The 144,179-nt window shown below is 43.2% G+C and overlaps 1 protein-coding gene and 1 pseudogene across 1 annotated transcript; both read left to right on the top strand.

Annotated features, from left to right (window-relative positions):
* The first annotated feature begins 30,985 nt into the window (after positions 1-30,985).
* On the top strand, positions 30,986-36,323 carry LOC136794942 (large ribosomal subunit protein eL24-like; annotated as a pseudogene).
* Positions 36,324-55,643: 19,320 nt separating this feature from the next.
* Positions 55,644-122,217, top strand: TNFRSF21 (TNF receptor superfamily member 21). Its single transcript, XM_059076545.2, has 6 exons — positions 55,644-56,203; positions 74,503-75,154; positions 76,646-77,140; positions 96,371-96,636; positions 118,893-119,121; positions 120,774-122,217. Exons 1-6 carry the CDS (start codon positions 56,117-56,119, stop codon positions 121,001-121,003), a joined length of 1,959 nt encoding a protein of 652 aa, XP_058932528.1. The 5' UTR covers positions 55,644-56,116; the 3' UTR covers positions 121,004-122,217.
* The last annotated feature ends 21,962 nt before the right edge of the window (positions 122,218-144,179 follow it).

Raw genomic sequence — 144,179 nt, 5'->3', positions numbered from 1 at the left:
ACATGCCGTGGAGCAACTAAACCGTGCACCGCAACTACTGAGCTTACGCTCTAGAGCCCGCGAACCACAGCTACTGAGCCCTTATGCCACAACTACTGAAGCCCACGTACCTAGAGCCCGTGCTCCGCAATAGAGAAGCCGCTGCAATAAGAAGCCTGCGCACCCCAGTGAAGAGCAGCCCCTGCTCGCCGCAACTAGAGAAAGCCCGCGCACAGCAACAAAGATCCAACGCAGCTAAAATAAATAAATAAATAAATAAAATATATAAATTAAAGAGAAAAAAAAAAAGAAACACGTCTTACATTTTGCAATACAGATGAACAGGTTGAAGACTCTAAGTTAGCGCTTTAGCACAACCTTCCTTAGGATAGAAAGGATGGTCTACAGAAGCACAAACCTCTCTTCAAAGCTTCCTGGTGGTTCAGAGTTCTTAGCAAATATGTCTGATTCTTCCCACAGAGAAAGGTTTGTTTCCAGGAGGGCAAGCCCGAGGGCCAATGCAGTGAAATCCCTGCTTGCTTCAAGATAATTTCCAGAGGTTGAGATAAATTGGGTGGGTGTGAACATATTTACACTGTATTCCATTCCAAGGAGATGACTCAGTCTTCAGAAGGTTGGTGCTTCAGTCATCCACAGCTGTTTTCTGGGCAATTCCAAATATTTTAATCCTGATGTGACAATTAATTTAGCATCTGATACAACACCTGAACACATACTGCTTCCTAACTGCCCACCAGCTATAGAGCCAGTGGAGTTTGGGGAAGGAGTGGGTCAAGAATCTGGCCTGCTTGCTTTTTAACACGTACAGAGAATAACAAACAAAACACAGAGGAGAAAGAGGGGGGCTGGAGGCAGAGGATGCTGTTTGTTTTCTCAGCATGTTGATAAAATATTTGCCAAGATCAAAAGCAGGAGATATTGAAGTTGAACTCCATGGCAGGAAGCTTAGAGTCAAATTCAGCTAACAAAATATAAAATTTTGGCATCATTGCTAAACATATAATATGTACTGCATCTAATAAATGTGTGTTGGTTTATTGTTGACTTTTTGTTTCATTTTCCTGCCTTTCATCAATTTGTTATTAATTGGGGACTTAGGATCTCTAAGGGAAGCTTATTGCTGTTTAAAAATAATATGATAACTAATTGTACAATCATTTGGGCTATTTCTTGGGCGAAATGAGGAAAGAAAGCCCAAGTTACCCAGTTACAGAAAATTGTAAGAAATTAAATTTGCGTTTTAATTGCTCTGCCCTTCTTTTGTCTTGCTGTAGCTCTGGGAATGGAGAGTCAATGTGATCTAATTGTAAATGATGGGGATTTGACATGCTGGATAATGATTATCCATGGGCAAGGAGAGTTTGCCAGTCTTATTCAGACCCAAAGTATTTCTTGACAAGAAGAAGTAATAGATAGAACCAAGGAGCCTGATAATTGGATGAAAGGCATAATAGTACTTAATGTAGGAAAGACATTTAAAAAGTGAATTTCCTCTGTGTACCTGTCCCTTTGCTTATTTCCTTTTCAGGAAACATTACTGTTTTTAAACTTTAGAGAGGAGAGAAAAGCCAGTGTGGGGACGGCTTTAGTTAAACTAGAAATGTGTGGCTCTGGAATGTTTAATCCTATTCTTTTTTTTTTTTTTTTTTTTAACGTTCTCTGTCTCCTATCGACTCATTGCAATACTAATTTTTCGTAAGGTACCTTCAGGCTTAGAAAATGCATTTCAGTGTTTCCTATTAAAGCTGAAAGGCAGAGTTTTCTAAGCTCTTTTCATTTCCTTCTTTAGGAGTTTTAAAAACCAAACTGTTTTTCTAAAGCTCCAGCTCCAAAGTTCTAAACAATTAAATGTGTTTTATAGGTTTTTCACAAAACCTAAGAATGATTTGAGGTTAAAAATAAAATATCTTGAGCACAGGGAACTATACTCAATATTTTGTAATAAAATATAATGGGAAAGAATCTGAAAAAGAATATATGTATATAACTGAATCACTTTGCTGTGCACTTGAAACTAACACAACATTGTGAATTAACTATATTTCAATAAAAAAATAAATCAATCAAAAAATAATAAAATGCCTTGAGTTTTATTGGTAATCAGACCTCAGTGCAAGACTTTGACCAGCATGATTTTAAAAAATTTCCCCCTATTTTGATTACATTTTTAAACAATATTTTGATTTTTGACATAGTAAAGACATTTCGGTATTTGAAAATGATTTTGTTGGTAGCCAGCAAGAGTTGTATTGGGGGTAAAGTTGGATAAATTTTTGTGTGTAATGGGATGAAACAGGTTCTGTCCATGGATGATTATGTTTTAATTGATCTCAAGCTATTGTTATGTATGTTTGAACTAGGAATGAATGTCATCTAATTTGTGGCTTCTTCATATTCTTTATGAAGGATATCCTTATCTCTTAAATATTACAAGTCAGTTTGCCCCTCCAAAGTCAGGAAAGAGATACTTGAGTTAAAACCATTCATTTGTGTACCAGTCAGACCTCATTTTTCAGATCCCACAGATTTCAGAATTATCATTCTTTACCTGCCATTGAATTAGCTCTCTTATGAAGGCACGGATAATTGACCAAAACTCCACAATGTACATAAGAATTTAGGAGGACTATTAAAGACAATAAACTATTCCCCCTTGCCTTTAGCAAAACAACTCATATTAATTCATAATACCCGAGGCTTTATTTTTAAAATTAATTTACTACATTATTTACCAAAAGAATGAAGTAGGACACTTACCTTACACCATAAACAAAAATTAACACAAAATGGATCAAAGACCTAAACATAAGACCACTATAAAACTCTTAGAAGAAAACATAGAGGAAAAGCTTTCTGGCATTAGATTTGATGATGATTTCTTGGATAAGACACCCAAAGCACAGGGAACAAAAGAAAAATAGATAAGTTAGACTTTATAAAAATATAAAATTATCAAGAGAGTGAAATGGCAACCCAGAGAATGGAAGAGAATATTTTCAAATCATATATCTGATAAGGGGTTAATATCCAGAATATATAAAGAATTTGCTCCTAACCACTCAATAACAAAAATACTGATTACCTGACTACAAAAATGGGCAAAGGATTTGAAGTGACATTTCTTCAAAAATGACATAAAAATGGCCAGTAAGCACATGAAAAAATGCTCAAAATCACTAATCATTAGAGAAATGCAAATTAAACCCACAATGAGATCCCACCCCATGTCCATTAGGATGGCTATTATAAACAACAACAATAACAATAGAAAATAACAAGTGTTGACAAGGAGGTGGAAAACTTGGACCCCTGTGTATAGCTGGTGGGAATGTAAAATGGTACAATCACCGTGGAAACCAGTATGGTGGTTCCTCAAAAATTAAGCATGGAATTACCATGCGATCCAGTGAGTTCACTTCTGAGTATATACCCCAAAGAATTGATAGCAGAGATTGGAAGAGGCTCCTGTACACCAGTGTTCATAAGAGCATTTTTCACAATAGCCAAAAGATGGAAATGAATGTCCATCAATGGAAGAGTACGTAAACAAAACGTGGTCTATACATACAATGAAATATCATTCAGCTTTAGAAAGGGATGAAATTCTAATACACGCTACAACATGGATGAACCTTGGAGACATTCTGTTAAGTGAAATAAGTCAGATACAAAATATCACATAGTGTATGATTCTACTTATATAAGGTACCTCGAATAGTCAGATTTATAGAAGAGAAAGTAGAATAGTGGTTCCCAGGGGCTGGAAAGTCCGGGGACGGTGGCAGGGGCAGGAGATGGGGAGTTGTTAATGGGTACAGAGTTTCAGTTTGGGAGGATGAAAAAGTTCTGGCGATGGATGGTTTGTGATGGTTGCACAAACATGTAATGCCATGGAACTGCATACTTTAAAATGGTTGACGTGGTAAATTTTGTGTTATGTATATTTTACCACAATTAAAAAGCCCATTTGTTTATATACTCTTAATTTGGATTTCCCAAAAAAACAGACCTCGTGGGACAAGGATTTAAGAGGAAGTGGTTTCTGTAGGATCCCAAGTAATATTGGTGAGTGGGGAAGAGAGGCAAGGAAGAGAAAGCAACCAAGATGTGTGTCATCAAGCCAGTTACCACTGAACAACTGAGGCTTAATCCAGCTGGGAACTCTGGGATCCAGTGCAGCACAGACCTCAGAGCTAACTCCCTGCAGATGAAGGAAATGGGATATTGCTCCACTAGTTCCCATCTGTCTTTTTTTTTTTTCACTCAAGCTATAAACTTTATTCACATTTAACCAGTTTGTTTCACTTATGTCCTTCTGTTCCAGAATTCAATCCAAGATCCCACATTGCATTCAGTCATCATGTCTCCTTAATCTCTTCTAATCTGTGTCAGTTCCTTAGTCTTTCCTTGTTTTTCATAACCTTGAAAGATTTGAACAGTATTGGTAAGTTATTTTGTAGAATGTCCCTCAGTTTGCATTTGTCTGGTGTCTCCTCTGGTTAGGCTGGGGTTATGGGTTTTGGAGAAGAGGTGAAGTGCCCTTCATATCACATCACATCACAGCACGTCACATCACAGGGCGCATGATAGCAACATGGCAATGCTAGTGATGTCGCCCTTAGTGACCTGGTTCATGTGGTATCTGCCAGGCTTCTCGAACACCGTAAAGTTCCGTTTCTCCCCTTTCTATACTCTTCCTATGAAAGAAAGTTCTTTCTATGTTCTTTGGAAGTTGAGTCACTAAGACCAGTCTACAACAAAGGAGAGGGAATTAAGCTCCACCTCCTAGAGAGGAGAGTATCCTCATATGTTATTTGGAATTCTCCATCAGTCGTTTTTTTAAGGGCTACTACCCAGATGTCTAAGTCCTTTAAGCCAGGTGCAGCAGAGTGGACTCCTGTGTCCAGAGAAAGTCATTTGGCAAAGGGACCTAATGCTGGCAGCAAACTGGATGACATTATTTAAAATTGAAAGAGATTTCTTGATTAGGCAGATCCTGAATAAAGTACTGTAGGACTTACTGGATGTGAAGTATACATTAGGCATCACCTCACCCCTTTCTTGTGACTGTCTGTCTTTGAACTGTGTACTCTTCAGCATCCTCAGCTTCGGTCCAAGTCTTCACTTCCAATCCGCTCTTCAACCCCTGCTCTAGTAAGAAAAAACACACAACAGCCTTCTTTTCCAAAGAAGGAAAACTTAGACAAAAACGTCTGCTTTCTTCAAATATACCCAAGATCTTGTAATAGTCTATAATGGGACATAATCTGCAATAACACTGAATCCCTATGCAAGGGACAAGGGTTCACGACCTGGTCTGGGAAGATCCCACATGCCGCGGAGCAACGAAACCCACTAAGCCCGTGTACCACAACTACTGAGCCCGCATGCTGCAACTCCTGAAGCCTGTGTGCCTAGAGCCCATGCTCGGCAACAAGAGAAGCCACAGCCATGAGAAGCCCGCGCACCACAACGAAGAGTAGTCCCCCGCTCGCTGCAACTAGAGAAAGCCCGCGCGCAACAACGAAGACCCAACGCAGCCCCAAATAAAATATGATTAATTTAAAAAAGAAAAAAAAGAACTAAGCTAAACTGTAGAGTAGTGAGCACCATCCATGCTTAATTTCATGTACGTTGCAATGAATACCAGGGAGAACTCTCATTGGGAGACTTTATTGTGGAATTGTTTGAAACTTTGTAGCTTTCTCTTTGGTGTTTTGACCCCTCTCGGTTTCCTGTTATAATTAAACAGTAAAACCCAATCTAACCAAACAAAAAGTCCTTGGAAAATCTTAAAAAGGTTCTGTGGTTTCAAGGCAGTCACGGGGTCACATCGAATTTTTTGATGCATGGCGCACCGGTAGGGCTAACGTCCCCATGGAAAGAAACACCATTGAAAATGAAGCTGATGACCCCACCCTGATGAGGTGGGAAGAAGAAAAGAGCCCACCAAACTTGTTATCTTTGACCTCCGCTACCACTTGACGCTCTGGCTTGGAGCTGAAGAAATCCCCACTACCTGGCGGAGTGAGAAGACTAGAAGACAGTCTTCTGGCATACTAAGTTGAATCAAAACACTCCCCATGGAAATATTTTTAGATGTGATGGTTAGGTTCTGAAGTGTTGACAGAAAAATTATACCTTAAATAAGTTTTGTGGTTTTAAGACATAATGACTTACCATTTCTCACTTTTCGGACCAAACCCATTTTCATGTCAGGAAATTCCCCAAGTGGAAGATTTAGTAAGAAGAAGAGTTAATGTTAACCATTGAGGAGATTTTGCTTTCACTTACCTGCCTGGCTTGTATTTTTAGATTTCTACACGTATAGGTTTACACATGCCCTTTCTGCTGACATAGGGATATTTGAGTTAAAAGTGTACTATATGACAAGGACCTACTGTATAACCCAAGGAACTCTACTCAGTATTCTGTAATGACCTATATGGGAAAAGAATCTGATATAGAATGGATATATGTATATGTAAAACTGTATCACTTTGCTGTACACCTGAAACTAACGCAGCCTTGTAAATCAACTATACCCTAATACAAAATAAAAATTTAATTCCAAAAAGTGTACTATGTGAGCTATCGAGCCATGAACAGACATGGAGAAAACTTAAATGCATATTACTAAGTAAAAAAAGCCAATCTGAAAAGGCTACAAATTGCGTGATTCCAACTATATGACATTCTGGAAAAGGAAAAATTATGGCGATGGTAAAAATATTACGGGTTGCCAGGGACAGAAAATTCTGAGGGCAGCAAAATTACCCTGTTTGGTACTCTAATGGTGGGTACATGTCATCATACATTTGTCTAAACCCATAGAATGTACAACACCAAGAGTGAACCCTAATGTAAAATTAGGACTTTGGGTGATAATGTTGAGGCCATGTAGGTTCATCAGTTGCAACCAACGTACCATGCTGGTGGGAGATGTTGGGGATAGAGGAGGGACGCGTGTGTGGAGCCACAGAGTATATGGGAAATCTCTGTACCTTCTGCTCAAAATCGCTGTGAAGCTAAAACTGCTGTAAAAAAATAATAAAGTCTATTTTTAAAAATGAACTGTATGTTCAGCTATTGTGTATGTACACCCACCTATACCCCTGCTTTCCTTTCTCCTTTCTTACAAGAGCAGCATTGTCTTGGGTGGATGCTGCCACCTCGTGGCCGATATGAGAAACTGTCAAAAGCAAGACTTACTGCAGGGTGAACTTAAACCGGGCTTTCTTTCAGATATTCACTAACAGCTCAGCAAATCCCACCAACGTGCCTTAAATATAATAAACACTGAGTACTCATAAATACAGAGAACAGATTGTTGGTTGCCAGAGGCGGGGGTTGGAGGTGGGCAAAATGGGTGTGAATCAGGGGGTCAAAAGGCACAAAATCTCAGTTACAAAATAAATACGTCATGGGAATGTAATGTACAGCATGGTGACTATAGTTAATAATATTGTACTGCATATTTGAAAGTTGCTAAGAGTGTAGGTCTTACAAGTTCTTGTTAAAATTTTTTGTAACTATGCGTGGTGATGGATGTTAACTGTGGTTATCATTTGCAGTATACACAAATAATGAATCCTTATGTTGTACACTTGAAGTTAGTATAATGTTATATGTCAATTATATCTCAATAAAAAAAACTTAACGAAAACACAGAGCTTCATTTTAATTAGAATATTCCACTACAAAAGAAATTAAAAGTGATGGATTTTTCTTTACAAAATCATCTTGGGCCAACGTATATTCAGATTCCTGTTAAAGTTCAAATAGCTTAAAACTTTGAGAGGCTTTTAAGCAGTCTATATGATTCCATTTTGGGTACCCTATTATCTGCCACTAATCTGCAAGTCTATTTTTACCAAGAGGTCCAATCTTAGGGATTCATTATACTCTTAGAACTAGAACACCGGCAGAAAGTCAGCTTTTTAAAACATGAAGTTTGTAGGAGATGCATGATTAAGAAGTAACTAAATCTCTTAAGATAACAATTTTTGGATGGTTCCACATCCTCCAGAATCTCTTATCTGATTTAAGCTCCTTAGTAAATCAAAACATTTGTTCTAAGATTGACAACAAGCTTGGAAGCTTTCAACAGATGGGATCTCAAATAGCTCTGGATTATGTGAAACAAAACAAAACAAAATAAAAAATCACTACAATCTTCCCAGGGCTTTATAAAATTATAAAAGAAACCATGATTTGCTTAGTTACGGATTTCTTCCTAACCCTGTTTGCAGAAATATTTCTGAGACCAGCCTCTGTGATGGCCCAGATATCATATGTCTGTGACTCAAGTCTTAGGCCCAAAGCTCTTGCTTTCAGTGTGTTATCAGGGGTAAAAGTGTTCTCTGTAGTTGTAGCTCTTTACAGATTTCATTCTGCTGATACCTTCACGGCTGCCATCTTCTCCAGGCTGTGTCTGTGATTTGGGAAGATGGCAAAAGCAGAGAACTGTGCTGCCCCTGCCCTGGCCCCAGTAGCGGCTTAGAGACAAACACAAGACACATCCCCCCAGATGGATTTTTATGATATTGTATCTTATGTCAGTAGTGCTCAGTGCAATCTATGAAAACATGCTCGCGTTCATCTCAGGAGCATACCTCTGCACCCACCCACATACTTGACGATAATTTTCCTCTACCCCACACCCATATGACCAAGGAGTATTTGCCAATCCTTTTGACTGAGTAATTAATAATTTATGTGAGACATCCTTAAGTGCCTCGGGCCTGGCTCTGCCCTCCAGGGAGCTCCCCGGTTGGGACGAGAAAGTACCTCGTCAGATTCTTTACCACCTAGAGTGAATCTGGTCCTTAGCAATGGAGACTGGGCAGGTGACATCAATCAGGAAGCTAAGTATTTTTTTATTGAAGTATAGTTGATTTACAATGTTGTGTTAATTCCTGCAGTAGAGCAAAGTGATTCAGTTATACATACATGTACATTCTTTTTTATAGATTCTTTTCCATTATCCTTTATCACAGGACACTGAATATAGTTCCCTCTGCTGTACAGTAGGACCTTGTTGTTTATCCACTCCGTGTATAATAGCTTACATCTACTAACACAAACCTCCCTCTTAGGAAGCTGAGTATTTTGAATGACGTGGGTTTTTTTGTTGTTGTTGTTTGTTTCTTTTGCCGCACTGCGTAGCTTGTGGGATCGTAGCTCCCTGACCAGGGATCGAACCTGGATGCTTAGCAGTGAAAGCGCAGAGTCAGAACCACTGGGCTGCCAGGGGATTCCCTTGAATGACCTTTAAGGACTGGTATTTCCTAGGTTTCCTCAATCCTCTTCTCCTCCCCAGGATATGCATTCTAATAACTTCAGTTTCTGTTTATATGTTGATGACTCTCAATTCTATCATTTTAACCCCAAACTCTCTCCTGAGATCCAGATCCATATAATCATCTGGCTATCGGACATCTCATCTTGGATGTGTCTTGGCTACCCTATGGAATTCGTCATCACTTCCCTCCCCTCCCAAAGTGTTGCTGCTTTAGAGGGTGATTCTTATCTCCGTGAGTGACACACCATCCATCCAACTTCTCCAAGCAAATATCACACTTCACTTCTTTCCTCCAGCATCTCCAACATGCACACATATACACTCATTGTCTCTTCCTCCGTGTATCCAGAATCCATCTAATTCTCTTCATGTCTGCTGCTACTATCTTCATCCTAGCTGCCCCTCGAAAAGCCTGCCTACACTTCTGGCCTCTGATCTTGCCCTTTTCCAATTTTCCAACTGCAACTAGAACGATCTTTCTAAAACACAATTTAGATCGTATCACTCCCCTGCTTAAACTCTTTCTAGAATCTTCTTTTGCCCTTTAAAAAAAAAAACCAATGCAGCAATCTTAGTTCTCATTGCCTTCAATGCAGTTTACCTCCTCCTCACTTTCACTTGGCTAACTCCTATTTAATTCTAAGGGTTGAATTTTGAAATTATTTCCTTTGGGAAACCTTCCCTGAATTCTTCAGACCAGGTCAGCTACTCCTCCATTTTCACAGCTCCTTGTATTTACCCTTCATAGTAGCTATGTTATTTTATATTAACTTGTCTGTCTCCTTCATGTACTGTAAGTTCCTTGCTAGAGGGAAGTGTGTCTGGTTCAGCACTGTAATACCTACCAGTGCCTAGGAGGCACTCTGCAAACATTTACTGAATGAATTAAGGACCTCAAGCAAAAATCATCAGCACTGAGAAGTAGTTAGCGAATGTGTATGTGCCCTACAGCAACAGAAGAAAACATAAAATGGGAAAATTTAAGATTCTGTGATCCTGAAGAACAGAATTGTGAGCCATTAATGGCAAAGTATGATTCTTGCTATATTCAGAAGGTATTGGAATTGTGGATGAAAAATGTCACCTGCCATATCAGGATGTTGTGGCCATCAAGCCATCAGCCACCACGCTACCTCCTGACTGTTCACCCTGAGGGGATTCAGGATGGGAAAAAAACCCACAAAAAACAAACTCAAAAAACAAAAACACAGGATACTGGCCTTAGATAGTTAAGGTGCATATCAAAGGAATGATTTCAATGAACCCAGACTCTTTCATCTTTCCATATGGAGAAAAGCACTAAATTATTCATTAACTTGAGATGTATGATTTTCTTTAATTAGCAGTAATCTTTTGAGGTTCTGACTACCCGAAAAAACTCCTCTGTATCCTGGCTCCCCTGCTACCTCTTTGGAGCAGTTCCCCAGAGCCACCTGAGAGGCTGTCTCCTGGGCTTAAGTCCTTGCAAGCCCACTGAATAAAACGTAATTCTCAAATTTTACGTTGTGCGTTTTTTCAGTCGACAGAATGAAGCATAAAAAAAGCAAGATGATTAACTCATTTATTAACAAACCAGTAATGGGGGCCTTCTGTGGGCCAGGCCCTGTGAGGGGCTTTGGACATCCTGAGATGATTGTTCCCCAGGAGTTCAAAGCTGAGTGGGTGACAGACTCACAGGACGCTAAAACCGGGAGGAGATACAAAGGAAATTCGATTCGGCCCCCGCATTTTACAGAGGAGACTTAGATGATTTCTACAATGTCTTCCAAATTACTCAATAACTGTATAAAAAGAGAATGTTTTCCTTTTACACAACCAACTTTGCCCCACCTCCAATTAGGGAACCTCCTTAAAAAAGGAACACTGTATCAGTAATACTCTGAAATCCAGACAGCATAAGCTCACCTTGGAAGGGAAAAAAAATGAGTAGTCTGCCAAAGCTGCCTGGAAGGATACATTTCTATTTAAAATCTTGGCATCGCGAATGCTTTAGGGGAAAAAAAAAAAACCTGTCTGCATGAAATAGTTAAAAATGATCATGAATTAAAATCATCAAGCTATGTTAGCAGGATATGGGAAGAATTTGATCACATAATCATTTGACTCAATGACCAGAAACTGGTTTTCAAAGAGAGACTGTCATTATTAAATTAAGATAGAATTAGTTTTTAGTGGACCTTTTAAGACGTTTTGGTAAAGTGACCATTTGTGCATATTTCAAGGTGTTGATGTCACGCAAAGATAGGCCAACTGCTTTGCATCAGGTGAGAGATGAGGAAGTGTCCTGTCAAAGGCTGTTTTTCTTGGATGAAACAGGCCTTATTCGCAGGGTGTGTACCCCATCATAGGAGACGAGAATAAGGCAGCCTAGAATTAAGAGGTTGAAAATATCTACATCTTCAAGTCAGAAAACCAGAAATGCTCACTTCTGGAGGACAGTCGATGCCTTAAATATCTGTTTCACTCACATGTCACCTGTTTCCTGAAGCTCTGAACACCCATAGGTGGGGTTTCACATGTTCTGTTTTTATACTTAGAGGGTCACTGACCTTAAAAGATCTCACATGTGCAAAAAGTTATAGGCTCAAAAAAAAAAAAAGTTATAGCCTCTGTAGAGGTTATAGATTGGCCATTGATGATAGCTGTTATGTTATTATAACAGCACATACACATATATGAATTATACTATTACATATACCTACATGAACGTACACTTTATTACATATACACATCACTATTACATATACATGCATACACATTATTACAATATGTTTTATTATTACGTGCACATATATACATTATTATAACTACTGGGAACAATTTTATTAACAAATCAGACTCTTCCTCAGTCAAACTTTGGGCATGATTTTCCGTGTCTTTTTGATTTTATAGGCCATGAGGGTGAGGGGAGAAAACAAAGCTTTTCTTTTTTCGGTTATTTAGTAGAGTGGCAATGGTAACTGTTCCTTCAAGCAGAAAAGTCAAAAGTTGCATCTCATCTCAGAGAGTCAAACAACTTTTAATTTATATGTTGATCTGGACTGGAATGCAATGGAATTTAAATTAGGCACACTCACCACAGTGAGAGCAAAACACCCTGCATTTTCTAATTACATAAGCACTGAGGCTTGGATGGTAGACGATGGGGGAAAAAAATCCCTAAGCAGGAATTGTGATGTGCTTTCTTATTGCTCACAGCACTTATTTCTTCTAATGTACATTTTGAAACGTGTGCCTACTTTGGCTGTTCCCCGTATCAGCGATGTGAATCAGGTCTCTTGCTGTCTGTGATTCTCTGTACTTGTTTTGAGTGTGTGAGGCCTATTTCCCTTTCTCAGTTGCCCACTTCTAGAGATTAGGGATTAATGATACACTGAAAAGAATACAATAAGTGATTTTATTATTACATGTTGTATGTATGTGTGTGTGTTTACGTATTATGCTATTTTAGAGAGATATATGATTTGAATTTGTTTGCAAATACAATTTCCTCAAATTTGGGATTATGACCCCATTTTGCAGTGGAGGGGATGTGGTGTGTGTACGACTTGCCCAAGTTCTCCCTGCTGGTCTGTAGCGGAGCCAGGGTTAGAAGCCAGAGTCTGACTCCAGAGCTGTATTCTTTCCTCCATCAATTTCTCTGTAAACCGTGCTCCTCCTCCAGGCCAGCCACCCCAGCATTTAACAGGGTATCCAACCTTATGCTGATTACTCAACAAATATTTGTGAAATTGATGTGAACCCTAATTGTAGACTTGCTCACCATATTACTTGAACAAGACTTCGCAGGAAGTGGAAAACAAAGCAGACCCACCCACACCCAGAGGTTAACGTGAGTCCGGAACGCCACGTGGGCCCGGAATGCCACGTGCTGCTTCCCTCCCCGCTTCCCAGCCCAAAGAAGAAAGGCTTCAAAATGACCCCAAATTAATTCTGCATAAGTAGGACAGAGAATGCAAAGCAAGTATTGCCAACTCACTTGAGAGATGGCTAGGAATGAATTCGGTTCCAACTGAGCAGAAATTCAATTTTGGCATCCACTCAGCTCAGAAATAAGGTCAGTTGTTTAAAACTGTGTCCCAAGGAAAGCCTGAGTGTCACAGGTGATTATCTTCAAACTTCCGCAGCATCCTGGGGTATCTAACATCGGTCGTATCATTCTCTCCCGAGAGCATTTGCGTTAAGTGTTGAGAGCCTAGTTCCCAGCTTGGTTTTTATATTCACAGGGTTTACTCCAGGGTACCATACCACCGGGTTTTCCCAGGTCATTTAAAAATCTCATGTCCCTACAGCAACGACTTTTTGTTTGTGTCCATCTTGCATATCCTTCTCGGGGCAGACAAGCCATCATTCTCTTTGTTCTTAAAGAGGCAGCCGATTATGGACTTTTATACTTAGGACTCTGAAATACGACATTTGGGACAGGCTTACTTTCATCTACCAATCCCTAGGGCATAATCTAATTACCAGCAAGGTACACAATGCCCACAGTCTTGTAGAGAACTCTAGAGTAAATGCTCTATATTGACCAGAGACAGAAATAATAGATAATTAATTCATGAGCCAGCATTTATTGAGCGCATTAAACGTTACTGAGTGTTAGATACGCCCCTTGATGGCAACTAAGTGATGGAACTTCTCAAGGGATTCCCCCAGCGGCTTGGTGGGGTCAATTTCCCATCCAGTAGTGATGAAGCCATAAGGATTAGCTCACATTTCAGTGAAGACAAATAGGTCTTACCTACCCTTCCACTGGAGGGACAGCAGCACGTTCCCTGAGTTGAGAGGATGCTGGTTGTCAGGTACGGAGGAGAAGGGAAAAGAGGGGGTATGGGAGTTCTTGGATGGGCAGCTTAACGACCAGCTATGCTCATGGGGAGCTAACCCATAAACAGTGTCCAGTCCTTCCTCCAACAAGTCTCCACTGAGTAGCTGGAGGCAACTTCTCCGTCCTGAGAGTCACACAGCTTCAAGTTCTGGAGTGAATTTCCAACATATATGTGTGTGTTCATGGGCGCAGGGGGATCCCGTACATCCAAGTAATTCTCTGACTCCAGTTGCGTGTCCTACAATTCAACCCAATTCTAACGCTGCACTTGGTCCTTTCTGTCTTCGGTTTCTGCATCCGTGGATGCAAAGGCCCTGCTATACTATGCCATTCTATACAGGGGACTTGAATATCCTCAGATTTTGGTATCCGAGGGGGTCCTGGAACCAATCCCCCCTCTGCAGATACAGAGGGATGACTTGGAGATAGCATCAGATCCCACAGGCTAAGGACTCAGTCCTCCAAGACTGTCTCCCCTCCTACTTCAGACGCCAATTACAAGTCCAGGCAGTCACTTGGGCTTCTGACCAACAGGCTATAGATCAGAGATTCCCACAACCCCTTACTTGGGGGGTTGATTAACTTGCCAGCTCACAGAACTCAGAACGTTTTACTCACTAGATTACCACTTTTTGAAAAAAAAAAAAAAAATGATATAACTCAAGAACAACCAGGTAGAAGAGATGCATAAGGTAAGATATGGGGAAAGGGCACAGAGTTTCCATGTGCACCAATGGTTCCCAAGTACACCATTTTCCCTGCATCTCCACATGTTCACCAGCCTGGAAGTTCTCCAAACCCTGTCTTCTTAGGGTTTTATGGACGCTTCATTACACAGGCATGACTGATTAAATCATTGGCCATTGGCCATTGATTAAACTTCCAGCCCCTCTCCCCTTTCCAGAGGTTGGAGGGGGGTGTGAATTGGGACTGAATGTTCCAACCCTCTAATTAAATGGTTGGTTCTCCTGGCAAGTTAGCCTCCTTAGGTTCCTTCTAAAAGTCACCCATCAACATAACAAGACACCTTTGTTGCTCTCTTCACTTGGGAAATTCCAAGGGTTTGAGGAGCTCTGTGCCAGAAAGAAGTTTGCATATATATACATATTCTTATTATATATATTTCTTCTTATAAATCACAGCATCACAACAGCCCTTCATCTAGACAGCTCCCAGTGCAAGGGCTTTGTGTATTCTGACCTTGGCTCCTCTGGTAGTATTTGGCTTGCTTCATATCTCAATCCTGGATCCTGGCTATCCCTGAAACAGGAAATGCGCAGTGAGTTTGACCTGTCCGAGATTAAGCCCAGGTTTAACTATGTCTTTATGGTTCTGATGTGACCTGTTGAAATGCTGAACGGTGTGAAATAGCTGATCGTTTTGTCAAGAAAGCTGTCAATCATTCATTCATTCAACAAGTATTTATTGAGTGCCTACCAGGTTGCTTGGCTCTGTCCTGGGTGCTGTCAATACAACAGTGAGCAACACCCCCAAAAAACCCCTCCCCCCAAATGACCCCCCCTGCAAATCCTTGACCTCATGGACACACAAGAAAATTAGATAAGACCTTAGACTATAGTGTGTTAGCTGATGTTAAAACCTAAGGAGAAAATAAGGCAGGGAAGAGCAATAAGGAATTTGTTTGTGGGGTGAGGCTGCAATTGTAGAAAGGCTAGTCCAGGAAGGACGCACTAGGAGGCAGCATGTGGGTCAGGACCAGGGAGGGGTGAGGGAGTGATTCAGAAAAGCCATGTGGGTGGAGAGCATCCTGGCCAAATGAAAAAGCAAGTACCAAGGTCCTGAAGCTGAAGTATGACTGGAAAGTTCCAAGGCCACGAAAGAGGCCAGAGTGGATGAATTGAGTGAGGAAGAGGCACAGTAGTAGGAAACAGGGTCAGAAAGGGAATTGGAGAGGGGAGGGAGAAGGTTACAGGCAGGGCAGAGTAGGTAGAACTTTGGGGTCATTGATGATACTTTGACACTTAACTCTGAAGGAGATGGAGGGTCAATGGCATCTGTTATGTAGGCATTTTTATTTAATAAAAAATTTGATGAGCAGATAGGAAGGGTACAGTGGTATAGCTAAATGTCTAGGAAATGAAAATACGTTGTGCTCATTTACGTAGAAGACCATTTCTATAAGTAGGTCATTGAGGTAGTGATATTTATCTGCTATGTATTCAAATCTTGCCTTTCCTTCTGTCCCTAATATATCCACCATCTCACTCCCTCACTTGATTCAGGCTTAGTTCCAATGTCATCTACCAGCGAGGCCTTCTTTGACGATTCTACCTGAAATGCCACCTCCCACTGCTTTCTTATCCCCATCCTAGTTTTGTTTTTCTTCAAAGTACTTAACGTTACCAGCATTCTACAGATGTCCTCAGTATCCCCCGGGGGATTGGAGACCCTGTGGGTACCAAAATCCGAGGATGCTCAAGTCTCTTATATCAAATGGTGTAGTGCTATGAATACCGTCTCAATTGTTACAGTATAATATCTGACAGTTCATTTAGAAGAGCTTGTATACACATTAATATCATTTATCCATTTACTGTTATGTACCTGGAGTCTGTTATGGGTATACACATTCTCTATTCTTAAGCAATCCTGAAAAATACAATGTAATATCTGACAATTGTCCCCGGAAATTTTCATCTAAATAACACAGAATAACAAGACAAAGACACTTAGAAAACACTCCCCTAAACTGAGAAACGGCATTGTGCCAAGAAGAGACACATTTATTGTCCTCATAATGAAACAAAGCTGCCATCTTCCACCAAGATAAATATATATTAGATACAAACAGACTTTGTGACAAGGATTAGAGAGGACAGAGTTTTCAGAGTTGACCTCTCTGTGTCACTTATTTACTCTGCCTCTAGGGCATCTGCCACTTTCAGGCCCAGTTGACCCTCCCTGGGACTTGTTGTCTCTTTATTACACAGGAACAAAAAGGAAGACTCGCCTAGTCAGATGCTTCAGCTCTGCACGATCTGGAATGAATTGCACTTATGTCGAGGAGCAGAAATTGTGCAGCTTTGCAGCAGCAAAGGGTCTTCCATCTACCAATCCCATCTCAGGCAAGGTCTGTGTTGCTTTGAGGGTAGCTTCAAGACCAGGCAGTGTAAGGGATGAAGACATAAACATTTCAATTCTGTTCAGTCACTAAATGGTTCCTAGTCCTGGACTGTAATCATTTAACCTTTCTGGCCCTCAATTTCCTCAACTTTAATCACGGAATTAAAAACAAAAAGCAACAAACAAAAAACAAGTTGCAGAATAATGTGTCTAGAAAGATTTCATTTCCTTTTTTGTTCTGATACTAAAAAACCCTTTACGGGAGTGCCCTGGTGGTCCAGTAGTTAGGAATCAGTGCTTTCACTGCAGTGGCCCGGGTTCAATCCCTGGTCAGGGAACTAAGATCCCACAAGCTGCATGACACGGCCAAAAAACAAACAAACAAACAAAAAACCAACCAAAAAACCCCCCTTTATATATGTGTTATGTGTCACATACATAACATACATATACTGTATAGATATATATGGAGGATGCATGTATATACATACATTGATACATACAATATATATGCCTACATCTACATAGAGACATAGATATGCACACATGGATAAACACAAAGAAAGCTTTTAACATAAGTTATTCTAAAGAGACAAGTCGAATGCTTGGATATTTGGCCCCTGAGTCTCATTGAGTGTCAGTAGCAGTAAGTGGGCTGGGTCAGGGACTGCCCCTCCCTGGGGTTGGGGCGGTGAGACTCCAACTCAGTTTCTCACAAGGCTCTCAGGTGCTAGCAGATAATGGTCCTAGAAGCCTGGGAACAGCTGGCACCCATGCTCACCCTTTTGGTACTCAAGCGCAAAGCTCTTTCCCCCTACTTGCTAGCGCATCCCAATACGTGCCCCATAAAAAGGAAGTCACAGAGAGGTGGAATCCTTCTTCTGGAGCACAGCCCCATGGTATGTCTGGTGGCATCTATAGCCCAATCTTTCCATCCACAGAAGAGAAGGGACCCCTGTGATTGCTTCCTTTCTTCCCTGAGTTGCAGCCTGCACTACAGGATGCTTGCAGGTACTCATGAGCCCTTGACTTGATTGGCATTCAAAGCGTTCACTTGAAAGTGGGGAGCGTAGTTTGGGGAGTGGGGATGAGGTGATGAGGGGAGAGTTTATTAACGTTTACTATACTTTTATAGCATACTTTCCCTATGCTTTTACTTGTTAAAATGAGAGCACATTTGTAATTAAAAATCTAGTTAAGAGGGGCTTCCCTGGTGGCGCAGTGCTTGAGAGTCCGCCTGCCGAAGCAGGGGACACGAGTTCGTGCCCCGGTCCGGGAAGATCCCACATGCCGCGGAGCGGCTGGGCCCGTGAGCCATGGCCGCTGAGCCTGCACGTCCGGAGCCTGTGCTCTGCAACCGGAGAGGCCACTGCAGTGAGAGGCCCGCGTACCGCAAAAAAAAAAAAAAAAAGACCTGGCCTGAAAAAATTGTGTGTGTGTGTGTGAATTTTAATGGCAGGCAAATAATCAACATGGATTGTGTTTACCACAGGCTTTCTGTGGTAAATAGTCAGAAATTTCACATAATGTACTTAAATGGTTACTAAGGCCTCTTAAAACCATCTAATCTATTATTTACCCCCTTGTCCTCCCTCTTATTGTTTGAGAGGCATTTTGGCAAAAGTAATTTCTTCATTTTTCTATCTCCTTTTGTATTTTTTTTCAAGTTACAGTTTTAAAGATGATTTGTTTATACTGGCTGTTGTGGTTCCCAAACATATCAGAAGGCTTATGTTTATGCATTCATATCCCCTGGGACTCCACAAAGCGACTCCTTTCATGGCATTCAATATCTGTCCTTTCCATACCAAGGAGTTTCTTTTTCTTTTTAATAAGTTTATTTATTTATCGATTTATTTTTATTTTTGGCTGTGTTGGGTCTTTGTTGCTGCACGTGGGCTTTCTCTAGTTGCGGCGAGCGGTGACTACTCGCGTTGCGGTGCACGAGCTTCTCATTGCGGTGGCTTCTCTTGTGGCAGAGCTCGGGCTGTAGGCCTGCGGGCTTCAGTCGTTGTGGCTCGCGGGCTCTAGAGCGCAGGCTCTGTAGTTGTGGCACACAGGCTTAGTTGCTCTGCGGCATGTGGGATCCTCCCGGACTAGGGCTTGAACCCAGGTCCCCTGCATTGACAGGCGGATTCTTAACCACTGCGCCACCAGGGAAGTTCCCAGTGAGTTTCTAGGAGACTTCTTCACAAGGTTTTCTTGGAGCCAGTGCATTTTCCTGCAATTTTAGCTTGGAATGATTTGGGGCTTGAGAATAGTCATAAAAATAAAAGAGAAAGAGAGCTATCCATCTATGGAATGATTAAAATAATGAAAAATTAGACTGCTTTAAAAGATCATTTTTTCCAGTGTTTTGTAATTTTTAAAAACTTCAGAAAATATAGTATTAGTATTTGAAGTTTTGTTGTTAGTTGGGTAGGTATACAGAGGCACAAATCTGCAGTGAGACAAGGATTGGCTTTTCCAAGTCATATCTCTTGGTTCACATTCATGGCAGAAGTGGTTGGGGTAATCCATCTTTGAGAGCTACATGTGAAAATATTAAATATGATGTCATTCACGTATTCAAAAATTGTCTATTAAGTGCCTTCATTGAGGCAGTTGAAAGATTCCAAGATGAACTGAGACCACATCCCTCTTGTCTAAGTGACATCTCTCTTTTAGTTTACATAATCTGCTTATCCTTCTCCTTAAGAGCTTGTGTTGCTCTCTGCCTGATATCATCTGCTTTTAGTGGTTGCTTTCTGTTCTCAGAAATGTTTAGTATTATTTGTAGCCAAAGAGAGCTGTGCACGTAGATTTGGGTACATCCTTCCCTGTATCACTGTCAGCACTCCCTCTTCCTGGGCACCTCCTGCTCTCAGGCCATCTAGGGCCCCTTGGGAGGCTGGTGACAGCTATTGATTGTTTCATCTGCTTATCATATTTTCTTATCCCTCTTCTTTAGGTTACAGCACTCTTTTTCTTTGAGTAATTGTTCTCCTTTTTTCTTGTTATTCTGGTGGGGCTCCCCTTCCCCCAGATGCAGTAATGGTCACGTGACCCACACAGGGCCAATCAGAGTCCTATTTAAAATTCATATAAGGGGCACGGAAAAGAAGTCCTTTCTGTGTCTGGGCCCGAGGTTAGGGGTCCCCTAAGCCAGCTTCTCTACTAAGTGGAGCAAGCCTGTCTGTGAGATGAAACCAAGGAGAAACAAGCAGGGATGGGTGATGGGTGATGGAAGGAGAGATAATGAGTCCTGGTGTCTGGGAGTCTCTCTGTTCGAAGAGCTGATTCCTGTAGCTCCCTTCTCAGTCATGTGAATTGCCTCAGTATCCTTCCCAGATAAGTGAGCCAATACATTACCTTTTTATTTCCCCTCTTAAACTACTTTGATTTGGGTGTCTGTTTCTTGAGACCTAAAGAGACTCGGCTAATAAAGTCATCCCTTACTGAGCTGCCTCATCATTGCCTATCTTTTCTGTGAAGAGTTTAATTTTCAGATAATTCTATACCACTCTCTTCCAATCCTTCCATCCTTCCACAATCGACCCTGTCTCTCTCTCTCTTTTTATTTTTGGCTGTGCTGTGTGGCATGTAGGGTCTTAGTTCCCCAACCAGGGATCAAACTCAAGTCCCCTGCAGTGGAAGCATAGAGTCTTAACCACTGGACTGCCAAGGAAGTCCTGACCCTGTCTCTTCTGGTGACCTTTCTCAGCCTCTGCTCCCCTTTTTCCAAAGGGGCAGCTAAGATAATCTGTACCAATGTTTGTTGGAAATCTGTGTATCTTCTTTGGGGAAATGTCTGTTTAAGTCTTCTGCCCGTTTTTGGTTTGGGTTGTTTGTTTTTTTGATATTGAGCTGCATGAGCTGTTTGTAAATTTTGGAGATTAATCCTTTGTCAGTTGCTTCGTTTGCAAATATTTTCTCCCATTGTGAGGGTTGTTTTTTCGTTTTGTTTATAGTTTCCTTTGCAGTGCAAAAGCTTTTAAGTTTAATTAGGTCCCACTTGTTTATTTTTGTTTTTATTTCCATTTCTCTAGGAGGTGGGTCAAAAAGGATCTTGCTGTGATTTCTGTCATAGAGTGTTCTGCCTATGTTTTCCTCTAAGAGTTTTATAATGTCTGGCCTTACATGTAGGTCTTTAATCCATTTTGAGTTTATTTTTGTGTATGGTGTTAGGGAGTGTTCTAATTTCATTCTTTTACATGTAGCTGTCCAGTTTTCCCAGCACCACTTATTGAAGAGGCTGTCTTTTCTCCACTGTATATTCTTGCCTCCTTTATCAAAGATAAGGTGACCATATGTGTGTGGGTTTATCTCTGGGCTTTCTACCCTGTTCCATTGATCCATATTTCTGTTTTTGTGCCAGTACTATACTGTCTTGATTACTGTACCTTTGTAGTATAGTCTGAAGTCTGGGAGCCTGATTCCTCCAGCTCCGTTTTTCTTTCTCAAGATTGCTTTGGTTACTCGGAGTCTTTTGTCTTTCCATACAAACTGTGAATTTTTTTGTTCTGGTTCTGTGTAAAATGCTATTGGTAGTTTGATAGGGATTGCATTGAATCTGTAGATTGCTTTGGTTAGTATAGTCATTTTCACAATGTTGATTCTTCCACTCCAGTAACATGGTATATCTCTCCATCTATTTGTATCATCTTTAATTTCTTTCATCAGTGTCTTATAGTTTTCTGCATACAGGTCTTTTTTCTCCTTAGGTAGGTTTATTCCTAGGTATTTTATTCTTTTTGTTGCAATAGTAAATGGGAGTGTTTCCTTAATTTCTCTTTCGGATTTTTCATCATTAGTGTATAGGAATGCAAGAGAGTTCTGTGCATAAATTTTGTATCCTGCTACTTTACCAAATTCATTGATTAGCTCTAGTAGTTTTCTGGTAGCATCTTTAGGATTCTCTGTGTATAGTATCATGTCATCTGCAAACAGTGACAGTTTTACTTCTTTTCTGATTTGGATTCCTTTCATTTCTTTTTCTTCTCTGATTGCTGTGGCTAAAACTTCCAAAACTATGTTGAATAATAGTGGTGAGAGTAGGCAACCTTGTCCTGTTCCTGATCTTAGTGGAAACGGTTTCAGTTTTTCACCATTGAGAATGATGCTGGCTGTGGGTTTGTCATATATGGCCTTTATTATTTTGAGGTAAGTTCCCTCTATGCCTACTTTCTGGAGGGTGTTTATCATAAATGGGTGTTGAATTTGTCAAATGTTTTTTCTTCATCTACTGAAATGATCATATGATTTTTATCCTTCAGTTTGTAAATATGGTGTATCACATTGATTGATTTGTGTATATTGGAGAACCTTTGCATTCCTGGGATAAACCCCACTTGATCATGGTGTATGATCCCTTTAATGTGCTATTGGATTCTGTTTGCTAGTATTTTGTTGAGGAATTTTGCATCTATGTTCATCACTGATATTGGTCTGTAGTTTTCTTTTTTTGTGGTATCTTTGTCTGGTTTTGGTATCAGGGTGATGGTGGCCTCATAGAATGAGTTTGGGAGTGTTCCTCCCTCTGCTATATGTTGGAAGAGTTTGAGAAGGATAGGTGTTAGCTCTTCTCTAAATGTTTGATAGAATTCGCCTGTGAAGCCATCTGGTCCTGGGCTTTTGTTTGTTGGAAGATTTTAAAACACAGTTTCAAATTCAGTGCTTGTGATTGGTCTGTTTATATTTTCTATTTCTTCTCGGTTCCGTTTCAGAAGGCTGTGCTTTTCTAAGAATTTGTCCATTTCTTCCAGGTTGTCCATTTTATTGGCATATAGTTGCTTGTAGTAAGCGCTCATGATCCTTTGTATTTCTGCAGAGTCAGTTGTTCTACAGCATTCATTTTTGAAGTAGAAACAAGGAGAACTTTTCATTTTTCTAGAGTTCATTTAAGTGCAATAATTTTTAAATGATAGTTCAGATTGTTTTTAAATGATAAAAGGTTGTTTCAGCATACTTCAAAAATATGAACAAAAAATTCACTCTCAAACTCTTTGTTAAGGTTTCCCCCCCCAACAATAATTCCTTTTTATTCAATCAAGTGCCTTTTGGAGTTCAAGTGGATGGAGAAAATCAGTAGGATTCATTCTGGATTAATTTCTTCCAATTTACTTTTGCAGCTGCCAATTCCAGACAGCTTTGTGCCAACTGGCTTAGTGTGAAAGATGTTTCCAAATGAGATTCTTAAAGTTATTGGCATCGTTGTCCTTGTCATCGTCATCATCACCATCATCATCACCATCATCACCACCATTATCATCATCATTAAGGCCGTCAGCCTCCTGCATGGTTCTTGCTTTAATAAAAGGGACACTCAGACTTTAAAGGATAAATTAGAGAGGATGAAACTTTGTCTTATGTTATCCAGGTGATTCTGTAAGGAGGTCACAGTATATCTGAGTTTTTATTTGCCCACCCCCCACCCTGGGCCCCGACACCATCTACATGGCATGCTGTGTTCCTGGTTGCTGGACCTGAGTGCCATACATGGACCAGTATGAGGACAGCCCTTGCTGGCAGCCTTTCCAAACTGCTCTGAAGAAATTCTCTGTTCTCCCCTTAATGATTTATCAGTATGCTTGGCTTGACCAGCAAAATTATGGCAGCAAAAAGGGGCTGGCTTGGGAATGCTAATTCTACCATTTACCAGTGAAGTAGTCTAAGGCAAGCCATTTTGACTCCTCAGGTTCCTTATCTGTAGAAGGAGAATAACACTTATTTTTACACAGGTTTTGAGAATTTGAGATTATGAATATAAAATCCCTAATGCAAGGAAAATATTTAAAATACAAAATATGATAGGTTGTTCTTTTTATGGCAGAGGTCAGCTGAGGGTAAATTATAATGGACACTAAGAACAGGCTGGGCCACATGCATTTTAATACTGAGAATTTCTCCTCCTAACTATTGACTGTGCACATGTTAGTTAACCTTTCTGCCTCAGTTTTCTTATCTTTAAAACAGGGGGAATAACGTATCTACATCCTTGGACCATGTGAGGATAAGCTTGAGTTAATACGAATGAAGCCTGAGTAGCCAGGGCTCTAGGATATTAGTTCTGGGAATTACTGTTTTCTCCCCTCTCTGTTTTCCTTTCCCTGGTTCCTGCTGTATTTCTTCTGGGCTGCTTATTGAAGCCTCCACTTGGGAAAGGAAATGATACATCCGTTCACATGAAGGCTCAGAGGAAAGGATAAAGGTGGTACATTAGAGGAATAAAGAGAACGCTGGTGTTATTAGAGCACAAGGTGTGAGAAACGAAGTGGTGGAAGATGAGGCTGGAAAGATGGGACCAAAGGGAAGAAAAAGCCTTCCGTCAAAGTGAGGAGTTTTACTGATAGCACTTCCAGACTTAATGTGATGGCAAAGTGATAGGTCTTACTGATAGCACTTTCAGACTATTGTAATGGCAAAGGAGACACAAAAGAAGGATGCTTGCCCTCAGTGAGATCGCATTAGAGTTACAGGGCAGGGTTTCTGAGCACAGGCTGTGGGATAACAGGGCTAAATGCCTAGTAGTTGACATCGACAGCAGCAAGCTGTCAGCAGAGAAGGCGTGCTGGTGCTGTGGATGGAGCCGTGTTCTGCAAATCAGAAGACCTTGTTTCTGTTCACTGCCTAGCCACCAACTAGCTGCATGACCTTGGGCCAGTCTCTTTGCCATCTGGGCCTCAGGTTCCTCACCTGTGAACTGAGACAAGAGCACTTTGCAACCCTTCCCATTGCTACGTAATTCTACAGGAGAAATGACTCATGGCTAAAGTGGTACAAGAGCTCTTTGTTGAGAATGTAGAATGTGAATTCAGTGTCCAGTCTCAGGATCCAACTTCCTAAAATGTTTTGAGGACGTATCTCCAAAGAAGAGGTATCCATAGCATATTCATTTCCTAGAGCTGCTCTAACAAATTACCATGAGTTCTGTGGTTTAAAACAACAAAAATTCTCTCACAGTTCTGCAAGGTAGAAGTTCAAAATCAAGGTGTCAGCAAGGCTGTGTTTCCTTCCAAATCTCTAAGACGGAATATTTTGTTGTCTCTTGGCATTCCTTGACTTGTGGCAGCATAACTCCAATCTCTGTCATCACGTAGCCTTCACTTCTTATCTGTGTCTTCTCTTCTGTCTCTCATAAGGATGCTTGTCATTGGATTTAGGGCCCCACTTGGATAATCCAGAATGATCTATTTCGAGGCCCTTAACTTAATTGCTTCAGCAGAGACCCCTTTTCCAAATAAGCACACATACACAGGTTTGAGGGGTTAGGATATTGACATACCTTTTGCAGGGGCCACCACGCAACCCACTATACATGGTTAAAGGTGAGTGTCCCAGCTTTCTTCTGTAGGTCACATATGCTGGCGCTCAAAAGGAAGGAAATTGATGTGAAACGTAATGCCACCTAGAGAGAATTTTGGAAATTTGGGAGTTATAAGGACTGATGCAGAGTGGGCAAGGACCAGGAATGCTCATTGTGTGGGACACGTCCACATAAGTAACTGACCCATGTTCTATAACAACTTTTCAGTCCTATCCCACTTGCATACGTCCCCTTGAATGTTGATGTAGGTGAGGAACCTGTTTATAATTATCTGGGTCTAGGACATATCTCCATTTGACAAATAACCAGGAGGTTATATCATCTGTGAATTGCATTTCAGAGTAAGGAAAAGGATATTACAAAATATTTAATATAAGAGGGTTTTGGTTTTGTTTTTGTTTTGTTTTTTGCTATGCCATGCGGCTTGCAGGATCTTAGTTCCCCAACTAGGAATTGAACCTAGTGAAAGCATGGAGTCCTAACCCCTGGACCACCAGGGAATTCCCAAGAGGGGGTTGTTGAGTCTGATGGGAGGAAACTCACAGGAAAAAAAGTCCCCCTCCTAAGGTGTTTTTCACAGATCTCCTTTAAGTGAATTTTCTAGTTGGTAGTATTTTATCAGAATTTCCTAAAGTAATTCCAATCTCTCTGAGTGATGCATACTTAGATCTACCGTAGCTCATGGCTGTGTCTTGTGGAATAGTCTAGAGCTTCTGGGGTGGGAACCAGAATACTGTGTAGTGAGATCTTCTTTCCCACAGTCCTGTTTGGTGGTGGATGGATGTGGTGACCAGCCTCTCTGAAACTTAATTTTCTTTTCTTTCAAATAGGAATGTCATATACCAAGTCACTGTTATCTAAAAACTAGTCTAAATCCCCAAATAAAAAAATTATGAGTATACCTAAACACTCATTGGATACCAAGAAGTAGGAACCCTCTGAACAGAAGTAAATCTCACCAAGACTGAAGTCCTTCTCTGTTCCACTGCTTCCCAGTGCAGGCGTTTGGAGATAAGAAATCAGGGGAGGAGAGTAATGCATATGCTCCAAAACCAAACTCTCCCAGGTGCTCCTATAATTAACTCCATTAATGGTAGACGGTGAGCCATGGTTTTAACTTCTGTTCTCCTGCTCTCAGATGGAATGTCAAAGCAATATCCTTTGAAAGAAATGGAGGAGGAATGCAAGGGCACCAAGGCCTGAAGAATGCAGCTCCACCTACTCCCCTCCATGTTCATTGTCTTTATCCTAGTCCTTGAAATGCCACGCAACCACACTTCATGGCCTATGTCTCCCCTAGGAACTCTCTTCCCCCGTAAGTTCACATGTCTCATACTTCATGCCCCCGCCCTTTCTGGCTTCCTTATACAAAATAGCATCCCTAATCATTCATATTCCTTTACCCTACGTTATTTTCATCCAAACAATTGACATCATTTTATAATTGTATTCAATAATTTGTTTATGGCCTCTGGCTCCCACTGGAATATATGACCCACAAGGGCAGGGATACTGCCTATTGCATTGCTTTATCCTCCATGCCTAGAACAGAAACTGGCATCTAATGAGCTCCCAGTGAATATTTGTTGACTGAATGCATTTCACTCTTTCTTAACTTTGTCATCAGACCTAGAGTTCCAGGCTGATTGATACTCATTCATGGGTTACTTCTGCCTGCTTTGTGATTTGAATGATGTACTTTTTCAGGGACAAGAGCTTTGCCTTCCATTTTTGTTTTCCTTTTTGAATTTCCTTTTGATAATTAATAGATACCCTTGTCTGATCAGCTTTTATTATTTCCATCTGAGCAATTTGTTAGCCCTGGCTTAAAGGACTAGTTAGAAGTTTGACTACGGAGGTATGCTGGGCTTCGAAGTCTTCCAAACATGGCTCAGCTAATTCATTATGTAAGTATTGCAACCACAGACCACTGATAGACCATTAATAGAACGTGGTAAGGGGATTTACAGCAGATGATGGGAACATGAACTCCCTGAATTGTTTATTTATGCTATATTGGAAAAATAGTGGTTACTGGTTACCCTAATGTAATTATTGATTACTAGACTATAGTCTATAAATCCAGGAGGGTAGAGATCTTCTCTGTCTTGCTCACCTCTGTATCTTCAGGACGTAGAACAATGTCTGGTATATAGCTGAAGTTTATTAACTGAATAATTAACTGAATAAATGGAAGTTTATTCAGTTTATAATGTTTCGAATGTATCACGGAATGAAAGAAGGAATACTGCTGATGGGGAGGGGGAAGGTTAGGGCCACTTGGTTTCCTAACTAGGCAACAAGCGAGAAGGACAAACACGGTTTTGACCTGCAGTCAGCCTACATGGCATGTTCTGGCCTCTCTACCTACTGATCTCAGCTGTGCTCAGAGCAGGCCCTGGAATCCCGACCCAACATAACAAATGACTAGCACGGCTATTTTATTTTATTTTATTTTATTATTATTATTTTTTGCCACACCTCAGGGCTTGTGGGGCCTTAGTTCCCTGACCAGGGATTGAACCCAGGCCCCCAGCAGCAAGAGCTCCAAGTCCTAACCACTGGACCGCCAGTGAATTCCCCATTTATTTGATAGCTACGTTCCTAGTACAGCCTGTCAATTAAGATGACACAAATTAAACCTTATTTTCCCACATTTGAATGCAAGAGTCTGAAAATCTGGATTAAGTCTGGGTCAGTTAGATTTTCTAGATTTGTGACAACATTCTAGAGTCTTGGTTTTCAATCTCTAAAATGATTACAACTCCCCCTCCCCCAATTAGATCCGGTGTGGCTATCTTGAACAAAGTTAGTATTCCTGTAATTACTTGAATAATACCCATTTCTCACCTGGACTGTAAGCTCCACAAAGGCATGGACCATCTGTCCTGTCCTCTGTTGTCCTCTGATTGTAATACAGTACATTGTACATAGCACGTGCTCAACAAACATGTGTTGAATCAATGAATCAGTGAATAATGCACCATTTTGTATTCCCAAGGATGCTGAAATCAAAGTGGCTCAGAGTCACCACAGATGGGTAAAAGCATACATCTTTGGTCTCTGTGATATGCATCAGAGAACAGCCCATAATTTGATTTCACACCGTTCTTTATATCACAGGCCATGTCACCACTACATCTTTGAAACTACACTGTACATCCCCATGGATCCCTGGGTGTTTTGTGAATGTTTCTTTCACCAGGAAGGGTTCCCTCACTTACCTTTAGAAGTTTTCCAGTGCCACAGTCTGCTGCCATAGTTCAGGTTTCTTTGCAAAAAAAAATACATATCCAAAGTCCCCTTCATGGGTCCATAGTGTATTCTCTGCCATGAAATGGAACATGGAATTGTATTAGCTAGATCTTGGATGGTCTTCTCAAAATGTATTCATCGGGCTCCGGACGCGCAGGCTCAGCGGCCATGGCTCACGGGCCCAGCCGCTCCGTGGCATGTGGGATCTTCCCGGACCGGGGCACGAACCTGTGTTCCCTGCATTGGCAGGCAGACTCCCAACCACTGCGCCACCAGGGTAGCCCCCTAGTAGCTTTTCTTGAGTAAATATTTCTTCAATGGCTCTCTGCTCTTAGGACAATTTTCATACCTATTTATTTATTGAAGTTACTTGATTCATAATGTTACATTCGTTTTAGGTATACAACATAGTAATTCAAAATTTTTACAGATTACACTCCATTTACAGTTATTATAAAATATTGGCTCTATTCCCTGTGTTGTACAATATATCCTTGTAGTTTATCTTTTTTTTAATCTTTTTTAAAAAAAAATTATTTATTTTTGCTGTGTTGCGTCTTCGTTTCTGTGCGAGGGCTTTCTCTAGTTGCGGCAAGCGGGGGCCACTCTTCATCGCGGTGCGTGGGCCTCTCGCTGTCGCGGCCTCTCGTTGCGGAGCACAGGCTCCAGATGCGCAGGCTCAGTAGTTGTGGCTCACGGGCCTACCTGCTCCGCGGCATGTGGGATCTTCCCAGACCAGGGCTCGAACCCGTGTCCCCTGCATTGGCAGGCAGATTCTCAACCACTGCGCCACCAGGAAAGCCTTAGTTTATCTATTTTATACATAGATAAACTGCTGTGAACATAGTGCTGCTACGAACATTGGGGTGTATGGATCTTTTTGAAATTAGTGTCTTCATTTTCTTCAGACACGTAGATGGTTGTTTTATATAATTTCCACCGTTTATAGTTGTATCCTGTGACGTGATCTACAGAGCTCTTCATGCGGCCATTCTGAAAGTAGAAGTAGTAGTGATTTTTTTAAACCAAACTCCAAAATCATAAAGTGGGAAATTTGTGGGGTTTTGCTACATTAAAATAAAAGTTTTCGTTCAAGGATGGGTGGTAGGTAGAAAGTCAACTGATGACTTCCAGATGGGCAACTGAAATAAAATATTTACAAAGTAGATTGATAATAAAATATTGTATATTGTTAATGGATATACATCTAGAATATATAGGAATTTCTATAAATCTGCAAGAAAATGATGGGCAACCTCATAGAAAAATGGGCAATGGATGACTAAGCAGGTCACAGAAGGAAGAAACTCTTACAGCTGGTTGAATTCATGAGGAGCGACTTAACCTCATTAACAGTCATAACAATGCAATTAAAATAAGATTCCATTTTACTCTCAACAGTAGGCAAAAATTGAGTTATAAGCTAACAAATGCTGCTGAAAGTGGGGAGACAGAAAGTCTCATGTACTGTTGGTGAGACTATAAGCTTTTGGAGAACAATTTGGTGTTATTTAGTAAAATTAAGTGCACATATAGCCTATGACCCAGGAAATAAATTCCATGCTTGGGTACCTTAGAAAATCTTTCTTTTTCTTTCTTTTTTTTTTTTTTTTGCGGTACGTGGGCCTCTCACTGTTGTGGCCTCTCCCACTGCGGAGCACAGGCCCCGGACGCGCGGGCTCAGCGGCCATGGCTCACGGGCCCAGCCGCTCCACGGCATGTGGGATCTTCCCGGACTGGGGCACGAACCCGTGTCCCCTGCATTGGCAGGCGGACTCTCAACCACTGCGCCACCAGGGAAGCCCAGAAAATCTTTCACAAAGAAACAAGGGGAGGAGGATTCATGACAGCATTGTTGTTAATGTTTGTCAGTGCAAAGATTTGGAACCAACCTAAAAACTGAACAGAGAAAGGATGAACATGGTGTGGTATATGTATATTATCAAATACAGAGTATCAATCAGAAAGAAGGAACTAGATCCATATATATCAGTAAGGATGGTTCACAAATATTAGTATTGAGTTTAAAAAGTAAAAAGCATAATGAAATGCTTAGCACAATGCAATTGATGTAAAACATAAAGTAATGCTTTCTGTTGTTCACTGTTACACAAATTTGTGAATAAATGAATGGATGATGGAATGATATACATTAAATACAGGAGCGTGGATGTGAATGGTGGCAAGGAGGTGGCAAATGGCATTGAGGATGCAAGATGAAGAAGACAAAAATAAAAAGCATAAAATTAAATTTAAAAGGGACTATGCCGGTGGTGGCATCAATAATGCACCACAAACTAAGGAGTATAGTTGTTCTTATCAGTCCTATTCTGTGCTCCCAAGAACCCATTAATGATGATGATACAATAAGATAACGTATATGTAAATGACTAGCAGTGCAACCGTCTTTGCTAATTCTCCTTTCATTTCTGACTACCTTACAGAGATAGCAGCAGAATTAGGGAGATAAACATTTGAGACGGGCTTTGAAAATTTCCACAGAAAGGATAGTTTGAATTACTTTTGTAAAAACTAGGTATGAATTGCTACTATAAAAATGACTATTTATTTGTTTAAATTGGCCAGTGGCTCAGTCAGGTAGAGACCAACTGGGAGCGTAGAATTTAAAAAGAAAATATTTCAGCAAGGCAAGCTGTCAAGGATCATATGAATTATATGAGAAAATGAAGATTAAAAATTCCTGGACAAAATCTGTAAGTCCTGGGGGCTTCCCTGGTGGCGCAGTGGTTGAGAATCTGCCTGCCAATGCAGGGGACACGGGTTCAAGCCTTGGTCTGGGAGGATCCCACATGTCACGGAGCAACTAGGCTCGTGAGCCACAACTACTGAGCCTGCGCATCTGGAGCCTGTGCTCCGCAACAAGAGAGGCTGCGATAGTGAGAGGGCCATGCACCGCGATGAAGAGTGGCCCCCGCTCGCCACAACTAGAGAAAGCCCTCGCACAGAAACGAAGACTCAACACAGCAAAAATAAATAATAATTTTTAAAAAAAATCTGTAAGTCCTGAAATACGGTCCAAACACTGCCATCTGCTCCTAAAATCATGGAGAGGCTGCTGGAACTTTCCAGCACTGGAATGGATTGTCTCCACAAAGCTGTCAAGGCAAAAATCTGAGGCACCAGAGCATCAGGAGAGTTTCCAAGGGAAGAAGGTCACTAGGATGCTTTCACTCTCCTTGGCTTATTTCTGCTCAGCAGTTCCCAAAGTTTAAAAAAAAAAAAAGAGGGGGCTTCCCTGGTGGCGCAGTGGTTGAGAGTCCGCCTGCCGATGCAGGGGATACGGGTTCGTGTCCCGGTCCGGGAGGATCCCACGTGCCGCGGAGCGGCTGGGCCCGTGAGCCATGGCCGCTGAGCCTGCGCGTCCGGAGCCTGTGCCCCGCAACGGGAGAGGCCACAACAGTGAGAGGCCCGCGTACCACAAAAAAAAAAAAAAAAAAAAAAAAGAGGATTTGCCCTTATAAAGCACCAGTCCAAATTATACTGCCTTCTACTTAGCTAACTCTGGAGCGCCTCTACTTTATTACCAGTGCCCATCCGATTCATAATCATTCTTCAAGTCTCATATCAAGTCCAAGAGAGAATGGCATGAATAAGGGCCTTGGATACAGACAAACGTGGGCTCCAATCTAAACTCAACTGCTTGTTAGCTGTATGAGCCTGGGAAGAAGGTGAAATCTCACTGTGCTGCAATTTCCTGAACAAAATGGGGAAAACAATACCTAACTTTCAAGTTGTTGTGAGAATGAAAAAACTAGAGCAGACACTCAAATCAGTATTTACACATTCTCTCTCCTTCTCATTCCTTCGACTCCTCTTGTCCCAGTCGATCTCTCCTTTCTCGGAACTTCCCCAACACCTGCGGCAACTCGGTGACTTCCTATCTTGCTTGTAATCTCACTTCCTGGCGTAACTTTTATCTCACCCGGAAGAGCTTAGCATGAACATTCTTTTCCTTCTTCGGACATTCCCCCCCAAAGAACATTCATTAGAACAGGAGCTTGGCTGAATATTACCGAGTACCATGAACAGATAAAGGATGGAGGGACCCCTGCATTTCTCTTAAAATACCCCACTGGCCATCAGTTATAGGAAAAACAGTCTGAAAATTCTCATCAGAAAATGGTGTTTTAGGTAAAACAAAATTGAATGCAATATTTTCAGCCACAGAGAAGCTACACTCATTTATCTCTATGTTTTTAAACGGGGTGTCAGCAGGGGGAAACCAGATCCTTTGTTTCGCCCTCCACAAATACAGCAGTGACTCAATCGCTCCTTATTCTGCTGTCACAAAGGGAGCTGGACACTTTATTTTTCTATGACAGATCTAAAGTAGGTAATCACTCTTTTCTCTAGATAACCAGGCAGCACCCACAGTCAAAAAGGATTCTCTCGGGCTTCCCTGGTGGCGCAGTGGTTGAGAGTCCGCCTGCCGATGCAGGGGACATGGGTTCGTGCCCTGGTCCGGGAAGATCCCACATGCTGTGGAGCGGCTGGGCCCTTGCGCCACAGCTACTGAGCCTGCGCTCTAGAGACTGCAGGCCACGACTACTGAAGCCCATGCACCTAGAGGCCATGCTCTGCAACAAGAGAAGCCACCGCAATGAGAAGCCCGCACACTGCAACGAAGAGTAGCCCCTGCTTACTAGAGAAAGCCCATGCACAGCAATGAAGACCCAAAGCAGCCAATAAATAAATAAATACATTTAAAAAAATAAATAAAAACAGCTTTGTTGAGCTTTACTTTGCATACCCATAAAAGTGAAGTACAATACAAAGAGGTGAAGTAACTTGCCTAATATCTCATAGCTGGCAAGAGGTCAAGTCAGGGTGTGAAAGCTGATAATCTGCATCCCATCCTCATAACAACCAGATGGAAAGTACCTGAGGCTCAGGGAGCTACAGAACTTGTACAACACAGCTACTCAGTCACAGGGATTAAACGGAAACTTTGAGTTGGTCTATTCCCAAATCTTTACTTTTTCACTACATTACATTGGTCTCACTCCAAATTGTGAGGAGCTTTGAATATTGTAGCTTCCCAATTACTTAAAAAATGTTTCTTTCGTGCCCATTACTCATTCAACAAACAGTCATGGAGTGAGTGAATTGGGCCAGAGCCACAGAGCTACAGAGAACTAAGGCATGGTTGGATCCTGGGGGATCACAATCTTGTGTGGAAACAGACACAAAAACAATGAATTCGGGGCTTCCCTGGTGGCGCAGTGGTTGAGAATCCGCCTGCCGATGCAGGAGACACGGGTTCGTGCCCTGGTCCGGGAAGATCCCACATGCCGCGGAGCAACTAAGCCCGTGAGCCATGGCCGCTGAGCCTGTGCGTCCGGAGCCTGTGCTCCGCAACGGGAGAGGCCACAACAGTGAGAGGCCCGCATACCGCAAAAAAAAAAAAAAAAAAAAAAAAAAACAATGAATTCGAACAGTAGGAACCTCTAAAAAGTACTTTGTTTGGAGAATAGGAAGGACTAAAGTCCACCCAAGAAAGCAGAAAGTTGAAGCAGCAGCCCAGGAGACATGCTGATGAGAGAATCTATTCTATTCTATTTATTTATTTATGGCTGTGTTGGGTCTTCGTTTCTGTGCGAGGGCTCTCTTCAGTTGCAACAAGTGGGGGCCACTCCTCATGGCGGTGCGTGGGCCTCTCACCGCCGCGGCCCCTCCTGCTGCGGAGCACAGGCTCCGGACGCGCAGGCTCAGTAATTGTGGCTCACGGGCCCAGCCGCTCCGTGGCATGTGGGATCCTCCCAGACCGGGGCCCGAACCCGTGTCCCCTGCATCGGCAGGCGGACTCCCAACCACTGCGCCACCAGGAAAGCCCGAGAGAGTCTATTCTTAATTCTTCATAATAGGGCGCACGTGAGAGCAGAATCAGAATAGCATTTTAAGACTAGGTGATGGAGGATGGAAATTGATGGAGAGGAGATAAATTGTTAGGTCAGTCAGGAACAAGATGGGCGATACTAGGGATCCTAAGTTAGAGCCGTGAACACAGAGGAGGGAAGGTGGGGACAGATGGCACAGCAAACACACAGTTGTTTATTCCACCGTGTTCTTTTTTTATTAATACCACATCAATTTGCAGTTTCACAGGAACCAAGATTTGAGCTCTTTAGGTGCTGCTATACTTTCACGTTGCATGCACAGATATGCACACAGTTTCACTAGTAATTTTTCACCTACAGATTTTTCTTAAAAAAAAAATAATTCCCATGTGGCACAAAGATCTGTAGGTGTGGAGGCTTCCAGTGCAGAAAAAGGTCCTCTGGAGGGGAGGCCCAAAAAGATGATCAGTGATCAGTTAGTTATTAAGTCCACCAATGTGTTCAACACTGGGCAGGAGGACTTATAGAGGGAAGAGGCATGAGAGCTCAAGGTGGAACCTCTAATTACTCCTTGATTCAGTGGGGAATTTTGTTGACCCAGAGAAAAGGAAGAGAATCCTAAAGTTCTCATGCATAAAACCTTCCCTTCCTTTTCCCCCACACACAATTCCTTCCTTTAGAGGTCTTTTGGGGTTAGAAAGTTGTCCTCTGGCAGTGCAAATGCTTTGGGGAGAGCACCTGGCATCTGAGACGATATGGATGAGAGGTTAAGACAAATTTTCTCCCATTTTTTTTTTTTTTTTTCCCACGGTACGTGGGCCTCTCACTGTTGTGACCTCTCCCATTGCGGAGCACAGGCTCCGGACGCACAGGCTCAGCGGCCATGGCTCACGGGCCCAGCCACTCCATGGCATGTGGGATCTTCCCGGACCGGGGCACGAACCCATGTCCCCTGCATCGGCAGGCGGACTCTCAACTACTGCGCCACCAGGGAAGCCCCTCTCCCATTTTTAATTTTGCTAAAGAATCTGCTGACAGTTTGTGAGAGAAAATTCCAATTTTGAGTAGCTCTTATTATTACAAGGGTACTATCTTCATTTCCATATTTGCACTAAATAATCAAGACCCAGTTCTTCTCTTTGCCATGTTTCTTCTTCGCTGGCAACCGCAGACAAGAGGGTCGAGCTCTGCAGTTTTGGTGGGTATACAATCTACCATGGACACTGGAGGCTCTACACCAGGACCTACTGGAAGGTTTTCCAACTTCATAATGCAAATTGCAAGTTGGTGTTCCTTTCCAGGAGGAATCCTTGGCAGGTAAACTGGACTGTTCTCTCCAGAAGAAAGCACAAAAAGGGAGAGCTGAAGAAATTTTAAAAAGAACCCACGGTATAGTCAAATTCCAGAGGCCATCATGGGTATAGCCCTTGCTGATATAAGGCCTAAGAGGAATCAGAAAGGCTCAACTAGAACAACCTAGCAGGGCTGCCAAGGAAGCAAAAGGGGGCTAAGAAAGCATCTAAAAATACAGCAAAGGCTGCTGCTAAGCCTCCCTCAAAGGCAGCACCTAAGAAAAATATTGTGAAGCCCGTGAAAGTTTCTGCTCCCTGAGTTGGTGGAAAATGTCAAATTGCCAGATCAGATTTTTTAAAAATTAATTATTATTTTTTAGATCAGATTTTAAAATAAAGATCTGACTCTAAAAAAGGGATTCCGTTCTTAATACAAGGCATACATAGTCACATCTTTCCCTTTCCTCTATACTCATTTCCTCTCATCCCTGCTTTTTTTTTTTTTCCCCAACAAATTTGTTCAGGGCCTTCTAGGAGTTAGCCATCAGCTGGTCCTTTCCTGGTCCCAGATATCTAGACATGATTGTTTTGAACCCCATTCTATGCCCCATGGGAGTGCAAAGCCCACCCTGAGATAACCACGTTCCCAGGAAGCTTAGAGTTTGTTCTGATCTGAGCTCCTGGTTTTTCCTGAGTTCACAGGCTGATGAATTACCTGGCAAAATTCTAGGTGCTGCCCCTTCGTCCTGCTGAAACTTTCACTCCAAGCATGTGATATAGGACTTCCTGAAGACTTAAGGGGACAGAGGGAGGGTTTACAATGCAGTAAGGCAATATCTTCAAATCTACTGTCATCCAGCCTTATCACTAACAGTGACTTTCCACGGTCCCAGCACAGACACCCAGTGACGCCACCTTCCTGCTCTCTACCTCATGCCTCTTAAAATTCTTCTCTTTGCTTACTGAGAAGGTACCCAGGTCCCAGGTCCCAGGCTAATGGGGTATTTGAGAGCTCACCAGCACAGTAGGGGATCTCTACTTAACAGAATCAAGCCTTGGTAAATGGAAATTTGTGGTTGTAAATAGCAGGTTTCCTCCTCCCCCCACTCCCATTACTCTCTGCCTCTACTATTGCATGTTATCTTCCCTTTAGGAGATTTTGGTCTCTTAGGAGTAACACCTAATAAAGATATGTACAAAGTGCTGAAAGGACATCAGGAAAGGAAAGACTTGCATGCAAAGGGACCTGTGGGGATTAAGGGAAAGCTTTATGAAGAGTCCATGCATGCATGCATCCATCCATCTATCCATCTAACATCGACTGAGTGCCAGCTTAAGTGCCAGATACTGCTCTAGCCATTGGAGATATAGTCATGAACAAGACAGCAAGGGCTCTGCCTTATCAGTGTTTATAGTCTAGTACGGGGCTATGAATTTTGATTCATGTTTTGCAGGAAGAAGAAGCATTCACTGCAGAGGTAAGGGAGTCAAGACTTTTCCAGCAGAGAGAACAGGATACATAAAGCCATAAAGGCAAGAAAGAAACTGAAATATAATTAAAGCGCTAGGAAACTTAATATGCTTGGCTCATAGGATATGCAGTGGGAAGGCAAAGATGGAGGCAGGGCCAGGCACGCATATAGCTGGGAGTTTGGATATTATCCTGTGGCAAAGGGAAGGTTTGATCAATTGTACAACGTCCCTGTCTTTTTCCTGCTGCTGTGCCCTCTCCTCCTCTCTATTCCAGTCAGCATGTGTGCTTGTCGTTCCCACCAAATGAGTCCATAGAGATAGGAGCACTGATTTATTTGAGCAGACATGTGTCAACATCATTTGGAGAAAAGGCACCAGACCCATTATATACACTCAAATAATGTAATTAGGACTAGTTTGAAAGCAGCAAACCTCAAGCTTTCTTAATTCACTCCTGACTGCTTTGACCCACTGTGCTTCTCAGCCTGTCTTCCAAACTAATTTCTACTTCTCCATCTCTCCACTCGTCAGCTCCTTTCCCCCAACACACACACACACACACACACGCACACGCACACGCGCACACACACACACACACACACACACACACACACTTCAGTCATCTCAGGCTCTCTCCTGTTGTCTTGACTCTTGTCATGGCAAGCCATGATAGTCACTGGATTTCCACAGCAAGGAAGGGGTAAATTCTTAGACCCCATCTCCCTTAATGTGGGTGAAGGTACTATAATAAAAACATGTTTCAATCCTAATCTCATCACATCTTTGTTGGATTCATGCAACTCTAAAGGCAAGATCCGGATGGGACCTTAGAGACTGTCTAGTGAAATCTAGCTCCTTCATTTTAGAAAAAAACAGATCAGGGAAATTTATCTCAAGCTAACAAGACTCTGGAGCTGAAAGTGACAGAGGCCTATCTTGGTTCCCTACTCTGATGGGGGATATGCATGTGTGTGCGTGTGTGTGTGTGTGTGTGTGTGTGTGTATGTACGTACGTGTGTGTTGGAGAAGACTGTGTGGTAGGAGACCCTGGTCCAAGCAGGCAAGTGGAAAATGTAAGACGCAATCCCAGCAGCCATACAGCCAGGCTTTATGGATGTTGGAACATTCTAAGGTTCTGCAGGGGTTGATACAGCACAGAAACCAGGCATCTGGCCACATCCCCAGAATTAGGGAATTCTTAGTCCCACCCAGGTGCTATGCCTGGTGACAGCCTCGCTCCTTTTATCTCTGCCTCTGCTACTTCTGCTGCCTCAGGTTAATCACTTGAGAAGAAAAAACCACCTCGTCTGTCTTCTTTATGGCTCATGCTGACTCCTGATTGTGGTTTCTGCTTGCTGGGTCTCTGTGGATCATCGGCTTTTGCCCATTGCTAAGTCCTTCTCTCAGTCTAGCCTTTAAAGTTCCCAAGAGGGAGTTCCCTGGTGGCCAAGTGGTTAGGATTCTGGGCTATCACTACCTTGGCCTGGGTTCAGTCCCTGGTCAGGAACTGAGATCCTGTAAGCTGCATGGCGCTGCCAAAAAAAAAAAAAAAAAAAAAAAGTTCCCGAGAGAGGGGCTGATTGGTTCATTTAGTTTCCTCCTCCCTTCTCTCCTTCCTTCCTGCCTTCCTTCCTCCCTCCCTCCCTTCCTTTATTTTTGGCTGTGTTGGGTCTTCATTGCTGCGTGCGGGCTTTCTCTAGTTGCGGCAAGTGGGGGTTACTCTCCGTTGTGGTGCGCAGGCTTCTCATCGCGGTGGCTTCTCTTGTTGCAGAGCACGGGCTCTAGGCATGCGGGCTTCCATAGTTGTGGCACGAGGGCTCAGTGGTTGTGGCTTGCGGGCTCTAGAGCGCAGGCTCAGTAGTTGTGGTACATGGGCTTAGTTGCTCCGCAGCATGTGGGATCTTCCTGGACTAGGGATGGAACCCACGTCCTCTGCACTGGTAGGCAGATTCTTAACCACTGCACCACCAGGGAAGTCCCCCTTTAGTTTCATAGTTATTCTTCGTGGACAATATTCTTGTGTCAGATCTTCTCGAAGACTGCCACCTGGCCTGGGGCTCAGCTGTCCTGGGACTCATCACCTGTGCCCAGGGTAGCAGTAATTTGCTTTTGTTAGACAGGACTGTGCTGGTGGCAGTGTTGAACCCCCTCTCCAAGCAGCCTCTCCCATACCTATTAGTGGCTGAGGTCGGGCTCAAATCCAGGTGTTCAGACTCCTTGCTCCATGCCCTTCTCATCATGCCAAACTCACCTGGTTCTCACTGGTCCTGTGTGTTTCTTCCTCACCAGCTCCCACCCCTTGTGGCATCCACTCTCCCATAGAGCAGGGCCCAGGGTCAGATCCTGGAATTATAGAAAAGGACGTGATAAACTAATTATAACTGAGAATGGCTTAGTCTATATCCTGGGTATTTACATTTTAATGATGCCTTAAGCCGAACAAATTACCCTCTAATGCAGCATTTCATACTGTGCTAGAAGGAAAGAAAGATTTGGGAGGGAGCAAATTTCCCAGGGCTACTCCAATTACCATACAAACAACAACTTATTCTGCATGCCAAAAAATATAGCTTCCAGCCTCTTTTACATATATTATCTCCCCGGTCACCACTTTTATTTCACTGATGAAGATTAAGAAATGAATAACTTTTCTGGGAATAAGCTAGATTAAGGATGTTGAGATGGGCACAAATAAGCACATTTTATGCCCTAAAAGAGGTTCAGAAGTCACAAGGTGAAGGATGGGAAGGTCCTTTTATAAGGGAAAAAGGTTCTAATTTAAGAATTCTCAAACTTTCCATTACCCATTGCACGCTCCTGCAAGGGAGAGGTAAGTTGTCATTCACGGACCTGAAGTTAATTCTCTTGTGTTCCCGTAGAGTTATTGAAACAGAGCAGGACCCTGTGCAGCTCCCAGGTACAAATCCTTTCTGTCTCCCATTTCTTGTTTATAGGAAATAGGCTTCACTCAGCCTCCATGACCTTCCCTGAGTTCCAAAGGGCAGATTTGAACAGTTGCTGATCAGAGAAGAGAGGGGATGCAGAAACAAGGGAGGAGCAGTCAAGAAATAGTGCAGCCTTGGGGCAGGGTCCTGGTTCCTCCTCAAGGAATAGACATAAATATATCTTTGAGCCCTTCTGCAGAACCAAGGCCCCCACCCAGGTGGAGGATGGCAACTTCAGGCTGAGCACAAGATTCCTGGAGCACCTCCCCACTACCTCCCCACCAACCCATCAGAAGAAAGTCACACAACCTGCAGCCCTCACCCCAAATGTTGCCTATAAAAACCTCTCCCCCCAGACCAGCGGGGAGTTTGGGGTTTTTGAGCATGAGCCACCCATTCTCCTTGCTTGGCCCTGCACTAAACCTTTCTCTGCTCCAGACTCTGACTTCTTGGTTTGTTTGGCCTCACTGTGTGTCAGGGACATGAACTTTGTTCAGTACCATTATTTTTTAATCAACAAATATTATTATAGTGCATATTAGGGACTGGGTGATATTTTTTAAATGCCAGGTACAGATCCACTATAAATATTTTTATTTTTACATTCATTTTACCTTATTGTTATCAAACCCAAGGCCATGTGCCTGATACACGGTGAGGCAGAACAAACAGAAATGGAGTTTTGGGGCAGAGAAAGGTTTTTTGCTGGGCCAAGCAGGAGAACAGGTGGCTCATATTCAAAAGATGCAAACTCCCCAATGGCTTTTAGGGAATTATTTATTTATTTACTTATTTATTTTTGGCTGTGTTGGGTCTTCATTGCTGTGCACGGGCTTTCTCTAGTTGTGGCGAGCAGGGGCTACTCTTCATTGCGGTGTGCAGGCTTCTCATTGGGGTGGCTTCTCTTGTTGCAGAGCATGGGCTCTAGGTGCGCAGGCTTCATTTGTTGTGGCACATGGGCTCAGTAGTTGTGGCTCTCAGGGTCTAGAGCACAGGCTCAGTAGTTGTGGCGCACGGGCTTAGTTGCTCCACAGCATGTGGGATCTTCCCAGACCAGGGCTCGAACCCATGTCCCCTACATTGGCAGGCGGATTCTTAACCACTGCATCACCAAGGAAGCCCTGGGAATAGTTTTTAAAAGAAACATTTGGGGTGAAGGCTGCAGGGGGCATGCCTTTCTTCTGATGGGTTGGTGGGAGGTAACAGTGGTTACAGGGAATCTCAGTCATCAACCTTCTGGTTCCAAATGGTCTGGGATCTTTGCAGGTAGTTAGCATCCTTCACCTGGGGGCCTTAGTTCCTGCAGAACAACTCAAAGATACAGTATCAGATTGTTATGGATATCCCTTGAGGAGGAACTAGGACTCAGGTTTTGTCGGTTTTATGTTACACTATTGTTTCTTGACTGCTTTTCCTCAGTTTCTGCATTCACTCACTTCTATAATGAGCAATTGCTTGAATTTGCTCTTTGGAACCCAGGGAAGGCCTAGGGGAGTAAAGCCTTTTTCCAGAAACAAGAACTTGGGGACATGGAAAGGCTTTTGTACCCAGGAGGGCTCCAAAGGGTCTTGCTTGGTTTCAATACCTCAAATAAAATTGAGACTGTGTGTATGTATATGCATATATGTATAATATTCTTAACTAATATTTATATTAATTTCATGTCATATTACAAAGATTTTTACAAAACTAAACATATGGAAAGACATTATTCTCAAAACATATTATTGTAATAACTATATAATATTCCATTATTTTAATATATAATATAATTTAAATATTTACCTCCTGGTGGATATTTAGGTTGTTTTCAAATTCTCACTATGGCAATGATGCTATAAGTCTCCTATGTAAATTCTTGTTTGCATTGATGATTATTCCTTAGGATAGATTCCCAGGTTGGGAAACAGTGAAAGAGCATGATGATGTTTAAGGCAAAAAAAGCTATCTTTGAGGCTGAGTTGTAAAGAAGCTGCAGTGTCAGACATGGGAACAAGGTCAGGAATCCCTTTCCAAGTACAGAGAAACATCTTTGAGTGAACATTCAGTTTCCTCCATCAAGGGAAGGGAGCCTGCTTTGAGGCGTGGCTTGCATTCTGTCCTCCATTTTTCTGTTGGAGAATTGTACAGCCCGAGTTTGGAGGGCAAGTAAGTCCTTTAATATCATTGACAACCTCTCTCAGCTTAAACCGTACTCTCCTTTCAATGGACTTTGCTGAGAATACATCCAGAGGACTGTTGGGGCTTACAGCATCTGGCCCCCCACCACCCTGTTGGCCACCTTCGGCATTCTCCCCTTCCTTCAGTGCCTTGAAGGGGTCAAGTTCTTTAAAGGCTTTAGTGCAGCCTTTTCTCTCTGTCTGGAATATTCTTCCCCACACTCTTTATGTACTCTTGCTCTTTTTCTTCCTTTGGGACTCAGTTTTAAGCCTACCTCCTCAGAGATTTCTTGCCCATGTCACTCAGAATGTTGCTACTTTGTAGAACTTATTATTATTATTTTACTTAATTCTCTTTATACTTGTTTTTTACCCTCTGCTTCCCACCCGTGATGGGAGAGTAGCTTCTCTGGAATCCCTGGAGCCTCTCACAGTGACTGGCACGTAGTAGGCATTCTATAACTATTTACTGTTGAATTTCTGGAGAGTTTGGCCGGTTGTGACGGGGACAAAGTGTACAGTAAGAGGAGATGTGGACTCCAGAGCCACATTTGGACAGCAGGGACCTGGGCACCAGGTCCAAGGTTGAGCTGATCTGTATTACCTGCCGTGGTAGCTGAATAATTTTCTTTTTCCTTTTTCCTTTTTTTTTTTTTTATTGGGGTAGAGTTGTGTGACAATGCTGTGTTAGTTTCTACTGTACAGCAAAGTGGAGTTCCCTGTGCTATACAGCAGGTTCTTATTAGGTAGCCATTTTATGCATATTAGTGTATATATGTCAATTCCAGTCTCCCAGTTCATCACCCCTCTCTCCACCTTCCCCCCTTGGTGGTAGCTGAATAATTAATAAAAGATGTCCATGTCCTCATTCCTGGAACCTGTGACTCTCTCAGAATGAAACACTGAGGTTTGCTTGGCCAAGCAGCCAGCCGAGCAACCAACCCCAAGGTTGGGGTCGTTATGATCTGGGTTCAAAATCTAGAACACCACCTATGAAGAGTCCAGCTCAGCAGAAATCGCAACTACAGTAGTCACAGCACCCACTGAGGCCCCAGTTAAACCAAGACAAGACCAGATACTGAAGCCAAAGGTGAGTGTAAGCCTGAATGGACCTCAAGATATACCCTGTTTGTGGGAGTTGAGTACAGAAAGTATGTAATTGAAACAACATGGACTGTGATATTTCACTTTGGTTGGAATCTTGACTTAGCCATTTCCTAAGTAGAATAACCAGGTAACCTTGGGCAGTCCTTTAACCTCGCTGAGATTTAGTTTTCTCATCGATAAAATGTCAGTCAAAACACCTACTACACAGGATAGCTGTGAAGATTAGAAATTCCATTTATGGTGTGCCCAGGACATAGTAGGTTTGCAAATGGTGATTATTATTACTACTGGAGTGTCTTCCAGGGACCCATTGCCAGAGTCATGGGTCAGGGACTAGGGCTCTATCTTAGCTTGGTTCTAATGGATGGGGTGTTTGTTCCCCCACCCCAAATCCCCCAGAGGGAGGCAGATATAAGAAAGGGATATACTAAGAGATCAGATCCTTTTCCCCACCAGCTCCCCTACTTCCAATCTCGAACCCTGTTTAGCACAATTTGGCAAACCATGAAACAGGAAATATGTGCATTTCTCTCCCTGGTAGACAGCCTATGAAACCTCTGTCCAGTAAGTTAACTTTCAATCTCATTTTCTTCATCTCTCAAATAAGGGGTAATAATAGTATCTTCCATGGAGGGTTATTATAGATAGGAAATTTAAATAATGCATATAAAACACTTATCAAGGAACCCAGTATATGGCGAGAGCTCAGTAAATACTAACTGTTGCTGAGGTTGGTGGCAGTGAAGGTAAGCCTGAAGATGCTAAATTTGAGGATGATGAAGCAATGAAAGTGGCTTCCTGATTAAATTCAGGGGACACCCTGGGAGCTGACAGTTCTCACACAGCCGTAAGGCAGAACTCTTTTTGGAGGGACGATGTTTAAAACGACACAAATTTCTCCTCTTACAACGGTGCAGTCAGAATTTTTAAATCAGTCTCACTGAGCTGAAGTCAAGGTGTCAGCACGGTTGGTTCCTTCCTCCTAGAAGCTCTAGGGGAGAATCCACTTCCTTGTGTTTTTTAGCTTCTAGAAGCCACCTACACTCCTGCGCTCATGGCCTTTGTCCATCTTCAAAGCGCGTCACTCTAACCTCTGCTTCTGCCATCACACTTCCTCCTCGATCCTTTGACCTTCTTACCTCCCTCTTCTAAAAACACTTGTGACCACATTTATGACCCACCAGGCAACCCTGAGTAATCTCCCCCCATCTCAAGATCCTTCACTTCATCACATCTGCAGAGTTTCTTTTGACTTATGAGGTAACCGTCACAGGTTTTGGGAATTAGGTCGTGGCTTTGGGTGGGGTGGAGAGGCTTCTCCACCTACCACAATCATCTGCCATCTGTGCCTATGTCCTCACTTCCTCAGCATAGATTCCAGGACCCATCTCTGTGAGGCCCCCATTGCAGGCACCCTCCGCACCCTGCCTCTCCCTTCTGTTGTAGGCTACAACTTTACCCAATCCTTCATGTGCTTGCATCCAAGCAGCTCGACCAGTCTGGAGAAAAACACAACCGTGCCGGCGGGTCCCACCTTACCCTTTTTGCCCCAGATCTGAAGCAGGCCCTCAGCATTACAGCAGACAGCTTGACACATCCCAGGGCACAGACAGGTAAGGGAGAGGTAGAATGATTCATTTTGAGATAATAAAGTCCAAGGAAAAAAAGACAGCAAAGGTTAAATGGGGATAAGGCAATCTCATTTGGATTCACAAATGAATTGTGAGGACCATTTGCCCTGAATGGGAAGAGTTTTCATGCAAAGCCCTCTGGGTGATGGAATTCTGAGGCAGAGGGAAAGTTATGTGGCCAATGCAGAAAAGGGGAACCTTTCCAGGTCTGCTAAGAAGCTAGAGGAAAAGGTTGTGTAAGTACAGGGCTTACATTCTTATCAGGGAGACAGAACATGATAAGGTAAACACATAAAGATAAAATACAATGCCAGCTAGAGGAAAAATACTGATAAAAATAAAACAGGGAAGAGTACGGAAAATAACAAGGATTGTTATTTTAGAACGAGGAGTTGGAGTAATGACCTATATGGAGAAGGAAGCTAAAAAAAGAGAGGATATATGTATACATGTAACTGATTCACTTTGCTGTACAACAGAAACTACACAACATTGTAAATCACCTATACCCAATAAAAATTTAAAAAAAAAAAAAGAAAGAGGAGTTGGAGAGGGCTTCTCTGAGGAATGGCATGTGAGCAGTGAGGGAGGAGGAAAGAGATAGGCAGGAGAGGAGGGGAGGAAGTGCAAAAGCCCTGAGGCAGGATCTGGGTAGTGAGTTTGAGAACCTGCCGGGAAGTGAGTGAGGCTGGAGAGGAGTAAGCATGGAAAGGACTGGTAGGTGAAAGTGGACAGGTTTCCAGGGGTTGTACCCCGGAGGGTCTTAGAGGACCTTCTGTCTTTGCTTGGCTGCTCCTCTCGTGGGGGAGACAGATGCCCCTCTCCCCGTCTCAACGGCACAGCTAAGCTGCCTTTAGGAAAGCCCTCCTCATGTGTCATCTCTGCTGAGAAGCCCTCCTGTATCCCCTGAAGGTGTAACTGATCATGGCTGCTTGCATCCTTCCGTGGTCCTGAGAGTCCCGACCTCGGGCAAGTCTTTATTTCTCAAGAAACCAGCCTCAGCATCGGACCAGCTCAATCTTCCTGCGGGAGTCAAAAGGAACCATCCTTTCCCAAGCCCTGATACCCAAGTCATCACCCCATGACAGCCTCTTTCAGAGGATTTTCTTCTTCCTCTTATATTTGGAAAGATATTTGGCTTTCTTCTCCATTGTCTGCTTTGGTTTACTTCTCCTATTGCTGTTTTTGTTCCACGATTAGCATCTTGGAAAGGGGATAAAGAAGGACTCCAAAGTATAAGTGGGGTCAGGGGGAGGTGGGAGAAAGCTTGGAAGGTGAAGCTGAGAACATGTGATTCAAGGAAGGGTAAAGAAACAAAACAGAGCAAAGAAGGAGAATCCGAAAGCCCTGAGGATCAGCTTCCACACCACTGCTGCTCGAACCTTCTGCCTGGTCCAGGGGCCAGAGGGGACGTCCTTGACTGTCCTTACCAGTGGCTCAGACCCGCCTGCTCCTGCAGCTGAAATGCCAGAGGGTGGGGGAGCTCATCTCTGAGGATGTGGAAGATGAAAAATGGGCCACAGGGTTTTAAATCTGGTCATTACACTGGTCAAAATTGAGGACTGAAAAGGCAAAACCCAATATTAACAACAACATAATTACAAAAACCAAAGGTAGCTTTTTTTTTTTTGCCATGCTGTGCAGCTTGTGGGATCTTAGTTCCCAACCAGGGATTGAACCTGGGCACTGGCAGTGAAAGCACGGAGACCTAACTACTGGACTGCCAGGGAACTCCCCGAATGTAACTTTTGAGACAAATCTCAACACTCTGGTTTACTGTACAAAATAATCCAAAGAGTAGGCCAGCTAGGCAAGCCTGGGTTCAAGTCTTTATTCTGAAACTTCACGCCTGTGTAACTTAGGTATCTAAGTACATTGTAAGATGTAAGTACAGGGCTTAAATTCTTATCAGGGAGACAGAACACCGATAAAACGTAAACACATAAAGATAAAATACAATGACAGGTAAACAAAAATGCTGATAAAAATAAAACAGGGAAGAGTACGGAAAACAACCAGGATTGCTATTTTAGAAAGAGAAGTTGGAGTAATGACCTATATGGGGAAAGAAGATTTACTTCTTACAATGTAAGAAGTTACATTTCTTCACACTTGAATTTTTCTTGCATGTAAATGTGGATAAAATTATCCAGCTCACAAATGCACAAATTAACAAATGAGATCTACCTACCAAGTTGCCTAGCATGTAGTTAGCGCTCTTTCTCTTTCCTTTCTAGCCTTCCCTCCCTCGGTCCCTCCCTTCACCCCTTCCTTCTGATTTTTTAAAGAGTGCTATGACAGTCTAAAGGTATTTAGAAAGTACAGATATATCAAAAAGATTTTAATAAACATGTTGACACGTTTCTAAGGAAAAGTTTCAGTGTGTGTAACAGGTGTCACACCAAACCAAAAGCAATTAGGAGAGAGAGACGGAGAAAAAGAAGAGAAGGAAAGTAAGAAGGAAGGAAAAAAGGAAGGAAGGAAAAGACTACATAATTCTCTTTCTCCCCTTCCTTTCTCTCTTGGAATATAAATTCCTGGGGGGTAAGTTTCCCAAACATATTCTTGTTTTTATATCAGCTCAAGTCAATGTATCCCAGAAAAAAGTTTGGATTTACTGCTAATCTTGAATTAAGCAGGCAAATGTTTCTCAAGCCCCTGTTTGAAGAGTATTGTTCCAAGTGCTGTGAGGTAATACAAACATGAATAAGAAATAAGAACTACCAGCAATCCCACTTCTGGGTATTTATCCAGAGAAAATGAAAATGCTAATCCAAAAAGACATCTGCACCCCCATGTTCACTGCAGTACTATTTACAATAGCCAAGGTATGGAAACAGCCTAAGTGTCCATCAATGGATGAATGGATAAAGAAATTCTAGTATGTGTGTAAAAACGAAGTAAAGCTTGCCATTTGCAGCAACATGGATGGACCATAAAAAAGACGGAAATCTTGCCATTTGCAATATAATAACATGGATGGAACTCGAGGGCATTATGCTAAGTGAAATAAGTCAGACAGAAAAAGACAAATACCGTATGACCCTCTTATATGTGGAATATAAAAAAACAAAACAGGGACTTCCCTGGTGGCGCAGTGGTTAAGAATCCGTCTGCCAATGCAAGGGACACGGGTCCAAGCCCTGGTCTGGGAAGATCCCACATGCCGCAGAGCAACTAACCTCCATAGGCCACAACTACTGAGCCCGCGCACCACAACTACTGAAGCCCGCGTGCCTAGAGCCCGTGCTCCGCAATACGAGAAGCCACTGCAATGAGAAGCCCGCGCACTGCAACGAAGAGTAGCCCCCGCCTGCTGCAACTAGAGAAAGCCTGCGCACAGCAACAGAGACCCAACGCAGCCAAAAAAAAATTAAAAAACAAAACAAAACTCCCCAAAGACAAGCACGTAGATACAGAGGACAGATTGGTGATTGCCAGAGGTGGAGGGTAGGGGTGGGAGAAATGGGTGAACGGGGTCAAAAGGTAGAAAAAAGCCAAATAAACAAATTTGAAAACCGTTCAATAGTGTGGATATATAATGGCCGGCGGCAGTGTACATAGTGAGTTTAGAGACCTGTCTTCAGCGAGGGTCAGGGGTAAAGGGAGGATGGATCTCAGGTTCTTTCCTGATCTGAGCCGAATAAAGTTGCATTTCTCAAACTGGGTCTTAGTATCTGCCACCAGCAGGAGTCATCGCCAAGCAGCTGGGTAGGATTCTAGCTTTACTGCTTGGTTGTGTGAGCTTGGACCAGTCGCTTGCCTCTCTGAAAATTTGTCTCTTCATCTGTAAAATATGATTAACGATTCTTAACTCATAAGATTAATGTAGGATGGTATTTGTGAAAATGTCTGGCATATAGTAGTCACTCAAACTAAGAGTTTATGACCTGTGAAATTTCAAGTTATACCTTTCTCTGAGTTCCACAGAGATAACATTCAACCATCTACCCCTGGCTTCCCCATCCTTAAATTTTGTTCTCTGCCTTGCAAATCTCTCTGTCTTCAGCCCACCTGAGAGGAGAATTTGGAAAAAGAAGCAATAGGGAATTCCCTAGTGGTCCAGTGCTTAGGACTTGGCGCTTTCACTGCCAAGGGCTCGGGTTCAATTCCTGGTTGGGGAACTAAGATCCCACAAGCCGTGTGGCATGCCCCCCCCCCCAAAAAAAAGCAATAGGAATTAGGGTGCAGTTGTTTTTTTTTAAATTGCTTGTAAACAGATATACTTATTTTATTAGGGAAACAGGAATTTAATGCCTTAAAATGAAACTCATTTTTACACTTACTTCTAAGAGAAAAATTGCATAAAATACCATTTTAGAAACCAATCAACTCATTTACAATCCTTAATTTTAAAAGCAGTAAATGTTTCTATATTAAAAACAGGGTCTAACTGATTTGGGAAACGACATAAGAGGAGGATGGGTTTTCCAACAACCCCGTTCATAAATCAGTTCTAGAAAAGACTAATTAAGATACAAATATCCATTGTGTTCATCATTATGAATCTTTTATTTAGTATCAGTTTTAGTGCTGTGAAGAGAGATGGCTGAAAATCTCACAAAGTGACAACCATATTGTTGATTACTCTAAGGCTTTTGAATATTTCAGATAATTCCATAAAATGATTATTTTCCAAGCAAACTTCATGCTGCTTTAAAAGTGACTTCAGATACAAGCAAGTTACTTCAATTAAGCCTAAGGCATAGTGTGTGCAGAATGTCCCCAAGAACTTAAAGTGGTTTCAATCTTTCATTACTTCAACAGTATATATGTTCCAAACAACAAAAAAATCATTTGAAAGTGTTAGTATTTCAATTTCTTTACCTTTATAAATTTTGGAGAATTTTGAATGACTTTGTTTTTTGTTTGGTGTTTTGTATTTTGTATTTTTGGCTGTACCACGTGGCTTGCAGGTGGCTTGTGGAATCTTATTTCCCGGACCAGGGGTTAAACCTGGGCCACAGGAGTGAAAGCACCAAGTCCTAACCACTGGACCAGGGAATTCCCTTGAATGACTAATGTTTTCATTTTTGTTTGTTTGTTTGTTTTGGTCAATGTTTGCTAACTTCAATTAGAGGGACAAAAGTTAAAATTAAATATGAATTATTCCAAAACATTAAAAAATGTAGGGCTTCCCTGGTGGCACAGTGGTTAAGAATCCACCTGCCAATGCAGGGGACATGGTTTTGAGCCCTGGTCCGGGAAGATCCCACATGCCACCGAGCAACTAAACCCGTGCGCCACAACTACTGAGCCTGTGCTCTAGAGCCCACAAGCCACAGCTACTGAAGCCTGTGTGCCTAGAGCCTGTGCTCCGCAACAAGAGAAGCTGCCACAATGAGAAGCCCATGCACCTCAACGAAGAGTAGCCCCCGCTTGCCGCGACTAGAGAAAGCCTGCTCCCAGCAAGGAAGACCCAATGCAGCCAAAGATAAATAAAATAAATAAATTTTTTTAAAATGTAGTAATTGCATGAAGAAGTAAAAAAACTAAACTTTCAAATGGTTTTTAAAGTTTGTAACATATATACTTCTGAAAGTATTAACATTTAAAATTGCACTAAGACCTTTGGGACATCTTTTGCCAAATACTATGCATAGTAAGTGCTGTGGAGAATAAAAGTGAAAAAGATCGAAACAGAAGGGAAAATCCCCTCTAAAGAAAAAAAATCCCCTTTTCCTTAGATCAGTTGATGCAGGCAGGGCACCAAAGACCAATCATCCAAAAAAACCCTAAAGACCCTTGAAGGGGTGAGGCAGGGTGTCTGTGGGATGGTGAATTGGGGGGTATGTGACTATACTGCCTAAATTTCCATTGCTTAAATGATTCTGGGTCCAATTTTCTCTTGCTAATGAAGTTGTTTCTCTGTCCATTCCCCTGCATGGAAGAGCTTATGGCATAATGAGAACATTACAGGTGTGAACTCCTAAGGCACATGAATGATGGGCCATTCAAGGTCACGGCCACTTTTCAGAGCGCTGCAGGTGAAAAAGAAAAAGCAACTAACTTAATCACCTCACTGTTCCTGGGAGTGAGACAAAGATGTCATACCTTCAAATGATCGGCTATTTTACGTTTTCAAATCATCCCTCTTTTACCATCCAAGAGAGAAGGAAGCTTCCAGAACCGTGCCTGCCTTGCAATCCTATTCCCATTTGATCTTATCCAAGAATGCCTTCTTTGTAGAATGTCATTGTGGAGACTTGATCAAACCATGCCCATGCACTTAATCTTGCAATCTGTTGAAGAATGGCTGATACTCTTCCTTAGGCCAGAGAACGGCAAGTTCTTAAATGAACTAGTTAAAGGAAACAAAGCTGTGGACAAAACACTTAACCCAAGTCCAGGACACGGCACTTTAGCAAAACACAAGATTAAACCTGTTATGATTTGTGTAACACAACTCAGGATGTTTGATTTAAGGCTTGGAAAAGGAAAAGGTACGTCAGGTGTGTTAACTGTTCCATGGTTTGTTAAACTTTCCAAGTTTGTTTCACTCAACAAATATTTATTGAGCCAGGTCAATATCTTGAATCTTCACTACATCTGATTTCTTTTTTTTTTTTAACATCTTTATTGGAGTATAATTGCTTTACAATGGTATGTTAGTTTCTGCTTTATAACAAAGTGAATCAGTTAAACATATACATTTGTTCCCATATCTCTTCCCTCTTGCGTCTCCCTCCCTCCCACCCTCCCTATCCCACCCCTCTAGGTGGTCACAAAGCACCAAGCAGATCTCCCTGTGCTATGCGGCTGCTTCCCACTAGCTAGGTATTTTATGTTTGGTAGTGTGTATATGTCCATGCCACTCTCTCACTTTGTCACAGCTTACCCTTCCCCCTCCCCATATCCTCAAGTCCATTCTCTAGTAGGTCTGTGTCTTTATTCCCATCTTACCCCTAGGTTCTTCATGACCTTTTTTTTTTCTTAGATTCCATATATATGTGTTAGCATGCGGTATTTGTTTTTCTCTTTCTGACTTACTTCACTCTGCATGACAGACTCCAGGTCCATCCACCTCACTACAAATATCTCAATTTCATTTCCTTTTATGGCTGAGTAATATTCCATTGTATATATGTGCCATATCTTCTTTATCCATTCATCCGGTGATGGACACTTAGGTTGCTTCCATGACCTGGCTATTGTAAATAGTGCTGCAGTGAACATTGGGGTGCATGTGTCTTTTTGAATGATGGTTTTCTCAGGGTATATGCCCAGTAGTGGGATTGCTGGGTCGTATGGTAATTCTATTCGTCCCGTGCTTTTTTCCTTTGTTGTTGATCATACGTATGCTGAATGTCAACCGACTGAAACAGCTCCTTCATTTGAGCAAGGGTAATAAAATCCACATCCTGAGGCTTTACTCCACTTAATACATCCCTCACTGCTCTTCCTGCTAATCTTAGTTGATGATTTTCTTTGACGGATAATTCTGGCAGACTTTTCAAGCCTTCTGTGAAAAGTGACTGGAATTCTGGAGGCTGTGGCTTCATCGTAAACAGAGAGTGCTTCAGAGGGCACAGTGCACGCCAGCTGCAGCTCAGCAACTGCCTGCGCCAGGGACCCAGGCACCTCAGCATCTGGGGAGAAAGTCACCAACCACACGTGGGCCCTGCTGCGCCGTCCTCGCCGCGCACACTTCGTACTTACATTCTTAAAAATTGAAATTTTACTAGAATTGTCAAACATGTGCAGGATAAATGAAAAAATAAGGCAAAACTCAAGGCAAGATGTAATTTTGGAGATTTCTCTGGTGTCTAGATACATAATCAGAGAAATGGAAAGACTGAAAATGGAAACAAGAGGATAGAAAAAGCAGATGGACTGGAAATGGACTAAGGGAGAGGAGGGAATTAACAATGACTTTGAAGCTGGGAAACTAGGAGAACTGGGCAGCATTGGCAAAAACAGAAAAATCCCGAAGCCGCTATGTGTGTGAAGAGATGGGGGTTGAAGGGTGATTTTACGGCAAAGATAGGGCAAAGATAATCCTTACGCGTTACTGAATTTCTATCCTTTCCCCAGAAATACACATGACTAAGGGACCATTATGAAAACGTGGCAAAGAGTTAATCAACAGTTGAAGAATTTTTACAAAGTGAAATGAAAAGCATTTATATATTTTAATTCAAAGTAATAAAGTTTCACACTCTATTGAGATTCCAACTAGTCACAATCTATCACTCATATAGAGGGACAATGATTTAAATGTTAGTAGTAGTAAACAGGAGTGAGGGAATTTTTCATCTCTCAAAATGGATGTTTGATTTCAAATTTATGTGAAATGATGAAATTTGAAAGCACCGGAAGCACAATTCAGATTTCTTTTAGATTTCAGGAAGACAGACAGTTGAGAAAGGACTTCTACCTGCATAGGAACCCAAACTCTAAATTTGCTGGATTTCATGGAGTGAATCAATCAGAACCTACTTTGAGAAATGTAAGTTTTTTGTTTTTTTTGCGGTATGCGGGCCTCTCACTGTTGTGGCCTCTCGCGCTGCGGAGCACAGGCTCCGGACGCGCAGGCTCAGCGGCCATGGCTCACGGGCTTAGTTGCTCCGCGGCATGTGGGATCTTCCCGGACCAGGGCACGAACCCGCGTCCCCTGCATCGGCAGGCGGACTCCCAACCACTGTGCCACCAGGGAAGCCCGAGAAATGTAAGTTTGGATGGAAGGAGTTAAATGGACTAACAAACAACTGCTCTCTCTCTCTCTCTTTTTTTTTTTACACCTATGCAACTTCTTTTAAATAAGACTTTTTTTTGTTGGGGGGGGCACTCCACGGGGTTTTGTAGGGTCTTAGTTCCCTGACCAGGGATTGAACCTGGGCCCCTGCAGTGAAAGCACCAAGTCCTAACCACTGGACTTCCAGGGAATTCCCTAAACAAGACTTATGATGGTACTGACCAGTCATTTGAATTTTTGAAGAAATAATTAAAGCTGTTATCTATGGAGGCACAATGCATCTCCCTCCCTCTTTTGAACTTCTGGAACTAGCTAGAGAAATTCAAGTCCAAACATAATCCTTTCCCCCAAACTCCATATTTACTGGTAATGTTTGCTAGAACTTCTTTGACTTTCACCAGCGGTTACATATTATGGCTCCTCCTGCTCCAATATTTATGGACAACGCTTTTCTTTACTGACAGATGTTTGAAAGAACAGATTGGAATTAATCCTCAGATTAATTTTTAGCATCTTCCAAGTGTGCATAGTACAAAGGCCAAAGCACAATATTTGAATAAGAAAATAAATAGCTGGCACCTCTGCCTTGGTAAGTTACGTTCAGGAGTACTGTATCGAGTCTTGAAGCAGATAATTGAGAAAGTGCGTTATCTTGAAGTAGAAGGGGTCAAGGGAAGCTAGAAGAAGCCCAGCACCGTAGGGTTCACAAATGAGAGGTATGAGCCAGATGGCCAAAGAGGTGATTTCAATACAGTGTGCCCTGTGCTAGCAGAACCTAGAGGATGGACACTGTCCCAGATATGGTGGCCACTCTCAGGAGACTCTGCCCTCCCCCCCGGGAGAGACAAAGAAAGGGAGGCCAGGTCCTCTCTCACACTGAGAAATGCAGGAGATGCCAGCCAACCAAGGGAATGCTCTGGTTGCTCTTACTTCTGAGGCAGAATATTACCTCCCTCTCTACCCACTCCCACTCACATCCCACAAAGGCATTTGGAACTCAACTCAAAATTTTTTAACACTTTTTTTGAGGGGAAGGGTGTTTCTTATCTCTGTGATGGTCTGATTCAAAACTTTGGATCATTCATTTAGGAAAATGTACCGGCCCACGTATTTCAAGGATTTCCAAGACCTCTGGAAGACCATTAACGGACCCAGCTTCCGCGGACTCCGGGTTTGGAATTCTTTAGTCTGGATTTCCTTAACTGCATTCATTAGCCCAGAGGATTTCAAACTTTGCTCCATAATCTCCTCAAATCACCTGGAGAACTGAAAAATACCCCAATGCCCAGGCCACATCCTGTTCCAAGTAAATCAGAATCTCTTCGGTAGGACCAGGCATCAACGCATATGTTTTAAACTCCCCAGCTGATTCTAAAGCGCAGCTAACGTTTGAGAACCAAGTTGCTGGTCTCTTCATGGCATACAGTTGATCTAATGCATTATGGTCGTTTGCTGTCCTTAATCATTGAGCCAGAAGCAATAGAAAGGCGTCTGTCGCAGAAAATAATTTACTGAGAATCATCTTAGAAAAGGAAGTAAATTTGGGTCAAGGGTGTGCATACCTTCGCAAAGTTTCCCCTGGGTCAATAAACAGCTGCAATTTCTTCGGCGAACGCCAGGCGGCATCTTCAACCTCCTCGCTCCTCCTGGACCGCCTTCCCACTTCTGATCGCACAAAGAGCCGGCCTCCTTCGCGGTGACATCACAAAGGGCCGATTCCCCGCCCCTTCAGCACCACCACGTGTGTCCCCGCGCCCGGCGGCCACCCGACTCATTCCCTCGCCGGCCGGTCTGGGCAGCGGAGGAGGGTGGTTGGCAGCGGCTGGAGGCTTCGCTATGGGAAGTTGTTCCTTCGCTCTCTCGCGCCCAGCCCTCCTCCCTGGTTCTCCGCAGCCGCTGTCGGAGGAGAGCACGGGGAGGCGCGGGTTGCAGCCGCGGCTGCTTCTCCCCGCCCGGGCAGCCGCGCAGCTGGGCAGGTGCTGAGCGCCCCCGGAGCCTCCCTCGCCGCCTCCCTCCTCTGTCGGGCTGTCCGGCTGCCGCAGCGCACATGGGGTGTTGGAGGTAGATGGGCTCCCGGCTCGGGAGGCGGCGGTGGATGCGGCGCTGGGCAGAAGCAGCCGCTGATTCCAGCTGCCGGGGGGCCACGCGCCCCGGGCGCCCTGCGAACCCCGGGCTCAGCCATGGGGATCTCCACGAGCAGCAGCACCGCCCCGACCTCCTGCAGCCGCATCGCCGGAGCCACGATGATCGCGGGCTCCCTTTTCCTGGTGAGAGCTCGGGGTTGCTGGGGGCGCGCGCCGGGGGGGGGGGCGGGGAGCCGGGGGCGGCGGCCGCGCGGGAACAGAAGGCACCGCGCTCCGGGATCCGGGCGGGTCCCCGGGCCGGGGCTGCGGGGGGCTGGAGTCCGGCCGGCTGGGTCGGGAGGTTTGCGACCGAGGGAAGGCAACACAGCGGAGGGTTCGGATCGGGTCGTTTGGGGGAGCCGTAGGGCTCAGCCGGGACTCCGGAATGAAGGCGAATTGTTTTCCTTGCAGTCTGGCTGCGCCGGGCGAGGTGCGGGAGGTGGCCACCGGGCTTCCTGCGCATTTCAGGGCTTCTCCCCCTCCTCGGCCCCTCCCGGGGCCTCCACCCCCTCCACGCACCCCCACGGCCACCGGCAGCTGCCCCCGCCGCGTGGAGTGGGGCTGGCGCCGCGGGGTGGGCGCCGAGGCTGGCGGCGGCCGCCGCTTTGTTGCAGCTGCAGTGTCATGTCGGGATGCTACCGCAGTGGGAGAGCGCGGGACCTGTGCGCGCCGGCTCCCCAGACCGCCGCGTGCATCCGCGCCTAGCCTTCCGCGCGGGCGCCTCGCCCCCTCCCCCATCTCTCCGCCTTGGCTGGGTGGGTCCCGGTTTCGGCACGCCCAAAGAGGAACCCTGAGACCCGCTTCCAGGCGCCTCCAAAGCGCCGGCTCGCAGCCAGGCAGCCAGCGCGTTGGCACTTGAGTGGGGGGAGGTGGAGAGAGCTCTCCATAAAGGAAACTGAATTTTCTCCAGTCTTTCCTATCGCTCGCTTACCTGTGGCCGGACAGGTGAGCCTGCTGGGTGAGGCAGCTTCCTCCTTCTGCACTCGGTCTGCATTCAGCTCCACGGCGTGCCCTGTAGGTAGTCCTCTCCGTCACTTATCTGATCAGAGCCTGAAAGCACCTTTGACCCAAAACTTATCCCCAACTTCCCCAGAACCCTTCCCCTTCTTTGCAAATGTTAGGGGGGATGGGATGAGTTGGGGGGAAGAAAATTGATTTAAGATCAAACCCGAGCCACCGTAAGCTTCCCGTGCATATCTTTTTGTCTCTTCAAGGAGGATGGAGATTCTTAGCTAAAGGCGGAACAAAAACAAAAAAACAAGAGCCTATTTTCATGGCAGGGCTGTGTCAGGGAAAGGCAGGCTTGCTGTCTCCTTCCCAAAAAGGGCTTAATGCCTGGCCAGCCAAGATCTCTTAGATCCCAGGGCATTGCAGTTGCTATGGCCTGGGAATTCATCCTACAGACACTGGTTCCCTGTGTGAGGGTGTGTTTTAAAGGGGAAGAGAGAGACTAAAGAAAAGTTTGGTGCTGTTAGCATTTATAATGAGGCAAGTCCCAGTCTTCCTTCAAAGACCCTTTTCTGCCCATTTTATAGAAATGGCAAAGTCAAGATTTTTTTTTTTTTTTTTTTTTGTCGGTACGCGGACCTCTCACTGTTGTGGCCTCTCCCGTTGCAGAGCACAGGCTCCGGACGCGCAGGCTCAGCGGCCATGGCTCACGGGCCCAGCCGCTCCGCGGCACGTGGGATCTTCCCGGACCGGGCCACGAACCCGTGTCCCCTGCATCGGCAGGCAGACTCTCAACCACTGCGCTACCAGGGAAGCCCAAGATTTTTATCGTTGAGTCAAGGGTGGTGGATGATGAGCAGTAGAGGGGAAGGTCTCTTAAAGCAGTGAACCTGGATTGGACAGTCTTGGTGTGGAGAGAAACCCATCTAAGGCCCAGGGAACGTTGATCCTAAGATGAAGTAGGTCCATCTTTCACCTGCCTCATTGTCAGCCTTAGATCTACTACTGTACCCCACTACGTGCCACCCCATTACATGCCTGTCCAAGCCCTCCAACACAGCTGATCATTATGCTCCCCATAGAGTCCATTAGTGGATTAAGTCTTAAGTCAGTGCAATATTTCATTGACTTTCCATTTCTGCATGAGATGTTTAAAGTAAGGTCAGAATGTAATCAAAGTGCAGCTTGCTTTAACCTCCGGAGAAAGAGCCCAGCTCCTTTTCCGAAATCATTAAGTCCAGATGACCTAAAAATTGTGCACTGAATTTGCAACTGAAGACTTGAGAATGTAAGTTTGGCTGTCTTTAAAAAAAAAAAAAAAATTATAGTCGTGTTTAGAAGCAATCTCGAGATATTAACTAAAATAAGAGTCCTTATTCTTCTGCTAATTATGATAGAAAGGTTCCACTTCAGTTCATGAAATGGCCTAGAGTTGACCCCTTTGTCCTGAAGGGAAACTGAGAGGGTGGACCAGGGGTCACCTGGGTGGGGAGGCAATGTCTTTTATTTTTCCCATTCCCACTCTGCAAGCTCCAGTCCTCAGCCCAGGCATTGTTAGTGTATAAAATGATGATCTCATGGGACTTCCCTGGCTGTCTAGTGGTTAAGACGCCACGCTCCCATTACAGGGGGCACGGGTTCAATCCCTGGTCAGGGAACTAAGATCTTGCATGCTGCAAGTCACGGCCAAAAAAAAAAAAAAAAAATGATGACCTCATGACATTGTTATAAGAATTCTTTATCCCACTGGGATTCTTGGCCATGTGAAAATGACAGACTCCAGGTACTGGAGCTCAGGTAGACACGGAAGCATGCTCAGAACACTACCAGGGCCAGTTGGGAGATAATGCCCTACCCATTCATTGCCGTTAGCTTCAAAAATAATAAACCCGATACAATGTCTTTTTATTATGGCTTTCCATCACTCTTCTTTCAAATATCTCCTTTTTTGGGTGACAGAATTTGTCATTGTCATCATTTTTGACAGTTTCTTTCCTGTGATGACAGGCTAACTGAAAGAGAACTTACTATAACCTTTAAAAAAATCTTTATATAGGGCTTCCCTGGTGGCGCAGTGGTTGAGAGTCCGCCTGCCGATGCAGGGGACACGGGTTCGTGCCCCGGTCCGGGAAGATCCCACATGCCGCGGAGCGGCTGGACCCGTGAGCCATGGCCGCTGGGCCTGTGCATCGGGAGCCTGTGCTCCTCAACGGGAGAGGCCACAGCGGTGAGAAGCCCGCATGTGGAAGATCCCACATGCCACGGAGCAACTAAGCCCGTGCACCACAACTACTGAGGCTGCGTGCCACAACTGCTGAAGCCCACATGCCTGGAGCCCATGCTCCACAACAGGAGAGGCCACCGCGATGAGGAGCCCCCGTAACTCAGTGAAGAGTGGCCCCCGCTCGCCGCAGCTGGAGAGAGCCTGTGTGCAGCAACAAAGACCCAATGCAGCCAAAAATAAATAAATAAAATATATTTTTTAAAAACCCAAAAAACCAAAAAACAATATTGCGTGTTTCAGGCCCAAAGTCTGGAGAGCAGATAAATGAGACCTTAAGGTTTGTGCCAGTGTTAAGGAATGCCCTGGAAGGGCTTGCCCAGTATGACACAACACACTCAAAGATGTCTCTTGCCCTCAGGGAGTTGCTTTGACTGGACAGATAGAATATTGGCCATGGGACAGTCAGAAGAAGGGAGCCGTAATTGATAAGGAAATGAGGTCTGAAATTTTAGAAACCACTAATCTGCACAGATTATGAATTCCAGATAGGACAGTTGCTGTAAGATCCTTCAGCTGTGCTAGTCTAGAAACTCCCAAGCATGGTGTTTGTCACTGTCTTTGAGACTAGATGTCTAGCTTAATGCCATCTCCTGACCTTTGCTTATCAAAGTTAATTATCTAGTATCTTGGCATTTGACTTTGGCTATTTGACTAGTTCCGTGTGGAGTAGCTGGCTGGAGCTGAAGTCCTGGATGGACTTAGTGACAAGTTCGAGGAGAACTTTAGATTAGAGCTGATGTTATATCCAAAAGATTTTCTCTTTTTTATGTACTTGAACTCCACAATCCTAGAGTGTGAAAACCGGAAGGGAAAACTGGTGGGGTAAAAACAGCCTAGATTGGGGAAGCAAATTATTTTTTTAGGTTGACAAACCTACATTGAGCGCTTACTGTGAGAGGCACCGTGGGAGGCCGGGGATGAGTTAGGATTTGGATCTTGCCCCTCAGGTGCAATTTATATGGTGTATAAATGGATGAATGTACTATACTCAAAGTAACACACAAAATGTAATAGATGTTAACATCTTTAAACTACTTGAAATAATTTTGGCCTTTAGTCTGAAAGTCAGAAGAAGAAATGTCTTCCTACTCTCAGAATAATATCTACTAGCCTTGGTAGGGAAAGTGACTTATGACTCAGAAGAGTAGGAAATGCAGACCTGTCCCGGAAGGCAGGGTTTCTCATGTACCCCGGGAATCTCCCATCCCTGTTGTCAAAATGTATAGAATGGGGGCTTCCCTGGTGGTGCAGTAGTTGAGAGTCTGCCTGCCGATGCACGGGACACAGGTTCGTGCCCTGGTCCGGGAAGATCCCACATGCCGCAGAGCGGCTGGGCCCGTGAGCCATGGCCGCTGAGCCTGCGCATCCGGAGCTCCGCAACGGGAGAGGCCACAACAGTGAGAAGCCCGCGTACCGCAAAAAAAAAAAAAAAAAAAAAAAAAAAAGAAAAAAAAAATGTATAGAATGGGATCGAGCTTTCTCATCTGAATTCTTATCTCAACTGTTTCTAAAGGCACATAGCTAAATCTGTCTCAGGCCCAGTCTGAAACAAATAAACAAACCTACCGTGTAAAGAAAATACACAGGCGCACCAAATCAGCAAGAAAACGATTCATTGTCATGGAATGCATGCTACCTTAAGTTGAGAAAGTACCTGGGCCTGGGACTAAATCGGCATAGGTCCACCAACTGGCTAGATTACATATTTTAGTGCGGCTAAATTTGGACAGAGTCTTTCAAGCTGGATGTGGCTAGCACAGTTAATGCTGTCTTTTCCAGCAGTGTTTGCAGAAGGCCCCTTTCTCCAGGTGGATGGGGGTGAGGGTGCATGGGCTTGAGCTGGCTCCAGCAGGTGCCCTGTGTAACTGTACTGAGCGTGGGCTCAGTCTGCTTGTAGATCAGAAGACATCACATTTCACCTTACACTTGACTCCATCTGTGAGGATGAGAGGTAACGTCTCTTTGGAGATTCCATAGAGAAGTTGCAAATTGGTTTTGTACTCAGCCGGCCCTTTCTAAAGCATTCAAACTATAACTGGCTCAAGTAAACTTTATTAATATTGTGTGTGTGTGTGTGTGATGGGAAATGGTCAGATGCATCATCAGCTTATTCAGGGGCCAGTGTGAATTGAGTGACTTTTCTTTCTGTCAACTGCCATGCTTTTTTTTTCCAGTAAGCACTAACTCTGCTGGCCCTCTTCCCCCAAGCGGGCCTGGCAGACTCCGGTGATGCCAGGTCACCCGGCAACTTCCTAGAAAACTCAGGTGCTTCTCTTCGGTGACGAGAGTCTCTCATCGCCTTTGGGCATGTGCCCAACGACCATTTGGAGCGGAGGCGGTCTGGAGCCTTAGGCGCAGATATGTCTGTCGGACAGAATGAAAACGGAAGCCGTAATAGGAGTTAACCTGGTCCCCAAACTGAATCCCCATTTAGCGTTAGCGGGACACTGGGCATTATTGTTGCTGGGATAGCAGCTGCTGAGCTTCGATTCTTTAGGGGCGGGGTGAGATGGTGAATAAATACTGGCCTTGCCCCAGTGTTTGTATTTGTCAAATACCAAAAAGTAAACAGGCATCCTAAGTTGGCTTGTGTGCTGCCACCTGGCTACTCTACCACCTCCCATTTCCAGCCTGAGTCCAAGAGGATAGGAGCCAGGCAGAGATTATAAGTAGGGAGGAACCTGGCAGATGTTTAAGTGTCTGCTGAACGCTCACGAGAGCTGTAGAAACCTGGCGCTCAAGGATGTTTAGGCCGTTGCTTGAAAGCAGTGGTGATCTCACTCTTCGTAAGAGCTGCTGAAGGCCTCCAGGAACGGTCCATTCTCCTGGATTCTGGCTCTCTGGAGTTTCTGCACATGTCAGCACCCTGGCCTTGGAGATGATGGATGCTTGCAGTGGGGGGAAAGTTGTACTCAGGGGGGTCCTCAAGCAGGGGTGGGATTGGGCAGGGCACGGGTAGGGAGTCAGGGCAGCGTGCTGTAGCCCCATCTTCTCTTGAGAATATCTGAACATTTTGTCCAAGGCTTCGTTCTAAACAACAAAAACAAATTTAAAAAAGAGGGGGCTTCTGGGACTTCCCTGGTGGTCCAGTGGTTAAGACTCTGCGCTTCCGTTGCAGGGGGCACGGGTTTGATCCCTGGTCAGGGAACTATGATCCTGCATGCCACATGGTGTGACCAAAAAGTTTTTAAAAAAATAAAGAAAAGGGGGCTTCATAAATGAAGTCACAGCAAGGCTCATGAGCTGATCTTGATATAATTTTTTAAAATTAATTAATTAAATTTATTTATTTTTGGCTGCGTTGGGTCATTGCTATGTGTGGGCTTTCTCTAGTTGTGGCGAGCAGGGGCTACTCTTCGTTGCAATGTGTGGGCTTCTCATTGCAGTGGCTCCTCTTGTTGCAGAGCACAGGCTCTAGGTGCATGGGCTTCAGTAGTTGTGGCACATGGGTTCAGTAGTTGTGGCTCACGGACTCTAGAGCGTATGGCACACGGGCTTAGTTGCTCTGAGGCATGTGGGAGTTTCCCGGACCAGGGCTCGAATCTGTGTCCCCTGCATTGACAGGCGGATTCTTAGCCACTGGGCCACCAGGGAAGTCCTGATATAATTTTCCATTTGCTCTTTTGCCACCAGGGCTGCTTGGTGGCTCTAGTTCTTGGAGCCATTTGCTAATCTGTTTTGGGAGAAGGAGCCTGAGTTGAATGGATTTAGGAGAAAGGAAAGGAGTGAGTTCATGGGTTCTGGAATCAAATGAACAGCGGTGGCTTCAAGAGGGCTTTGGCCCTGACAGCCCAGAGGGAAGGAGTATTAATGGCTCTTAATATGAATCATCGATGTTGGTATTGTTAAGCTTCTATTTATTGAGCATGTACCATTGACATTGTGTTGAATACCTTCTACAAATGATCTCAATAAAACCTTCAAGTCCATGAGGTAGTGGCATTAGCCCCATTTTATAGGAAATGAGGCTTAGGAGAAGTTATGGTCAAGCAATTGTCAACTGCCAGAGACAATTCAGATCTAGGCCAACCTGACTTCCTACACACTGCTCTTTCTGCCAAGATGTGGGTAGGGCATAAGTAACCTTAATTTACTGGAATTTTGTTTCCCATTGAAGGAATGTTTTTACCTGAGAGTCGAACATTCTCTTTCCACTGGGTGAGCAATTCTGCTCCACGGTGGCATTTGGAAGTTTAGCCAAAAGGGCTGATTATAAAGTAAGAGCAACCGGTGTGTGTGTGTATTGAAAAGGGAGGGCATGGAGCCATTGGCAAGCATTTTCCTATGGTGTGATTCTGACGAGGAATGGTGCCATGGTTAATATGGAAAGATAGTCTTGCAAATTGAAATGTTATAAATAGGGAATAGACGCTTTGCTTTCCTGCTCCTTGGGTCATTTTGAAAAATATTTGCTTAGTGAGTAACAGTATGACATGGGTTCTGCTTAGCACGGCAGTTTCAACTCATCCTGAGAACTTAGGAACTCTTGGGGTTTTTTCTTTGCTGCCAGCCTGATTATTTGTATAGGATCCGGGCCTCATCTGTTATTAGTATCTTCTTTGTTAACTTTTCATTTCAGGTCTCTTAGAAACTGGTTGGGCTCCATGATTTGCATGGTCTTGTATGTGATGTGTTTGTGTGTGGTTTAGCACGCTTGTAGCGCTCTCCTAAGCAAGGTTTTCATAGATTGTAGGTGCTGAGTAGACTAAAGAAAGGCATAAGGTGAGAAGAAATGTTATCATTGGTTCCAGGAAAGAGGTTAGCATTCTGGTTTCCCAAAGAACCCTTTAGAAACAAGACCATAATCTGATATCAACTTAGGTATGGCCAGTTCAGCATAACCAGGATTAATAGAGTCAGGAGAATGGGAAGGGGGGAAAATACTCAAAGGCAAATGGTGACAGGTTCCCAGAATAATCTAACTGGTCGTTAGTCACTCCTTGTTCTTCCTTTACTTCTGGAAGTCTATGGCTCTTCTCTCTTTGGTTGAAATCTTGTGTACCTGGTCCAGGAGAAATACCAAATCGGACAAGATTTGGGTATGCTTCCCTCCCCATATGGAATGCTCAGGGCCAGCGTTACTCCATTTCAGCTTCTTACTGATGACAGACAATGGGCTATTCATCTTTGTGTTTCTGGCTCCATGCCCCAACGCGTAGTAGTTAAGTAATAAATGATTGTTGAATGAATTCCAGAAGGATTTTGCTGTAAACTAACTGTTCATTCATTCTAGACAAGTTAGAGGGTAGTGGAAGCTTGAGCTATCATCTCTCAGTACTTTGAGCTACATCTCAAGGGTATTTGAGTTATTAACAAGGAACATTTTATTTATTTATTATTATTATTTTTTTAGCCGCGTTGCACCGCTCGGGAGATCTTAGTTCTGTGACCAGGGATTGAACCTGGGCCCTTGGCAGTGAAAGTACAGAGTCCTAACCACTGGACCGCCAGGGAATTCCCAGCAAAGAACATTGTAAACATAAGCAAGTTGGCAGACTAGAAGAACCTAGTGGACGTGGACGTCTCTCCCAATTCATTCTTATTCTTGGATGTTACACAGCCATTCATGTACAGCTAAAACTAATATGTACGTGCTTGTGCTGTGTTTCTTTATGTGGCTGTTTTTCTGTGATCGTACAGGGATATATTCTTCATTCATTTAATAAATATTTATGGTGCATCTGTTAAACATCAGGCATTGCTAGACTCTGGGTATGTGATAGTAAAAGGCTATTAATGGGTCCTCCCTCTTGAAGTTGATAGTTTATCAGGGAAGACAGAAGGGGTGATATTTAAGGACTCATCTTCTGAAAGAGCAGAGGGGTGAATATTCCAGTAAGAGGGAACAGCACGTGGTAGGAAAGGGCCTACATGTTCAGAGACTGGAAAGAAGGCCATTGTGGTTGATGCTCAGCAAATAGAGACAGGGAGCACGGACTGAGGTTGAAGAGGTGGGCAGAGGCCAGACTGTACAAGATCTTTAAAGATACGAATATGTCAGGATATCACTCAGAGTACAGTGGCAAGCAGGGTTATACTATGGCTTTAATTAGATTTTTTTTTTTAATAGATCACTCTGGCAGTTCTGTGGAAAATGGGTTGGAAAGGAGAAACGTAGATGCAGGAGGCCCGTTGGAACCTTTTGCCATAGTTCAGGGGACAGATGATGGTTCTGGGGTGGTGGCAGTGAAGATGGGGTGTTACCAGTTAGATTTGCAAGAGTTGGAAGAGAGTTTCCTGATGGTGAAATACGAGCGGGCAGGTGCGGTGAAAAGAAGGCAGTCATCAAGGCTGGCTCCCTGGCACCGTGTGGCTTGTGGGATCTTAGTTCCCCAGGGGACACAGGGGTCGAAACTGTGTCCCCCCCGCAGTAGAAGCTCGGAATCCTAACCACTGGACCGCCAGGGAAATCCCGTGACTCTCCGGTTCTTGAGTTGAGTCTTTGATGGTCTGATTCCTTTGAAGGGGAGGCTGGGGAAGGAGTGGGTGGGATTGGGGCACCCAAAGTTTGGATGTGAGTTTGAGGTGCTGTGATTGATGTCAGTGCAATCTTCACACCCGCCAGTTTTTAAGCCCACCTCTCCTCTGGTTGGCAGTGTGTTTGAGTCACCTCCCTGTTGTTGGACCCTTGGGTTATTGTCATTGTTTTCCTACTGCAGGCAAGCAGCACTAATAGAGTTGCCTCTGTACAGACGAGTTGCTCTTTTTCCCTTTGGGTTGTTCCCAAAAGTGAGGTACATTGGAAGTGTATTCCCCAAAGTGGAAATGCTGGGTTGCAGGAAATGAATGAACCCTTTTATGGCTTGTGCTGCATGTTGCCAGATTGTCTTTAGAAAGACGAAATTCATTAAGAGCATCACCAGCAACCTATAAATGTACCTTCTACCCCACAAGCCTGCCAACATTGAAGTTTCTCATTTTAATTTATTTATGCTGCTTTAATATAGACATGTAAAGGTCCTTGGTTGTGCAAATTTACATTTCAGTAGTTGCTAGGGATATCATCAATTTATCCATGGGATAATTTCCCTTGTCATTATTCTGTCTCAACTATTGAGTGGAATTTGTGTTAACCTCCTTTGCATTAATTCTCTACATTTTCAGTTATAAGCTTCTATTAGCTGTATGTGGCATATATTTTTCCAGTCTACTTTTGTATTTCATAATGCAAACATTTCTGTTAATTTCTTTTTTTTTTTTTTTTCTTTTTCTTTCTTTTTCTTTTTTTCAGGCGTGCCGTGTGGCTTGCAGGATCTTAGTTCCCTGACCAGGGATTGAACCCCGGGCCACGGCATTGAAAGTGTGGAGTCCTAACCACTGGACTGCCAGGGAGTTCCCTCCGTTAATTTCTTAAACCTATTTTCTGAGAGTATCAGAAAATGAGAGTATCTTCTTTTGTGTCTGAGAGTATCTTCTTTTTTGTTGTTGATTTTTGTTTTCACAGTCAGACATTGATCTTTTTTTAACATCTTTATTGGAATATAAGTGCTTTACAATGGTGTGTTAGTTTCTGCTTTAGAACAAAGTGAATCAGCTATACGTAAACATATATCCCCATATCTCCTCCCTCTTGCGTCTCCCTCCCACCCTGCTAGGTGGACACAAAGCACTGAGCTGATCTCCCTGTGCTCTGTGGCTGCTTCCCATTAGCCATCTATTTTACATTTGGTAGTGTATGTATAAGTCCATGCCACTCTCTCACTTTGTCCCAGCTTACCCTTCCCCCTCCCCGTGTCCTCAAGTCCATTCTCTACGTCTGCGTCTTTATTTCTAGACGTCGATCTCCTTACAGATGGGCTAAATCAACTATGGCTATTACTTTAAATTTTATATTTGATCTTTTTAATGTTGGGTTTATTAACCTTTCTGGAATTCAGCATCATGTTGGTGGTGAGAACTACATCTGTGTGTTCTGCAGAACGTTCATGCTCGTAGTGTGAGTAAAGGATTTCATGGTCAGTTAAGTTTCACCATTTTCTGCAGCCCTCCCGCTGGGCCTCCTGGAGCCATCATCGGGCTGCCATTATAATTGTGCCTCTGCAAGACAGGGCTCTAATCAGGAGCATTTCCTAAACTTTTAGACCAGGGGTTGGTGAACTTTATCTATAAAGAGCTAGATAGTATTTTCGGCCATATAGACCCTGTGATCTCTGTGGAAACTACTCAACTCTGCCTCTGTACTTTGAAAGCGGACCTAGGCAATGCCCAGAAGAATGGGTGTGGCTGGGTTCCAAGTAAACTCGATTTGTGAACACTGAAATTTGAATTTCAAATCATTTTTTTCATGTGTCACAAAATTTTATTCTTCTTTTGATATTTTTTTCCCCAGCTATTGAAAGTGTAAAAGCCGGAGTTTGTTCACCGGTGTTGTAGACCCTAGAATCATGAATATCTTGTGGGACAAGATCAGGGAATTTCACTCTGGAAAGTGCTGACTTAACTTCTTCTCCCTTCGTCTCCAGTGTACCTACTAGTAACAAATCCTTTCTCCTCTTGTGTTTTCTCATTTACTGTACAGTAAGTTTATATTCTAAACCTGTTTGGAAATGCCAGTTGGTCCTTGCTTGTCTTTTACCTCCTTGCCATGCAGTCTGTATGTTTTGTTTTGTGTGGGCTCCTAGCCTAGTAGGGTGTGTTTTAGGATTACAGTGTTGTTGGTTTTTTTTTTTAATCTAGAGTCTTTGACACACTTATCAAGAATTGGATTTTTTCGTGTTTTTTTTTTTTTTTTTTTTGGCCACACCTCACGGCTTGTGGGATATTAGTTCCCCACCTAGGGATGATGCAACCCGTGCCCTCTGCAGTGAAAGCACATAGGCTTAACCACTGGACCTCCAGGGAACTCCCGTGTTTTGTTTTGTTTTGTTACTCAAAAGGAGGCTACACGTTTATTCTTTAGTTAGTGTTGGAAAAAAACAGGTATTTATTATTTTTTTTTTTTATTGAATGAAAGATTCTTTAAATTCTGTAGTGCTTTACAATTTTCAAAAGTTTCATACACATGATTCGTATTCATATAATCCCATAGTAACCCTTTATCCCCCGTCCCCATATGGCTTCTCCGCCTTCCCTCTTTCCACTGGTAACCACTAGTTTGTTCTCTATTGGATATTTGTGTTTTAATTGGGGTGTTTTAAAAAGTTGTCTCAGCCCAAGGGACTGAAGCTAAACTAGAGTAAAATGATAGTAGAAGGAGTGAAGATTAAAATAACTAACATTCATGGAGAACTTCCTTGGGTCATGCGTGTTCTACCTGCTTTATGTGTAGTAACAATTAATTGTGAAAACAACCCTAGGATTGTTAACCTGTGTATTATTTTTATTGCATTATTATTAAAATTATTTAATTGTGTTATTATTCTCTCCATTATATTACTGAGGAAATGGAGACACAGGTCAAACCACTTCCATACCTTCCCCCCGCCCCCCCCCCCAGCTCTAAATCAGGATCTGTTAGAGCTGGGCTTGCTCAGCTGCTTCAGGCTAAATTAGGTTTTGTTTATACTTTCAGGCTGGAGTTGCTGGCCTGGCTGGTGGTGTCAGTTTTACCTTGGTTTATATGAGGATTCTATAAATTCTTAGTGAGCCCAGAGGCACGTTTCCCCTATACCTTTACCACCATCTTATTTATAAGTTGGCTTCTCCACGTAGGTGGGGTCTTAGCCTATAGAACTGGCCATCGTGAGGGATGGAGGAAGATGAGTTTCTGTGGTCCAAGACCTGAAGGCTGAGTACACACTCTTCTGCATTGTAGGTTCCAGGGAAGACAGCATCTGGATTAGTTCAGTCTTGCCCATTTTTTCCCCCCTTTTCCCGTGTCTCCTGAGCTTGCCTCCTTCGGGTCCTGTTGTCAGCACATTCTAGCCTCAGCATTCTCTAGATTTGCCAGCTTTAACAGCAGTCCCTGCTTTTACCCTAGCAACAGAAGGCTTTTTTATATCAGAGAGGATAGTAGGCAGTGCCAGAGCCAACCGAATTTATATAACACAACTGAGAACAGGTCTGTCTGTGCTTTGTAGAAGCTTTATCCCTGGTGCCTTTCTCTTTGTACATTCTTTTTCTTTCTTCAAGTCTAGAGAATTCCCAGCAGTCAGTGTCTTGTGATTACAAATTTAATGTGATGCTGAAAATAAAATGGTCAGAACTTCTGGAGGTGTTTCTACCCTGCCTGGCTTTTGCTGTTTGAGCATCTATTAGTATGTCTCATAGTCACCATCTCAGGAATAACTTGGTTCCCTTTTCTTTGTTACTGTATCCACAGTAGCTGAGATTCCTTTTGATGTACTAGTTTTAGGCAGCATTGAACAATTTTCTGTAGCAAACTCACACGTGGTCTTCCTGCTGATCCCTTATGAATAGACAAAAGTTTATCACTGTCTTGAGTTTGCTCATCTTCCATGAAAAGTGATTGGAATTTGATAGGGAACAAGAATGACATAAACACGTTGTACTTAGAAACTGCATGGAATTTTTTCCCCATTTGTTTGAAGGACGACGTCATGGGGTAAGAATTGTTAAAGAGAAATAGGCATCAGTAGTCTGACATGTATCAGCACATCTGGTGCTTCTTGGGTCCATCTCTGTGCCCTAGAGTAGAAGCGATAGGACAGGTGTGATGTGTATCACCAAGGTGAGTGTGGAGGCCTTTATAGCTGGTCATTTTAGAGCTACCTCTTCCCTCCTTTGAAATTTGCTTTGTCTTGGGTTTTCCCTTTTAATCACTTCATAAATATTGATAGTGCTGCCATATCCTATACAGCTTGGGGTGGTACACTGATATTTGCTCATTTAACCATGATTGGTGGTGAAATAAGTGTCCTAAGTACATGAAATTGTCCAAATAACTAAAGTTGAAACTAAGATGGGACATAGGAGACTTCTGGAGAATAATCTCATTATACTGCTTATAATTCCAAGCACCAAGTTAGTGTAATCTTTTTATGAAGTGAAGGGGAGATATTTTAAATTCTTCATTACATTTGCTTGTCATCTTAAGCACCACACGGAGCATAATTCTTATAAGCCAGTTTGGGTTCTGTTAAAACCGAGTGATATCCTCAGGGGCTTTGGAGGCGAAAGTAACTAGAAAGGTGCCAGCCTGCTTTATCTCTTGAGTGATGATGGCTCCGTGGTGGAGGCATTTTGGTTTTCTCTCACTTGCCTTTATATCCGTGCGCAGGCCCAGCAACCTCTTCCATCCCCACCCTTTACTTTACTGCTTCTAAATACTTAACGGTCTGCAAAGCCATTCATTCATTTAGCCAACAAACGCTTGCCAGTTATACCACACATTGGGTACTGCCCTCAAGGACTTGGAGAGCACCAGAATGTAACACAGAGTCTATTCTTATCCTCATGGAGCTTGTGGTCCAGAGGGGAAGACACACTAAGCAGTTGAATGTGTTAACTACAAAATGAAGGTAGTTGTATAGGAAAAACAGGAATGAGGGGATGGATAAACTACAAGGTCTTACTGCATAGCACAGGGAACTGTATTCAATATCCTGTGTGATAAACCATACTGGGAAAGAATATGAAAAAGGATGTATATATATATATATATATATGTGTGTGTTTAACTGAGTCACTTTGCTGGACAGCAGAAATTAACACAACACTGTAAGTCAACTATACTTCAACAAAATAAATTTTAAAAAATAAAACATTTATTAGCCTAAAAAATGTATATGAGGGGAGACCATGAGACCAGTTTTAAGTTGGGGAGGGGAGGGCAGGGATGGCATTTCCAAGGAAGTCCTAACTCTGGTAAAGATTTTGCATTCCATCGTAAGTCACGTGGGGAGCCATTGAGAGTTTTAAGCAGGGGATATAGAAGGATCAGATTTGGCGTGTCAGTTGGAATGGGTGTCAAGAAAGGAAGCCACGAACTCCATACTCTTTGCTAGACTCTCCGAGGAGGTATGAGTGTTTCTGTGAGTGAGCTCCTGGTCCCTGAATTTTTTGACATTTCTTTTGACTGCTGAGCACAGGTATTGGCAGACTTCATTTTTTTTTTTTTTTTTTTCCTGTAAAGAGCCAGATAGTAAATACTTTTAAGTTTGCAGCCATATGGTCTCTTCTGCAACTATTCAACTCTGCCGTTATAGCATGAAAGCAGCCATAGACAATACCTGAATGAATGCCTAGGTTCCCATAACACTTATTTATAGGAACAGGGGGCATGTAGTTTGCTGCCCCTTGGCTCAGAGGATGCTTTATCATTTCCATGATCTTCGTCACAGGTGGTTGAGCAAGGAAGGAAATGCAATCTATGCGGCTGACCCTGGCCTCGAGCTGCTTATAATCATTATGGGAAGATAAGTATATACACTGAGGAAGCCATCAGCTAACATTACAAGGCAATATGTCGTTAGGTACCAACATGACGGACAGAAGAAACAGGAAATGTGATGAAGAACTTGCTCATCGGCTTGGAATCTGGGTGTCTAGGAATGGTTGTAAAGGTTTCATAGAGAAGGTAGAACTTGATAAACAATCACAGACACCTTGAAGGTTAGAGTTGAATACAACCGAGTCCAACTTGATAATTTTACAAGCATGTAAAACCAGGTCCAATTGATCTTAAGGCAGAGTCTGGACAAGAACACAAGTCCTCTGTTCTCTAAATCTTTGCCCAGGTATTCTTTGTATTTCAGGTCTGGTGCTCTCGTAGGCTGAATATACGTATCTAGTAAACTCATAGTAATAAAGAGGAGAAGGAGTGAGAGGTTCCTAGTTATGGGTTGTATGGAGACTTCTTTGGTCCTTGAAGAAAGGGGTTCTCAAAAGACAGAGAGCAGCGTGGTTGTAGCTGTCGTTTGGGATGAGAAGGAAAGGAAAGGGAACCTGGGGTGTGGAGTGGGAAGGGAAGGAGGCAAATATGGGTTATAGAAAGACGCATGTGTACACTGACACGTGGGCAGAGAAGCAATCTACATGTCCTTAGGAGGAACTATCTCTACATTGTTCACCATGCGCATGTTCAAAGGCATATCCATACTGTTGAAGAGAGCTTGACCATTATAAAGAAGGAAGTACCTATGTGTTCAGACATGGAAAGATTTCAGTGATGCAGTATTAGAAGGTGAACAAAAGCAAGTCACAGAATAGTGGGTATGGCCTGTCCCCTTTATATACGTAAATCAAAACCAAACCCAAAGCAGCTGAACTGGCCAACCGAAAGCATGTACGTGTGTTTTACGTGTAAATGCACAGAGAAAGGTCTGGAACGGTGCACACCAAAATGAACAGTGCATTTCTCTGGGGATGGGTAGATTTGAGCAGAGACTGAAACGTTTCTCTCTATTTCATAATTATTAACATTGTTACAAGAATGTTTATTTTTGTTATAAAAATAATAATTAAAAAAGAGTAATATTAAAACAGTAAAAAGTGCCAGGTTGGGTGAGAGGCAGGGGAAGGGCTCTGACCGTGGAACTGAGCTGTTTCAGAATCATAGGTGATTAGAGCCCCCGGAGGCCCGTCGTGGTTCAGAGAGTCTAAAACTTAGTTGGGGTTGAGAATCACTTGGAAAGCTTAACAAGCAAACCAATCCAAACCAAAACAGATTCCTGGCCACACTGCAGATCCACATGATCTCAGGTGATGGGCTGGAGATGTGGATTTTTAAAAAACTTCTCAGGTAATTTTGATGCTGCGTTTGAGGCCCGAGTCTTTGTTTGAAGTTCTGATTGAGTTTCCCTGCCTCTGTATCAAGGAGAGAAGTAAGGATCTCGATCAGGGAGAACCAGCCTCAGGTTTTCTGGCTCCTGTTCTCCTAAACTTTTCTCAGTGACTGTGTCTCTCGATTCAGGTGTTTTCCCTAACATCAGATTTTCGGTATCATCTAAATTTGTCTTTACATTTTATATGGAACATTCTTAAATACTTTTTTTGGTTTTTTAATCATTTATTTATTTTTGGCTGCATGTGGTCTTCGTTGCTCCGTGTGGGCTTTCCCTAGTTGTGGCAAGCGGGCTTCTGTTTGTTGCGGTACGTGGGCTTCTCATTGCAGTGGCTTTTCTTGTTGCGGAGCACGGGCTCTAGGCACGCGGGCTTCCGTAGTTGCAGCACATGAGCTCAGTAGTTGTGGCATGCAGGCTCTAGAGCGCAGGCTCAGTAGTTGTGGCGCATGGGCTTAGTTGCTCTGCGGCATGTGGGATCTTCCTGGAGCAGGGCTCGAACCCGTGTCCCCTGCATTGGCAGGCGGATTCTTAACCACTGTGCCACCAGGGAAGTCCCTTAAATACTGTTTTTGGACTTGACTTCCCTCCTCCCCAAGCTTTGTGCTTGGGCTTCTAGGTGGCTGCAGGTTGACTGTGGCCTTCCGAGGCTCAACAAACAGGATATGCATCTAAAAACATTAATTCTGTTATTTAAAGCTTGTTACGCATGCCAAGGGCCTGCCTCTGTTTTACAAAATACAAGCAAAAAACATTTACCTTTGTCTGTTGGTTAACTCCAACCGGGTCACCTGTTATGGAAGTAGCAGCTCAAATATTTGCCATCCTGCTTCTCAGCTGACTTGTCCTGGTATCAAGATATGGCCACGCAACATTTGGGTCATAGAAGGAGGACACTATTCAGCAAGTTATTTTCCTCTTGCATTAGGATTTTGACTTCTGTGTAGCTTTTTTTTTTTTTTTTTTTTTGCTGTATGCAGGCCTCTCACTGTCGTGGCCTCTCCCGTTGCGGACGGAGCACAGGCTCCGGACGCGCAGGCTCAGCGGCCATGGCTCACGGGCCCAGCCGCTCCGCGGCATGTGGGATCTTCCCGGACCGGGGCACGAACCCGTGTCCCCTGCATCGGCAGGCAGACTCTCAACCACCGCGCCACCAGGGAAGCCCTGTGTAGCATTTTTAATGTGAGTCCCAAAGTGCTTTCACATTCGTCTTCTCCATTGATTTTACAATCCTTTCGAGAGGTACTGTGAGCTTCATTTTACAGATGGAAAAAAAAGGAAGCTGAGGCAAAAGTCAGGCAACAAAACCAAAGCTTCACAGCCAGGAGATCAGGCCCCCATACGGAACTGGAGTCTGTTTCTCGCTGTGTTACGTTGCAGCCGCAGTGTTAAAAGGGTACAGAACGGGTCAGACCTCTCTTGGGACTGATGGTGACGGTGGGGTTGGGGTGCTTCCATCCTTTCTCCTCCTCTTCCCGTGTAACACCTTCTTGGTTTTTGTCCCCCCACCTGCTTTTTCTTTCTTTCAGCTTGGATTCCTCAGTACCACCAGGGCTCAGCTGGAACAGAAGGCCCCAGGTCTCATTGGCAAATACCACCATGTTGACCGTGTCACCGGCCAGGTGCTTACCTGTGACAAGTGTCCAGCAGGAACCTATGTGTCTGAGCACTGTACCAACACAAGCCTGCGCGTCTGCAGCAGCTGCCCCATGGGGACCTTTACCAGACACGAGAATGGCATCGAGAAATGCCACGAGTGTAGTCAGCCGTGCCCCTGGCCGATGATTGAGAAATTACCTTGCGCTGCCTTGACTGACCGAGAATGCACTTGCCCGCCTGGCATGTTCCAGTCAAATGCTACCTGCGCCCCCCACACGGTGTGCCCTGTGGGCTGGGGGGTACGGAAGAAGGGGACAGAGACAGAGGACGTGCGGTGTAAGCAGTGTGCTCGGGGGACCTTCTCTGATGTGCCTTCCAGTGTGATGAGATGCAGAGCATACACAGACTGTCTGAGTCAGAACCTGGTGGTGATCAGGATGGGGACCAAGGAGGCAGACAACGTCTGTGGCACGCTCCCGCCCCTCTCCAGCACCACCCCTCCTTCCCCTGGCACAATCAGCCTTTCCCTCCCTGAGCATGTGGAACCCCACGAAGTCCCTTCCTCCACTTATGTTCCCAAAGGTAACTTGACCTCATGAGTTCTGTATGTGAGGAAGGCTTTGTGCCCCGTGGAGGTACCGAGAATGGGCTTGGACCCAGGATGTTTTCTCCATCTGGTCTATTCCAAAGTCACCCCTTGAAGAAAGGGCTTGCGTTTTGTGGCTATTTAAAGTCTTTCTTTGGACCTATTAGAAACATTGAGACTCAGAAGTTATCTATTGGGGGGAGCAAGTATCTGAGAACTAGGTGACATCAAGCTAGAAAATAAAAACTGAGAGAAACAAGGTCAGCATGTGGCCTTAGGGATGGGACACCATAAATGAGTGATTTAGCTGTTTTAAGGTCCCTTGTAGATTAAAAGTTTTCCAACACCCAAGTCAATCCTGGGGAGACACAGCCTGAAGGTTAGAAGAAGGGGAGAAAAATACCATAACTTCTGGAAGGGAGGGATGAATGTTGGATCTGAGGTGGGCCCGAAAAGGAAAGTAAGGCAGAAGCTTCAAGTACATCCGTGTCACATTGACGATAACTAGCGTTCACCTCTAGAAAAGAATTTCTTTTTTTCAAAGGACTTTATGTCCTCCATTAAATATATCCCAGTTTTCCTCGGAATTCATTTGAACCTCAGGCAAGAATAACATTGTTTTTATTTTCAAATCCTTTTTGATTAAATTTAATTTTCGTGAGATGGTAGCCAACGTGAGCTCTTGCTTTCCAGCAGACTCTCACATGTGGTTACATTTGACCTTCCTGATGACTCCATAAGGAGGGCCTTCTCACAACGGCCAGTTGAAATGAAGAAACAGCCTCAGAGAGATCCCATGACCTGCCCAGGTTTCCTCAGGGGTTGATTCAGGCCAGGTCCTGTCTCTTGGGACTCAAATTCCCAGGCTTTCACTCCTTCATAGAGAATGCTTGTGGAAGCTTCTCCGAACGCAGTCCACTAGGCTCCCTGCCCAAATCTTGTTCCTCTCTTATCACTAGCACATACTAAGCAAGTCCTGCCTTATTTTATTCACTGACCTGTCTCACCAAACCTTTCACTAGTCAAACTTAGATTGGAGTTCGAGCTCTTTTCTTTATTTTAGTCATATTCTCCATTTTACCACTGCATCATGAAATAGCCAACTGGTGGGAGAGTAGCAATAAAGAAACTAAAGGACAAAGGCATTCAATTGGAACTAGTTTTCTGAATAATCAAAACAATTAAGGGTTGACTCAATATGTGCAGCACAGGAGAAGGTGCTGTGAAGCTCAGACACTGGGTCCCTGAGGATGCCCTTGGTTTTGGCATGAGGAAGTGAGTTTAGCTGGTCAGCTGAGTTTTTACCTTCTACGTAAAGGTGCTGTCAGGGTCTTTATGAAAATGTACAATGCCATTTATTCTTAAGCTCCAAAGGTCATCTTTTCTTGGATTATCTGGCCTGGTTTGGAGATGACTAGGAAGAGGAGGGAATGTCCAGAGCCCCACATATAGAAAAGCTCTCCCCCCTTCCTTACTCTTTTTTCTAGGCATGAACTCCACAGAATCCAACTCTTCTGCCTCTGTTAGACCAAAGGTGCCGAGTGGCATCCAGGAAGGGACAGTCCCTGAGAACACAAGCTCAGCGAAGGGGGAGGAAGGCATGAACAAGACCCTCCCAAACCTCCAGGTAGTCAACCACCAGCAAGGCCCCCACCACAGACACATCCTGAAGCTGCTGCCATCCATGGAGGCCACTGGGGGCGAGAAGTCCAGCACGCCCATCAAAGGCCTCAAGAGGGGCCATCCCAGGCAGAACCCACACAAGCATTTTGACATCAACGAGCATCTGCCATGGATGATCGTGCTTTTCCTGCTGCTGGTGCTTGTGGTGATAGTGGTGTGCAGTATCCGGAAAAGCTCGAGGACTCTGAAGAAGGGGCCCCGGCAGGATCCCAGCACCATTGTGGAAAAGGCGGGGCTCAAGAAATCCATGACCCCCACCCAGAACCGGGAGAAGTGGATCTACTACTGCAATGGCCACGGTGAGCCTCCCGTCTTTTCCCCTTGCCTCCAGATCCCCCGCCTCTCCCTCCCTAGTCCCTGTGGGCAGAAGGAATGGGACATGCAAAGTTTCTGGAATCTCCTTGGAATGCCAAGTGCTGTTTGATCTCATTACCGAAAAGGAGGTGGTCAGCATACGTTCAGAGAGAATAACTCCTCTGCCATCTGTTCCCATGGCACATTTAGAGGACAGTGTTTTGGCATCAGAGACGTTGAGAGTGACCTTTAGGGACTTTGTTTGACCTCATCATTTAACAAATGAGGGAATCAAGTTCAGAGAGGTTTGGCTGCCTTGACCCCAGGGGAGTCTTTGGTTCTGGACGGATGGGACTGAATCCATGTCTCCTGACTTTGGAGCCTTTGCTTCTTCACAGGAGACTGATCAGAAAATTGAGGGAGGAAAAAAACAACTTGTCTTAAATTTGCCTTTTTGAATTTGAACCTTGCTTTTAGGTTCCTATCACTTTTCTCCCATGTACTTTTCCCCCTTATATTTTTTAGGATCACATTTCTATTAGGAAGATAGAAAGGTGTTTTGGGTTTTAGACACTCAAAGCTTAGTATATCGGTTATCATCTGAGTCTGGTCCCTGTGTCTTTTACCTAGTTGTCAGTGTGTGTGGATACAGGCTGGAATATTTCAGTTCTTCCTCTTTTGAGGGCAAAAAATAGCTTATAGAACTTGGCCTAGCAGCTAAGTGTGATCTGAAGACTACAGTTTTCAGACTATGGCAGTAGCTTCCCTTTCTTTAATATTAAATGATATTTCAGCTCAAAGTTTTGATAATGCCATTTGGGATCATTTTCCTTAAAGATAAAAGGGTAAGCTTAACTTCCTAAAAGGTGGTTTGGCCTTTTGTATTGAGTCTTAAAAATGTTTATACTCCGGCTTCCCTGGTGGCGCAGTGGTTGAGAATCCGCCTGCCGATGCAGGGGACACGGGTTCGTGCCCCGGTCCGGGAAGATCCCACATGTCGCAGAGCGGCTGGGCCCGTGAGCCATGGCTGCTGAGCCTGCGCGTCCGGAGCCTGTGCTCCGCAACGGGAGAGGCCACAACAGTGAGAGGCCCGCGTACCACACACACACACAAAATGTTTATACTCTTTGGCCCAGCAATTCTATTTTTGTGAATCTATCATAAAGTTATAAACCAGAAATATTTTTAAAAAATAAGCACAAAGATCTTGAACTTTTAATTCAGCATTATTTATAATAAATAAAAACTGGAAATACTCAAAGGGCTGGTTTTAGGGAAATGGCTATGTAAATTATGGCATATCTATATAGTAGAATATTATGTTGACATTGACGTTTTTATTATGAAGTATTGTACTTTTTACCCATGACATAGGAAAATGTTTATACTAGGTTAAAGAATGGAAGAAAAAAAAGCTCCACACTACACACTTTATAGAATATTATCCTAGTTCTCTTAAAATTTGGGACTAAAAACTGAAGGAAATATGCCCAAATGACAATGATGTTTCTTCCAGTTTGGTGGGATTTGGTGAGATTTATGTGGATTTTTTTCCGTCTTTATTAGTTTTCTGTCTTTTTCCCAAATTTTCTATAATAAGTACATGCTACTTTTTAAATCAGAAATGTAGAGAAAGTTTAAAAAAACAACTCATTTTGCTCCTTTTTGCTAATTTATATGAACGATCAAACCAAGTGAAAGTCAGACTGGGGTGAACCCCCGACTTGGGATGAGCCTATACAGACTTGAATAAAACAACCCTTTGCAGGCAACCAGCTGGGCAAGGGAGGGTCCAATTCGACGCGCAGGCCCAGCGGCCATGGCCCACGGGCCCAGCCGCTCCGCGGAATGTGGGATCTTCCCAGACCGGGGCACGAACCCCTGTCCCCTGCATCGGCAGGCGGATTCTCAACCACTGCACCACCAGGGAAGCCCTCTTCCTCCTTTTTAATAAAAAATTTTTATTTGGATATAATCTCAAACGTATGGAAAAATTACAAAAATAGTACAAAGAATATCTATATACCTGTGCCCAGATTGACCTGTTGTTAACATTTTGCCCTTTTGCATTATCATTTGCTCTCTTTCTATAAAAATATAAATTTTATATTATAAAATGTGCCATGTAGAATAATCTGTTATATATAATGTTATATAATATAATGTTACATAGTACACAATATATAGCATGTATATGCACATATATACAGACATAAAATAATTTTTCTGAACCATTTTATGACCATTTATGCCTAGATTCTTCAGTATGTATTTCCTAACAGTAAGGATATTCTCTTAAAAAACCAGCACAGTTTTCAACTTCAGTAAATTTAATATGGATACAATATTTTAATTTTTTGTCCATATTCCATAGTTGTCAGTTGACCCAGTAAGGCCCTTGATAGACAGCATACTTTTTCCTCTGGTATAGGATCCTGCCTAGTATCCTATATTTCATTAAATTGTCCTTTAAGGTGGGCCAGGCAGAACACTTGTTCTAATATATCTAATTAGCAGAAAAAAATCTTCACATTGTGCTTAATTATGTAAATATTTGGAACTCTCCTCTCATTATTCATTTTATTTTTTAATAAATTTATTTATTTATTTATTTTTATTTTGGCTGCATGAGTCTTCGTTGCTGTGTGCGGGCTTTCTCTAGTTGTGGCGAGCGGGGCCTACTCTTCGTTGCAGTGTGCGGGCTTTCTCACTGTGGTGTCTTCTCCTGTTGCGGAGCACGGGCTCTAGGCACGCCGGCTTTCGTATTTGCAGCACGTGGGCTCAGTAGTTGTGGCTCGAGGGCTCTAGACCACAGGCTCAGTAGCTGTGACGCACAGGCTTAGTTGCCTCAGGGCATGTGGGATCTTCCCGGACCAGGGTTCGAATCTGTGTCCCCTGCATTGGCAGGCGGATTCTTAACCACTGCGCCACCAGGGAAGCCCTCACTTTATTAAAGAAGTGACTCCATTACTTTAGTAGCTGGATTTATAGATTAGATTATGGTCAGCTATAGTTCTAAACTCTCTTGCAGTGCAGCTTTCAGAATTCTTGAGAACACAGGGAGTTGTAGAAGTAAATCTGGTCCAGCAGCAGAAAGCAATTTAATACAATGATCTTAGGCATTCTTATGGCCACTGTAACCTTGTAAAATACTATGTCTGTGTCCTTGAAACAATCCTATTTTGTAGAAAGAATGGAAGTGCCAAATCAAACAAAATCTGAGCATACCTTCCGAGAAAGCAGTATTTCAGCAATACACTTTTCCAACTAAATCACAGTTGTCTCACTCAGATGTTATTATCTCTTCCAGTAGTTTAAACCCCCCCCCCCCCCCCCCCGCTGGGATTTTGCTTTGGGAAGTTTATGTTTAAGGTGTTTTTTTACGGAAGGTCTGTTTCCAAATTGCTATTCTCAAAGGTACACCCAGGTAAAATCCCATAACAAAGAGAGGTTCTGTTTCAGAAAAACCATTCCAGGTGCTCAGAGAGGCCTCTGGAAACAATACCTTGTTGATCTGATTGCAGTGAGTTCTGGGCAGCAGATAATCCTGTATAATAAGATCGTTTTCTGGTCCTTGTCCATTTCACACTGAATTGTTCAAGAGGATGAGGGTGGGGATAAAATCGCCTAGTCCTGTGTATTCTGTATAAAAGGTCGTGTAGGACCTCACTTAACCCTTACCCACCTTAAGCAGATGGTGCTGTGCTCCTGAATGCCATGTAGACCCCCAGCGCTGTGAAGCCAGGCCAGTGGTTCCCATCTTTCTCACCAACAAGAGCCTCTTCTTTTGGTTGCACTCACCCCTGTCTGCCTTCCATGGGTTTACCGTTTTTTGTTTTGTTTTGTTTTTTTGTGGTACGCGGGCCTGTCACTGTTGTAGCCTCTCCCGTTGCGGAGCACAGGCTCAGCAGCCATGGCTCACGGGCCCAGCCGCTCCGCGGCACGTGGGATCTTCCCAGACCGGGGCACGAACCCGTGTCCCCTGCATTGGCAGGCGGATTCCCAACCACTGCGCCACCAGGGAAGCCCGGGTTTATGGTTTTAAAGTTGAACTCCACGAAACTGCTACCCTACTTCCGTGGAATCCTAGTGTTGGAAACACATCACGAGACCTTATGTGGCCAGGAGGATGGGAGACTGAGAGGCTGTGGCATTTTGTATGTTTCCTTCCTTTCTGGAGTCATAGCAATTTTCTGTTGGTAGATTGGGACTGTACTGTGGTTTCCTGTAATATGTCCTTTTCAGCAGCAGGAATTGAATGTCCATTCAGAATTTATTTAAGAGTTTATTACCAGGTCCAAGTACCATCAAGATGTAAGTCTATTGTTAATGCTTAATGTGCCATGTTTTTGTCTTTTTTTTTTTTTTTTTTGGCTATGTTGGGTCTTTGTTGCTGCGCGTGGCCTTTCTCTAGTTGCGGCAAGCAGGGGCTACTCTTTGTAGCAGTGCGAGGGCTTCTCATTGCGGTGGCTTCTCTTGTTGGAAGCACGGGCTGTAGGCGTGTGGGCTTCAGTAGTTGTGACCCACGGGCTCTGTAGTTGTGGCTTGCAGGCTCTAGAGCACAGGCTCAGTAGTTGTGGCACACAGGCTTAGTTGCTCTGTGGCATGTGGGATCTTCCCGGACCGGGGCACGAACCTGTGTCCCCTGCATCAGCAGGCAGACTCTCCACCACTGCACCACCAGGGAAGCCCCCTGTGTAGTTTCTTAAAGCATGTGTTATATAAAGACAGCATCTCCTTTCAATGGACTGCAAAAGGGATTGTGAAGGTAGCTGGCGGATGTTTTCTCAAGCAGACCATTTTGTACCTGCAGCAGCAAAAAGGCAAAGGGCTCAATCTGTAGAATGAGATACTAAGATGCTATTTCTTTTTAAAAAAAATTTTAAATTAAAAAAAATTTTTAATTGGAGTATAGTTGATTTACAATGTTATGTTAGTTTCTGGTACAGCAAAGTGATTCGATTATATCTATCTATCGATCTATCTATATTCTTTCTTAGATTCTTTTCCATTATAGATTATTATAAGGTATTGAATATAGTGCCCTGTGCTATACATTAGGTCCTATAGTAGTCTGTATCTGGTAAACCCAAACTCCTAATTTATCCCTCTCTCACCCTTTCCCCTTTGGTAACCATAACTTTGTTTTCTATGTCTGTGAGTCTGTTTCTGTTTCATAAATAAGTTCATTAGTTCATTTGTATCATTTTTTTAGATTTCACATATAAGTGATATTATATGGTGTTTGTCTTTCTCTGTGTGACTTGCTTCACTTAGTATGATCATCTCTAGGTCCATCCATGTTTTTGCATAACTTTGACGTCCCAATCTGTACCTAAAGACTGTTCTTAGGGAAAACAATGCTGCTTAAGGAACAGGACAGAATTGGCTTAGTGCACTTACTTAAAAGGTTCAGATACTGAGCCTGAGCTCTATTTTAGATCTTGAGTTTCTGGTAATATATTTTTTATTTCCTCCATCCTTTTATTTCTTCCATCCTTTCCCCCATCCACAACTCACTGCTCAAGCAAAGCAAAACAGGACATCATCCTGGCTTACCCAGCAAACAAGCAGAAACACATCCCCTCCCATCTCTGTTGTCTTTAGGTTTTACTCAGTAACGACCATGTTCTCAGTTCTGGGTCCCTACAAATCCCAACAATAGGCTGAGAATAAATGCTTCCTTTCCTCCCCAAATTCTGGTTCCTTACAAATCCCAGCCATAGGCTGAGAAAAAGTGCTTCCTTCTTTAGGATTGGGCCAGTTTGAGAGAAGTGGTTTTTATTGGAGCTTATGAAGGAAAACCATCCCCCAGTTTCACAACTCTGCAGACTTCATCCTCTTTCGAGGGGAAGCAGTAAGATGCAATCGACTTGTAAGAGTGGAATTGTGATTGTGTTTCTCTTATAAATATTTCCCTGAAGTTGCAGGGGTTCGTTAGGGACAGATGCTGAGTAACTGAAACCTGTGCCTTGGATGTATTTGAACAGCATCAATATACTCTTCAATCAGGTTTCACGAATGACATAACATTTCGCCGGAATTATTAAAACCACCATAAGCAGTGTTGAGAAATGAAGAACGAATGAAGTGCATTAGGAATGCAATAATAAGTACTTTTCCACTTTACATTTTTCTAACGTGAGATTAGGGAGTGTTTGCTACCACCCACATAGGCAAGATCTTGAGGTGATTTTGGGGTGCAAAAGATGGACTAAACCATGACTTACTAATATAATTTTCTAACCTTATAAGAAAGGTTTCTGCTACCATTAAGTTTTCATTGTCTACTTTTCTTTAGCAAAGACTTGTATCATGCTTACTGAATGCCATATCCTGTTCTAAGCATTTTTTATGAATATTAACTTAATTTTCTTAACCATATGAGGTAGGCCACTACCATCACCATTTTACAGGTGGGAAAACTGAGGTACAGGGAATCACTTGCCCGAGGTCACACAGCTACAAAGGGGCAGTGCTAGGCTTTAAACTCAGGCACTGATCTGACTCTGGACACTGCCCCTTGATTCTTAAAATCTGGATTTATTTTTCTGGTTCTTGGAATCTGGATTTTAATTTTTCCAATGTTAGAAATTTCTAGTTTCTATGGTTGTGTTTTTTTTTTTTTTTTTTTTTAATCGTACGTGGGCCTCTCACTGTTGTGGCCTCTCCCGTTGCGGAGCACAGGCTCCGGACGCGCAGGCTCAGCGGCCATGGCTCACGAGCCCAGCCGCTCCGCGACATGTGGGATCTTCCCGGACCGGGGCACGAACCCGCGTCCCCTGCATCGGCAGGCGGACTCTCAACCACTGCGCCACCCGGGAAGCCCTCTATGGTTGATTTTTAAAAATTGTGCCCAATCAAGAAAAGTTTATTTCCCTTAGCAAAACCCAGCTTGTTCTGAAATAAAACAACTGAAAAATTGTCAGCAATAATGAGTTTTCCTCCATGGAAGTCACCCCGATTTCCTCCTTTTCACTGTTTTCTTGGATTGCTTGAAATGGAAAACTTTTAAATCCAGATACCCAATGGCTGAAGGCTCTGAGGGCTGTTTGAAAACGTAAAGGCTGTTTCAGATAAGTCAGAGGTGATGGAGTCGTGCTAATTAGAACTCACATCTGTTGAACTTGGTGGTAGTTTTCTCAGCCCCAGACAGCAGCAGCTGCAACCAAAGAAACCCTCCTTCCTTTGCCAAAAGGCTCCTGGACTCCAAATTCCAGACAGTCATCCTGTCTGTCAGCCCAAATTTCCTACGGGAAGTAGACTTGAAGTGTAAACACCGGGAAGCCGGCCTGAAGGGAGCAGATTATTCCATTTAAGAGGTGGCTGTGCCCTTGTTCTGCCCCCGGGGCCGCAGTCATTTTCTGGGAGCAGGAAGGGACAGGAGGGCTGTTCTCCATCCCGCGCTCCCCAGCCCTGGTCTTTGCCACCTTTGCTTCCTGTCATGCTACTTCCAGCCAACGGCACCTTTCGGTTGAACCTCTAGGATGTTTGAGAATTACAAAGCACACACAACCACTACAGGAGAAAAGCTTCTTATTGGGACAGCCTCAAAAGCATTATCTCGTGCACAGAGTCAAGGAAGGTGTGGCCTTTGCCCTTGGAAGGCTGTTGTCCTTCCCAGGCCCACCCACCAATGGCTTCTTCCTCTAGGCTTTAGAGGACAGGTATTGATGTTTTAAATGTATATTTTATTCTCTAATTTATCGAACAGCTTTTGAATTTCAGTGTTTGGGATACTGAAAAACACTTCAGCATTTTCCCCATGTAGGGCTAAAATACAAGTAGAAAAGAAAATCCTTACAAATGAGTGTCCTTGAATCAACCTGGTCAGGTATTATGTAAGCAGATTTTGCAGAGAAGGAGGAATTTCTCTAATTCTGTTGATCGTTCTTCACGAGTAATTGGTCATTACCCTTGCAGCGTATGAACAGAATTTGACGTATTAGGTTGTTGATGGTATGCCAGATTGTAAATATTAGATGGGTTCAAGTTTATAAATTAAAAAAATAATAGTTCTTACTATATTTCGTCAAATCTAAGACACCACTGATTGTGAGACGCACCATTACTTTATACGCCACTAAGGAAAAAAGCACACTGCAACCAAGCTACGGAAAGGCATTGGTTAAAAACATATATATCACTTATACGTGGAATCTAAAACACTGATACAAATGAACTTATCTACAAAACAGAATTAGACTCACAGATTTGGAGAACAAATTTGTGGTTACCAAAGGGGGAAGCAGAGGGGGAGGGATAAACTGGGAATTTGGGATTAACAGGTACACACTACTGTATATAAAATAGATAACCAACAAGGACCTACCACTGTATAGCCCAGGGAACTATATTCAGTATCTTGTAATAACCTATAAGGGAAAGGAATCTGAAAAAGAATACCTATCTATCTATCTATCAATCTGTCTATATCTGAATCACTTTGCTGTAAACCTGGAACACTGTAAATCAACTATATTTCAGTTTTTAAAAAGTGCATTTAGATGTTTTAGCACCTCTAAAGTATGGTAGCAATGTTTTAGCCCCAATCTTGCCTCTTTTCCACATAGTCTGACAGCACGATTCTAACTGCATTGTTCGGTTGTGAGTTTTCCTCTATGGCCTACTGGGTCCCTTGGTTCCCTTCTTCCTGAAACACTTCCTTCCTTTGGCTTCCTGGACTCCACCCTCTCTTGCTCTCCTCCCACCTCTCTGGCTGTTCCTTCTCCAGCTCCTTGGCTAGTTCCTCCTCTTGGACCCCACCTCTGAATAATGGAGAGCCCCGGGGCTCAGGACTCACTCCCCTTTTCTACCCACACACACCCCTTCCCTGGGTTACCCCTGGCTTTAAATGCCATCTATCTGCTGCTGATTCCCAAGTGCATCTACCCAGCCTGGATCTTGTACCTGAACTCAACATACAGATAGCCTCCCACCTGCCTGATGGACCCAGATGTCCAACTGGCACCTCCCACTTAAGATGTGAAAACCTGAATCCCGAACCGTGCTGTTCACATCAGTTGCCCAGCGCGGAAAGTGGCCCCTCTGGTCTTCCTGCTGCTCCAAGCAAAACCTTAGCATCATCCTTAACTCCTTTCCTGCTTTCTCACCCCATATTCAAGCCCTTAGCCAATCCAGTCAGCACTACCTTCAAAATAGATGCAGAAAGGCGACCATTTGCCCTCATTTCCACAGCCGCCAGCCTGGCCCAAGGCACTGTCACCTCCCTCCTGGATCATTGCCATGGCCTCCGAACTGGTTGCTCCACTTCTGCCTTGTGCCCCTTCTAGTTTATTTTTTTCACAACAGCCAGAGTGATCCTGTTCGATGTAAGTCACATCGCGGCAGTCCTGTCCTTGAAAAGTCAGAATCCCCAGTGACTTTTTTTTTTTTTTTGCGGTACGCAGGCCTCTCACTATTGTGGCCTCTCCCGTTGCGGAGCACAGGCTCCGGACGCACAGGCTCAGCGGCCGTGGCTCACGGGCCCAGCCGCTCCGCGACATGTGGGATCTTCCCGGACCGGGGCACGAACCCGCGTCCCCTGCATCGGCAGGCGGACTCTCAACTACTGCGCCACCAGGGAAGCCCCCCAGTGACTTTTCACTGCACGGGAAGCGGCAGCCTGAAGGCCCAGTGCAATCTGTACTCCCCTCCTGGCCATTTGTATCCAGCCTCTGACACCCACCACACTCTCCATCACTCATTGTTGCAGCCACACTGGCTCTCCTGCCCCTCCTTGTACATGCCAGCACCCTTCCTCCCTTTCTACCTGCTGTTCCCTCCGCACGACTTGCTCCCTCACCTCCATTAGGGCTTGATTCCAACGTTAGCTCGGTGGAGCCTTCTTTGAGATATCAGGGAGAAGGCCCCATATCTAAAGTTGCAGCCCTGCCCCCTCGGTCCCCTTCCCCTGCTGTCTTTTACTCCTCAGCCCTCCTGGCTGTGCACCTGTGTGGAATATTTTATTACTTCCCGCGTTCCCCAACAGAATGCAGACGTCACCAGGAGAAAGGATTTTGTTTTGCCTCGTTCGCTGCCACGTCCCCAAGGCCCAGAATCGTGTCTGGTGCTAAGGGTTCTCAGTACATTTTCATTACATGAATAAACGAACCGCTTCATACAGAGGCTAAGACAGGGAGGAAGAGGGCATTTTTTGTTTTGCGTTGTTTTGTTTTCCTCCTGGAATGAAAGAAAAGGTTATTAGCTTTGTCCTCACAGCCTCAGTGAAATTTATCTCTTCCATTCCTACTGCTTTGATAGAGTTTGCCCTTGGTAAACAGTTCTTCCATTAACCACGAGACCTTTGCAGGTGGTTTTTAGCCGTTCCCGGGATTCATCTGAGCTTGTAATTGATTGCCCACTGAACCTTCAACAAGGTACTGATGAATTCAGCTTTGGAAATCACTTTTGGGGTTTCAAAGGAAATCTAAACAGTGCCTCCCTCCAACTTTTTACCTCAATAGGAAAGGAGTATTTTTAACTTGGGGCAAACCAAGTTCCTGGCATGAATGAAGTAGTTTCCTGTGTGATGCTTTGGGAATGATCATTTTCGATTTAGTGTGTTTCTTGTCGGTTTTTTTTTTTTTTTTTGCGGTACGCGGGCCTCTCACTGTTGCGGCCTCTCCCGTTGCGGAGCACAGGCTCCGGACGCGGAGGCCCAGCGGCCATGGCTCACGGGGCCAGCCGCTCCGCGGCATGTGGGATCTTCCCGGACTGGGACACAAACCCGCGTCCCCTGCATCGGCAGGCGGACTCTCAACCACTGCGCCACCAGGGAAGCCCTGTCCGGGATTGAACCTGTGCCCCCTACAATGGAATCACAGAGTCTTAAACACTGGACCTCCAGGGAAGTCCTGATATAGCATGTTTTAACCATCCTATGACATGCTGGTTACTGCAAAAAAAAAAAAAAAACACATGCATATGTGGGGTTGTTACTTTTAGGAGCATTTACTATGTTATCAGGCCAGACAGACCGTGGCCTGGATAGCTTATCTCTGGAGGAGGTTTCCGCCATGGTGGGACCTCTTTGCCTCGTGAGCTCTGGGCCGTGACATGGATTCAGTGGAGCGCCCTCCATGGGAAGAGGGAGAGGTTATTGCACAACAGCTGGGTTCCCGTGCCAGGAAGCCCGCGTTTCCCCCATTGGCAGCCACATGTGGGCCTTCCTTCTTGTCATCATAGAGACTGTAGATCTGGCAGGGCTACACAGCAAGGCTGGGATACCATTTGGTCCCTTTCTTTCTCAGGGACTTAAGTTACAGGGGCGAATGGGTTAACAAATGGTGGGGAGGAGGTTCAGGCAAGAGGGGAGGGATGTAAGAAGGCTCTCATTCATTCATTCACTCATTCATTCATTCATTCACTCATTCAATCAGAGATAGTCATTGTACTTTTGTTATGTGCTAGGCTCCGGGAGTAGCTGGGGGTAATGGTGAGCGAAGCAGACATGGGGCTCGGGCAGAAGGTGGCCAGAAAAGGCATCTCTGAGGACATGGCCATTGTACAGGGAAGACCATCATGGCATGCTAAAGCCAGACGTTTATTCACATTTCTGAACTTGACTTACAAGTTGTTGTTCTGTACAGATGTTTAATGTGTCCTGTCCATCTTTGCCCTTGTGTCCGCAGTTGGCAAGCCTGGGGTCACAGCACTTGCCGATAAAGGGCATGTTTGGGGTGGGAGTCAGGCTGTTGGTAGCAGGGAAGTCATTTTGAGCTCATATGGCCTGTTTTCTTTTTTTTTTTTGACTTTAAAATATGCTTTTAATAATAATACATTTAAGAATGAAAATATACATTTCACATCTGGTAATAAGGGAAAAACAGGTAATGAATTTTCTCTCCCAGAAATCAGTGATATCCCATCTGAAAAGACAAATCAAGAATGCTAGTTGGGGGCTTCCCTGGTGGCGCAGTGGTGGAGGGTCCGCCTGCCGATGCAGGGGACACAGGTTCGTGCCCTGGTCCGGGAAGATCCCACATGCCGCGGAGCGGCTGGGCCCGTGAGCCACGGCCGCCGAGCCTGCGCGTCCGGAGCCTGCGCTCCACAACGGGAGAGGCCACAGCAGTGAGAGGCCCGCGTACTGCAAAAAAAGAATGCTAGTTGGGTCAGCATAATTACAGCAGCAGGGACTGGAGACTTTCTTCTTTTTTTTTTTTTTTTTAAACATCTTTATTGGAGTATAACTGTTTTACAATAGTGTGTTAGTTTTTCCTTTACAACAAAGTGAATCAGTTATACATATACATATGTTTCCCATATCTCCTCCCTCTTGCATCACCCTCTCTCCCACCCTCCCTATCCCACCCCTCTAGGTGGTCACAAAGCGCAGAGGTGATCTCCCTGTGCTATGTGGCAGCTTCCCACTAGCTATCTAATTTACATTTGGTAGTGTGTATATGTCCCTGCCACTCTCCCACTTCATCACAGCATATGGCCTGTTTTCGACATGTACGTCTCAGGAGAGTGTGTGTGTGTGTGTGTGTGTGTGTGTGTGTGTGTGTGTGTGTGTGTAAACCAGCAAACCAGCACAGGGGTAACTGTGGAGTCATCTGTCGTGGGAGGAGTCTGTATACTAATTGCCTCCATGGGAGTTTTCTCATTATTTGTTCCCACCCCTCCGCCATTTCTTTTCCTAGCAGAATAATGAGAACTGCCATGACACTTAACCAGGATGGGTGATGCAGTGGGAATACCTGAATCTTTTAAATGATGAGGATGTGGTACCAGCAAAAAGCTTATAAACACATTCACCTCTTCGATGTACCCATTCTGTACGAAGTATGGTTGTACAGCATGAAATCCAGAGGGCTGTGTCGTAGGGGCCAGACGGCCTTTGTTTCCTCCAGCTCCGTCGTCACTGTCCTTCCTGCCTCTTCTAGGGAAGGCTTTACCATGGCTTCTTAATGATGGCGCTCATTTCAGATATTTATCTCCAAAAGGAAGGAGCGTTAATACCTTCTCTTGTAAAGGTCAATTCAGGTTCGTATTAATAGAGGAGGAACTTTTTTTGCATATTGACGTTGACATTGAGCCTCCGATGAGGGTTGTCACCCAGATTATATCTGATTCAGAGTTTTATAGCACATGGGAAAATGCCATGTCTTCCACAATAACCCAACTGCTCACCTCGTGCCTTTTCCTTGAGCTCCCTCACAGCAGAGCTGGGTAGAGTCCGCTCATTTGGAAGAACCCCCCGAGTCCCATTGTGATGCCCTGTGTGTGGCGGGGGGCAGCGTTGATCTCTCACATGTGCCTTTCTGTGGGTGGTGCCCCTCTTGTGCAGTGGTGCCCCTTCGGACACATACTGGTGAGGTTCTGAAAAACCCAGGAGGCGAGGATGCTGGTGCCCGGCTTCATTGTTCTGCACCTGTGGTCCTGGTGCTAAAACCGATGTCTATGCAGAACTTCTCCCGTCTGTCAGCTTCGTTGCCCCAGTGACTCTCGTCCAGAAATGGAGGGGACAGAGGAAGGAGAACCGAGGTGCTTTACAGGTTTAATACTTGACCCCATACATCTCCTTACCCAGCCTATGAGATAAGAGGTGGTATTTTCGTTTTACTGATGAGGACACTGAAATCTTAGAGGTCATTTGCTCGAGGTCACACAACTAACAAGTCATGGAGTTTGAAACTGTATCTTGGGATTAGCAAGTTTATGATCTTTCTACTACCTGCACCTTAAAAGTCACAAGCCATTTCCCTGGTTCCAAAACCACCTTCTCAGACATAGCCCCCGGTTTATAGGGCTTGGCTGCTTCATGACTTCTTTGGAAACTTCAGCCGTTCTCCAGAGCTCCAGGACCTGCCATCACAAGAAAAGCGAAGTTAAGCTCATTGCCTATCAATCAGCACTTCTGTGGGTTGATGGTTGTATTGCTTTTCAACCTAAGAAAAAAGAGATTTGGCATCACGCTAAACAAGTTAGATTAATTCAACACGTGGTGACTGTCTCCATTCTAGATAAAAATTGTCGGAACGCTGATGGACAGATGACCAAGGCACCCAGCCATGCAGGGATTTGGTCTCTATTTTACTATCATTTCACATTGAGATTGTTCATTGGGGTAGGAACTTTCATTTTGGGGGCTTTGTGTGTGTTTGTGTTTCTTTTAACACAATGCTTTTCTAAATGTTTTTGCCATTTGACAGTCTAGCTATGGTCTTTAAATTGCTACAGTTTCAGGGGTTGGAGAACTATAGCACGTGGGCTCATTTGTACTGCTCATGGCTGCTGTCACCTAACAACAGAGTTGAGAACTTGCAACAGAGACTGTATGGTTCTCAAAGCCTAAAATATTTATTCTTGCCCTGTACAGAAAAAGCTTGCTGAAACTTCCTTTTTTTTTTTTTTTTTTTTTTTTTTTAAAAAAAAAAAAAGGGTCTTCCCTGGTGGCGCAGTGGTTGAGAATCCGCCTGCCGATGCAGGGGACACGGGTTCGTGCCCTGGTCCGGGAAGATCCCACATGCCGCGGAGCAACTAAGCCCGTGAGCCATGGCCGCTAGGCCTGCGCGTCCGGAGCCTGTGCTCCGCAACGGGAGAGGCCACAGCAGTGAGAGGCCCGCATACCACGAAAAAATAAAAAAATAAAAATAAAAATAAAAAAATAAAAAATAAAAAAAATTAAAAAAAAAAAAAGGTACCATAGTTTTAAAGGAAAGAACTACACTTGCTAGCCCTAAAGAAAAACTTTCCAAGCATCTTCTTGGTCAGTAATAACAGGCCAGGAGGAAGCACACACACCATGGTCTGTGCCGAGTGCATTCATATGTGGACTATGCCCTAGGAGCATAATTCCAGCAAGTAGCAATGTTCCTCTGAAATACCATATTCCCTATTAACCACAACAGAGGTACCACTAACTAGCTGGGCGACCTTGAACTAGTCACTAACCTTTCTACATGAGATTCCTCACGAATAAAATTAAACATTTAAAACATTATGTGTACCACATCATAGTATGTATAGGTATGAAGTATATGTAAATATATGTCTATATATGTGTGTTATATAGTTATATGTATGTATGTAGCTTTAAAAGGAATAATAACATAAATATCAAATACAATAATAAAATTAAAAGAAGACCCGTTTCCCCACCATCCAGCTTAGGAAATTGAGCCTTGGGAATACCCTGGAAGTCCCCTCTGTGCACCTATCCAGTAGTGGACAGCTACCGTACCCCCCTCCCTCCCCAACGGTAGCTATCTCAATTTAGTTTAATCATTCTACTGCTTTTCCCTATAGTTGGATTGTTTAGTTTTGCCTGAAACTCGTTTCCTAAACGAAGAGCACTTTCAGATCCCATCAAATTGTGTGCTTCATCAGTGAGACTTCATTTTCTTGGTGCTAAACTCTTTGTCTGAAAATCTCTCAAGGGCTTTCAGTCCAGCAAACAAAGTTAACACACAGTGGCTGCCCAACAAATACTCTTGAAATATTCCGCAGGTTTTTCTTTTCCCTTTGGTGGCGATAGTGGGGTCGGGGCAGGGTACACCGAAGTCGTGGGTTAGTTCAGACTGGTCTTGCCTCCTCCTGGTGTGATCCTGTGCTAGGCTGAGAGGCTGGGATCTCCGGAGGTAGTGGCTGTCTCTGACATCTTTGTATTTATCCGCTCCGAAGTGGGAGGGGCCCGCGGTGAGGAACCTGGTTGATCCAGGCTGGTTCACATAAGTTGACTCCATGTTTACATAGTAAAAGAATAAGGTGAAACCTGATTCGTGGACCTAGAATTTAGCTTCCAGTCAATTTTAGTGGAAGGAAAATCTCATTGCACCCATTCTTCATGTTTTCCTTTATTTATTTATTTTTTTTTAATTTTGTGGCAGAAGAAAAGTATAAATACTGGCTTTGGAAGAAGGAGTTATTGTTAAGCGTGAGCCTTTTACACTCTGTCATTACTCTATAAAGCCTGTGTGTTTCCATCAGAAACGCGTTTAGTCTTAAGTTGTAGCGCCCAGTGTATGGAACATTTATAATGATGGGGTACTTCCAAAAATAAGTCCACTCTATAGAAAATGTTAATCAGCTCATCCCCAGGGACCATACTGAGTATCTCCACTGTACAAATGAGGAAATGAACATGACAGTTAGTGGTTTGCCCAAAGCCACACTGTCCCTGGCACTACAAAGGTTTAAGCAAAGGGCCCACATACAAGAAAACGCAGTCATGTTTCCATGTAAGACACCGTGGGCCTTCGTTAACTTGACCTAAATTAAGACTCAGGGGCGGGGCTTCCCTGGTGGCGCAGTGGTTGAGAATCCGCCTGCCGATGCAGGAGACACGGGTTCGTGCCCTGGTCCGGGAAGATCCCACATGCCGCGGAGCAACTGAGCCCGTGAGCCATGGCCGCTGGGCCTGCGCGTCCGGAGCCTGTGCTCCGCAACGGGAGAGGCCACAACAGTGAGAGGCCCGCATACCGCAAAAAAAAAAAAAAAAAAAAAAAAAAAAGACTCAGGGGCTAAGAAGCCTTTTGGTGTTTGGAAGAATCGACCACAGCAACCACAAAGAGCTGGCTTGCTGCTGAAAGTTACCTGTGGGGTTTTAAATAAGACGTGTTTTTTTTTTTTTTTTTTTTTTTTTGAGGCGTCTGTTTGCTTGAAATCAGAAGCGCTGTATCTGGCTAAACATTGCTATGAAAACTGAAAAGCAGCGGGTTCAAGTGTATTTCACACTGCCAGGGGAAATAGTGTGGGAAGTACAGTCGGGTCGCAGTCTGCGGCATTCTACTTTTACAGTTGACAGGAAAGCAGCCTGTTACCAGGAACTTACGTTCCGAAACCATTTTCAGGGGGTTGGTTCAGGATGTACACGCAAGGCTTCCAAGTCATCTGCTTCAATGGGATTGCGTGGCAGAGGAAGGGTTTCCATGGAGGAACCACAAATTCCTCCATTTACAAGGAAACTTTGGGAATTCTTATTGCTCTTTTCTCAGGCAAAAGTTGATAGCTCATTTTATAAATATTTTCCCCAACAACTGGTTGGAGCAAAAAAGGTTTTTTTCTTTCCTTCCCGACTAACCTCTAGTTAATTGAAAAATTCAGTTAACCATCACAGTAAGCTCCTCTTCTCTTCTTTTGCTTTCTTCCCCAAGTTTCACTTGGGAACTTGACTTCATTTTTTTTTTTTTTTTTTGGCCTCGCCCAGTGGCCTGTGGGATCTTAGTTCCCCGACCAGGGATAGAACCCGTACTCCTTGCCGTGGAAGCACAGAGTCCTAACCACTGGACTGCCAGGGAATTCCACCCCCCCCCCTTTTTTTTGAGTAATAAATGTTTTAAAGACTGTTTTTCAACTTTCCTTTTAAATTGAAGTGTAGTTGATTTCCAGTGTTGTGTTAGTTTCTGGTGTATGGCAAAGTGATTCAGTTATACACATACATATTCTTTTTCAGATTCTTTTCCATTATAGTTTATTATAAGATATTGAATATAGTTCCCTGTGCTATACAGTAGGATGTTGTTGTTTATCTATTTTATATATAGTAGTTTGTGTCTGCTAATCCAAAACTCCTAATTTATTCCTCCCTCACTCCCTTTTCCCTTTGGTAACCATAAGTTTGCTTTCCACATCTGTGAATCTGTTTCAGTTTTGTAAATAAGTTCATTTGTGTCATATTTTAGATTCCACATATAAATGGTATCACATGGTATTTGTCTTTCTCTGTCTCACTTCACTTAGTATGATAATCTCTAGGCCCACCCATGTTGCTCAAATAACACTATTTCATTCTTTTTTTTTTTTTTTTAATTCGGTTGCACCAGATCTTAGTTGTGGCAGACGGGCTCCTTAGTTGCAGCTCTTGGGATCCTTAGTCACGGCTCACCAGCTCCTTAGTTGTGGCTTGTGAACTCTTAGTTGTGGCATGCATGGGGGATGTAGTTCCTTAACCAGGGATCAAACCCGGGCCCCCTCCACTGGGAGCTCGGAGTCTTATCCACTGCACCACCAGGGAAGTCTCTATTTCATTCTTTTTGATGGCTGAGTAGTATTCCATTGTGTATCCTCTTTGTTAGCTGTAGTTAGCCAAGGCATTGTTAACTATAATAACTCTGGTATCTGGGTTTGTGAGTATGGCCTCATTCAGAGATATGGTGTTGATTCAGAAGACTCATTCACCTGTTGTGATACCTACCAGAGTCCTTACTGTGGGGTTATATATACACTCCATGGATAAATTTGGGAAAAGCCAATACGTAATTGCAGCGAGAAGGTGCCTTAAAGAGGAAGACACCAAAGTGTGCCACTCAGGGAAAACCCCACCTCACAGAGGGTCGGTGCCAGGTGCTTATCCTGAGTTGTCAAATCCCAAGATTTGATTTTGGCATTTTCACCCTCTCTTCATCAGATCTGGGGACTGCAGACCCATGCTGATTGAGTTTATAAGTAACTGATGAGCCAGAATGACTCCATTTATAACGTTATCCAGTGAGTTGGGTTCAAAACCCAACCCACCTACCTTTGTGATACTGGGCAAGTTGCCTGACTTTTCTGTTTTTTTGTTTTGTTTTGTTTTGTTTTTTCCTTACCCGGGCAATTGGAATGTTAATGAGCGAATGCCTTCACATAATACCTGGAAGATAATAGCTATTGTTAGTATATTGTCATTTTGCTGTTGTCTTCATTATAACTGTGCAAGTCAACTTTAGGAGACTGACTAATAGATCAGAAAGTTGCCTTTTGAGCATAGAATTTTAGAGCATGGGAAGTCAGAAGTTCTGAAGGAATGCCCCCATTGGACTGCATCAGTTGGGAATTTCATCAGTTGATATACAAGGCACCATAGGCAGACTCTCACCACCCCATTACCCAGACACTGCTGGATGAACTCCACTGCAGTTTGAACCTGTGGGTTACCTCTTCTAGATTTTATAAAGTCGCCACTTTTTTCATCTGAGAGTCTCTAATTTATTTGGTTCCAGTTTTTAGCAGCGATAAAGGAATCACTCTGAGTACTTTGTTTGGGCTTGACTTTCAAAATATTGTTTAGGGGCGATTTATTTTTCTTCCAGGTTGCTCCTCTGGTTCCACGTTCTGGAAGTGACATTTGCAGGAGGGTACCTAACTAGTCTCCAGGATGGCCTGCGTGTGCGGTAGGAGGCACTGCATCCCTTTGACGGACGAGAGCCATGGGAAAGCATGCTTCTTTAAGTTCATTAAAACAGATTGGCCTTCTGTAAAGACCTCACATATCTGTATTTGTGTTTTATTTTATTTTGTGTCTGGTATAGGTATTGACATCCTGAAGCTTGTAGCAGCCCAAGTGGGAAGCCAGTGGAAGGATATCTATCAGCTTCTGTGCAATGCCAGCGAGAGGGAGGTGGCTGCTTTCTCCAACGGGTACACGGCAGACCACGAGCGGGCCTACGCAGCGCTGCAGCACTGGACCATCCGGGGCCCCGAGGCCAGCCTGGCCCAGTTAATTAGCGCCCTGCGCCAGCACCGGCGCAACGATGTCGTGGAGAAGATCCGTGGCCTGATGGAAGATACAGCCCAGGTAACGCAGCCCGGATTGTCTGTCTTTCCCACTAACCTTTAGGTCCCTGTGCTCCAGATTTTACCACGTATATGTAATAAGGAGAAAGAACTGAAAGTAGGTGCCTAGGTTCTCTCTCTCTGTCTCACTCGCACACACACACCCCTCTTCTAGGGCAGTACTTCTCATTGGTTTTCCATTAATTATCTAGAGAACTTTTTAAAAATTTTGGTATGTGGACCCCACTGTAGACCAGTCAGTGTAGAATCTCCAGGGACAGGACTAGGAACCAGTATTTTTAGGAATCAGTATTTTTTAAAGCTCTCCAAGTGATTCTAATATGCAAAGTTGAGAATCTTTGCCTTTGATAGTGGATTCTGGCATCAGACTGTATGGCTAGATCTATTCCTTGTTACCCAATTTACAGTTTCGTTTTGCATAACACATTTTGAACAAAAGCAAGAAGGAAGACTTTTTTCTATTCCCTTTCCCTTCCAGACGATATTTTCTGTGATGTGGTTTAAGAACGCTGTGTTTCACCCCTGAGTACCCCCAAGGATGCAGGTGGTACTGGTAGTATTTAGTAACAGGATTGATATTTCTCCTTGGGCTTGTCCAATCAGTGCCTCAGATGAAACGGAGGGGACCCCTGAGTGTGATTTATTTATAATCGTTGGTCCATGAGCCCTGGCTTTGGAGTCAGACAGCACTGGATAGGAATCCTGGCTCTGACACTTACTAGCTGGGTGACCAAGGGTACATTACTTCAGTTTTCTCTGCCTCTGTTCTCTCCCTTGTAAGCCAGGTTTATAGGGTTAATTAAGACTGGAAATAAAGTATATAAAATGCCTGACACATTGAAGGTGTTCTGTAAATTGTAGTTATGGTCATGATGTAACTCATTTTACTTAGCTTTTCCTTAATCATAAGGTGCTTCCCTGAAACACCATGAATTAAATACAAATTTGGCTGTTGAATCGTATTTCTTAGACTTCGATTGAAGTTTTGTAACGTGTTCCCAAAGGAAAAACGCTGCCCCTGAGACTTGATAAAACCCAATTAAAATTTAAAAGGCAATTCGGCCTGTGTTCTTTTCCAGTGGTCCAAACTCATTACCTAAAAGTGCAAGGGAGAGATTTTACCCCTGTCCACTCTAATCTACTATCATTCTGTAACCACATTTGTATATCAAGGGACTCAGTTTTATACATTTAAGAAGTCCAAGTGCCTTTATCTTTCTATACTAACAGTGTAGTGTTTCTTCATTATTGAAATAAACATTCATCAGGTGGATCTTTTATCTAAGTGACTAGATAAAAGTTCATCAGTGCTAACTGATTCTGAAGGTAGTCTTTAAAGCCCCTGGTGTATTTTTAACTTTTTTGAAATGTGGCATTTCAGAAAAAAAGATTTACTAATAGAGTCGGGGGTAAATATTCAAAGGCACACACCAGTGTCTTGTGACTTTCTGTGAAATGATCTCAATTAAGTATGGCTCACAACTAAAACAAGGCTTTGAGTAGCTGGATTTGGGGAAAGGAGAAGGGAGATGCTTGGCCCCCAACTGAGTAAAATGGCTGCAGTTCAAACAAAGGGACTCAAGAGGCAAAACGTTATTGTGCTTCCTTGGAGTGCTGGCTTTAAGGAAAGAACTGCTAGGGTGAGCAGTAGATTTGAAGAAGGATTTAGATACTTGAGAATAAGCCACTGGATCGCCTTGAGAATGCCTCCTAAAAAGAGAAAATGTAATTGATGCGCTGTTTCTCAAAAAAGAGAAAATGTAATTGATGTCGGTTCAATGGAATATTTAATAAGGTGGAAGGATGATCATGATGTATTGTTAAGGGTTCAAAAGAAGGTTTCTCTTTAGAAAAAACAAATATAAACATAGGAAAATGCATAAATGTTCATATAATTAAATCTAGGTGGTTGAATTAGAAGTCATTTTTTAAGATTATTTTCGATAATGAAAACATTACTTTTGTGGTTTAAAACTTTTTTTTAGATGACAGCTGAAAAGACCCACAAGGAAACATAGGTAGGGCTCTGTTTTACTGTGCTGAATTGAAAGGCGGAACCATCCTCCTTTTAATTGAGGAAGAGCAGACAGTGGTTTATGTGCCATCCATTCTTCCTTGGGAGGACTGGCTGAGGTTTGCTATGTTGGGTCATATTTGCCTAAAACTTACTTTACTTTCGGGTTCTGCAGATCTCTCTCCTCTCTCTGTGTACACTCAGCAATCACTTAGAATTTGGGCCTAGTCTTTAAGGTATTTCTTAATGGTGGTAATGATGGTGGTAGAGTATTGTCTATACCAAATGATGTTGGTATGTTTCTCTTATAGTTCCACTGATTTTCATCAGTGTTTATGGAGCACCTACTTTATTCCAGGCACTGTCCTAGGTGCTGGGAAAAGTGGGCCAAAGGTGCAGACTCCATGGAGGAGACTACATGTCAGGGAGAGTGATTATAGCAAAAATCACTGGGTCAATGAATAAGAAACCAAAACCCTGAGTCCCCAAGTGCCAAGCTCTTGTTCCTTTTAGTTTTTTCCTTCCTCTTATCTCCTCCATATACAAAAGATTCTAGTATCTATTTTTGGTTGTTTATTTTGTAAGAAACAGTGACATCAAGACATCTTGTAGCTTTCTTCTTGGTTCTAGTGTAGCCTGCATGTTAGGATGGAGGCTGAGAAGGCAGTATTAAGCTTCTTGTTCCATGTTTTAATCATGTCCACCATTGTCTGGCAGTGTTGTGGACCCAGCTCTTACTCTAATTTTAACAGCCAATGAGCATGGATTTCTGGCTGCCAGCTATTATTGATTGCAGTTTGTTCATAGTTTATCGCTGAGATTTGTGGAGTGAAACAAGAGAATCAAAACACAGGGGGCATAATTGAGACCTAGTTTCCATTTTCTAGTGGATCTGTATTCTGTGTGTACGGTGGTACTGCGGACAATTTGAGACTTTGCCCCAGGAGTTAATGGACTCATAATATGCAAAAATGACTCCGTGTGTGTGTTTAAAATGGTTAATGTTTTTTCCTATTCATGAGCCTGAGAACACCTATGTTATGTTCCACTCAAAGGATTAGCCCTGGTGTTCCTTTTTTAGTTACCTCTGTCAGGAACAGCTGGTCCATTATTAACCATGGTGGCCTGTTAGCCATTTTTGAGTTAAACATATCCAGAGTCTTACTTTAAAAAAAAATTTATGCATAACAAATTGTACAGTAAAATTTACTTTTTGGTGTACTGTTCTTTGCATTTTTTTTTAAACAAGTTTTTAGAGCAGGTTTAGGTTTAAAACAAAATTGAGAGGGAGGTTACAGAGTTTCCTGTATACTCCCTCCCCTCACAAATGCACAGGCTCACCCGTTATCAATCTCACTCACAAGAATAGTACAGTTTTACCAAGAGTGAACCTGCATTGACGCATCATAATTACCCGAAGTCCATAGTTTACCTTTAGGGTTCACTCTTGGTGTCGTATGTGTGCTATGGATTTGGACAAATGTATAATGACATATGTCCATCACTATACTATCATACAGAACACTTTTACTGCTCAAAAAATCCTCTCTGCTTTCCCTATTTCTCTCTTCCCCACTACCCACCTCTCTCCCACATCAACCACTAACCTTTTCCTTGTCTCTTACAAGTTTTGCCTTTTTCAGAATGTCATATAGTTGGAATCATAGAGTGTGTAGCCTTTTCAGGTTGGCTTTTTTCACTCAGTCATATGCATTTAAGCTTCCTCTGTGTCTGTTTATGACTTGAATGTTCATTTGTTTTAAGCGCCAAATAATATTCAGTTGTCTGGATTTATCACAGTTTATGTATTCATTCACTTGCCTGACTCTTTCCCTCTCTGAGGTATGAGCTGGGTTTTTCAGTTCGTTCTTCTTTCAAGTTCAACATCAAAACTGAACCCAGCCTTCCAGAATCATCTGAATTCTTTCCTTCCTGGTCATGAGCTTTTTGGGAGAAGCAGTAAAGCAGTGGGACAATAGTTTGGAAGTTACTGGGACTTTGCCGAAACTCTTTAAAAAACAAAACAAAACAAAAACCTAACACAGCCTTCCAAATTTTATGTTATCTCTTTTTTTCCATCCTTTTACTTTGATTCTTTTCTGTGGCTTTATTTCAAGAAAGTATTTTGTAATGAGCATACATTTAAGGCTTGAAAAAATCTATTCTGACAGTTTTTGTCATTTAACTAGAGAATTTCAGTGTGGTTACATTTTTAACGTAATTACCCGTGTATTTGGCCATCTTATTATTTGTTTTGTATTTGTCCTATCTGTTCTCTTCCCCCCTTTCCTTTCTTGTTCATAAAGCATTTTCTTATTATTCTACTTTTCCTCTTAACTTCTTAGTTACACATTTTTTCTTTACTTTTAATGGATACCCCAGAGGTTACAACACGCCTACTTAAATTATGAGCCATTTTATAAATTCCTACTACTTTTCAGACCACACAGCAGCCTTAAAAGACTTCAGTCCTATTTATCCTTCTCTTGTATTGTGTTTTTGTTGTCATACATTTTAACACTACACATTTCTTAAACCTCCCAAAAGCATAATTATTACAGTTTTACACAGTCACGATCCACATAGATTTACCTGCTTACTGATATTTTCTGTTGTTTTTCATTCCCTATCTCTGCCTGAGATCATTTTTCTTTGGCCTAAAGAATACTTAGTGTCGGTTTCCGGCAATAAACTCTGTTTTTCTTCATCTGGAAAATGCCCACTGACTAAAATAAATTGCATTATTTGCCCTTTGTTTTTGAAGGTGAGCTGGAAAATAGAACTTAAGCTTGATAGTTATTTTTCTTTCCGTACTTTCTTGCGTGGGTTTAAGATTCCCCTGCTAAATACATAGCAAAGGAGGGGATGTGATTTTATTTTTAAATCTACATTACATAACGAATTACGTGTGCAGTATTATACCAGGGACTTTGGGCAATGCAAAGACAAGGAGGACAGAGTCATTGCTGTCAGGGAAGCTTACCACTGAAGGGAAGAAACGTATACATATCAATGTTTAATCTAAGGGAGTAAACCCAGGGGGGAGGAGGGAATGGGTGGATGTACAGTTTATCAACATTACGGCTCCAAATCGGGATGTCAGTGTGGAGATGTGTGCCGGGTTAAATTCCTGTCCAGGCAGCATATCACACTGGGGACTCAATGGTCAATTACTTGACCTCTCTGCCTCAGTTTTTTCCTGAGAAAATGGGAGCACCCTTAGTGCTTGTCCTTTGAGCTGTGAAATTAGGTGAGTGTGACCCACAGAAAGCTCTTGGTGAACGTTTACCATGAATCCCTGCAGTTATTCCCAGGCTCTAGAGGCAAGAGAGGTGGAAGAATGTTCCTGAGGAGCTCCAACTCACATGATGGATCCTTTAAATCCTGAACGCCAAGGGTTACTCAGTGTCGGGTGGGAAGGGACAGCCAAGTTCAAGACTGCTTGACAGGTAGATGGTTGAGCACGAGGATTGCCATCTGCATTCAGTGCCCAGGAACTGGAAATTCTAGTAGTTGTAGATATTTATTCCTTACTGCCTGAGTGAGCGTTCGTAGGCTGGCAGGGATGTTTTCTCTAGTGAAGAAACGAAGGTGACAGTGTGTGTGTAGACAAGTCTGCTCTCAAGGGCTGTCAGAAAAAGGACATGAAGTTGAGCCACTGGATTTCTAGGTTTCCTTCCTTTCTTTTTTTTTGAGGGGGGGGCGTACTTTGTATATTCAAATAGGCTTACCCAGTGCTGTCATTTTCTTTTCTTTTTCCCCCTCACCTTGGACTTGTTTTTTCCTCTCTAGGAAACCTTGGGCAAATGATTTTTCTGACTCAGAGTTTTTTATTTAGAATGGGAATTCAGGTGCTTTTCAGAATTAAATCAGATAATGGCTTGTTGAACTGTGGGATGTAAAAAAAAATGAGGTAATGAAAATGATGCTTACTGGCTAGGTTCGGAAGTTGTGGTGATTTGAATTTTCCAGCATTCCTTTGTAGTTTCATTTTGAGAAAGGGAGGCAAAAGGAATTTCAGGTACATTTAAAATGATAAACAACAAGGTCCTACTGTATAGCACAGGGAACTATATTCAATATCCTGTAATAAGCCATAATGGAAAAGAATATGAGAAAGAATATATCTATGTATAACTGAATCACTTTGCTGTACACCAGAAACTAACACAACATTGTAAATCAACTACACTTCCATAAAAAGAAATGATCGTATTAAAAACAACCACAATCATTTAAAATAATATAAAGTGTTACTTTAGCTTCCTGCTTTGACCAGAGATTCATAAATGAAAAGAGTTGGTGTTGATCAGGCAGGGGGTTTGGGTAGCTCATCCCCCATGCCCTCCTTCCATAGGATTAGCTAGATTAAAACTACACTGTAATGTACCAACCAGTGGCTCTGAAGCCAGTATTGTGGTTAACTTCTATGTAGTAGAATGATTCTTTGCTAGAGATCCTTAATCCTTTCCAGAAACCACATAGGAAACCTACATCCCAGGGACAGAGTTTTTCTCTTTCTCTCTCTTTCTCCCTCTCTCTCTCAACTATAGTGGACTCTGTGTTGGAGATTGAGTGGTTTTGCTCTGTATAATCAACAGGGAGAGTCTACCAGTGAGGTGAGCCCTGGCCATTCTATTTGCGAGGACGGTACCACTGCTTTTGCTGCAAAGGGAACTATGTGATTTTTTTTTTTTTTTTTTTTTTTGCTTACCAGCTGCAGGATGCAGCTGTCTTTATCTACAGTGTGACTGAGACCAGCTCTTTTCAGAAATTTAATATAGCGAGGGTGAGTGGAGGCAAATACCAGCTGTACCTTTAGCTGTTGACTTTTTGGCTTTTCAGATCTGTCTTTAACTTGCCAGTTGATCATCTCTTAGAAAACAGGGATTATTGTCCTCAAGCCTTAAGATGTTAACTAAACTCACGTGTGTCGAGCCCCTGACTTCTGCTGTGTGACCGCTGCGTGGAAGGTCCTTTCAGGTCAAGTTACTTAATTTGCAGGGTGTGACTGTGGGCGCTGGGGAACTTGTGAGGTGGTGAGAAGGGGACATTGTAAAGGCATTGCTGACACACAGTAGGCCCAAGTACATTGAGTGATGCTTGTGTTTCAGGTGGTCATTATGTACAAAGGAGCCATGTCTATGAATAAACCTTTAGACTTTTTTTTTTTTTTTTTTGCGGTATGCGGGCCTCTCACTGCTGTGGCCTCTCCCGTTGCGGAGCACAGGCTCCGGACACACAGGCTCAGCGGCCATGGCTCACGGGCTCAGTCGCTCCGCGGCATGTGGGATCCTCCCGGACCGGGGCACGAACCCGTGTCTCCCGCATCGGCAGGCGGATTCTCAACCACTGCGCCACCAGGGAAGCCCAAACCTTTAGACTTTTAATGACATTTCAGGCCATTCTACTTGTTATCCTACTCCAAGATTTCATTCAGTTAGTCAACAATCTTTTGTCGAGCACCAGCTGTGTTCCTGGTACTATGTAAAGAAGAAAGGTGTGTGCCTTTCAATAGCTCACTCACTGAGATGGAGACGTGTGCAAATAATGACAATTCAGTGAGATAAGCAAATGTATAATAGAAGTGCGCACGAGGAATTGTAAGATAGCATCGGAAGGCAGGGGTATGCGACCCACCAAAATATACCTAGAAAATAAGAACAGATATATATATATTTCCTTTTTTTTTTTTTTTTGGACACAATGTGTGGCATGCAGGATCTTAGTTCCCTGACCAGGGATTGAACCTGGGCCCACAGCAGTGAAAGCACTGAGTCCTAACAGCTGGACCGTCAGGGAATTCCTTACTTCTTGAAGCATCTGGTAAGATAGAGTGTACATAGTAGAGGTAATGATTGTAGATGTCCAGTCCTGCACTTGACATCTACTAGGGGGGCTCAGTGAATCTTAGCTACTGTTTTCCATGTTGGAATTTGAATTCTACACTCTCCTTTTTTGACTCAAGAGCAATACCACTCTACTTTCTGTAAAAGGAGATTAAGGAGAAAGGGGACCAGTGTTTGCTGAGGATCTATTGTGTCCCAAACACTGTCTTGGGTGCTTTGCATCTGCTTTTATCTAGCAAGCTTCATGGCCCTGTGAGGTATAGGTCAGTATTAGAATTAAGATATATTTCTGTATTTCGTTGAATGCCATGGCAACCATGTATGTACCGTTATTATAGGTACCACTAAGAAAGCAATAAAAACATGGCTAATTATAGTTGTTAGATACATCCCTATTTCAGAGATGTTAAAATGTGGAAAGAAATATCCACCATAGAATTAATGAAATATAGTAGTTGAGCTTGGGCTTCCCTGGTGGCGCAGTGGTTGAGAATCCGCCTGCCGATGCGGGAGACACGGGTTCGTGCCCTGGTCCGGGAAGATCCCACATGCCGCGGAGCGGCTGGGCCCGTGAGCCGTGGCCGCTGAGCCTGTGCGTCCGGAGCCTGTGCTCCGCAACGGGAGAGGCCCCAGCAGTGAGAGGCCCGCGTACTGCAAAAAAAAAAAAAAAAAAAAAGTAGTTGAGCTTGAAGAGTACAGGTTATAGGGGGAAAAGTCTGGGAAACAGATTCTTGGGATCTTGGGACTGATATACCCTCCCTCCCCAAAACACACAGACTTACACATGCTTTTTGTTTTTTTAGTAGCCTTTAAAGATGAGATAGTTTAACACAAGCAATTTATTTAGCATTCGTTAATGGAGCACCCATTTTGTTTCAAGCCCTGTACCAGGCACCGGATACACTAAATGAAAACACACACTATATACGTTGGAGTACTACCCAGCCATAAAAAAGAACAAATTTTTGCCATTTGCAGCAGCATGGATAGACTTGGAGGGTATTATGCTTAGTGAAATAAGTTAGACAGAGAAAGACAAATACTGTATGTTATCACTTATATGTGGAATCTAAAAAATACAACAAACTAGTGAATATAACAAAAAAGAAGCAACTCACAGATATAGAGAACAAACTAGTCGTTACCCACATGAAAGGATGCTTAACATCACTAATCATTAGAGAAATGCAAATCAAAACTACAGTGAGGTATCACCTCACACCAGTCAGAATGGCCATCATCAAAAAATCTACGAACAGTAAATGCTGGAGAGGGTGTGGAGAAAAGGGAACCCTCTTGCACTGCTGGTGGGAATGTAAATTGATACAGCCACTGTGGAGAACAGTATGGAGGTTCCTTAAAAAACGAAAAATAGAACTACCATATGAGCCAGCGATCCCACTACTGGGCATATACCCTGAGAAAACCATAATTCAAAAAGAATCATGTACCACAATGTACATTGCAGCTCTATTTACAATAGCCAAGATGTGGAAGAAACATAAGTGTCCATCTACAGATGAATGTAAAAGAAGATGTGGCACATATATACAATGGAATGTTACTCAGCCATAAAAAGAAATGAAATTGAGTTATTTGTGGTGAGGTGGATGGACCTAGAGACTGTCATACAGAGTGAAGTAAGTCAGAAAGAGAAAAACAAATATCATATGCTAACATATATGGAATCTAAAAAAAAAAAAAAAAAACGGTTCTGAAGAACCTAGGGGCAAGACAGGAATAAAGACTCAGACATAGAGAATGGACTTGAGGACACGGGGAGGGGGAAGGGTAAGCTGGGACAAAGTGAGAGAGTGGCATGGACATATATACACTACCAAATATAAAACAGATAGCTAGTGGGAAGCAGCCGCATAGCACAGGGAGATCAGCTCTGTGCTTTGTGACCTCCTAGAGGGGTGGGATAGGGATGGTGGGAGGGAGACGCAAGAGGGAGGGGATATGGGGATATACGTATATGGTAGCTGATTCACTTTGTTATACAGTAGAAACTAACACAATATTGTAAAGCAATTATACTACAATAAAGATGTTAAAAAAAACCAAACAACTAGTCGTTACCAATGGGGGGGCAATATAAGGGTGAGAAATGGAAGGTACAAACTATTGAGTGTAAGATAGGCTCAAGGATGCGTTGTACAATATGGGGAATATAGCCAATATTTTGTAATAACAGTAAATGAAAAGCAACCTTTCAAAAAAAGGGAAAAAAAAAAAGAAAACATACACACACATCCCCCAAAACACAAAAACAAGGAATCATCCCTCAAGATGCTGGCAGTTTTATAGGAGGGATGTGTATGTGAGCCAAACTTTAGAATACATTCTGTGAGACGGCCTCAGAGAGGACTTGCAGTGGGCTTTTCTTTTTTTCCTGACACACAGTGTCTCAACATTCAGAAAAGTCTGCGTGTGTCAGTTGATGACATTTTCTACCCCTTTAATCCACACCCTCATTGGCTTTCTCAAAATGTGCATTGGAGGGAAATCAGAATCAATATTGTGAAAAGAAGCTTATTTTCTCAATCAATTACCAGTGCTGGATATCATATTTTCTGTTTATTTTAAAGCCAAAACTTATATTCAGATGAAGCTTAATACCTTTCAGTTTTGGCCTAGCTTCTCCACCCTATGTTTGTGAGACTGTCTGTTCATCTGTTATAACCCAAGTTCCAAAAGTACGTACACTTACTGATAAGGAATTGTATCTCAGTCAGCAGTAGGTTTTATGGTACACTAGTTAATTTCAATGTTTTAATCGCTTATTCCTCACCAGTTCCTTAGGAGAGACAGCTGTCTCTACTGAATTCCTCATTAATTTTTTTTTTTTTTTTTACAGAAGGAACTTTGATTTATCCACGGTTGGGCTGAGTCAGGGGGCAGGCTGCAATGACCAACCATTAAATTGGCTTAAGGAAAAAAGTACTAGGGAAAAAGATGGAGGAAATTTTTTATTTTTATAATCACAACAATAAGTAAGGCTCTTCTGAGAATGATATAAAACACAGAAGCCATACAAGAAAGATTCAACTACTTAACAATATATATACAAGCCAGAAAACACCATATGTAAATCAAAGACAAAATAATAACTGGGAAAGTTGTTTGCAATATAGGGTTAATTTCCTTTAATAATGAAGAGCTTTTGCAAATTAATTAAGAAACCAACCATCCAAAAACAAAATGGGCAGTCTGTGAACAAGACAGTGCACAGAAAAGAAATACTGAAGGTTCTTAAAGGTATACAGATTTTTGTTGTTGTTGTTACCTTGCTCAAATAAGAAAAATTCAAATTGAAACCTACACTGAGATACAACTTTAACCTTTTAGACTGGCAAAGAGGGAAAGGTATGACACCATTCTTGTACTGTGAAGGGAATAAGGAAAGAGGAACAGCATCCATTGCCAATGGGTGTGTACATCAGCCCTGCCCCTTCAGAGAGCTATCTGGCATCATCTACCTAAGGACGTGTCCATTGACCACGGACATTCCACTCTTAGGAATACGTCCTCCATATACTCTTTTTTAAAAATATAATTTATTTATTTTTATTTTTGGCTGTGTTGGGTCTTCGTTGCCACGCGCGGGCTCTTCTCTAGTTGCAGCGAGCGGTGGCTATTCTTCGTTGCGGTGCGCGGGCTTCTCATTGCGGTGGCTTCTCTTGTTGTGGAGCACGGGCTCTAGGCATGCGGGCTCAGTAGTTGAGGCTCACAGGCTCTAGAGCCCACGTTCAGTAGTTGTGGCACACAGGCTTAGTTGCTTCGTGGCATGTGGGATCTTCCCGGACCAGGGATCGAACCCGTGTCCCCTGCATTGGCAGGTGGATTCTTAACCACTGGGCCACCAGGGAAGCCCTACATATATTCTTTTTAAAAAAATTTTATTTTATTGAAGTATAGCTGATTTACAATGTTGTGTTAATTTCTACTGTACAGCAAAGTAATTCAATTATACATATATATATATACACACACATTATTTTTCATATTCTTTTCCATTATGGTTTATCACAGGATATTGAATACAGTTCTCTGTGCTATACAGTAGAACCTTGTTGTTTATCCATTCTCTATATAATAGCTTGCATCTGCTAATCCCAAACTCCCAATCCATCCCTTCCTGACCCCATCCTACATATTTCCTTATATACATCCCACATATGTGAAGAATGATGCAAGTATAAATTGTATCCCTCATTAATAACAAAAGAGTGGAAGCAACACAAATGCCCTTCAATAGAAAACTGGTTATGTAAGCTATGGAACATCTACACAGTGTAACAGTATGCACTTATCAAAAACAGTGAGTCAGCTCTTTATGTGCTAACCTCAAGAAGCATTTTTAAACAAAAACGGGCAAGGTACAGGACAGTGTATATGTATACCTTGCCACATATTGTAAAAAAAAATTGTAAAAAATGAAAGGTCTGGAGTGGGGTGGAGAATATATGTACCTACCGATAGGTGTAAGTATAGACAATGTCTGAAAGAATACACGGGGAATTGGTAACAGTTAACACTGTGGGGTGGGTTACGGAGAAGCTAAAGTCAGGGTTTAGTGAGGGGGAAGTATTTTCAGGGTCCCCTTTTGTACCTGTGGCTTTGTGTACCACATATAGTCTAATTCTAATGACATGAATTCAATTAATGATTTTATTAAACAATACTAATTTAATCAAATTTGGGACGTTCAGAAAACTTGAGTCACAAAGATCAGCTTGAGCCTTCTTATTTGAAGGTCATGCGTTTCCTATGAAATTATTTTCTATACTCCACACTTTTTTTTTTTTTTTTTTTTTTGCGGTACGCGGGCCTCTCCCATTGCGGAGCACAGGCTCCGGACGCGCCGGCTCATTGGCCATGGCTCACGGGCCTAGCTGCTCCGTGGCATGTGGGATCTTCCTGGACTGGGGCACGAACCTGTATCCCCTGCATCAACAGGCAGACTCTCAACCACTGCGCCACCAGGGAAGCCCTATCCTCCACACTTTTTAAAAAAAAAAACATTCTAAAGGCTTTATTTAGCACCAGGTAGACTATTTCATTATAACAGTTGTTAACTTCAAGACAGCCATTAAAATAACTTACTGGCAGCTACTGAAGGCCCCTTGGAGCAGTATCTCAGTCTGGGGTTGGGTGGATAATACTGTAAGATCAATGTACCCCAAATAAAGGGTCAAAGCTGCTGTACAGTAAGTGTCTGTACATAGCTTAAGTACCCAGGTGGCTTGCAAACTTGAAATGCACAAGACCTCCTTTTATATAGTTGGATACTTCTGTCTTGTCTTAAGGCAAGCTTACGATTCATGCATCTTTTTTCATGATTAGAATTGTCCAAAGGCTTTTTTTGTGGGAAAGGCTTTCTAATAGGTCTCATTGAGTGAAGTTTACGAAAACCCAAGGCGTTTCCAACAGCACAATCTCCTCCTATAATGAAGGGGCCCCCTGACTTACTCTCCTCACTTCCTTTTTTTGAGAAAACTAGTCAGTGAGTCAGCTCAGGGCTGCAACATTACGGTTGATGTCAGCAGCCTGGACTGCTTGGCAGACACATGTGCCAGCAGCTGGTGACCACGCCCTCCTCTCCTCCCTCCGGAGCCAGCTGGTTCTTACCAGTTTTGGCAGCTTTGCACAGCACTGCTTGTGGCTTCCTGTGGCTGCCCCCTCGCCCAACCGTGCACCTAGTTCTCCTAAGTTCTCTTGCTAGGCAAGGATTGGCCACCAACCACACCTGGGCTTAAACGTGGGTCGATTTGGAATGAACTGTTAGACATGATCAGAATTAGCAGATGACATGTATACACAAGACTCTGACAACTGCCTTGACTGGGGCTTGAGATACTTAAAGGAGAAACCAGCCATGGCCAGCTCGCCTGGGCTAATGTTAAAATGGAATCTTAAGTAAGGTTGCAGTTGAAACAACATTCTTTAATTATCCCGTGCTTGGACAGATGTAGGGGGCATGCAGGGTGTCTTTCAAAATAATTCCCTAGTGGTTTGGGCAGTTTTTGGTCATGTGAACCCTGTGAGCTTCCTGAGGGAGGGTGACTTTGTTCTGCAGGTGCTGCTGTTGGCTTGCAGCTTACCTGGGCAGTGCATAGCTCAGCTCTGTTGCCTCTGTGGTCTAGCGCAGGGGTTCCCAGGGAAGCCGAACAGGGCATCTTGGCATTGTACTCCTGTTCCTGCTTCCATCCCGTGACCTGCAGTGAACCCAGGGAGATCTAGACAGCATAACGCTGCAGTGTCCACTTGCCAGCTGATGATTTACGTTCAAGTGTTAGCACTGCTCCCTACTTATGCAATGGAAGCCCCTCTGTGCTTCCCTTTCCTGTGCTCTGGGCTCGCCGGAGAAGAAAGAAGGAAGGTCAACAAAAGACTAAATAATCAGAAGCCTAGGAAAAGTTTGGGGAATTTCTGCCTTCAGGTTATTTGGCCCTTAGCCCTTCTTTTTACTTATTTATTGTCCTAACTTTAAAAAATAAGACTTAGGAAACAAAGAAAAGTTAAAACACAGTACAACAAACACCCAGAACCTACCACCTAGATTCAACAATTGTATTTTGACATCTTTGCTTTATCTATATATGTGTGCATCTATTTCTAGTCCATTTTCCTCTTTCTGAGATTTCCCTCCAAATTTCTTATAACTGATAACCCTTCTTTTAAAGGTTTAGGAATCAGCGTCTTCTCAATTTCCTCTTAATTCTTTTCTTTTTGTTTGCAAAACATTTTGCTGAGTAAATTTGGGTTATTCTTCTTAAGACCCCTTTCTCTGGGTTGGATTGAACAAGAATTCACCCTCGGAAGAATAATTAAAGTCTGTCCCCTATCAGCTGGAACTTTAAAGAAACCTACCTATTTTCCCCCTTTTCTGTTGGAGGCGGTGTATTTGTTTTATTTTTTTTTTAGGGAGAAATCATCGTATACAGGTATTCTTTAGTATCTGAACTTAGGAATTGAATAGATTCAGGTACATGTTTCGTGATGGGGCTGGTAACCGTCATTATGTGAACCCTCATGTAGATCTGAAGTCCTGGAACCACATAGCTTTGGATGACAAAGTGTTTCCTATGATCCGAATTCCTGTTCTCTCAAGGTAGGAACCACATAGATTCAGATATCAGGAGACGTTTGTGTAGCAAGAGGAAAGTGCTCATTTGTATCAGGGCCCAGTCTTACATACCTACCTGGACCTATGGGAGGTCATGAAATCTAATTTGATCTTGATTACATGGGCAGCTGGGAGAATGGGGGAAACAAGCTTCAGATAATATCATCAGCCTTAAATAGTTGTAGTCATGTCTTTATTTGTGACTAATTCCTTTGAGATAAACCTTTAGTGGAAATTGAATTTGTGTATTTGTAAATAGTCACTGTTCTGCTGGGATCGGAAATATTTTCTAATAGAAAACAGTTATTGGCCACAGTTGAAGTGTCTGGTTATTTACATAGTCTGTCATCTTTATCTATTTTTTTAAATTTTAATATCTTTATTGGAGTATAATTGCTTTACAGTGTTGTGTTAGTTTCTGCTGTACAACAAAGTGAATCAGCTATATGCATACATATATCCCCATATCCCCTCCCTCTTGCATCTCCCTCCCTCCCACCCTATCCCACCACCTAGGTGGTCACAAAGCACCGAGCTGATCTCCCTGTGCTATGCGGCTGCTTCCCGCTAGCTATCTGTTTTATATTTGGTAGTGTATATATGTCAGTGCTACCTTCTCACTTTGTCCCAGCTTCCTCTTCCCCCCACCCGTGTCCTCAAGTCCAGTCTCTACATCTGCGTCTTTATTCCTGTCCTGCCACTAGGTTCATCAGTACTGTTTTTTTAGATTCCATGCATGTGAATTAGCATACAGTATTTATTTTTCTCTTTCTGACTTACTTCACTGTGTATGACAGACTCTAGGTCCATCTACCTCATTACAAATATCTCAATTTTGTTCCATTTTATGGCTGAGTAATATTCCATTGTATATATGTGCCACATCTTCTTTATCCATTCGTCTGTCAATGGACATTTAGGTTGCTTCCATGTCCTGGCTTTTGTAAACAGTGCTGCAGTGAACACTGTGATACATGAGTCTTTCTGAATTATGGCTTTCTCAGGGTATATGCCCAGTAGTGGGATTGCTGGGTCGTTCTATAGTAGTTCTATTTTTCGTTTTTAAAGGAACCTCCATACTGTTCTCCATAGTGGCTGTATCAATTTACATTCCCACCAACAGTGCAAGAGGGTTCCCTTTTCTCCACATCTTCTCCAGCATTTATTGTTTGTAGATTTATTGATGATGGCCATTCTGACCGGTGTGAGGTGATACCTCATTGTGGTTTTGATTTGCATTTCTCTTAATAATTAGTGATGTTGAGCATCTTTTTTTTTTTTTTTTTTTTTTGCGGTACGCGGTCCTCTCACTGTTGTGGCCTCTCCCATTGCGGAGCACAGTCTCCGGACGCACAGTCTCAGGGGCCTAGCCGCTCCGCAGCATGTGGGATCTTTCCAGACCGGGGCACGAACCCGTGTCCCCTGCATCGGCAGGCAGACTCTCAACCACTGCGCCAGCAGGGAAGCCCAGCAAATGGGTTTTTGAAAACCATCATTGAAGTGACAGAAGTTTTCACAAGTGTAGCATAAGAATTCTTCCTTCTTTCTAAGTGTTGGATGAGGTCTGGAGGGAAAGTTCAGTAAGAAGGTGATTTTTAATTGTAAGGAGCTTTCTTCTTGAGTCTATCAGACATATCTGGCTACAGAGGGGAGAGAAAAGGGTCTTGTGGAATCTGATTGGGTGATGCCAGGAACCAAGGAGTTAAGTTGAACCATTTTAGCAGATTGGCAAGGGGCATCAGGGCTGGGTAATTAAGGCTTCATTTCAGGGGATCACTGATGCATCAAAGTTGTTAATTAGTTTTATGAAAGCAAATTGTGCAACCACAGGGAGATTGTAATTAGGTAGTAATTGAAAATAACTCAGAGGTAAACGTTAGTTGAGGAACCAGTGGAAGTAACTTGGAAGGAGAAAGGGAGTTGAGGTCTGTAGGTGGGGAGGGGGGAGAATGAAAGAGCCATAATGAGACAAACAATAAGACAATTTGAAGAGAGATGACCTAGAGTAACCTTTTTCTTTTAGAAATGAGGAAACAGATATGAAAAGGGGTGCGGTTTTTCTAAGACCACACAGCTAGTTAGTGGTAGATTTCCTTTCTTCCTTTGCCATGATGTTCCAGGATTGTCACGATTTTGATTTCTAGGAGTTGACTATGAAGATCATGAAACATGCTGAAAAGAAGGCTTCTGGGGCTGGAGTCTTCCACCCCTTCCTGTTTGCAGAGTATCCTCAGGAATGCTGCTCCATCATAGGAGAGAAGCAAAGTAGTCTCAAACTCTTGTTTCACTTATATACCACCCCCGCCATGACAATGGCTTCAGCATCCATGGCGCCACCATCCCCAGGGCTGGAGAAACATTTCAGCCTTCCACAGTGTGTCATCCTCAGAAAGGCCAGTCAACAGGGAAGTGCGTTTTGTTTGATGTTAAAAGAGGAGAGTTATTTTATTTTATTTTTTATTTTATATTGGAGTATAGTTGATTTATGATGTTGTGTTAGTTTCAGGTATACAGCAAAGTCATTCAGTTATACATATACATACATCCATTGTTTTTCAGATTCTTTTCCCATATAGTTTATTACAGAATATTGAGTAGAGTTTCCTGTGCTATATGGTAGGTCCTTGTTGATTATTTATTTTATCTATAGTAGTGTATATTTGTTAAGAGGAGAGGGGTTTGTTGTTTTTTTTTTTGCGGTATGCGGGCGTCTCACTGTTGTGGCCTCTCCCGTTGCGGAGCGCAGGCTCAGCGGCCGTGGCTCACGGGCCCGGCCGCTCCGCGGCATGTGGGATCTTCCCGGACCGGGGCACGAACCCACGTCCCCTGCATTGGCAAGTTGGCTCTCAACCACTGCGCCACCAGGGAAGCCCCTGGAGGAGAGTTATTTCTGAGGTTCAGTTTCAGGTTGTGATTTGATTGCGCACCCAAAGCGGGCGTGTCAGTTTGGGGAGCTGTTGAGGGAGGAGTGGACAGTTGCAAGGACACAGCTGGAAATGGCTCTTTCCATTGCAGCCCAGGACAAGTTACATCATTGTTCTCACCGATACTGCTCAAACCTCTGCAGCTCAGAGGCATTCGAGCCCACGAATTTTAATCAATAGCTTGTTTACCTAATCCGTTTAGATGGTTCCTCCTACTCAGTGGTTCTGGGAATTCGAAAGGAAAATAGTCTGGTCAGCAATGGAGTTTTAGGTATGACTCAGCTGTCCAATAAGGTGAACCACTTATCTCTCTTTTCTTATCAGTTTAGACCAATAAATACCGTATCTGGAAGGACAAAGTGTATTTGTATGGAAACTAATCAGGAGGACATTTGGGGCTCATTTGGCCAAAATAAATTTCATGGTCTTGAAGTTCATACAATAGATTCCTCCTGATTTGGGTTACTTGGGGAGCACTCCCCTCACGATCCCTGCCTTCTCCCCCTTTTTCGTCTGTCTTACTGTCTCACCCTGATTTCTCAAATGAGTGTTCTAAGTTAGTACGGTTACAACATGGCTATAGAGCAAAAAGAGCTCTACTTTTCAAGTTTCTCCAAAGGGACTTAAAATATCTGGTGGATCCATTGCCTTCACTGGCCAAGTTTTCCCAGAGGCCTTTCTTTTAAGTCTTGATATTTGCTTCACCACAATAAGTTGGGAGGAGTGTTGTCCTTTTGTGCCTGTGAATGCTTAAAAAAAGTAAAGAGAGGAGCTCAGCCAAGTAGATGATTTTCCAACAGTCCTGTTCCTTGGCTACCAATATAAATAAGAGCTGTTGTAGCCACATTTTCCAGTTAACAGAGGGAAAATATACTTATCAGTGGTGACCGCTTTTAAAAATAACATTTATTGTTTTTCTAATTATAAAAGTTAATATGGCCCTGTAGAGAATTTGGGAAGCTTAAAGGAGAAAAAGAAATAAATTAATTTACTCAGGATCTCTTTTGTGACTATTTTGATAAGTTTATGTTCAAATCTTTTCCAAGAGGATACCACCCGCTTCTGTGGACATCTAGCTTTCTTGTTTAGAGCATTTATCTTCTTTTTTAGTATCTGAATCTTATAAGTGCTCTTTATTTGCTATAAACTCAATACTGAACAGTGAACTTTCTGAACTAAGAAAATAAAGAATTAATTTATTCCACACATTCTGAGGCTTCAATTTCTTATTAGAGAAGTCACAGGTAACACAATGCTTGAGTTGCAGTATTGCAAAACAATTTTTTTTTTTTTTTTTTTTTTTTTTTTTGCGGTACACGGGCCTCTCACTGTTGTGGCCTCTCCCATTGTGGAGCACAGGCTCCGGACGCGGAGGCCCAGAGGCCATGGCTCACGGGCCCAGCCGCTCCGTGGCATATGGGATCTCCCAGACCGGGGCACGAACCCCTATCCCCTGCATCTGCAGGCGGACTCTCAACCACTGTGCCACCAGGGAAGCCCATGCAAAACAATTTTGATGGATATTGTCAACAGTAAGGTAAAGGGAGGAAAGAAGTAAGTTTCTATGGGCAAATTTTTTTTTTCCTGCTAGGAAAAAAATGCAAGTAACTTTAGAAAAATCTGGAATGCAACCAGCTACTGTGTATCCTGTACATAGTGACAGATATCTATATTTGGTAGAGGAATAGATTTTCTAGAAAGATGCTTGTCAGATGGTCTTTGGCTTTAGCTGTGGTTGTAAGCACCATTGTGGAGATGCTAAAACCATTCCTAGCGGCATTTTCCCATTCACTTGACTCACTGTTAACGATTGGACAGCATCAGTTCAGCATTCTGCCTTCCAAATTATGTTAGAAGTCATGTACTTAATTTCCACTGATAATATCCTTTGGCAAAATTGGGGGGAATATTAAATATTGAAAGTTTTGAACTGAGTTCAGGAAATCGGTGGGTGGATTTCTTAGGCTGTTGGCATGTGATTTGTGGGCAGGAATTTCCTTTTTTAAGCAAGAACAGTGCAGTATATTGACTGGCCGGGTCATCCAGTGTACTGTCCCTGAGAACCAGAGCGTAGACAAGTGTTCTTTGTCTAATCGAGTGAATAAAAAACATGTTTTGGCATGAATGGCCATGTGCATTTTCAGGGAGGAGGGGCACGTGCATGCCAGGGCCTTAATGAATTCAAATCTTAAAAGCGTATCCATAAAAACTTGTGTGTGGATCAGAAGGGGGCTGGTGGGAATGCGTGATACCCAAGCCTTAAGATTGCACTGGAAGCAGAAGCAGGATGTGGGTGGTTGTACAGGGGAAAAATGCTGTTGGAACATTAGATTTGCCATGTCAGAGGCCTTCAGAATCTGCACAGTTGCAAGAATTTCTCAGGCCGTAAAGCTTGTAAAAGAGGCAGTTGTGCTTTGCTTTGTGCGTTTTACAACTGGTGAACGTCATCCTTTGAAACAAGGGGCAACGGTCTTCCTGATTGAGGAACTTGAAAATGTTTCTCTTGACAAGTGGGAGTCGAGTCATGAGGTGTCTAATGAGCGGTGATTAACAGCTCCGGGAAGAGCGCACATCACTGTCTGCCCCCTGCCCCCTGTCATCTGGCCACCTGGCTCCCGGATTTCCCTCTGTGCCAGAAGAACCAATAAAAATATAAGTCAACCGACTAGGAGATGCCACCAGTGTCTGCCAGATTTCTAGGGTATGGTGTCAAATGACAGGGGCAACTGGAGAGGTCCAGCTGGCCTGAGTTGAGCACTGACTTTCTCCCGGGGTCTGTGTGCCCTCTCTGGGCTGTAGTCATTTCACCTACAAAATGGGGGTGATACCACTTATCACTTACGCTCATCTCCACTGTGCTTTCTTGTTATCTTCTCTCTGATCCCTGCCCTGGAATGCGAGCTTCACGGTCTACCTTAAATCCTGAAGAGCCTATCCACTGGCTCCAGCGGGGTGGTTCTCCCTCTCTCCTTCCAGCCGCTTTTGCTCTGGTGTTCTCCTGTTCTCATTTTTTTCGAGCAGTTTTATTTACTTCCTGAGCTAGTTTGAAATGGGAATCAGGAAATGGAGGGTTTAGTTTTAGTTCTGCCACTTCCTGGCTGGGTGCCCTAAAGACAGTCACTTACCTTCTCTGGGCCTGCTTCCTTACTTGTAAAGAGAGGGTGTATTTGTTTGCAAGGGCCGCCATAATAAACTACCACAGACTGGGAAGCTTAAACATCAGAAGTGTATTTTCTCACAATTCTGGAGACTAGAAGTTTGAGATAGAGGTGTGTCAGCAGGGTTGATTCTCCTGGGCGTGTCGACGATGGCCATCTTCTCCCTGTGTCTTCAACGTGGCTTCCCCTCTGTGTGTCTGTGTCCTAATCTATTCTTATAAGGATATCAGTCATATTGGATGAGGGCCCAGGTGTACCTTAATTACATCTTTAAAGGCCCTATCTCCAAATATAGTCATGTTCTGAGGTACAAGGAGTTATGAGTTCAACATATGAATTTTGGGGGCACATAATTCATCCTGAAACAGAGGGGAATATGCTGGATAATATCTAAGACCATTTCCAGCAGTATGAAATTATATATTTTTTGAGATCTTCCTCCTCACTTTCTTGCCCAGTTTCACTCCTGTGAGGTAACAGCTTGGTGCATATGCTTCCTCATTTTTAATGTCCATACATATCCTCATGTGAGTTTTGAAGGGTGTGTGTGTGTCTGTGTGTCTGTGTGTGTGTGTATCTAGCAATAATATAAGTTACGGACTGTCAAAATGGGAGAATTTATCCACAAAATACTAAATGGAACCAAAAAAGCATCCAAGAAGGGCTTTTAATTTCATTTTTTTCTATAATTGTTTTAATTTAAAAATTATTTCTATCTTTATTTTTTTTTTAAGAATTGAAGTATAGTTGATTTAGAATTTTGTGTTAGTTTCTGATGTACAGCAAAGTGATGCAGTTATCCACATATATGTATATTCTTTTTCAGATGTTTTCCATTTAGTTTCTATAATTTTTTTTTTTTTTGGCTTCATTGGGTCTTCGTTGCTGCGCCCGGGCTTTCTCTAGTTGAGATGAGCCGGGGCTACTCTTTGTTGCGGTGCACGGGCTTCTCATTGCGGTGGCTTCTCTTGTTGCGGAGCACACGCTCTAGGCGCGTGGGCTTCAGTAGTTGTGGCGCACGGGCTTAGTTGTTCTGGGGCATGTGGGATCTTCCTGGACCAGGGCTCGAACCCTTGTCCCCTGCATTGGCAGGCGGATTCTTAACCACTGCGCCACCAGGGAAGTCCCAGTTACTATGATTTTTGAAGTATACAATTCAAAATTTTGTTTCTTTCCACAGCTGGAAACTGACAAGCTGGCTCTCCCGAGGAGCCCCAGCCCACTTAGCACGAGCCCGGTCGCCAGCCCCAACCCGAAACCTGAGAATTCCACGCTCCTGACGGTGGAGCCCTCCCCGCTGGATAAGAACAAGGGCTTCTTCGTGGACGAGTCCGAGCCCCTCCTTCGCTGTGACTCCACGTCCAGCGGCTCCTCGGCGCTGAGCAGGACCGGATCCTTTATAACCAAAGGTACGGATGGCTCGGGCCCACATTCATTCTTCAGCCTCCCCTCAAAGAGCCCATGGCATCTCTTCCTCCATCAGGTCCCCATTCCAGTAGGGGCTGGGACATCTAAATGACCTGCCGTGGACTCCGAGGTGAGGCTGGCCTGCGAGAAACGACGTCATTAGCCAGTCGGGACCTGCCTAGAAAATCTTTATAGCCCCAACTGTCTGGCTGGGAGCCTGCGTCCAGGAGTATCGGTCACCCTTGATCCTCATGATGCTATCGAGTGTGTGTTTCGGGGAAGGTCTGATAACGTGTAGTCTGGCTGGTTTCTTTTGTGTGTGTGTGCAAATTATTTACTAGGCTTGCAGAATCCAGGGATTTAAAGTATAACTTATCTTGAGAGTCTGGAGTAGAGGTTTTAGTGAGTCAAATTAAAATTCGCTCTGTTAAGCCTGGTTGCAAATAACAATGTTTAAACATCGTGGGTTGGTACTTTTGGTAGATAATTTGCCGCTCGAATTAAAATTCACTCTGTTAAGCTTGGTTGCAAATAAAAATGTTTTAAACATTGTGGGTTGGTACTTTCGGTAAATAATTTGCCACTTGCAGTTTTGAATAGCACGGTAGGGGATTAGCATGTACGCTATACTGATGACAGGTTTTTGTTAGAAATTTCCTAGTTTGGGTAACACCGGTTATATTTTACTGAAAGGGTTATATTTTATGTTGTTTTTTATATCTTTATAAAATAATTCTATTTTACATATTTATATTTTATACTTTATATATTCATCTATCTCTATACTTAACATAAAGATTTATATTTTAGTTTATAATTTATGTTACATATTATATTTTAGAGAATACATTTTATAAATGGTAATAGAAGTTATAGTTCTTCACTCCATTGTAAGATATGACCCAAGAAGCAATATGTTCTTATTCATGTGCTTTTGCTCTTGGCAGTTTAATTTTAAAATATGACAATGTAATTAGGAAGTCAGATAAGCTGATTATTGACTTGGGATGTTTGAGGGGAAAGGCTGGGCTCATATCTTTGCTTACTAACATGTTACAGATGGGGAAAGTAGTGAAGTTTTTTGTTTTTGTTTTTTTTTAAGTTTCTTTAAATATTTCAGCATTCTCCTGAGTTTTAGGAGAATTTCGGAGACATCATTTGAGTCTAGGCAAATGTCATGTGCCATCAACAATGTATTCAAGCAGATAAGCAGATCCTTGTCTGATCTCTGTTAGGCACATCTTGTTTTTGTTACCTTACGTGCAACATCGGTTAAAAACCACTGTGGTGGGGCTTCCCTGGTGGCGCAGTGGTTGAGAATCCGCCTGCCGATGCAGGGGTCACAGGTTCGTGCCCCGGTCCGGGAAGATCCCACATGCCGTGGAGCGGCTGGGCCCGTGAGCCATGGCCACTGAGCCTGCACGTCCAGAGCCTGTGCTCCACAATGGGAGAGGCCACGACAGTGAGAGGCCCGCATACCACAAAAAAAAAAAAAAACCACTGTGGTGTTTAAAAATGTGCCTGAGCTTCACTTCCTCACCTTGCAGGGTGGGATGGGGACAGCCTGGGGAGAGGGTCGCTGTCACCTTAGCTCTTTCCTCCATCCCCCTTTACAGTCCCGTTACAGCTGTCCCCTCTCCTCTCCTCCCTGCAGAAAAGAAGGACACAGTGCTACGACAGGTGCGCCTGGACCCCTGCGACTTGCAGCCTATTTTTGATGACATGCTCCACATCCTGAATCCCGAGGAGCTGCGGGTGATTGAAGAGATTCCGCAGGCCGAGGACAAGCTGGACCGGCTGTTTGAGATCATTGGAGTCAAGAGCCAGGAAGCCAGCCAGACCCTCCTGGACTCTGTTTATAGCCATCTTCCCGACCTGTTGTAGAACACGAGGAATACTGCACTCTGGAAATTACTCAATTTAGTGGCAGGGTGGCGTTTTTATTCTTTTTTTTTTTTTTTTAATTTTTGTTTTTTGGGGTGTGCGTGTGTGTGTGTGTGTGTGTGTGTGTGTGTGTTTAACAGAGTATATGGCCAGTGTTTTGAGTTCATTCTTTCTTTCTTTTTAACAACCCTCCTGGGAAGTTAGCATATAAGCCTTTCAACTGTTTCAGAATATCCACCACTGAAGTTTTTTTAGGTTCCATATTTTCTCTGTTTTACCTTTGTATGTATTCTCAAAATTGTTCTGTGCACTTTAAATTCACTTAATGTATCACAAATACAGTGTGGCTTTTCCCACACACTGGATTATGAGGCTCTTAACTTCTTAAAAGTGTCATAGCATCTTGTGAATTCTATAAGCTGTGTTCACGTCTCAACATTCACATCTGCTTTATTATTATTATTATTATTACTATTTTATTATTTGCCATTTATGAATTTTCTTAAGGGTTCAAGAAACATAAGACCCCATTGAGTTACTGTAATGCATTTAGATCTTGAGGTATCTTTTTAACATGCCTTGTTGGATAGTTCATATTTATGGCTGAAACTTGACCACACTGTGGCTGATTGTATGGTTTTCACCTGGACACCGTGTTGAATGCTTGATTACTTGTGTTCCCCTTACGCTAATCTGCTCTGGGCTGGAGACATGAAATCCTCACAAGCCATCATGACTTGCTATTTGAGTGGCTTGACAACTGGGCCACCAAGGAACTTGAACTTCAACTTTTAGAGATTGAGCTGTTCTAGAACACATTGCTGCACTTTGGAAAGTCACAATTGAAGTGCTGATGACAAATGGCACCTTTTCCAAAGGGAATTTGTCCAGCTTTGCTTTACAAGATGTCTTGTTTTTTATACACACATAGTCGATAGGTCCGGTCTGCCCTCAAGGCCTTGGTCTTGGTGGGTTTCCTTCATTCAATCACTTTAGTTAAGAATGGCTGCAGCTGTAAGAACTCTTGTCTGATATATTTGCAACTCTGCTCCCATTTATAAACGTGCTCTTTGATGCTTAGTTGCTGAATTCTAATGCAAAGGTGGTGTGGACTCCCTTTGTGTGGGTGGGGTTTGTGGGTAGTGGTGAGGGACTGATATCAGAAAACTGCCTTCAAGTGTACTAATTTATTAATAAATATTAGGTGTTTGTTACTTGAGTAGTTGAGTATATTTTAATCCTTGCCTTGTTCGTGTGCTCATGTTATAACTCTTTGATTATTCTCTTGGAAAAGTGTATTCTAAAAACCTGAGCGTTTCTAATCTGTGAATCATGCACATTCGCGAAGGTTTGTGTTTGGAAAAGTACCTAGAGACTCATAGAGAAGGACTTCCAAGCATTGAGGATGAACAAGCATTTCCTTAGTTTATTGGGGGTAAATCTGAGGCTCCTGCTTTTGAGATTGTCTCTGCTTTAAGAAATGAGGATTTGGAGGTGGAGAGGTATAAATGCTGACTAGGCTTTGGATTATATTCTTCTTAACTCATTTCCGTCTTGGAAATTAATACTCAGGGGCAGGTCTATATAAGTTCATGGGCCCGTCTACACAAGTTCATAGGCTTCTATATGAAACCTTATTGCCCCTGATTAACTTCAGGGGGCTTTCTTGGCAGTATGGCAGAGTAACATCTTATGTTGGTGGGATATATTACATTATATTTTATCGATTGTTATATTTTATATTTCATTGCTTATCTCCCTTAGCTTGGGAACCCTGGCTCTATAGAATTCTCACAGCCAGAACCCTCAGCAACTTTGAGTTCCTCTTTCCGTGAGAAATTGGAAGTAGATACACTGTCTGAACACTTGGACACCCATGTCAGTGACATGAAAGGGGTTTTCTGGTTTTGTCCACTTCCATGTGACTGGTTTCTAGAGCGCCATCCTGGGATTTGGTTTCATGGTTCTCGGGCCAAGTTTCCTTTCCTCTTTGTCAACAGAAGACAGAAACTCTTCACAAAAGGAAAACAAGCCAGAATGGGTCCTGGATGGTAGTGGAGGAGACAGATTTTTTGTTTTTCAGAGGATTTCAGGACTGCCGCTTATCTTATGTGGGGCTGAGAACATCATAAATGAATGAATCAGCATTAATGGTAACTTATAAATTATTCATAGCTTGGAGATGCTTTTATTAATCTTTTACGCAGCTTTATACTTTACAGAGTACTTTTCATATTATGTTATTGAGTCTTCACAACTATCCTATAAGACAGGGACTATAATTGTGCCCATTTTATAGATGAAAAATAGGCTTTTTTAAGGGCTAAGGAACTTGCTTAAGGGCCAACAGCAGAGTTGTAGAGGTCAGACTTGAATCTGAATCCAAGACTGTTTATTCAGGGCTGTTTATCCAGAACTCTTTTGTCAGGCTGAAACAGTGGACACAGAGATCATGGTGATAAAATTTATCTGGGTTATAAGGAAAGCCCTATACTAAAGTTCAATAAATAATTGTGGAAATATAGGGAAGGGGTGGCATCTCTTGATGACCCAGGGGAAAGGGACATAGGAGTTGTGGTTAAACAGAAGCTGAATATTGAATTAACATGATATATAGCTTTTCTTAAAAAAAAAAAGAAGGCAACCTGTAACTGCAGTATTTAAAAAATAGAATGTTCTGATTGGAGCTGATGATAATCTCATTTGTATACTATCTTGCTCACTTTGGAGGTTTTCTCTGATTGGAGCTGCTCTGCTTTGAGGAGTCTGCTGAACTGGAAGGTCTCCACTGTGGGGTTGGGGGGAAGAGTTAAGAAACAGAATCGGGATCAGTGGCTGGGAAATCTACACTTGATGAGGAAGATCCATGGAGACGGGAAAGACTGCCTTCAGTGGTTTGAAAGGCTAAGCAAGAGACTGTTTTTCTGTAGAGAGTCATACTGTCTTCTCTAGGCCAACTTAGGCTAAATGCAGAGGAGCTTTGACACAACTAGGTGAGGCTGGTTTTCAAAGAGAATGATTCCTCCTCTGAGGAGAACTTGGACGTACTTCAGTGCTTCTGAACCTTTCATGTAAGTAAGCATCGTGTAGGAATGAGCAGGCTGCTAAATAGGCAGATTCCCAGAAAGTTCGATTCAGGAGATTTGTGGTGACGTGGAGATCGAGCTTTCCACACAATTTTTCTGGAAACCCTCATTGGGTCACACTGAGAAAAGTGCTTTAGATCCTTGCCACTGGGGACTGGGGACCAGGCGAACTACATCCGGGAGCTTTTAGAAATGCATAGTTTGAGGCCACTTTGCTGTGCTTCTTAAACTTTAATAAGCAATGAAACACTTGGGGATCTTGTTACAGCACAGATTCTTTTTCAGTTGTTGGCCAGGGAGAGGGATGCCTGGGTGGCATGGATGCTGCTGACCCCCAGATCACATTGAGGAGCCTGAGATTAAGCTTCGGTTTCAAAGAGGCTTGCAAAGAGCACTGATACGGGAGAAGCTTACACCAATTCCACAGGAGAGAAGGAAAAAAAATCTCTGATGATCTAAAGAGATTTCCACCGTCAGGCAATCCAATCCTGGTCAGAATCGACAGCAACTGAAATCAGCCAGAGGAGCTTTGAGAAATCCAGTGCCCAAGCTAAACTCCAGACCAATTATGTCAGCCTCTCAGGGATGGGACCCCGACATGAGCATTTTGTAAAGCTCCCAGGATGTGCCAATGTGTAGTCAGCTTGCACAGCTGCTGACTTAAGAGCTCGTGAAGAGAGTGCTTCTGGAGCCTCACCCCAGATCTGATGCATAAATCTTACAGGGAGGTAATCTGGGCATCTGCAACTGTGATTTTGCTATAGCCAGCCCCACTCAACCCTGCAGACTTGCTTTAGGACACATAACCCTGCTGTAAAATGTTATGTAACTGTTAGCGGGCTTCCTTGGTGGTGCAGTGGTTAAGAATCCGCCTGCCAACGCAGGGGACACGGGTTCGAGCCCTGGTCCGGGAAGATCACACATGCCGCGGAACAACTTAAGTCCATGCGCCACACCTACTGAGCCTACGCTCTGGAGCCCACGCATCTAGAGCCCGTGCTCCGCAACGAGAGAAGCCACCGCAATGAGTAAGCCCGTGCACCGCAGCAAAAAGTAGCTCCCGCTCGCCTCAACTAGAGAAAAGCCCAGTGCAGACAAATTAATTAAGTAATTAATTAATTAAAAATTTAAAATATTATGTAACTGCTAGGAATCGATACCCTACCAAGCACAATTGGGGCAACATCTTATGGCTTAATTGCACTGATGAACCCACCTGCAACTAATCAGTTCTTCATGGCTTTGAACATAATATATAATGTATGATTAATCAAGAATATTTGGGAAGTGCTGTTATGAACATATGATTAAACAAGAACACTTGGGAAGTGATGTTATCCTGATTTATGTTTCTATCTGTATATTTGATTGAAGGTTTGCCAATTTCAGAGAAATGAAATAAGGTATCATGAGTCATAAACCTGCACTGACTATATCATAGAATCTCAGACTTTTGCAACACCTGGGCCACTGGGGCTTCCAACTCATTTGTACAGTCCTGTAGATGCAGCAAGGTCCTATCTTGACCTTTGACTTGAGAAAAGTAAATGTGATCTTTTGTTTAGCCAGAATTGTAGCCCTTACCTTTGTAGGGAACACTGGACATCATCCAGGGAGCCTGTGGTTTTCAGGTGGGAAGTTAGGGCACTGGTATAAATCATAACATTGTGGCATCCTAGAAAGAACTCTGGATTGGGGGTCAGAAGTCCTTAGCCCACAGCTGCTGTTGGTTGTGACTAGGGAGGTTTGAGCACATCTGAGCCATCTATCAGAGTAAGGTAATATCCCAGTGGCTAAAGAGGCCCTGAGAGTTCCAAGGAAGCAAGAAGCATAAGACAGACACTTACCATGATCATCAGGTCAAGCTCTGGGTCAGAGACCAGCATTTGGACATACAAGAAAGAAAAGTGATACAGGGAAAAGCAATCAGAAAGTGATGATGTGGAGCTGATAACTGAGGCAGGGCTTTGTCAGAGCCAGAGATTTCACCTTCACTTTCTCCTTGGCCTGAAACCAAGTCCAGGGTCTTAGGCCTGGCAGGGGCTAAGGGAATTATGGATTATAAGCTTAGCTTGAGTCAAGACAGAACCTGAAGGTCCACGTGGGAGCCCAGCTGGGAGACAGATGGAGGAGGGTTCCAGAGGGTGTGTGTCCCAGGGATCTAGAACTTGTAGGTCACAAGGACAATTTTCAAGACCTCCCAGTTTAAAATCAGTGGTGGCCCCAAGCAGGAGTAGGGTGGGAGATGAGCCAAAGCCCAGAGAGTAGGATGTTAGTACCTAGAAGGCCAGCAGCCCCTCAAAGATGGAAATAGGGGTAGAAACCCACTCATGATGGTTTGAGAGTGGAGTATTTAAAGACAGGAATTTTAGGCTCCAAGTTCTCCCCAAAGAGCCCTTCCTCCCCTAAGATCAGATCTATCCCTGGAGTTGGGGGCACACTTGCCTTTACAGATGAGGATGAGAGGTGGGTGGATGGCGATCAAGCAAGACAATACAATCAGGGCATAGAAAACCATGGGAATTGAGGAAGACAGGTGAGTGAGCCCCTGATTCAAAGGGGGAGCAAGTGAGTGGAAATGAAGTCACTTCTGGATGCAGGGGAACTGGAATTATCCTGGAACAAGATTCTTTGTGGTCCCTGAATGTAAATATCATAAAATATGAAACGAGATCTCAACATGGTCAAACTCTTACCTCTACCATCCAAACTTGTCGTTGAGTCATCTTCCTGAAATTTAGTTTAATTCTAACTCCAGCCCACTTCTGGCTCTGCCCCGCACCCCTGGAGGGGAGGGGTCCGTCAGAAAGCAGCCTGTCCCATGGTACATGGTCTCTTCTTGATCATACTAGGGCTCAGGTAGAAAATAGCCTTTCCCTTTTTATAGAACATTAAAAGTGATAATACTAATATATAGATATAGATATAGATATAGATATAGTTATAGATAGTTAAATTTAGTAGCTCCAGATCTCTGTGGTCCAGGAACTAGAATATTATGTAAATGGAAGGAAGCTTAGAGCTCATTTAATCACACTTCTCACTCCAAAGTGCTCTATTGCATACTTCACTGCAATTCAAATTCATGACCCATGAAACTTAAAAACAACCCTCCAGCCCTTGAGCTCTAAAAGTAATCAAGTGCAACAACTCAGTGCAAAGTGGAATTTTCAACTGCTTAGCAAATTGGGGAAGTGACGAAAGAATAGATAATTCCATGGCAATGATTATCTTTGCACTCCAATTCAGTGGTCAATTGATTTCATTCTGAGTTTTACAAATCTAACTCAAAGCCTCAGCTACACGATTAAACAGCTCAAGGGCTATGAAGTGAACTTCCAAATATATTTCCACAGGTGCATTACAGATACAGTCAACCTGATAAAAACAACCACCACCATAAAAATGATTTGTCCACATCACCACCTTTCCATCCTAATTAGCATTTGTTTTGCTGCACCAAGTAAAAGAAATAGATAAAAATAATAAGGTCTGGGACTTCCCTGGTGGCGCAGTGGCTAAGAATCCGTCTGCCAATGCAGGGGACACAGGTTTGGGCCCTGGTCTGGGAAGATTCCACATGGCGCGGAGCAACTAAGCCCGTGCACCACAACTACTGAGCCCGTGTGCCTAGAGCACGTGCTCTGCAACAAGAGAAGCCACCTCAACGAGAAGCCCGTGCACCGCAACAAAAAGTAGCCTCCTCTCGCCGCAACTAGAGAAAACCCACGTGCAGCAATGAAGGCCCAATGCAGCCAAAAATAAATAAATAACATTTATTTTAAAATAATAATAATAACAATAAGGTCTGGTCTAGTTTCTGTTTTGAAAATATTTTCAGGGAAAACAAATGTTTGCAAACAAAATAAAAGTACCTGCTTTGGATATTATGCCTACTTTGACGTGTAGGTTCTATATCAAGAAAAAAAATATTTGGGGGAGGAACAAGTTTTTAGTAAACTAGCAAAAAGATATGCCAGTCTTGGGAGGTTATGCTTTCCCAGGAGATGCTGTAGGACTTGAAAAGACTTCCAGGTACTTGGAGAGTGCATCCTAGCAGTGTGTCCATCATATCAGCTCTCTTCACTCCCACCAGCCCTACTCCAACAAGCCCCCACCCTAACCAGCCGCTACTGTTCTCCAAAGACTGGACTATGTTTAATTCTACCTTTTCAACCCTTATTATTCTCCCCGCTTTAGCCCCTCAAATTTATTGGTCCAGCTACATGGTACATTTTGCAGTTCCCCAAAGAGACCCCAAATTTCTTTCCTAGACCCTTGTCAAGGCTGCTTCCTCCTAAAATGATCTTCCTGCACCCTCACCGCCTTCCACCTCCTCCTTTATCGGCTAATTCATTCTTATCCTTTAAGACTCAGCTGCATGCACCACCTTCCTGCCAGCTTTCAACCTCCAATGGTCTGCTAGGTGTTCCCATCTCATTTTCATTTTGTCTACTGTACGCCAGGGTCTGTGCCCAGTCAATGTTAATGGGATTGATAGAAGGAAGTTAGGAAGTTATTAGGAGGTTAGGAGATTGGTGAGGGTGGAAGGCAGGACGTTAAGAGGAAAGGGACATGGAAAGGTAGACCAGATGTCATACAGAACATTAGAACGTACATTAAATTCAGCGAGAGGAAAACATGGTTCTTGCTAACTATGTTTTTTCGATTCCATTGGAGTTGATGAAACAAATCCAAGTGAGGCAATTAAAGCTACACATTACAGGGCAACATACGTAACAGCAATAATAAGGAATAAATGGTGTAAATATAAAGTGGAGAAGCAATTAAAAAGGGCTAGAGGGCTTCCCTGGTGGCGCAGTGGTTGAGAGTCTACCTTCCAATGCAGGGGACACGGGTTCGTGCCCCAGTCTGGGAGGATCCCACATGCCGCGGAGCGGCTGGGCCCGTGAGCCATGGCCGCTGAGCCTGTGCGTCCGGAGCCTGTGCTCCGCAACAGGAGAGGCCACAACAGTGAGAGGCCCGTGTACAACAACAAGAAAAAAAGGGCTAGAATTAGTCACTTTCTACTCATCCTGCCTCCTCTTTGCCATGCATGCCTTGTTTTAGGAAAAGTAAAACTTATATAAAAGGTATGTGTCCCTTCTCCCTTTCCTTTACAAAAAATATATCCTCATCAGGAAATGCTATGGTATTTTGGATTTGCCTCAAAATAATTTGGCTTTGGGCAGGGAGAGAGTGGGATGTCTGTGAAACAAGCCTGGCCATGAGTTGACTGTTGTTGCGTCTGGGTGATAAATACGCTGAGGTTTATGAAAGTTTTCTACTTTTGTATAAATTATTCATAATAAAAAATGCAAAATAAATCCTCATCAGGATTATGAATTCTGCTCTGGTTAAGTAATATTCCAGGCTAAATTATATACTAACTGCTTGTTTATGCATGCCTTCAACAAAAGTTAATGTGTCAGATACTTGACAAGGCATCACATATTTACTGTGAAGCATGCAACTGTCCCTATGTTTCCTGCTTCCTCCTCAATGTGAATCCTGGTGGTCCTGAACCCTGACTCAGTTCAGGGATGATTTTATTCTGGAGGAGATGGTAAGGTTTATTAATGGTCCCATGGCTGAAAAATGGGCAGAGATTTCTCCTCTCAGTGGATGCCACAGAGGGCCTCTTATATATTGAATATCTATCAAATATGGGACACTTACCATTCTATCTCCCTTAATTGATTCCACTCATCTACCATCCCTAGAAAGGAAATTTAAGGCACAGAGGGCTTAAGCAACTTGTCCAATATCACACTGCTAGTAAGGAGCAAATTGAAGATTTGAACCCTATGGTGTCAAACTCCAAAGTCAATTCATTTAATCGTTACGAACTGCCCAAGTCAGCCCTATAATGCCTCGGCTTCCACATCCATTTCATTTGTGCTCATACCTCCCCACTCTCGAATACTGGCTTTAAGGACAATGTTCTCACTCCCTTTCTCCCATTTTAGAGGTTAATTTTTTTCTCTCTCTTGTATTCCTGATGTCTGGATTGTCTTAGGCTAAATCTGATTCTTCTTACTCCTCAGATGTAGTTTTTCCCCACAGCTGTATTATTTTTGGTTCCAGGGTCTTTGAAATTGCCAATTATGGGATGTGGTGATATGATGGCAAAGAAAAAAGAAGAGAAAGAGGCAGAGGCATCAGCTGCTGTCTTAAAAAATTACTGAAGACCTTTCCTTTTTCTAGAGACAGCTCATCAATGAGGTAGTGAAGGCTCATGACAGTAATAGCTAACATTTAGTGACTGCTCCATGGATTCAAATGCTGAGCACTTTACATCCGCTTTCATACTTAACTCTTAGAATAACCCAGTGGGGTAGGCAATATTACCTCCATTTTACAGTTGAGGAGGAACTGAGGCTCATAGAAATTAAGGAGTTGCCTCAGGGCACACAGCTAGTGGGCAGCAGGTGAGGGATTGGCACCAGGGCTGCTGTGTACTGCTGTGCAGGTGGGGCACCTCTTTCTAATGGGCACAATGATGTCATACGGACTATCAGATGCCCTCTGTGAACCTGCCCAGCAGACTTGGGAATCAGACCATTGACTCTTCATCTTGCTGCCTGGGAGCTCTCTTTCCCCAGATCTCAGAGTCTTCATTGCCGGGTGCGCTCTGGATTGTTACAATGACATTTTGAGAAGGGAGAGATCCATGTGAATTCGTGAAGAAGCAGGATTCATGGGAGAAGTCAGACCAAGCCACGTTTGAGTGGATAAGCAGAGTATTTTTAGGCAGGGGGAGAAGACAGGATTTCCTGGGTAAGAGAGGTGAGAGAAAGGCAAGGGGGTTAGCAGTGAGCAGCCAGAGTGAGTGTGCAACGACGGGAGGGATCTGAGGATGGGGAAGGAGGCAGGGCTGAACTAGGGGCGCCTGGAAGGGAGCAGAGAAGTTGAGACTTGAAGCAGGAGGCACTCTGGAGCCAGGAGAGTGATATGATTCTGGGAGCGGTGAGATGAAAGCATTTTTTAGGAGGATTAGGCTGGCTGAGCCATAGGAAGTCTTGGTCTTAGACAAGTTCAGACCAAAGGTTGACCAGAAGTCCTGAAGGAGGTCTCCTATTCTGAGGTCTGGCCCAGCTTTGGTCCCTCAGATACAGTGACGGCAGCCTGCTTGGGAAGGATGGACTCACTCGGGGGCCCTGACTGTGTGTGTCTGGGACTCATCCCACCACCAGCTTTGCCTCCATGCCATCCCCTCACCCACCATTTCCAGGTCACGGAAACCAAAGGACACAGCAGGCTGGGGTGTTCAGAGGCAACTCCTAGAACTTGCCTGGTCTGACTCTCCTCCCCTGCAGAGAGGAGAAAAGCATTACTCAACTTGGTCTTTGCCATCATGTGTCCAGGGCTGACCTTGGCTTTCCTTTGGCTCATCTTACACGCCCTCTCCTCTGTGCAGCCCTTTCTCCCACCTGTTCATTCATTGCCCTTCTTGAAACCTTCTCTAACTTTCTCTGGCTCCTTCTCATGGAGGTGTGGAGGAGAAATTCTACTGCCAGTCCCAGGGGCAAGGTTTGGAAAGACACTGTATACGGCCCAGCCTGGGAGGGTGACTTAGTGAGAGCGTGAGCCTCATGATTCCTCCTCTCGGTCATTGGTGGTGTTTTATAGGTGACAAAGAAGGCTGCCGGCAGGCATTTGTGCCCCACCCCACTCAGGTCAGGAACAGAGTCTGAGCTGACATTCTCTCTCACCCAGAGTCTGGTCCAAGCTCAGCATCATCTCCAGGTCCTACCTCTCCATTGTGCAATGGGGGGGCCTGGGCTTCTTGCTAAGTCCTTTCCAGCTGCAGGCTTCAGGATTCCCTGAGGACCTTCCCATCCTCAGCCCTGGCTGGAGTGGAATCCTGGCTCCAACCAGGGCTGTGGCTGCCCAGGGAGGGCACATGAATGCCACCTCCATGTAGGAACCACTCCTGCAAACAGCAGTCACACACGTGCTCACGCACATAGACACATGCACATCTTTGCTTCTTCTTTTTTTTTTTAAACATCTTTGTTGGAGTATAATTGCTTTACAATGGTGTGTTAGTTTCTGCTTTAGAACAAAGTGAATCAGTTATACATATACATATGTTCCCATATCTCTTCCCTCTTGCTTCTTGTGACTCTGACCCCTCTCGCTCTAAGAGGATGCATTTGAACTACGCTTTTCCCAAGAAGCTTCAGTGAACATATTACCTGTGCCTTTGTCACTAGAATCCTCCTGCACCGTGTAATGGCCCTTGGTTAAGACAAAACTAAGGGAAATTCTATATGTATCATGGACTCATGTGGTCCCTAAGTCATAACATCTCTGGATTCTCGGATCTGCCCCATATCCTTGAATTGCAAGACCCTCTTCTCAGCTATTCTCATCCCACAGTAGCAATAGTCAACAGGGGATGGGTAAGATGAGTACTGGCAACTCTGGCATGGTTCACCGTACTGTTCCAGTCCGGGGCAAGTCAGGGTTTCAGCTTAAAGGAAGATTTCAGTCTGGTTAAGGGAGACAGGTGACCAGTCCTGCAGAGAGGCTTATGTAGTAACTATCCAGAGTGGGGATAGGCTGTCAATGCCACAAAAGTCCTCCTTTCAGCTGAGGAGCTGAGAGGTCCAGGGAAGTTTTCTAGAGGTTATGCCTGCAGTGATGTGAGGACTGGGAGGATGTGTTGTGTGGGGTGGATACAGGGAGATTTCCCAGGAGAACATGAACCGAGATGCATGTGAGAAAGAAGAGGTCCAAGATGAGCCTGGACTTGCCTGTTGGAGGCAGGGTTTCATGAGCTGTGGGACATGATGTTGGAGAGAAGAAGGAGGCATCAGTCAAGGACGCTGGGGATGAGCTGAACAGCTGGCACCTAGAAAGGTGGGCCCAGGTTGTGTGCGTCGCTGCTGAGGAAGGTCAGCTGATTGTAGCGATTTAGTTATGAGTTAGCACTGCTAAGGGATCCTAAGAAGACAGCCTCTAGGAAATGAGCCCTGACAAGAGCTCAGTTTGTTTTTTCAGCCAATGTCTTTCCTTATTGAGGTTGGCTTTCCTTGGCTCATTCAACTCCCTACAGCTGCTTAAAGTGATGCCTCATAGACTATGAACATGGGTTTCTTGGAGGCAGAACAAATTGCTAGCAATATTGGGAATGTGTGTGTGTGTGTGTGTGTGTGTGTGTGTGTGTGTGTGTGTGTGAGAGAGAGAGAGAGAGAGAGAGAGAGAGAGAGAGATTGGGATTGATTGAGAAGGATTGATAGAGAGATAACACATTGAGAAGGTGAGGGAGAAAAGACAGTGTAGTATCTTACTCTTGGCGCTCAGTAAAAGCTCATGCTTAATAAATGCTGCTGTATTAAACTGAAGGACAGAGATTTAAAGAGCTGGACTGGGACCACCATGCATTCCCTCTCTTGTTTTGTGGGCTCTTCCACCAACCAAATCAGCACCATCTAGTCACCTCTTTGGCAACAGAAATGCTGCAAAATGAGGGAGATTGGACGTTAATTTCCTTGGGGATATTTTTTTCTCTTTCTTGTCCTTAGGTTCTGTAGTTCTTCCTATCATTGGACTTATTAACTTTGCTCCACACGGAGGCTATTAACAGTACCCATAACCCCAGGTAAGTCACCTTATAAATGCACGGCCCCTTGAGAGTGCGATTGCTTCCACATTAAACTCTCACCACTCCTGAAGTCACATAAAGGTCGCCCGAGTCTGGTCCAGCACTGCCATGGTCAGTGATGAATGAAAGATGACATCTGCCATCTTTCTCAAGGAGCTGAGCTCTTGTTCCTGTTAAACAAGCAACCAATTAATCAAATCAGTGCTAATTGAATGTCTATTATGCTTTCAGTATTTGGAGGCAGCCTCTTGTCCTTTGATACTCCAGGAATTTTAACTCTGACTTGAACTTGCACCTACTCTTACTCCAGAGTCATTTGGTTTCTCTTAACTACTTTTGTTTCTTCCTCTGGAAACTGAAGAAATAGCTCTGCCCTAAGTGCTCATGGGGCAAGTACAGAAATTGGGTAACTAAGAATCAGTACAAGAAATTCTTTGTTATTGAGCTCTCCAGTAATTTTGGATGACATGGATATTTTCCCTCTCATTTTAAAGGTATGAAACATTTCACACCAAGGGAAAATAACAGAGAGTAATATCACAATTGCCTGGGTCCCCACTACCCAGTTTTGTCAGATATTAACATTTAACCATAGTTGCTTCTTAATTTTGTTTTCTAAAGAAATGGAGCTTTGGACTTTAATCCCAATTCTATTGAGTGACCCAGAGATGAGTTGGCTATTTCTGTGCTTTTTCTTTAAAATGCGGTGAAAGGTGGGGCTTTGAAAGGGAGGAGGTGACAAAAGTTCCAGATTCCATTGCAGAAGAATTATGTGACATGCTAATATAAATTCTAAAATATTTTAAAACTGGAGTTTATCAGTTGTATGAATTTAACAGAGTTTAAGTTGTTCTTAATTTCCCCAACTACTAAATTTTTGAAAGTTTTTGGAAGTCTTTCAGTCTACAACATAATAAATCCATCGAACACTGTATGGTCCTTGCACTCTTCAAATCAATCAAATCCAAATAATCATCAAGTACTTAGAATTTAAGAATATGACTTATTCTTTTGGTTTTAGTCCTTAGAAACCCAAAAGTTCAATGTCATTTTTCTATTTTGGCTTGGTTTAACATTTCCTAGGTTGTTCTTTGGAAAGAAGTATATGTGAGAATATTAACTTAATTTCATTAATGAGTTGCTACTTGAGTCTTCTGAGCTTAAAATTTGAGTGGGTTATTTTTCCTTGAATCAGAAAGTTGGCTCGTAGAGTATTCATTCATACAGAGATCCAATCTGATAACATTGCATAGAATTTAGAATATGTAAAGCATATGAATAATAGTGGAAAGATTTTGAGAGGTTAAAGATGACTCTAGCAAATCCTAGGATTATAGATACCATTAAAAACCACTGTCTCCAAGGACAAAGATCATGGCATACATAGCATGTGCTTACATCAATGCAAGCTGGAGAACAGTCAGTAGAGTTCAATTTGGATGACGCCACTGTCCAACGCACTTAGAAACTATGAGAGGTTTAAAGGTGACTAATACATAGCTAGTTCATCATCAAGTTGTATAGTCAGGGAGACAGGTGTGTATGACTAAATAGATTACAAGGATAAGAAGTCAGTGCTATAACAGACATACAAAGGAAATTCCATAGGATCAGTGCGATGGGAACAGTTTGCTAATTCAGCAAAGATTTATGTAGCCAGTACTGAGTAATCCATTTTAACTGCCAGGAGTGCAGGGAAGCTCAAAATAAGATTGTATTTGGTCACAAAGCACCGAGCTGATCTCCCTGTGCTATGCCGCTGCTTCCCACTAGCTATCTATTTTACGTTTGGTAGTGTATATATGTCCATGCCACTCTCTCACTTTGTCACAGCTTACCCTTCCCCCTCCGCATATCCTCAAGTCCATTCTCTAGTAGGTCTGTGACCACCTAGAGGGGTGGGACAGGGAGGGTGGGAGGGAGGGAGACGCAAGAGGGAAGACATATGGGAACATATGTGTATGTATAACTGATTCACTTTGTTATAAAGCAGAAACTAACACACCATTGTAAAGCAATTATACTCCAATAAAGATGTTTAAAAAAAAAAAAAAAAGATCGTATTTGGGGACTTCCCTGGTGGCACAGTTAAGAATCCTCCTGCCAATGCAGGGGACACGGGTTTGAGCCCTGGTCTGGGAAGATCCCACATGCTGCGGAGCAACTAAGCCCGTGCACCACAACTACTGAGCCTTCAAGCCACAAGTAGTGAAGCCCGCGAGCCTAGAGCCCGTGCTCCGCAACAAGAGAAGCCACCACAATGAGAAGCCCGCGCACCGCAGCAGAGTAGCCCCCGCTCGCTGCAACTAGAGAAAGCCCGCGTGCAGCAACGAAAACCCAAAGCAGCCAAAAATAAATAAATAAATAAATAAAATTTAAAGTATGTTCTGTTATTTAAAAAATAAATAAATAAAATAAAATAAGGCAATAGATGGAAAAAAATTTAAAAAAAGATTTTATTTGATTTGATCTTTAAAAAAACGGCTAGGCTTTCAATAGGAAGAGAATTGGGGATGACAGTATAGGTAAAATAGGGAAAGAAGCAGGAGAGGAGGAAAGTGGTGTAAATGAGGATACAGCATAAAGATGTAGTGTTTTTTGAATTTCCTCAGATTTGTCTGTAATTCCAATGCCTCACTTTTAATTCATTTCTCTCTCCACTGTGATCTAGCCTTTATCTACATCACTTGCTCAGAGGGCTTCTGGCCAGGTCCTCAATGAATTCTCCATTCCAGATCCAATGGACACTCTTTAATCCTCATCTTATTTGACCTCTTGGCAACATGGATGCTATGGTCTGCTCTTGTCTTCTCACTCCTCCTTTGGTTTCTACAACATCTTGTGTTTCCTTCTTCTTCTCTAATCTCTATTCTCAGTTCCCTTTCTCTGGCCATCCCTTCTTGCCCCAATTCTTTATGCATACATTTTCTTCTCTTGTAATAGACACTCCCTTCCCATATTATATCTGAATAATTCTTATTTACATTTCAGGTCTCAGCTCAGGAAGTCTTCCGTATCTTCCTACTCCCCAGATCTTGTCCCTGTGTAGTCAGAAGCCTCTAGATGAATGCCCATAGTACCCAGCTATCTTCCTAGATCGGTGCTTACAACACTGTATTTTCATTGCTTGTATCATCTAAATCTAAACGCAGAGGTCATGTTCACCATTATATTGCCAACACTTAAGACAGAGGTGGGCTAATACCAAGTACTTAAAAAATACTTCTTGTACTTCTTGAAGAATGAATGGTTTCTTCAGGTGACATCAGGAACTCTGGGTTGGTTACAATAGGGTGTGTACAGAAAGAGAGGAGGGGACAAATCGGTTGGGAGAGATTGTTGGCTTTCAAATCAAGCAATTTAAACTCCAGGCTATAGACAAAATTGACACTTGGAAGAGACCCGAGAGAGAGTATGCCGTATTCTAGCGTTAGTCTAATAGTCTGTTCTGTTAACTGATGAAGTATGACCTGAGAAGTAAGGCACATAGGATAGTCTGGTTGAGCAACTGTAAGAACAGAAAGACGGTGATCCACTGAAGAGGCATAGTGACCAAAGGTATGTTGGGGGATGATGAAAGAGAGGCTTTATTCTCTTCTATACCACTACCATTCACTGGGACAAGGGGCACAGGGGGAAAACCAGGGTTAGAAGGAAGACAGTGAGCTTATTCTTTTTTTTTTTTTTTTTTTTTTTTCATATACGGTTTGAGCTGACAGGATATTTTGGAGATATTGCAAAGAGACATTTGGAAATTCCAGCCTGTAGCTCAGAAGAAGTTTGAGCCAGACATGTGGTTTTGAGAGGCATTTGACAAGAGGTAATGGTTGAAGACATGAAGGTCACCAGGGAGAGAGGAGAAAGGAAAAAGAGGGGGGGCCTTGAAGAAATCTCTCCTTTTCAGTGGAGACACACAAAGTCAGCAAAGAAAAGATGAAGAGATTTTTCAAGAAGGGCAGTCACACTCAAATATTGTTGGGGTCAGAGTCTTCAGAGTGTGGAAAAGTAACTTGAAAGTTGGTGGACAGCAGGGCAAAGATGGAGAGAAAGTGATAATCTGACATGAGTTTCAAGAGAGGAGAGACTGTTGAGTTTAACAGGTAGAAAGTTATGCAGAGATGATCCAGAAGCAACAGTGGAGTGGGGGGTAATGAGAATGTGTCCTTTCTTGACTGAGATATAGGAGAAATTAGGAAGCAAACTTTCCTTGAGAGGGTGAAAAGCTAGGTTAAAGAGAAAGGTATAGGTGTTCAGTAGTGCAGAGAAATGAAAGGGGAGGAAAAGGTAAAAGTGTCTAAGGCCAAGGTCCAAAGTGTAAAGGAATTTACTGACAGTAGAATGAGAGGTCCTAAGGTTACAGTAACAAAGTTTAACCAGTCAATACATTTTCACTGAGTCGAGTCAACCTGAAGATAGAGCACACCTCATCAGCTATCTGTGCAGGTATGTAAACTACAAGTCTGTTACATTTTATCATCGTTAATTATGTGTTTTATGAAGATAATCATTAATTAGTCATTAGCAGTCCACCTTCCTGATTTTTGTCCTTTCAGACAACCACTCTCCTTCTGTTATTTTCTTTAAATTGACTCATTGCTTCTTTCTTTCTTTTTTTTTTTTTTTTTTTTTTTTTTTTTTGCGGTACGCGGGCCTCTCACTGTTGTGGCCTCTCCCGTTGCGGAGCACAGGTTCCGGACACGCAGGCTCAGCGGCCATGGCTCACGGGCCCAGCCGCTCCTCAGCATGTGGGATCTTCCAGGACCAGGGCACGAACCCGTGTCCCCTGCATCGGCAGGCGGACGCTCAACCACTGCACCACCAGGGAAGCCCATCATTGCTTTCTTATCGTCATTCTAAACAAGACTATCCATGAAATCACTGGTTCATATATGTATTTTTATATTCTGTAAATTAAGTACATAACAGTTAAAATACAAAAGGTTTATACAGGTAGAGCCTGGGGTCTGACAACTTGATTCAAATCTTACCTCTACTACTTACTATTAGCTGTGTGACCTTGGGCAACATATTTAACCTCCCTGTGCCTCGGTTTTCTCTTATGTAAAATGAGGATGTTGTTGGATGCTCCGGCCCACTATGATCTCCTCCTTCTCTCAAACTCTTCAGTCACTCACCTTGTTTTCTGTACAACCTACTTGTCACCTGTCATATACTACTCTCACTCTTTTTCATTCCAGGAAAATTACTGAGCACTTACTATGTGCCAGTCACCGAGAGGCTGAAGTCTGGACTGAGTGCTCAGTAAGGTCACTGAATAAAACTTAACTCACAACTTTTAGGTTGTGCGTTTTTCTTTAGCTGAAGTTTTCAACATCGAAGTGCCCATGACATTCTTATTTTGATTTGCTATCTCACTTCATAGGACCTGGGACTATACTGCCTTGTTAGAACTCCAAGGCTTACCTGATTCAGAGACAAGTGAGAAGCCACTTAGATTGGGGCTGGGGAAGGGTGAGGAACAGGACAGACGTTCTAGTGCCCAGAGAAGTGATGATTCAGTCAATAGCAGGAATGTTCCCATCTGTAGATAAGGTGACAGACTAGCCTTTTAGCAGACCTTTCCTCCCTGCCTGGGACTTATTGGCGCAGTGAAATCTTGGTTCACATTTCAGATCTCTACCTGAAGAGTTTCAGGAAAAACACTCTTTAGTAGCTCTGGTGGATAAACAAAAAGCAGACACAATGTTTCATATCAACAGATTGATTGTTGCTATCTTTCTCCCCACGTGTAGAAAGTTTTCAGGCTCTGAGCGAGCCCCCCTCATTGAAGAAGCTGCGGACTTCAAAGGCAGTCCATCACGGTCTTTGATATTTGTCGAATTGAATTTTGGAAACTGCAAGGAACCTCATTTCCAGTTCAAGCTCTGGGTAGGTTCTGGATTTTAAACAAAAGGGGTGAAACTCATCTGTCTGCTTAATCAAAAGTCCTTTTGGATAAACACCAGCTAGTTCTCTGACATCTCTGAAGTACAAAGTTTCTTCTGAGGGTCTTAATTGCCTGAATTCTAGAGAAAAGAAAGTGAAAGTGATGACACTTTTGAGAAGTTTCAGGAGCTAGATTTCAATGTATCATGAATTGATCTATTTTTTCTCTACTTTGTATGTCAATAATATATACCATAAAGCCAAATCAATGCTCAGCAACGATACTTAGTTATAAACTACATTCAAATTGAGATCTACTGATTATTACCGGGCATCTGTAACCAACTATGTCATTTCATACATGTCATCACATTTTATCATATTAATCTTCACAACAAATTAGTGAGATATTATTAATCCTGTTCTAGAATTGAAGAAACTGAGATTCAAGGTCACTTAGCTAACATCTTCCTCAAATTGTAACTACAAGAAAATACTTTTTAAAAGAAAGATATTGTTTTCTTATAGTGAACCTCAAGTATCCATGAACAAATATAGAAAACTGGACAAATAACGATTTTAAACGTATAAATTGTCATGAGATGAACTGTAAACTACTACGGGCCTTAGGCTATGTCTTGTTTTTCTTTTTATCCCCAGGTCCCGGTATAAAGAGAGATTTAATAAATGTTTGTGGAACAACATTGGGTGAATAATAATGATTTCCTTGGGCCTTGGATAGATGTATACACTCGAAGGAAATAATAGAATTCTAGAACTGGAAGGGATCTTAGAACCGTCTACGCCCGTGGTTCTTCAAAGTTAACACGTGGCATCAGAATCCTCTGGAAGGTTTGTTAAAACACAGACTGCTGTGTTCCAGACCCCTAGAGTTTCTGGTACACAATGTCTAGGACGGGTTTGAGCATTGGCATTTCTAACAAGTTCCCAGCTGAGGCTGACGTTGCTGGTCCAGGGACCACACTCTGAGGATCACTAACTAACCTGTAACAACAATAACTAACATTTATTAAGTGCTAATTATGTGACAAGCACTGTGCTAAGGGCATAATTCATATTATGTCATTTAATCTTGCATCTTTCCTCATACTGAGTTATTCTTAATTAAGCCCACAGGATTCAGCCTGGCGTTCTAGTCCCTGGGCAGTCTGTTCCCAGCCAACCATTGTCCCTGGCTTCTACCTTGTGTGACCTGGGTCTCCTCTCAGTGGTAGAATGTTATAGGCATAGGCTCTGGAAACAGAAAAACTTGGCTTCTAATCCACTTCTAATCCAATTCACTGTTCTTAACTAGATGGAACTATAACTTGACTTTTCCCCACTTCCGTGCCCTTGCTCACACCGTTACCTTGGCCTGAAATGCCATCTCTGCTCCTTCACATAAAGGCAAACTCTATTCACCTCTAAGGTCAAGTGCAAATACCGCCTGTGAGCCCTTCCTTTGTTTTTTTGGCCGTTCCATGCGGCTTGTGGGATCTTAGTTCCCTGAGCAGGGATTGAACCCGGGCCCTTGGCAGCGAGAGTGTGGAGTCCTAACCACTGGACTGCCAGGGAATTCCCAATTCTTCCTTAACTGCACAACTAGGTGTGATCTTTCTTTGGAGTTATCTCAGTGTTCTATCTCTTCACCGTTTTTTATATCTTGGTTTTAATTGTTCCCAGAGCTCTCTCTCTCTTCTGAATTTCTACTTTGAATCTCTGCCATGAAACCTATCACACAGCAGGGTTGCCAGATAATATACAAGACACTCAGCGAAGTTTGAATTTCAGATGAACAACGAGTACATTGGTTTAGTATAATTATGGCCTAGATATAATAGGGGGAATACTTAACGCTAAAATTTTTCTGTCGGTTTTCTGAAATTAAAATTTAACTGAGCACCCTGTATTGTGTGTGTGCGTGTCCGTGTGTGTGTTTTAACTTTTTAACAGATAGCTGTGCACTTTTCTGGATCCTTCACTGAAAGGTACAAGATGTGACGATAGCAAGCTTGTCACATTTGCTTCCCCCAGTGTTTCTTCCTCAAAGAAGTTGCTTGGTAAATTCTTGTTTATTAGTAAAGGGACTGTCCCACCAGCAGGTGTGAGCACAGATCCTAAGAGCCTTAGCTTTGGAATCAGAGGACCAGACCGTGTTGTGTTCCCATCACTAGCCTAACCATGTGTGCCTTAGCAAACCACCCACTCTCAAATCATGCTTATCTGTAAAATGATAAGAAGACATGAAGGAAATAATAGAATTCTAGAACTGGAAGGGATCTTAGAACCGTCTACGCCCGTGGTTCTTCAAAGTTAACACGTGGCATCAGAATCCTCTGGAAGGTTTGTTAAAACACAGACTGCTGTGTTCCAGACCCCTAGAGTTTCTGGTACACAATGTCTAGGACGGGTTTTTTTTTTTCCTCAGTATAAGGAAAGATGCAAGATTAAATGACATTCTGTAGTCACTATCTACCTTCTGTCCTCTGAACGTACGTTAAAGGGCTTAGCAGAGTGTCTGCTCCATAGAAAATGTTCAATAATTGTTAGCTGTTACTACTGGAAACACTGAAATACATTCAGCCTAGAAACACTGAAATACATTCAGCCTAGATAGCTTGAGTTTAGCAGCAACCACTTTGCTACAGACAATAAGGACTCTATAAAGGAATCAGTTATATATCATTTGGAAACATAAAAATGCAGGATGGATCCCAGTCTTCCTCTGGAGAAATGTCTTAACTCATTTGGTTTTTCTTTCCAGTGTCCCAAGCCAGAGGTATGTCCCACTCTCAGGCTAAGGTATTGTCTGGCGTTCTAAGATGTCAGTTCTTCATCATGTGTTCTAGGCCTGCCTTGTCAGCACCTTGAGATGTTGTAGCTCCTCATCTAGCCCTTCACGACCATATTTTACTTCCCTCTTCTCCCTTTCCCCTGGTCCTGGGTGCTTTGTTCCCCAACTAGAAATTATTTGCAGCTTCCTTTGGATACTTTTGCCTTGTGTGTGTGGGTGTAATGTGTTGAGTGTGTGTGTGTGTGATGAGAGAAGAAATAAGTCATTCTGGCATCTCCTAATTATCCAGGCACAGTTGAATAGGTGGCCATTAGCAAAATCACTCAAATCTGACATGTATTTATAGTTACTGGGCTATGTGCAAAACCCACTCTCCCCGACTTTAATGGCCCCTCTACCGGGCACCATGAGATACATGGCTTACAAAATCCCATCGAATACTCACAAGAGCTCATAAGGTAGAAGTGCTCAATTTTGTGGATGAGGAAACAGAATGAGCGGGGTGAGGAACTCACTCTAAGGTTTCAAGCCTGGTACCTTCTAGCTGCGATTCACACCCGGTTTCTTGACTCCAACCCTCCGGCTCTTTCGCCGAAGCCAAGAGTTCTTCACCCTGGCTGCAAATTTAGAATCAACCCAAGTCCAGCGTATTGATGTCCGGACCCCGTCGTCAGAGATACTGATTTAGTTATTTTTGACAATCATCGCAATTACATTGATGTCCTGTTTTCCAGTTTACTAGGATATAAGACAAAAAGATCAAACATAGTCTACTTTGATCCCCCATAATCCCCACTTGTGGAACTTGTGCCCTAAAACTTTCCTCTGATTTGTAGTCAAGGATTATTTGTCTCAGTTGCTGTGATTAATCCTAGATATAAACATGTTCTGTGTAACTGTGGAAATATGGACACAACTGCTCAGAAGTGCTGAGATGGAAGCAACAGCATGTTCTGCTCTTCTGCTGTGTGAAAAGAGTTCTTAAGAAGGTACTTCGGTGACTTTTCCTCCCCAAGTTTATTTTACACTGCTTCCTTAGGAAATCTTTTGCAGCAAGTTATCCAGTTTTCAGAGACTTGTTTCTTCTCTGTTGATCTTCGCTCTACGTCACCTTTCTCCAGGTCAGGATGGTAGCAGGCTGAGGCTGTGCAATTCATTTTATGTGCTCCATTGACTTTGGCTTCTTTTTTGGCTTCTTTTTTGTTTCCATTTTTTTTTTTTAAGGATTTTGCTGATTGTATTCCCTTTTCCCTATTCTCTCATCTTCAGGATACCTTAGACAGTCTTCCCCGCCAAGAAAATTGTCATGTGCCATTAATCATGTACATTTGAAGTTGACCTTTGTTTCAATACCATTGGCCTACTTCTTTGGACTGTGATCTTTGACCAATTTCATTTTGGGGAATTTCAGAGTGTTTTTTTGTTGTTGTTGCTAAATGAGGCATAACAAAACATAGCACTCATGATTTCCATGAAAAATTCATTCACTAAACAAAATTGGCGGAGTGGTGGCGCAGTGGTTAAGAATCTGTCTGCCAATGCAGGGGACAAGGGTTTGAGCCCTGGTCCGGGAAGATCCCATGTGCCACGGAGCAACAAAGCCCGTGCGCCACAATTACTGAGCCTGTGCTCAAAACCCCCGGGCCACAACTACTGAGGCTGCGTGCCACAACTATTGAAGCCCGTGCTCTGCAACAAGAGAAGCCACCACAATGAGAAGCCAGCGCACCGCCACGAAGAGTAGCCCCCGCTCGCCACAACTAGAGAAAGCCCTCACGCAGCAACGAAGACCCAGTG

Source organism: Kogia breviceps, chromosome 10 (genome assembly GCF_026419965.1).
Source record: "Kogia breviceps isolate mKogBre1 chromosome 10, mKogBre1 haplotype 1, whole genome shotgun sequence".
Taxonomy (NCBI): domain Eukaryota; kingdom Metazoa; phylum Chordata; class Mammalia; order Artiodactyla; family Physeteridae; genus Kogia; species Kogia breviceps.
This window is presented reverse-complemented; position numbering and strand designations above follow the sequence as displayed.

Coding starts and splice junctions, on each gene's coding strand:
- TNFRSF21 (XM_059076545.2), top strand. CDS start 56,117: ATGGGGATCTCCACGAGCAGCAGCACCGCCCCGACCTCCTGCAGCCGC. Junction 56,204..74,502: donor TCGCGGGCTCCCTTTTCCTG/GTGAGAGCTCGG, acceptor TCTTTCTTTCAG/CTTGGATTCCTCAGTACCAC. Junction 96,637..118,892: donor TGATGGAAGATACAGCCCAG/GTAACGCAGCCC, acceptor TTCTTTCCACAG/CTGGAAACTGACAAGCTGGC.